At 33.0% G+C, this 144,179-nt stretch overlaps 6 protein-coding genes and 2 long non-coding RNA genes across 9 annotated transcripts; 4 read left to right on the top strand and 4 right to left on the bottom strand.

The window, feature by feature from the left end:
• Positions 1-48,541: 48,541 nt before the first annotated feature.
• Positions 48,542-59,730, top strand: LOC133184937 (urocanate hydratase-like). Its single transcript, XM_061320003.1, has 21 exons — positions 48,542-48,701; positions 49,039-49,169; positions 49,477-49,630; positions 50,583-50,711; positions 51,535-51,596; positions 51,706-51,772; positions 51,880-51,936; positions 52,235-52,321; positions 52,689-52,840; positions 53,182-53,290; positions 54,548-54,618; positions 55,533-55,630; positions 55,984-56,092; positions 56,254-56,342; positions 56,767-56,837; positions 57,281-57,379; positions 57,709-57,808; positions 57,915-57,996; positions 58,952-59,000; positions 59,135-59,185; positions 59,409-59,730. The coding sequence occupies exons 1-21, from the start codon at positions 48,576-48,578 to the stop codon at positions 59,547-59,549; spliced, it is 2,034 nt and encodes a 677-aa protein (XP_061175987.1). The 5' UTR covers positions 48,542-48,575; the 3' UTR covers positions 59,550-59,730.
• Positions 59,731-59,865: 135 nt separating this feature from the next.
• On the bottom strand, positions 59,866-63,127 carry LOC133184936 (mediator of RNA polymerase II transcription subunit 20-like). The gene is made up of 4 exons (XM_061320002.1): positions 63,075-63,127; positions 62,560-62,714; positions 61,849-62,120; positions 59,866-61,210 (listed from the first exon to the last, which is right to left on the bottom strand). The coding sequence occupies exons 1-4, from the start codon at positions 63,086-63,088 to the stop codon at positions 60,998-61,000; spliced, it is 654 nt and encodes a 217-aa protein (XP_061175986.1). The 5' UTR covers positions 63,089-63,127; the 3' UTR covers positions 59,866-60,997.
• Positions 63,128-63,330: 203 nt separating this feature from the next.
• Positions 63,331-70,274, top strand: LOC133184935 (small nuclear ribonucleoprotein F). Its single transcript, XM_061320000.1, has 3 exons — positions 63,331-63,428; positions 69,442-69,567; positions 69,980-70,274. Exons 1-3 carry the CDS (start codon positions 63,423-63,425, stop codon positions 70,109-70,111), a joined length of 264 nt encoding a protein of 87 aa, XP_061175984.1. The 5' UTR covers positions 63,331-63,422; the 3' UTR covers positions 70,112-70,274.
• Positions 70,275-72,096: 1,822 nt separating this feature from the next.
• Positions 72,097-74,597, bottom strand: LOC133184934 (uncharacterized). The gene is made up of 3 exons (XR_009720873.1): positions 74,491-74,597; positions 72,942-73,068; positions 72,097-72,288 (listed from the first exon to the last, which is right to left on the bottom strand). It is a non-coding gene; the product is annotated as an uncharacterized LOC133184934 (long non-coding RNA).
• A 1,710-nt stretch (positions 74,598-76,307) lies between these two features.
• LOC133184933 (BUD13 homolog) lies at positions 76,308-77,850 on the top strand. The gene has a single exon (XM_061319999.1). The coding sequence runs from the start codon at positions 76,327-76,329 to the stop codon at positions 77,758-77,760; it is 1,434 nt and encodes a 477-aa protein (XP_061175983.1). The 5' UTR covers positions 76,308-76,326; the 3' UTR covers positions 77,761-77,850.
• Positions 77,851-87,126: 9,276 nt separating this feature from the next.
• Positions 87,127-90,202, bottom strand: LOC133184932 (uncharacterized). The gene is made up of 2 exons (XR_009720872.1): positions 90,089-90,202; positions 87,127-87,392 (listed from the first exon to the last, which is right to left on the bottom strand). It is a non-coding gene; the product is annotated as an uncharacterized LOC133184932 (long non-coding RNA).
• A 2,418-nt stretch (positions 90,203-92,620) lies between these two features.
• LOC133184930 (3-hydroxyacyl-CoA dehydrogenase type-2-like) lies at positions 92,621-97,735 on the bottom strand. Its single transcript, XM_061319998.1, has 5 exons — positions 97,709-97,735; positions 97,339-97,506; positions 94,746-94,955; positions 94,153-94,384; positions 92,621-93,173 (listed from the first exon to the last, which is right to left on the bottom strand). Exons 1-5 carry the CDS (start codon positions 97,733-97,735, stop codon positions 92,980-92,982), a joined length of 831 nt encoding a protein of 276 aa, XP_061175982.1. The 3' UTR covers positions 92,621-92,979.
• Positions 97,736-98,027: 292 nt separating this feature from the next.
• LOC133184929 (ataxin-10-like) lies at positions 98,028-116,421 on the top strand. Of its 2 annotated transcripts, none has more exons than XM_061319997.1 (10): positions 98,028-98,094; positions 107,047-107,226; positions 107,964-108,314; positions 109,460-109,627; positions 109,916-109,993; positions 110,326-110,494; positions 111,066-111,174; positions 112,093-112,268; positions 114,750-114,813; positions 115,849-116,421. In XM_061319997.1, exons 2-10 carry the CDS (start codon positions 107,087-107,089, stop codon positions 116,034-116,036), a joined length of 1,443 nt encoding a protein of 480 aa, XP_061175981.1. In that variant the 5' UTR covers positions 98,028-98,094; positions 107,047-107,086; the 3' UTR covers positions 116,037-116,421. The 2 variants fall into 2 exon arrangements, with proteins under 2 accessions (XP_061175981.1, XP_061175980.1); XM_061319996.1 differs by having other exon boundaries at positions 98,048-98,126.
• Positions 116,422-144,179: the final 27,758 nt, after the last annotated feature.

Raw genomic sequence — 144,179 nt, 5'->3', positions numbered from 1 at the left:
AAAACATGGACCCTGGAAATCTAATTAAATGAAAATCCCTTTATCCGTTCCAGTATAAGTTACAAAATGAGTCTAACGGGACTATATACGTACGTAAGATCCAATGATCTTTCAGAGCATGCACCATTCGGCGCTTTGTCTAAGAAATTTTGTATTCAAATTCCTGTTATCGGAACAAACGTACTATTATAAAATGTCTGTTCTTAATGAAACGAAATGGCCCCGATCATACCAAAATCAACGAGAACACCAAAAAGGATATAAAGGCATAAAAATGTTCGTTGTCTTTGTGAGCTTTTGATTGTAGTTAAATTGAAAATAAGTGTAATGTACAAATAAAGACATTTATTGAGGTTATGTTAGATAAAGTAAAGAAAGGCAGACATCCAGATCACCAGGTGTGACACAGACAAATTCCCCTAATCATCACGGTAGCACAGAGCGCTCTCTCTGTACTCAGGAGGTCGTGGGTTGAGCCTCGGCCGCCAACAATCTAAGTCTGTCGATAAAATACATATATTTAGGTAGCATTGTCAAACGAAAATAAAAGTTGCAAGCCTTTCGGAAGAGACATCAAAACACCAAGGACCGGTGTCAAGAGAGCAGCTGGCGGGCTAAAGAACCCTCCCTGCATGATGGCTCTGATTGCGAAGTAATGGTCAAAATGTGAAGCCCTTCGACTGCATCCGGTAACGTCTGCTGATATCAGTGTGATAATCTTGCAAGTGACTTAAAATACAACAATAATACCGCTTAACACAGAAGATGTATGTATAAAATGCTTTGCGAAGGTGAAAAATGGTTTAAAATACAAAGACGAAATTAAAGACATCATTAAAAGTATAAAATAGAACATGAATGAAAGCCAGACCCTCATGATAACCATAAGAAACTATAATAAAACGAGGTCAAGCTTCGGGTAAGCCAATCAGAATTGTTGGTCTAGTTACTTTTTATGATCGTCAGTTACAATGATAATTGATAATTCTATCCTTTTATCAATGGAATAAGGTTTCGCAAATAATCTAGTTGTAATTTAATGTAATGATCAACTGAAGCAATGCATGAGGTCTAATTCTAATTTGATTAAATTATTTTTGTTTTAAAACTGTATTAATTTTTAGATTCTAAAACTTTATACATTTCGATAGTGAATGTTATTAATGTATAACTTAAAGGATCATGTGAGGAATATGGATATACCTCATTACAATCCACGAGCAAGTGTTTGAAGCTTTATTATACATCGATGTCGTGGATGACAGCCAACAGCACGTGTGCCTCTGCAGGTAGAAAGCTTTTCGGAATCACTACATCGGAAATGTTTCACGATGTTCTTAATGCAACATCTCGAAAAGGTACAAATATAAGAGTATATTGATTTTAAGAGAAATGCTTCATACAGGATTTAGCATGTGCTAAATAAATATAGCAAATAACAAAAATACTGTGTTTAATTGTTGATAATTTCTTCCAACAGATCCAACGTACCAAAGCTTTTTCATTGATGGAAATGATATTGATTCGGAAGGAAACTGGGTATTATCTGACAAACACCCCCTTGTCTTCCTTCCATGGAGTATAGGCGAGCCTGCGTCAGGAAGAGTTAAAAACTGTTTACTTGTTATTGGCGAATATTATCACGACGCACCATGTAATACAATGGAATTTAAATTCATCTGTGAGAAGCAGTTTACAATATCGGTGTAAAACTTTCCTATTCGTTACAGGAATTAATTCGACATTAAACGGTTATACTCGTATGTGTAATACAAAAATGTTCAACACTTTCAAACTATTGTAGAACGAAGTCCTACAGCTTTACAGCACTTTATGCAGACTATTTACTAACTACATAATGGAAAAAGTACAATAAAATAGACATCACAAGATTCGGCCAGGTCCTTGAAACACCCATTTTTCCTTTGTATATAAAAATTTATTTAAGATATAGATTTTTATATATAGATTTGTGCCTAAAATCTCAACATACGTCACCATGGTAACTATTTTTTATTGGCTGGCTATCGACAATATTTGGATAAGCATTTTGTTTGAATATAATATTCATTTACGCAATTTCTTGTTCATTTGAGGGTCATATTTGTAAACCGTTTCAGAGATCATGGTTTCCTTTGCATGTAAGTTTTAATTTAACTTGATAACTTTGATAAAAAGACAGTAAACAGCTTAAAGATTCCGCGCCTATAAGATAGCCCGGCTCTAAAAAAGTTTTTTTTTTTTATAATAAAATAAAAATAATGTTCTTTTTTAAGTTTTTTAAGTCAGAAGCCAGGAAAAAAAAATTTCACCTTCATTCCTGAAATTATCATTGTTTCATTGTCATGTTTATACATTGATTGTAAGTTATATTAAGTTTGCATACAAATTAAATTAATTAAAAGATTATATTCCCTTTAGAAAATATTTACAAAACGCAAGTACTTTATGGTTTATGCAAAGCAATTAATGACTATTTAAGTGATAAATTGACATTTTAGCTCTTGATTTTTTATCTATCTCACTCCCACTTTTTGAAAAAAAAAACGTAAAATTAGGAAAAACTGTGAAATGTGAATATGCCTCATTTAAATCATAAAAGGTGGTGGAATTATAAATGCTGATTATTTATTTTAAAGATACACGACACAAACAAAAATTTGATGTATGGATTGATATATATTTTTGACTGATTCTGAATAGAAATGACATAAATAATAAATCCTTAAAATATAAAGAAATCCTAAGTTTTCTTTGGTGGTTAGATATGTGACTTTGTGTCGCTTTCTAATTCTATACAAATATTTTCATAAATTTTTAACATTATGACAAAATCTTACAAAATATTCCCACTTTGCCTGGCAAACATTATTCAGGTTACCAATGTAAATATTAATCTATGAGAAATATTGTTGATTTCTGAAAAAAAAAAAAGTTTGTCTGTGTTATTTATCCTTAAGTGGTCAAAACGGTCAAAATATTCCTTAGTGTCCAGAAGGATAATTTAGTGGTTAAATGTCTTAGGTTTATGTCAGCTTTCAGTAGATACTATCGCTTTAGTTGAATCTCCGGAAATATGTCCATTAGTGTGTCACTATGAGGCACCGTATAAACACACGAAAATGTCCCCTTTCATGTAGTCCTGAATCGTCGATTTTAAATTATTTATTTAATTGATGTTTATATAATTGTGACATAATAGCAAACTTATATAATTATGAAAATTTTCGTGCTTTAAACGCTTTACTTTGATTTCTGAAATGTTGAGAACGGTGTTTTCAGTGTACCTCTATTTTGTAATGGGTAAGTATAAGGTAGCTTTTTAAAATATACAGACACACCTTCATTTTCAGAAGGAGTTCTTTAACAAGATATACAATATTACTTTATTCTTTCTTCTGTATTTTCTTTAATGTAGAAATCATTTCGAAGAGTATGTTCCAAAGCGATGTATTTTTTTTTAATTCTAATTGAAATACATGAATATAAATTTGAAATTGATAAATTCCCATTTAAAAAGTTTAATACAAAATTCTAAGTGATAAGGGTAAACATCAATTATTGTCAATTTTCAGTTCTTATATATAAATTAAGAGTCAGTGTATTACCCTGTATAACAATATAGTCTTCTTTTTTTAAAAAAAAAAAAGAGTCAGTGAAGAAACTTGGTTGCATGTCTTTATTTACCTTTTGTACAGATGTGTTTGCACTCATCCATCATGCCTTGATTTTTTTATTGTTTAGTAAAGAGAGCTAAAAACAAGAAGGAATTAAATCAAGCGAAGCATCGATTTCTACTGTTAAAACATTTGCAAGGTAGTTAAAAGTGAATTAACAGTATAGAGTTTCATGTTTTAAGGTTGTTTATTCCGAATTAGCGTTGGCATGTTGCCTTAATATCAGAAAACTTTTGTTCATGTCTAATGGGTATAGATTTGAACATTACTTCTATTATTTTATTCCATTTAATGGCATTAGTCTAGTATTCAAAATATTTAAGTATATCATAAAAAGCTTGGTGGTTTTATGATAAGATTATACACCAGGTAAGTAAGTTTTGATAAACTACGAGGGTCGTTTTCAAGTATTACACGGACTCTGCTATGATTTACTCTTACAGAAGTCAAATTGTATTGAAATTTCTTAAAGAATCCAGTGAATTCTTTTCTTTTTTTTAATGTTAATTAATTTCTCATAAAATTGTTGCTACTTTGATATTGTATATGGTGATGTACGAAGCACGGCAATTTTTCTTAAAAAACAAACGCTCATAATCGAAAATTTTACTCATTTATTTTCTATAAACCGCGATATTATTCATCACTTTTCTATAAAGTTTCTTTTTTATTGTTCTCCTATTATGTATTTAGATTTCTAAGTAATATTTGAAGTACTAACAGACAAATTTGTAATTTTTCTCCTATGTGATCCGTATGAAAATAACTGCAAAAATGACATGTGATTTGAGGGAGCATCGCAATTATATACATTAATTTTAATTACGTGTTAAGCTAAAAAAAGAAAACGCCAAGATAGACCCAATTACAAAGTGTATGCTTGACGGAACATGCGGTATTCCCCGACATTTGTAAAAAAAAAAAAAAAAAAAAAAGTAAAAGAGCATTTAAGATTTTTAGACCTCAGTAAAAGGCAATCGGGAGGTTGGGGGGGGGGGGGGAGTTGGAGAAGATCATCGACGAAAACTTTATCTGGACTGTTAAGAACGTGATTGAGGTCAACTTACGTCAAAAAATATTTCAGAAATATCTGCAGTTTTGAGGTTGTAAACAAACTAGAACATACTATACTAGTTTTATAGTTTTTAAGCTGTTCCAGAATTGGTACATGTATATGGACGTTTATGTTGAGTGCATAAATAAACCCAAACTGTACAGTATCAAAAAATAAAGGAAATAATGAGAAAATGAAATCTCACACTTTTTAAATGACCATGACGTCGAAGATTAACCTTCACCGTGATTTCATGATATGTACTGTTAAATCACTCAGAATTGATATAAATTCATAAAATGTCAATATGAAATTTTGAGGACAATATGATTAAGATTCCTTGATATTATATGTGACTTTTTGCTTGATTATATCGTCAAATATTTTTTTTCTGTGCAACAAGTCCGCGTAATTTTTGTACTGCCCTCATACAACGAAATCTTTTCTAAAATTATTTTATGTCGAATTGGAGCAAAACTTCAAATACATGTACTGTCACGGTAGCTCAGTCGGTAGAGCGCTCGCTCCTTGTTCGGTAGGTCGTGAGTTCGAATCTCGGCCGCAACTGACCTAAGTCGATAAAGAAATAGGTAGCAACTGTTCCTTCGCCATACGCTCGGCACTTTGAAGTGAAAGTTGCTGGTCCTTCGGATGAGACCTTAAAAACTGAGGCCCCTTGTTACAGCAGGCGTTGAAACGATACAGATCCCTCACTGCTCAATGGCTCTGAGTGCCGAGTAAAGGTCAAAATTTGAAACCCTTCACCGGTATATGGTGACGTCTCTATATGAGTGAAATATTCTCGAATGGGACGTTAAACAACATACAATCAATCAGTCAAATACATGTAATGTCAAGCCCTAGTCTCCTTTCAGTATGACAACAGAATTAAATTATCAAATCATCCCATACTCGTTGAGGCCCACCATACCATCGTCACCGTCGGTGCTGTTCTATAAATGAAAAAGCCATTATAGGCAATGTATAACGTTGGAATAGAAATTTCTAAAAATATTTTGTCCTTATTTACGTAGTTGTGTCAAATAACGTAATGTTTAATCGATTTGACATGCGCAAGGGCACATTTAAAATAATTCATTATCCAGTTTTGATGAAAAAGAAGAATCTGTTCGGATTTTCTGACCAGAAAGGTAGGAATCTTAGTTTTTGATTTATGGGCTCACAGGGTATCCAGTTCTAATTTCTTTTAATTCGACACACAGTGATCTTTGTTTGAACTGCTACATGTTATAAGTCATACAAAATGCAAAAAAATAAAATATTCAGTGTCGACGAACCCTTTATTGAAGCTGAACATTTTGGGTGACAATTAGGACAATGCAAATTATACCTAAGCCAAAAACTAAATGAGCATATAGCGTTTGAAATAACATTTGAACCTCTTGGTTATATCTTTTAGTTTTTCCGAATCTATTAATATTTTTCACTATTCCTTAAAAGTGGTCACACAAGTACAATAATCTGCGCACAGTTAATATACACCAATCAAATCACAAAAGAAATCGGAATATCCAATCTGGATGCTAATACAGGGTATGTTTATAAACTATTCAAGCGTTTAAATGTTCCCAATGTGTCCAGATTGTTATTCTAATGTTAACATTTAGTATGTTTATAGCAGCTTTTAGTAGATATTCCAAATTTAATCGAATCATCGGTAACATTTCCATTAGTGAGCGACCGTGAGAAAGCATATAAAAAACAAAGCCACTCCTTAATGTGTTACTGAGGTTTCGATTTTTAAAAAGGTTAATTTCATTGATGTTTATAAAAATATTTCATTATAGAAAACGTGATAAGGTGAAAATAGTCATGTTTTGAACCTTGATTTCTGGAATGTCGAGACCGAAGTTATCAGTGTGCTTCATTCTTGTACTGGGTGAGTATAAGATATTGCTTTATCGATTTATCAAAAGAACTTTTAAGGTAGGATTTTTGTAATAAGATGTATTGTGTACTTAGTGTATGGTTAACAAGTAAGAAATAATTCTAATTAGTCCAGAGACAATGTATAAATATTTAAATATGCACAATTTTTTTTACAAATCTTTCTGATCTAAATGCATGAATATCGAGAATATGACATACTCCCTCCACAAAGAAATAAAACAATGTATTTTCTTTGATTTGTAGGGAGTAGAAATTCAATCAACTCAGGTTTTTAAATGTTTAACAGTTGTTGGCTACCTTTAAGATTTTAAAGATTTTAAACCAAACTATATGCGCGTTATCGAATTTCCGATGCTGAGCTGCTTCTCTTCAGAAGCTGAGATAAACTCAACATACCAATGAAACCTGAAACCAGAAAGAATCCTTGTCAAACTAAGCAAAGATTTTATAGTAAAGTGTCAAAATGAAAGCACTTAGTCTCCTTTCAAAGAAATCAAAGCAGCCTACTAGGATTCACAAATCGGAATCATCATAAACAGAGTCGTTTCCCCTTCCCATACCCAAACAAAGCAAATTTGAATGAATCAGAAATGCCGGTGAAAGATGTTAAGATGAAGGTACTGACTTGGGGTGGGGAAATATCCATACCTTCATCTTTCCGTCAAGGTAAATATTGAATGAAGTGAAAAAGGAAGAGGCATTCTAAAACTTTCTTTGGAGGATTTCCTGGAGAAAAATTACTCCATGGCGCACAAAATATGACATTACACACAAGATGAGTAGCCATCGAACTACTCCTTCAAAACATTAGATATATACTAAATTTGACTGCGGTATATTCCGTCTACGTAATCAATACTTTGATTTCACAGCAGATGTGACCGTCGACAGGGAATGTTTACTCCTCCAAGGCACCTAATCCCACCTTTGGAATTTCCGGGGGTCGGTGTTTTTTTATCGATCACTGTTCGTTATCTTCACCTCTTTCAATCTGTGAATCCCTACCTATATCTACCTATTACATGTATTTCCATTTTAAGCGCCTGCAGCTATAACTATGCATGTAGCAAGTGCAAGCGCAGAATGGTCTTTCAGTGTTCTGAGGCAATTGAAAACCTATGTACGTTCTACCATGAAAAATGACAGAAAAAGAAGACAGCTAGCACTTTTTCATATGTACATGTATTCATAGGGACTTTTGAAATTAATTTGGATAAAGCAATGGAGGAATCTGTAGCTGCAAAATCACAAAGGATGGATTTTGTAGAACTTTCGGAAATTATAAGACAAATCATCATTTATCAGAAATAAGGGAGCCGACTGGGATTTTTTTGTGTGAAAAATACAATATTTACATTGGAATTCGAAACTTCATAAAAATTCTTACAAGCAATGACACATAGCGGGTTCCAGTAAATGTTCTATCAAGCCTCTTTCTTTACTCCTCAATAAAATATTAACAGCGCAGTACAGTTAAGTGCCAAATAGAAATATCGGCGAATTTTTGAGATAAAAAATACATTCTTTACAGGGATATGCGATTCTTTGTTAGGACTTAACTGATATCAGACAAATGTAATGTGGTTCAAACTATATGTTGAGGACGATTAAATTTTTTCATTTAGACTTGTACACACAAGTACTCTGAAGTTGATATTAAAAGATGCTTAAGTTTCTGATTGACAATATCTATGTAGTTTTTGGAGATCAGGTCTTCCAACAATTTATTGGAATTCCCATGGGCCCCGTGTACCAACTGTGTCCCGTTATAAGCATACCTATTTTCGTATTCATATGAAGCAGAATTTATTCAAAAGCTTCTACATGAGCACTTGCTGTGGCCTTCAACTCGACTTTTCGATATATCGACGACGTAATATCAATTAACAATAGTTACTTCCATTTATATGTCGACTCAATATATCCCAGTGAGCTTGAAATAAAAGATACCACAGAGTCACACGCATCTGTTTTCAGGTTCGGATATTTTACTAGCTAGAAAAACACGTTAATGGTAAATTAAGAATTATGATAAACGTGATGACTTCAACTTTTCAATCGTCAATCGTCAACTTCCCTTACTTATGTAGCAATATACCCTTATCACCTGCATATGGGGTTCATGTCTCTCAGTTGATTCGATACGCAAGAGCAATCTCTACGAATGAACAATTTCTAAAACGAGGCAAGCTATTGAAAAACAAGTTGATGAAAGAAGAATATCAGCCATCTTGTTTAAAGTCATTATTTCCTAAGTTCTTTGGTCGATACAATGACCTTGACAGCAAATACAATCTATCATTAAGTCATATGCTGACTGAAGTTTTTCATACTAATTGTTAGGCCATTATTTACACACTGAATTGTCGACAGATTTTTTTCTGTTATTAACTGATCATGACAAGGAGCACACGGCGGGTGTGACTGGTCGGCAGGGGATGCTCACTCCTCCATGGCACCTGATACCACCTCTGTTTTTTGGATGACCGTCTTTGCCCTACTCCCGATTTGAATTGTTCAAATGGACTTGAATATTGTTCGTTATCTCCGTATTTAAATAGAAAACCTCTTTAATTTTATATGTAATATTCATGCCAATTTTAGAGAAAATCTATCGTCTGGGTATTTTAGGGACCGTCTCGAAATACAGGTGCGTTTTCTATAGGATTATATAGGAAAGTGCTACTTTTCTGCACTTCAAAGCAAATTTTAAAAATACGGCAATATACTTTTTGCTCCAATTGTAATATATGATGATTAATATTAAACTGTAGATTGTAAGAAACACAAATTTCTGTCGTTTTGTTTCCAGAGGGGGCATCCCAAAATGTAAAAAAAAACAAAAACAAAAAAAAAAAAACACGAAATATTCTTGTTTATATGGGTACTATACAATTATGGACTCCTTCGGTGCTGAATTTGGTTTAATCATCAGAAAAAAATATTGACCAGAGCGAAGCCTCTGAACCACCGAGACGAACAGATCCATAATTGTTTTATGATATAGTCTGGGTTTGAAAAGATAAGACATTGAAGGCTGCATGACGACACCATTTTCATTAACGAACTTCTGTCTTTGAAAAATAAAACAAATGTCCAGATAACAAGTTATAACCTCTGTATTTTTCTTTCTGTGTGTGTAACACTTCGAAATGTTTAGAAAATAATCCTGGGATAGGCTTGCCAAACATTTTTTCTGCTCAGATACGCAGCTGGCTCCGACCGTTGCAATGAAATATGGTGATACGAACAGTATTCAAGTTCATAGTCCATTTAATCAATACAAATCAGGAGCAGAGCAAACACGGACCTCTAAAAGCATAAGAGGCGGGATCAGGTGCCATGAAGGCATCTCCTGTTGACCAGACACATCCGAAGTGTGCTCCTTGTCATGATTGGCTAAACAGAAAAATCCGTAGAAATTTCTGTACGTAAATAATGACCTAACAATTTGTATGAAAAACGTCTGTCAGCATTCGACTTAATTATAAATTGTATTTGGTGACAAGGTCATTTATCGACCATAGAACTTACGAAATGATGATTTCAAACGAGACTGTTGATCATAAAATTGTTGGTTAAAAGCTTTCCTCGTTTTAAAAAAAAAATCGTAGGTAGAGCATGTTCTTGCGTATCAAATAAACTGGGAGGCATAAACCCCATATGCAGATGATAAGGATATATTGTTACATAAGTAAGGGAAGTTGACAATAGAAAAGTTGAAGTCATCACGTTTATCATGAAGTTTTGTTGTTAAGTTACCATTAATGTCTTTTTCTAGTCAAATATCCAAATATGAAACAGGTGTGTCAGACTCTGTTGTGTCTTTTGTTTCAGGTTCACTGGGATATTTCGAATCTACATATAAATGGAAGTAACTTTTGTTAATTCATAATACGTCGTTGATTACCTAAATGTTGAGTTGCGACCATCGTTTACTTCCATCTACCTATTAGTTGCAAAATCGTTGAAAAATGTTTGTTTTTTTTAAATTATTAGATTTATCAAACCTGTAATCTCTTGAGTTTGCTTAATTTAATAAATTATGTGAAAATATGTCCTTTAAAAGTGTAAATAAGCTTGATTTACTCTGCCTAGTGAAGAAATGGGTATTAATTAAATTGACACCACCCAAAAAATAACATTTTAAAGCTAATGTTTAGGGATGTATAATATATTCTTGCAAGAAAATTCCAAATTAAGTTGATTTCAGCCTGTAACGATAGTTGGGAACGTCCTTTTGTATATTTAATATAATATAACCTTAATCGTTGTTCACCTAATCTAAATTTAATCTGGATTTTGTCCACAGAAAACACCAAGACTCCAGTGTATCATAACTTCCCAGTACTTCTTTCTAGCTACCACCCTTGGTTGTATAAAACAGTTATATTTCAAAAAGAGAGCATGAAAAAAATTATATATTACATACAAAAGTAAGAAAGAACGATGCAAAATTAAAAAAAACAAATAATAGAATAGAAAAAAGTGCTCGTAAAGAGTTTCGTTAGAAGCGGTTTTTTGTCTTTAATCCTTATATACCTACTTTAAATGTATAACATAATTCTTCCAGGTGATGTCTCCGGGTTATATAGGTCATCTTTCTTTAACAAAGTGACAATACAGCAAACAGATATTTCTCTCTTACAACCGTTTCTGCTATGGAAGACGAATGTTACATCAAAGAAATTGTGTGCAGTAACTTGTCTGGGGACATCGTGTCTTACCTTTCTTTTCAATAAACAGTATGGTATATGTCAAATGTTTTCCATAAATATTGACAAACAATCTGGAACACAAGCGAACAGCTTGGAGCTTTATCAAAGACGAGGTAAGAAAGAGTGGAGATTTATACAGTTATAGGAAAATATTTGTTTCCATTCAATCTAATTGAAATAAGATCCTTTGATCCGCTCCAGTAGATCGCTACACAAAGGAACAAATGTTGGTTGTGTTTGCGGGTTTTCAGAGGTTGTAAAAGAAATTGATAGGACGGCTATCGTACAAAATAAGTTATTAATGAAGTAAGAATTCAAGTGAATATAATTAAGTATAAATTGACAGGACAGTCTTTCTTGAAACGACGCTTGACTATACAGAGATATTCCCAACAATAACCCCACCCTTCTCCTCCCAAATAAAAGTGCGAGTTAAATACATTGAAAAAGTGAGAAAGTTTTAGAATAAGGAAAGGAAATGAAGGACATCGTGACAAATACTAAACAGAACATGTAAGAGGCCGCGTATTCCGAAAGCAAAGCGAAAATTTTGTGCTTATTATTTTCTTTGAACACCTTGTAATTGTGTAAATGATTCCATTAACAAATGTAGTAAGACACCGCGAATATTTTAGGTATCATTTATGTCGTGAACTACTGGAGCGAATTTAGGGATCAAATTTTAATTATACCGGAATACATTCGTTTTAAAGCAGCATAAAATACCTTCTAACATATGCAGTTGAATGCTATCAATTTAAAGGATCATGTGAGGAATATGGATATACCTCTTTACAATCCACGAGCAAGTGTTTGAAGCTTTATTATACACCGATGTCGTGGATGACAGCCAACAGCACGTGTGCCTCAGCTGGTGGAAAGCTTTTCAGCATTACTACATCTGAAATGTTTGACGATGTTCTTAATGCAACATCTCGAAAAGGTACATAAAACATAATTATAAAGATTGTTAGAAAAATGTTTTACAGAGAATTTTGCGTGTACGTCTATAGCAGAAAAACATCTATAAAATTATTTTGAATAGTTATACAGATCTAGTTTTTGTATCATTATGAATGTAAGATTGAAGAAGGTGAAAATAATGAACAGCTAAGTAGAAAAAAATGATTGAAAATAAGAATTTACGCAATACTTACGTTTTATTTGAAAATCCACTTTATCATTTTAATAAAGTTAGTGATGAAAATGACAACTGCAGTTCCATAATTTGTCTTTTTTAAAAGGAATGTTCAATGCCCGTCTTTTAAATTGCAACTATATGTGTATCATTTTCAAGTTATCAAACCATGAGAACTTTATTCTAATGTTTCTTGCTTTGCTTTTCCATTAGTTTTAAATTTTCAAAACTTTTGAAAACTTGATTTTTATCATAACTTCTAATATATATAGAATCGCATTGCACTTCAATAATATGCTTATTGGAGGTTACTCATGCAGCATCCAATTATGGTTCTTTCAACATAAAATCACTATATGTCGTAATCAGTAAGAAATCGTTATACATGCTCGAAGTCACAATTGTTCTTTTCATGTCATCAAATTTTAGATTCTTGCCTCTACACATAAAGAGGAATTTTAAATTAAAAAAAGCAAATTCAGTTTTTTTTATAAGCATACTTATTCATATATCTATTTCATTAAATTCTGATGAATGTGTTATTACTCAAAAGGTTAACTATTTTCTTAACTTGCAATTTGTCTCCAGACACCGGTGGATCAAACATAGAAATTCAAAATTACTAAGTATCTATTCCATCGCGCTCCTCATTATTAGAAGATACAATTAATAACCCTATAATATACATGGTATGATCTCCTTCTGTGTATTGGAGTATACCATATGTCTAAATCTGGTAATCCTTGAACAAATGTATATGCTGAGGTCAAGATCTAGTGAATGAAAGACACAAACAAATTTTTTTTCCAATTTGAGAAGAGAGTTCTTTTAATAATCCTTTACAAATGTAGCTTGATAAGATAAGGTGTATCGGGACATACATTTTAGGTAAATTCAACAAAAAACATGTTTTAAACTGTCATTTTCAAGGAAAAATGAAGAAAGTAAGGTATAAATATCGGAGTTTTTTATCCATCTCAGAAAAAGGAAATGCATCAATACTGACCACAGTGTCTCAGAAAACGGTTTTTCGTATCTTCTCAACCTCTACTTTATAATGATATTAAATTGAGTATATGTATCGGGGTAACTTTTGAAATGATTTTAAATTGAATTCCATAAAAATGCTTCATTAAGTAAAAAACAGTAATAAACTGATCAATCTCATAAAATCAGCTCTTTTCTAACAAAATAATTAAATAGTTCTTAGTATCATGAGCAGATAGATGTATTAAAGGAACCTTACAAACATTTACATCAAATTTAAGAGTTTAAGATTAAAAACACCATCAGAGTGTTAAGAAATAGACTGATGACAAACTAGCCCTGCATTTTTCATGTAATTGCATCTGTAATTGCATGTAATTGATCTTAGACAGGATTTCCAAGATAAGTAGAAATTTTCCTTTATCATGGCATACAATTGTTTATGATATTTCTTTTATTACTTTAATTTTCTCTCTGCAGATCCCACCTTTCAAACTTTTTACATTGACGGAAATGATATTGATTCGGAAGGAAACTGGGTATTTTCGGATGAATCCCCCATTCTTTTTCTTCCATGGAGTGTGGGAGAACCAGGGTTAGGAAGAGCTGAAAACTGTTTGCTTGTTGTTGGCAAATATTATCACGACGCACCATGTCATACAATGGAGTTCAAATTTATCTGTGAAAAAAATTTAATGATATCGCTGTAAAACATTCCAACTTTATATGTAATGAGTAAGCGAAGATTTTATACACTTATTATGGAAAAAATACATGAGATTTTCAATGTGTAGATAGATACAGTATTTGATATTTTCAGCAAATATTCAATTGACATGTAAATCAAATTGAATTTTAGAATGATTTAAAAGCTGATAGAGCAAACAACATGAACGAAAAATTATTTTAAGTAATATTCGGTGTTTATTAAAAGAAATTTATCCCCTTGAAAAAATCTCATGAAAAAGGAAGGTACGGTTCCCATACAAATTTTTCTACATCTGAAATAGTCGTGAGAAATTTATACCTATGCTGTTAATTTATTTAACTTCCATGCAGTACGATCATACAAATCGTTTTTCTCATATGACTTTCTAAATGCTAACTTGTGACGTTATGAACTGTGCCTTTTCTCGTACTTTCTTGAAAAGGTTGCAAAAGTCGTCAATTTTTGGTTGGCTATCCCAAAATATAAACAATATGGATTGTCTACAAAAAAATTAAGAAATTTGATTGTATCATACTTTTACACAACATATCAAAACATTGACGGCTGTGGACACAATATTCTAAATGAAAATACCCCTGACATGAGTCATTTTGAGGGTTTTTTCTGTTTAAAACTTAAAAATTTTAAAAGAAAAAATAAAGACGTCATATTTCCATAACTTTCCTCTTTTATGTCATATTCGTTTATGATTTATCGTAGTCATATATTCAACTCTTACATAAGCAAATTTCAAAATTATTTGATAAAATCATATCTATATGGTAAAATAAAGGCAAAACCGGTCTTACTTTTACAATACAACCTATGGAAACTCTGTCCAAATGTATTTTCCAAACATGGATTCCCTTTTTCAATTCATAAAAACGTTATATTGATCTTTGGAATATTTAATATACATTTTAATTGATTCTTTATTAAGGTACAATTGCTCTATATACACCGGATACCTTGACATTATTTTTCACCTTGAGGTCATGCTTAAAAAATGATTCATTTGACATAATATAATTATGAATATTAAAGTGAAGATATCATTGAATCATAGCGTCAAAATATCTGTGCCAGTTTAAAACTTCGATTTTTTAGAAATACATGTTTATATACGTCATAATAAGTACAAGTGTAAATGCACTGAACCTTTTGCACGAGGGTTGTCCGGTAAAATCGTGGACATCGTGTTTTTATCGAATAATAATGTGTGCACTGAGCTGAAATTCTCATCAAATATTTATCTATCATATTTTAGTACATGTACATCTTAATAGTTTTGATAAATTATAGGCAAAAATAAGAATTTTGTTATGCTTCAATGTGCAAAGGGTATGTCCTACGGCACAATCATTCGGGATTTTATCAGGGAGCAAGCGAGTATTATTTCGAAATAAAAGTATTACATCTTTTAGATAAGGTTTAGGTAAAAATTATCAAATTTAGAAAATTTCAATGCATTTGCTTAATTTTTGGCAGTTTCCCGAGTAGTCTAAATATGGCAGTGGTATACACAAGACACGAAAAATGGTGACGTTTGATGACGTTACGGCGTACAAGGGAACAGTTTAATTATATGTAGATTAAGTAAAAACGCCTTAAGAGGCTTTACATTATACCATTAAATAACAAAATATTTTTTAAAATATCACCAATACTTTAGTATACAAGTGGAATGGGAATTTTATAAGAGGAAGTTTGAGTTCCCATGTAGAATAAAACATACAGACAATCAGCTAATGACAATAACGAAAGACGCTATCACTGCAGACAGATCGTCGAAGAAAGACTGGCTATTAAATTCAATGATAGGGAAAGAACCTTCCAAAACTTAATAATACAAGTTGGACGGTACATATTGTCGTCGGCGACAATATGTACCTACCCTCACGGCACATATTGTCGTCCATCGGCACATGTTGTCGCCGGAGACAATATGTACCGAGACGAGCCTTATTTTCCTCCTGCATAATGGACGATAAAATATACAGTCAAGCACCAGCACATATTGTCGTCGGCGACAATATGTACTGTCAAGGTCGGCATATATTGTCGTCGATATATTGTTTTGACGAACATTTTCTTGAGAAAGGAAAGAGATATTGTAGGGAGAAAACCTTTTGGTCAAAAAATTGTGTCCGGGATTGATCTACTTTACCATGATATGTCTAAGATTCTTGTACAATATACTTGGAGATTGAATAAAATTGCATTTTTTTTTTTATTCAGTAGAAATGATTATTTGGAAATCATTTTTTGCGTTATTCTTATATACAATCATGTGCCGATATAATTGGTGTTGGGGTTGATACTTTTAGATCACCTGAACTGGAAATTCAAGTGAGCTTTTCTGATCACATTTCGTCTGACTGTCCCTCTGTATGTAAACTTTTCACAATTTCAACTTCTTCTCAAGAACTACGGGTGCAATTTCAACCAATCTTGCCACAAAGCATCCGTGGATAAGGGGGATTCAAGTTTGATTAAATGAAGGGCCAAGCCCTCTTTCAAGATAAGTAGATATTTAAGAATTATTGATAATTTAATGACATCTTTTAAAAATCTTCTCAAGAACCACTGTCAGAAAAGTTGAAACTTATGTGAAAGCTTCATTATGAAGTGTAGATTCAGTTTTATTCAGATCATGTCCATCGGGGGAAGGATGTAGCTACAAAAGGTGATCGAAGTTTTTCATACAATATTTAGAAAAAAAAATCTTTCAAAATCTTTTTTTCAAGAACTACTGTGTCAGAAGAGATGATACTTATGTGAAAGCCATTCAATTTTGTTGTTCTAGGTGGCACGAAAAAAATCCCTCCTGCTCCATGATCTTCAGTTCCAAGTATAGGCACCATTTTGTAATTTCTGGATCCACCACTGAGAAACAGCAGTAGGCCCCTGATAAGTGACGTTTATACGTAAGCATCCTCAGGTAGCGCAGACTCACGTATCTTTAAATCAAACCACAATGGGCGATCAAAGTTTTACATAGGAATATATGGGAAAATTCTTTAAAAATTATCTTCTTAAAAACAGTAAATCAATTATTAGTCATATTTATATGGAGTATTGCCGTGCATTGTCTTGCGACAGGTTCTGTTGGACGACAATTGAATATGCGCAGTGAGGGTAGGTACACATTGTCGCCGGCGACAATATGAACAGGACGACAAAATGTACCGTCACAATCACGCTGCATGAAATAGCATATGAGACACTTCAGTGTGATTCACACACCAAATGCATTCACAAAACTACCAAAAAAAACAACAACAGAAATGTTTAAGCAACAATATCTGTGGGGCGACAATATGTACAGTGAGGGTGAGGCACATACTGTCGCCAGCGACAATATGTATATGTGTAACTTTTCAGCCTTCGACAATATGTATCAATGGACAACAATATGTGCAGTGAGGGTAGGTACATATTGTCGCCGACGACAATATGTACAAAACGACAATATGTATCGTTACACAAGTTTTCAGAAGGTTCCGATAGTGTCCGAGCTTAGTCCCTCGCGTCTATTTAATTCATGGAGGGGTAACGGGGAACCCGAGTGTGTGCATCAGTGAAATTCCCGGAATTCAAGTGGGGCTTTTCCAGCTTAATTAAGCAAAGATGAAAAGTGACGTTCCTTAAGACACTTTGACTTTATCATCCCTGCGCCGTAAGGCGATACCACAGATAACATGAAATCATATTTTATTTGAGCATATATTTATTTGAGATTTGCTATGTGTATTGATGAACAATGTACTAAAGAGAAAGGGAAATTTTAGAAGGTATAATTGTTGTCTCCAATGATTACTTTTCCCTCTTAATAACTTGTCCACGATTTTACCGGACGGCCCTCGTATAAGTCGATTATTGCTATTACAAATGAATTGTATTTTGTCTGCAAAGAAAAAGAATGTTTTAATGAAAGGTAACAAAAGGATTTCAGAGGTATAATACTGGATTTTTCGAAGTGTTTATACATATAATGTAAATACATAGAAAGCTACCCTTTGTGCCATAACGTAATATTTTTTAAGGGTAATCTAAACTGATATGTAAATATTTATATTTGATGATTACGTCAATGATGATAAATCAATAGAGACATCAAATTTTAAGTCCACTTTGAACAAATCATAGTAAAAATTCCCAATAGCAAAAGTAAACAAAAGTGTGAATAGGCGCAGGAAAAAACACATTAAGGCCCCTCTCAGGAAGGTACAGAAACATTAATTTTACCTGTCATGCAATTATAACATTTTTATGAGTTAATTTCATGCATTTTGAGACATACATTTCATAATGTTTTGAATTTCACAACTTGTGTTTTCAATAAAGAAGGGAACTTCAATTATGTAAGTTTTCTTTTTCTTGAAAGTCCATGGTATGACTTAATCATACAAAGTAAATCAAACTTTCAAGGAACAAGAAATATCTGCATGCATTTTTATAATTTTATGTACATTTAAAGGCAGAAAAGGCATCAATAAATGCTATGGATTTGTATGGAAAGCAATTACCTATTAAAGAAAATGTCTTGTATGTTTAACAGCCTTAATAGTTTTAAAAAAATCAATCACGGCAACAATTTTTATTATTATTTTTCTTAAATATCTTTGTTATATCTAATCACTACTATCACATTTTGTTTCATATTGTTGACTGTTATATGTTAATTTTTATCGCTATGTATCAGAAAAAATTAAAACAAAAGTTAAAGTTGATTTGTAAGGATATTTACTGAATGGTTATAGGTTAAAGTGTAGCTAAATAAGTATATTAACATATAAAAATTAATTTTGCAGGTAATACCTCTATATACATCTATATACATCGCATATTAATTTTTTTACAATGTTTTTCAAAAGGCTTCAATTCATGCTCTCTTGTATCAGTTTCTGCTTATTGAAAATGAATCCAGTTTACAAATTGGCACATTGGAACTTTGAACTTCACCAAAGACAGGATAAAGACAATCATACAAGGATTAGGAAAAGTTATACAATATCTGTCATGGAAGTGATCAATATCATGTCATTCCAATAACCCTGATACTGTTTATGCTTTTCCCTTGAAGAATATGACAAAGCCTTTATGTTATTTCTTATTTGATTATTAGTCCAATCAAATTAGCGAAATAGACTCATCTGGAAAAAAAGATAAAAGATTTCTTTATAGCTATTGATAAAAGTACAACCTGTCATTTTCTTTACAACGATTACTTCGATATTAAAAAGTTAAATTCGGGATGTATGGGAGTATTTTCGTATTATAAGAAACATAAAACTGTTCAATTAATCATGATTAATCGCAAATATTGTATATTATGATTGTTTCGATTGAAATGTTTTCTTTCATCGTAATTGTGTCAAAGTATGTGTTTGACAGATCTTATTTTCGAATTTATGTACACACAAAGCACTTTTATTTTAATTCTTCGCTAAATGATTATTGTTTTTATTGTAATTTTGATCAATTGCATGTACAAAATATCCATACAAATTGAGTATATGTACATCTCTAGTGAATTATGGATTATTTTAAGATTATTTTTAGTTTTTGATTTTTTTTTCTCTACTTTCTCCTCATTTTTTTATTTCTAGATGGGGAATTGTGATGTGTAGTGTGACTATCTCTTGAAATGGTCTAAGTGCAAACTAAAGAGAGAGAAAGAGAGGGGGAATCTAGAGTCATCAGGAAATATTTTATTGGTTAAATTTATGGAGGTTAATATCAGCTTTCAATAGCCATTTCCACTTTGATCGAATCTGTAAAAACATTTCCATTTAGATCCTGTGAGAGACCATATAGAAATAACAAGAGGCCCAAGGGCCTTAACGGTCACCTGAGTACAACACAACAATTTAGAGAATCCATAGAGTATAAAATGAACTGAAAGGTGAAGCTTTGTTGCCAAAAGCAAGAAAAACAGAGTGATCAGGATCAAAAATGTAATTAGTCTACCATTCATTTACAGTTCATAAATTAGGTTCTAATATGTTCCCCATTTAACACTATCACCATACAGTAAATTAACAAACTATCAGTGCTTCTGTACCATCTTAATTCCTTGTTGAAATCTTTTACATTGGCCTCTCTTGGTCTTTGATGAACATTTAATAAGACAAGTTATTTTTGTCTCATTTTTATTTATCTATTATTTACAAGTCTACTTGATCATTAAAACTAGGAAAGTACTTTTTGTATTATACAATAAAAATTCTTGCATAATTCTCTTATTCTATTAACCTTTCAAGTACATTATTTACAGGGATTAATTATCAAAAGTAAATGCCAAAGGGGAATAACTCCTCTCAGTAGATTACAAATTAACAGAGCCCTAGCCGGGACCAGAACACTTGACCAAATGGTCCAGATGTTCAAAAATCTGGTAAAAATACCCTTCCTTATTAAAACTTTTACTCTTTTTGCCTCTGATATGCCCAGGTGCAAAGAAGATTTTTAAAGAAATAATGCATTTTTACTACAGATTCATTATATTATCAATAGAGCCCCCCCTCCCCATCAAGAAACACCAGAGCCTCTCACCCTGGGACCAGAAGTTTGCTCATCTTAAGTAATCACTTTGTTTATCTGCTTAACACTAAGGAGCAGACAAGATTATTTAATAGAATTAATGCATTTTAACTATATTCTCAAGAGCCCCACCCTCACACCAGCATATCTGACCCAGGGGTCATGCAATTCACTACCCTGGAAGAAGCACTCTTGCTCATCATAACTATACACTTAGCTTCATTGCTTTTTAACCAGAAGCAGAAAAGAATATTTTCAGAGAAATTTTGCTTTTTCACTATATAATCAATAGAGCCCCCCCCCCTTTTCACCAGAACCCTTGACCCTGGGGCCATGAAAATCACAATTTTGGAAGAGGCATCCTTGCGTATCATAACAATGTACTAATAGTTTGTTTAAATAATACCCAGGGGCAGAGAAGAAGATTTTTAAAGAAATAATTCACCTTCACTATAGGATACATATGGCCCTACCCTAGCACCAGAACCCCTGACCCTGGGGCCATGAATTTCATAATTTTGGAAGAGGCATCCTTGCTTATCATAACTATGTATTTAATTTGTTTAAATAATACCCAGGAGTAGAGAAGAAGATTTTCAAAGAAATAATGCACTTTCACTACATGATTTATGTAGCCCCGCCCTAGCACCAGAACTCCTGACCCTGGGGCCATGAATTTCAAAATTTTGGTAGAGTCACTCTTGCTTATCATAACTATGTATTCAATTTGTTTCAATAATACCCAGGAGTAGAGAAGAAGATTTTCAAAGAAATAATGCACTTTCACTATATGATCTATATAGCCCCGCCCTAGCATCAGAACCCCTGACCCTGGGGCTATGAATTTCACAATTTTTGTAGAGTCACTCTTGCTTATCATAACTATATATTCAATTTGTTTCAATAATACCCAGGAGTAGAGAAGAAGATTTTCAAAGAAATAATGCACTTTCACTATATGATCTATATAGCCCCGCCCTAGCACCAGAACTCCTGACCCTGGGGCTATGAATTTCACAATTTTGGTAGAGTCACTCTTGCTTATCATAACTATGTATTTAATTTGTTTTGATAATACCCAGGAGTAGAGAAGAAGATTTTCAAAGAAATAATGCACTTTCACTATATGATCTATATAGCCCCACCCTAGCACCAGAACCCCTGACCCTGGGGCCATGAATTTCACAATTTTGGTAGAGGGCTCAATGCTTATTACAATCATGTCAACAGTTTGACTGCTTGATGTCCAGGAGTAAAGAAGAAGATTTTTAAAGATTGCATTAATTTTGGTGGTTTTAGCCCCACCCCTCAGGCCCCAGGGGGGCAGGGACCATGAAATTCACAATTTTTGTCCCCCTTCATCCATAGATGCTATATGCCAAAATTGGTTAAAATTGGTTGAGCGGTTTCAGAGAAGAAGCTGAAAATGTTTAAATGTTAACGCACGACGCACGACGGACGACGCACGACGACAGACAAAAACGGATAGCAATAGGTCACCTGAGTGACTCAGGTGACCTAAAAACACGATGGTCCCCCTTTCATGTATAAACCGAATCTTCGATTTTTAAATGATTAATTTAATTGATGTTTATATAATTGTGTCATTATAGCAAACTTGCGTAATAATGAAAATTTCCGTGCTTTAATCGCTTTACCTTGATTTCTGAAATGTCGAGAGCAGCTTTATCAGTGTGCCTCTTTATTTTATTCGGTGAGTATAAAGTACTTATGAAATAATAACCAAATACACCTCCTTATTAGAAAAAAAGACTGAACTATATTTAGTATTTTGCAATTGCTTTCATGCAGAAATCATCAGTAAATAAAATATATTTATATATTTCATGCATTATTTTCCCTTCAATATATTCATGCACGTATATTCAAAATTGCTCGACTCCTACTAAAATGTTTAATATAAACTTATTCCTGTTGATCAAAGGAGAAAAAATCAACAAATGTTAAATTTTTATTAATTTATCAAGTTATCTGCGGAATATCAATGGGATCAATGGAATATTGATACTTCATGTTTCGTTGTTTAAAATGTTTTAAATTATCAACAAATATAGGTATTATTTCTTCTGATGTTTTAAATAAGTTGATTGATTAAGAAATTATATGCTGATATTTCTATTGTGTACCATACACTTATTATAATTTATAATTAATTTTTGATTACTAAGAAAAGGAACACCGAGATAAAAAAAAAAATGACCCCCCAAAAAAATCTGGAACAGTTTGTGATACACATAAGATACACATAAGAGAGAATAGTTAATAGATATCCTTTGATTTTAATCCTTAATATTGTACATACGTTAGTGTTATGAAAGGAGAATAGTTAAAGGCTATCCTTTGATTTTAATCCTTAAGATTGTATGTAACTTACTTTAAATATTCATGAAAAATTTGTTTTCAGGTGATGTGTGTGGTTTATACAGGTCACATTTCTTTAACAAAGTAAAAATACAACACTCACATATTTATGTCTTGCATCCGTTTCTGCTATGGGAGACAAAAACAGCATCAAATCAATTATGTGCAGTAACATGCCTGGAATTATCATGCCTTTCCTACTTTTTGGATAAACAATCTGGTTTTTGTCAGATGTTTTCTGTTAATATTGAAAACCAATCTGGGAACAAACCAAGCAATCTGGAACTATATCAAAGACAAGGTAAAAAATCATTTGAGAAAAAAAGAAAGATTATTTAATTGTATCAATGTAATTATGAAATGTTTAAGAATATGTTTATAAACACTTTTCTTTTAAAACGGCGTAAATACATCCTTACATCAATATATCCTTACATTACTACAACACGTAGTTGAATATATTGAAGGAACTTGTGAAGAATTCGGATATACCACCTTACAATCAACGAGGAAGTGTTTGAAACTTTATTATACCCAGATGACGTGGTTGACAGCCAACAGCATATGTGCCTCGGCTGGTGGAAAACTATTCGGCATCAAGTCAGCTGAAACATTTGAAGAAGTTCTCAATACAACATCTCGAAAGGGTACTTATCGTTATAAAATTAAGAATTTTGAAATTTTATTTTTGAATGATTAACAAATAGGTATTACTATTTAGCAAAAGGCATTTATGTTAATAAAAAATACGTTCCAATGAATAATAATGAAACACAGTAATGAATTAGATAATGTGATGTTTCATTATTTATGTGGCAATATTCTATTATCACCTGCATATGGGGTATGTGTCTCTCAACTTATACTCAAAAGTATACTCTGAGTACGATTAATTTATAAACCAAAGCAGGATACAAATAGGTAAGTTGATATTACAGGGATTTCAACAATCTCGTTAAAAGTCAAAATTTCGAAAATTCTATGGTCCTTATAATGATATTTTTAGCAAATACAACTTAGCATTGGGTGGTATTTTGACTTACATACTTCGTACCATTTGTTAGGCCTTTGTTTTTATGCTAAATTTGCATGCAGATATCATAAAAAGTCTCAGAAAAAAATCATTCATGAGGTGTTCGAAATTATTGTATATTTTTGTGATACATAAAAGGTTGACAATTTCCGATCACTTCATGATAATATGAAATTATATTAAAAAATTACGAAACACGGCAAAGGGAAAAGGGTAAGCCCTCGCCTCATCTGTTCTTAACAGATGATATTCGATAGAAACCTCGATTGACATCAGTGTGGATCGACTGCTTTGATCACATTGTTATCCTCAATACTAAGCTAATTATTTAGACGGAATCTGGGTGTTTTCTAGATTTACAGAATAATGTGTGTTCTATAATACACTACCGTAAATTTATGGAATATATCTGCAGTTAATGCTTTGATTTAGATTAACATTTTGGTTTACTATGATACAATATTCTACTGTAAACTATTTTTCACGTTTTCCATATTATCTCCAAAATTCCAAACTAATACTCATAAATTAGAAAATAATATATGAATGATTTTTTTTTTATGAGGCCATCTTTAAAAAACTGTTTGTTTGCCCTCTTTCGATAGACTGTCTAAAATGTCCCGACTAAAAACTTTTTTAACCTCCAGGAAACGATATTTTTATTTTTATTCTTGATTTTTTACATTCATTTTTGAAATTTTCTGAGAAAAAGGAAATTCATCACCTACCGACCCAATATCTATACCCTAAGTCGGGAGAGGGCAAGCCAACATTATTTTGAAGATGGCCTAATACAGTTTACGGCAAAAAAGGCGTGCAAGACTTGAGATAAAGTTAAAATTGGCTCATTTTTTAATTGAATTTAGTTTCAAATGAATTTAGTTAAAAGATATTCACTATTTTTGTGAGCTGTCAATCGATGACGTCTCTAAATGTGATAAAATATGATTTGCTCATTAAGTTTTAATCTTCAAATCTGAAACTCTTGTTATATAAGTGTAAAATTTCTATCTTCGAACAGTTGTTGTTATACCCTTATACTACATGTAGTAAATATCTTTCTATATATTAATTACAAATAAAAGTCCAACAAAGTAAATGGTTTTTTTTCCATCGGTGTAACAATTTCATTGTTGACCGGTCTGTCAATCCAACATAGGAATTGTTAAACCACAACATTACTGCTACAGAGGCTGCAACGTTATTGTTGACAACTTACACGAACGATTCCGCACCATTAACGCACGATTAAACGAACGATTCTTTACGCACACGATTCTACACGTTACATGACCTTTCACGATTGATAACACAAATGCACGATTCTTCACGCAAAATAGTTAAAAAAATATTTAGGAGTGGATATTTTCAAAACGAAATAAGGCTTAATAGTTACTTTAGATTCAAAAAAATTATTGATACTATTCATCGACTTTGGAAAACTGAGAAAATATTTTGAAATGGATATTTTTGAAACTAAATAAGACTTATTAGTTATAATAAATCTTAGATTACGAATACATATTTACGTAATTTCCCGACTTCGGAAAATTGATTTTATTATTTTCGATCGATACGTAAAGATGTAATTTATGACCGATTGCTGCATGTTCTATCAGATGATATAGGTGGGTCGTGAGTTTTGATTCTATTGGATTTTATTTTATGCAGTAAGGGGGGATGGGTAAAATAAAAATGGCATAAAAATGAATTAAAACTATACCCATCTTTCCATTTGTGAATTTCTAAAATTAACAATCATTTTACAAATCATTCATATGCAGAAATTATAAAAATAAAGTAAGTTTCAGAGATAAACACTGATAAAAGTAACCCCAACAATCATGTCGTGTACATTCGCCGACTAAATATTTATATAACTAAAGCATTGGGAATTTTTTTTTTTTTTTTTTTTTTTTTTTTTTTTTTTTTTTTTTTTTTTTTGCAAAAACATTTTTGATATAAAAAAATATTTTGACCATAATAAGCAGTAAAAATAATTAACATCAGAGAAAAAATCGTTAAGCATCTTAAAGGTGCTTGGACACAGATTTGAAGTTAATATTTTCTTAAATTTTCTGTATAACTTCATGAATTTTATGTTGCTATAGCATTTCATACTTAAATATAATAAAAATCTTATTTCATCTCGATGTTATTAAAACTTCGAATTTCTGGACGCGTTGGATTGACACATCCTTGCACTTTCACATATTTTAATTTTATTCTTAATACTTAAGAAAAGTGGCAATTTTGTTGTGTATTAATGAAAAATATATAAACAATAACCCAGAAATTTCTGAGTAGAATGTTCGAAAGCAAAACCCACTCACAGTATTGTAAGTCCGTGCTCAGTGGTGTGTGCAGCTAGAGTTTAACAATTGAACACACCCGCTGAATCGTAAACAGTAACAATAACAGAACTCGTGCCCTGTTTACAAAAACAGTTTACCTTTCACGGATGTGTTCAATTTGTTAAACTCTGTACACATCACAGAGCACAGACTGACAATACTGATTAGTTGGTTTTGCTTTCGAGCATTTCTACTCTGAATTTTCTGAATTTTAGAAGTAATATTTTTCATAAATACATAACAAAATCGCTTCATTTCTTAAATATTAAGGATAAAGTTAAAATTTGTGTAAGTGCAAAGATGTGTTAATCAAACGCGTCCCGGAATTCGTAGTTCCAATAATTTCCAGAAAAAATAATGTTTTTATTATATTTTCGTGTGAAATGCTATTGCAATATATAAATCGTGATATTATACAGAAAATTTAAGAAAATATTAAGTTCAAATCTGTGTCTAAGCACCTTTAGATACGGTGTACATGTACCCTTAAACAGTTAAAGGTCACGCTATTTAATTGAAGAGAATACAATACTGTACGACTTACTATATTCCTTATTTACTAGCGATATTAGTTTCTTTCATTTATGGAAATCGCGGTTAATTTATTTTATTAGATTTAAAAAAAAACAGATCGACGAAATGCTTGTTTAACAAATAACATTCCGTTAAAAACTTACAAAACGAAATTTGCACCTTTCTTAACGCACGATCACGCACGATTAAAACCGCAAACGATTGAGCCTGATACACCCACGATCCTTCACGTTACGCGAACGATCACACACGTTACACGAACGATTTTACACGATTTGTTTGTCAAAAATAACGTTGCAGCCACTGTACGTCACAAGTAATTAGTCGTCCTTTAATATCGGTGACACGGAAATAAGCCGAAGTTTCAAGAGGTACTGTGTATGCTATTTGAAAGCTGGCGTCACGGGAAAAATGATTTTTTGTGATAAATAGTTTCTGTGTCATAATAATTTAATGATTACTTTTTTCATTCTTTTTCATTCTTTATTGTTGTCATTTTAATTCAAAAAGCCAAAATATTACTTATAAAGAAATTGTTTTATTATATGAGTAAATCTGTTTAAAGGTTTTAATTTTAGTGTTCTATTTAAGTGAAAGGGGAAAAAATTTATAGACTGGGATTCGGGAAACGTATGATTTGTTGGACCCGAAGATGAAAATGTAGCCTTTGGCCTTCGGGTCCAACAAATCATATGTTGTCCTCATACTCAGTCAATAACTGTATATTATGGCATCCATATTAAAACTGCATGGATATCTCCAAAATTATACAATTGGATGATGTCAATTATTAACGATTTAATATTTGTTTATAAAAGTATGCAATCAAATATGCTAATATCAGAACTTTCATTTTTTAAGACAAATTTACATGGTATATTAAATCGTATAAAAAATTCGCTGGAAGACAGGCTAAATAAAAGAAATTCTGTTAATTTTTTTTTCGTATAATTGAAATGAAATTTAAACAGTGTCTCTTAATTTTAAATATTTTTCTACAGATCGCTCGTTTCATAATTTTATGATCGACGGAAATGACATTGAATCAGAAGGAAATTGGGTAATGTCTGATGGATCCCCTGTTCTCTTTCTTCCATGGAAAGTCGGAGAGCCGGGGAAGGGAGCTGCTGAGAATTGCTTACTTGTTGTCGGGGAATTTTATCACGACGCACCCTGCCATACCTATTTGTTCAAGTTTATCTGTGAGAAACATTTTATCTTATTGCTATAAAAGCATTCGCGTTTGGAAAGGTAGACAGGAATAAGACGACATGGAGAAATAAATCTTCATACATCGATGATGAACATTGAAAGTATGGCTTCATTTTTAGATGTACTTTCTAAAATATCGATTTAAAAAAAAATTCCTACCACCTCCTAATAAATTCAAGGGATATTTTTTCTGTTATGTTCTGCGGGAATTACCCCTTCGGTGACACGTTGAAGAATTCAAACATTGAATTGCCCAATCTTTGACACGTTGAAGAAATTAATATTATGAAGTTTTGTACAATATTATTTCAAATTATTTTTTTATTATTATTGTACCATTTTTTACGTACATGTGTATTTGATTGTTAAGTCATTGAACACAACTCTTTCCATATAACAGTTTTTGAATGATTTGAGTAATATTGTTCTCTCTGTCATTTATTTCTTCAAAAATGACCATTCTAATTCCGATTGAATGTGTTGTGTTAATGCTTGGGCTGTGTTATTGTAATGAGAAGTTGTATAACGTGCCAAACAGAGCATCACCCTATCGGTTATCCATAAATATTTTCCTATTATTAAAGTAACTCAACACTTTGATAGAAAAATATATTGACCCACAGATAACTCTGCCAATTATAAAATGAAAAAATGTATCTGACTATACATAGCTTTTTTATTGTAGATAGTATTTTTATTGGTATAAAATTACATTCAATATATATTCAGACTTTGAGGGACTTCATTGTTCTGCTAATAACAGCTAATAATTTTAACCAGTACTCCCAACAACACGCATATATGTTAGCCCCTATCCGTACTCCTCACTAAAATGTCAGCAGCATAGTAAAGAAGAAACTTGAGAAGTCCTGTGCTACAGTATATTCAAGTGTGTAAATCATATGCGGATTCTCAAAAATTCCACGAAACTCTTGGAAAAATAAAAAATAATACTTTTCAAAAGTCCGTTACAACAAAACGTATGACTTTTATACAACCATTCCTCACGATATAATTTGAAACAAGGTTTTATAATTAAGATATCTGCTTTTTCTCTTTTCAATAAAGGAAAAACTAAGAAATTTTCATATCTTGGTTTTCTACGAAATTTCTTTGTAAAATTCACTGTAATTCTATACATTAGTACTCTGAGGCTGACCTTAAAAGGATGCTGGAGTTCCTCTTTGACAACATATATGTAGTATTTGGAGACCAGGGCTTCCACCAATCTGTTTGAATACCAATGTGCATTAATTGTACTCCTTTATTATCCGATCTTTTTTATATTCCTATGAAGCAATTTATTCAAAAACTTTTTTATATATACATGAAGAACCCAACAAACAACTAAACTGTATGAGAAAGGAGATGACTGCAGCTTTTCCATTGTATGCAACTTTCCCAATTTATGTACTGATTCTACCATCAACTGTAAATGGTGTTTACGTTTCCCAACTTAATATGATGCTCAAGAGCATGCTCTGGGTACGATCAATTTTTAATCCGGGGTAGGCTACTGACAAATTAGTTGATGTCGCAGGGATTTCAACAACCTTGTTTAAATTCAGCATTTCTTAAAGTATATGGCCGTTAAATAACCTATTTAGCAAATATAACATTGGATGGTAACCTGTTATTGGACCGGTCGACAGGATATGTTTAGTCATCCTAGGAAGTTTGTAGTATTTTTGTGTATTTCTTTCTAGTATATATCATAAGAAGATTTGTAAAAACAGTGCTTCTGTTTTGAAGTTTGATAAATGTGTTTTTATTCATTTTGTTTAGCAATAACATTTTAAATGATAAACATTCAGGTTTTGCAAGATTTGTAAATGTTCCTGTCAAAGGCGACTTCAAAAATAAATCTTCTATTCTAGTAAAAATTTTAACGCATGTGAAGCAGAAATAATGCCGCTTTAAAATAATTTATAGACGTACTTTATGTCTATTTATAATATGGCACTCAACTTTTCTTAAGTTCTGAAATTGCAATGTTTGTTTTAAAGCGCAAAGGACGTGGTTATAATTATAAGATTTGTTAATGACGATACATAACCAATCCGCTTCACACTTGAAATCAATCCCATATGACTCCAATATCAGCCTTACTATAATTGGAGGGGCTTGAGTGCGTTGATTACAGAAAGATTTTCTATTTTAGATTAAATGATATAATGATCCCGAGGAAGTTTTAATTCAGGTAATTTCATTAAAGCTTGCTCAGATAACGGGGGAAAATCAGGAGCTCTTAATATTCATTTCATTCTGTCAATTTTACTTTTTTTATTATTTAAAATCAAGAAAATCAATATGGTGTAAGGCTTTTAGTTTTGATAAATGGTCCAATATATTGATTGTGAACCGAGTTTCAACGCAACATGACATCAATTTGATTTGTAAAAACAAAGAAACTAAGGAGAAATTGAAACAGATTTATACCTGTTATATGATTTTTAAAAACTTATTTATACTTTTACAAATTTGTACTGTTTGTAGAATCTTCGAGTGTTCTTCACTATTCGTTATCTTCACCTTTTTCATTTATTAAGCTAGCTTATGTACACTCCCAGCACACCCAATCTTGTTTATTATACATTCAGAGTATATTTATAAAAGAACAAGTCCAAAATATATTTGGGGGGAGGGGGTTAAATTTGTAGCATGTTTAACATTATATGTAATAAATTAGTTTTATTTTATTTCTGTTTTTATAACAGTACACTAAAAATTATAACAAAATTAAAATGTCATGCAGTTTATGTTGAAAGCATCGTCCGGATGCAGTACTTGTGGACTTTATATTCACTAAATCTTATGTTTGTATCTTTCTGATATTTAAAACCGGACCCATTTTGGTATATATTTGTTCAATAACGAAAAACGATTGATTGATTAGTGAGATTAATTTAATCTAATATAATCTTTTTAGGTGATTTAAAATTCTGTACTTTCTTCCACGTTTCACGTTTCCGCTTTTATCGCTTACATGTTTCTATAAAATTATGACATATTGCTGACGATTTTGCATGATGTGAACAAGAAAAAGAAATATGATTACCATCTGAATTATCTGAATTTGTAATGAGTATTTGATTTCACAAGTTTTCAAAATGATAGCAATGGGTAATTTGCATCAACTTAATATCAGATTCACGATAAAGTACTAAATATCCATTATAAATGTAGAATGAAATGAAATTAAATCAGATTAATTTCCTATACGGTAAATATAGAATCTTCTTCATTTTTCTATAAAAAGATATCTAAAAAGTAAGATAATTCAATATGTAGAACATAAATGATATTTCACTACTTCACCCTCCATACACGTATATAACCCAGAATACAAATTTAGCAGAACCTAATCAAACTGCATACTTCTACATGGAACATATTTTATTGAAAAGCACTCCACAATCTTGTTTTATTATGCAAATATAAAGTAAGCCAATCCTTTAATCTCTTATTGAACAGAACTTGGTAGAAACTGTATAGTTACTATTCTTCATTACCTTAACTCCTAACATCCCAATTTAATTCATCGCTTTTTCGAAAAAGTAAGACAGAAGACAAATTAAATCACCGGAAATTTTAAGAAGTTCTTTATATTTGACCAAGGGAGAACTAAAAAGAGATCTAATTACAGGACCATAGAAAATGTCAAATTCTCCTTTTAGTGAACAGAATGCATTTTCATAGAACCCTTCAATTGATTCTCAAGTCATTTTTTCTATCATCTATTTGTTTGCATTCTTTAGTCCTACGATATTTCATTGATTTCAAATTAATTCTTTTTAATCTGAATAACTATCAGGAGTACTGTTTACACAGTGTAACATGATAACCAGAGTTCAAATATATTTCAATAGTTCTAGATTAATATTAAAATGCTTTGAAAACTTTGAACACAACCACATTCTTTTGAGTTTCAAGGCTAACACTTTACAGCATGCATTCAAGTACCGGAGGTAATAGTATTGAAGCCATGCAATGGCAAAGGTGACATTTAGATATATATTATATATTTATAATTTTTATACTTTGCAAGATCTTATATCTTATAGATAGTTGTGAAAAGTTATCTTTTAGATCTATTTTTTTCAATAAATCAATATAATAACTCATCATTCAAATGATACATCATTGATTGAAAGTACATATAGTATTTTTCGTCTACAGGCTTTATCTTACGTACCCGTAAGCATCACAAGATCTGTTCAATTATTACTGTAAAATATTGATTTTTGCTACATAGACTATGAGATTTTTTTTACCTGTTATCTAGTGTTCTTTTTATCTATGCTTAAAAACATATACATGAGAGATAGATAAAATCTTACTTGCTTAGAAGAGGTATTTTTAACTAAACTTCAATTGATTGCCAAGGCTAGTAAACATTGATTATATTACAGATATTATACTTTATTACATAGGCCCTAAGCTTGTTTCGAGAAATTCAATGATCATTGGAAACAGCAAATCATTTATCTTTTTTATGAAGCCCCGCTACATTGTGAAATAGGATTTATTAAATCTATACACATCTCTTTCATGTAGTAATGAAACTGTAAAAGAATTAGCCCATCTGTATTACAAATTAAAAACACAGGAATTCAAAGAATATATCATATAGGCAAAGTCACACACTAAACAAATATTCTAATGTTGTGCATTCCACGATGCAGTATTTGTGCAAGTCTGGTAGAGTGCAAGCCTAAATGCATCATACCTATGCAATTGTTTCGAGATAGAGCTAATAGAAACTTGGTAATGAACCTTTTTGAAAAACCTGATATAGTCATTCATACGCAATAGTTGCTCTACTTACAAACAATGTCCAAAACGATGAAAGCCATTGAAAAATATGTTGATGAATTAAGTGTCTCGTTTAAAGTCATCATTTCGTAAATTCTATGGTTAATACAATAACCTTGTCTGCAAATACAATCTATCATTAAGTTGAATGTTGACGGACATTTCTTGTGCAAATTGTTAGGCCATTATTTTCACACTGAATTGTCAACGGATTTTTCGTGCTCATGACTTGGAGCACACGGCGGGTTAGACCGGTTATCAGAGGATGCTTACTCCTTCATGGCACCTAATTCCTTTTCTGGTGTTGTTAGAGGTTCGTGTTTGGTCTGCTCCAAATTTGTATTGTTTCAAGGTACTTTCAAGCTTGGTTACTGTTCGTTATCTTCATATTTCATACAGAAAATGTAGGTCATTTCCTAAATAGGAAGCAAACCTGTTAACTTTTATCCCTAGTTGAATCATCACTGAAAGTTAAGTCCAGGTAGTAATTTTATTTAGACTACAAATGAGCCTGGTCCAAAAATTGAAACCTAGTCACTCATCCAGAATATATAGGTCAGATACAGCATTCGAAGCAGGTCTGGTAGTGTTTAGACTTCACCCAGCATCCAAAACAGGTCTGAAGGTGTGCTTCCATAGATGAATTACCCATGCAAGATAAGGCTTATAATTTACTAGGAATGGATCTGCTCCAAAAACTTATTATTATTTGGTAATATATTAAGTAAGACTATTTCACTGTTAACATTATTGAAAAGGATTACAGGAAAGTAGGCCAGATTCAATGTTTATTACACTTAGTGCTTATCGAAAGATCAGTTATTTCCTGTCATAATAATTTAAGAATTATGTCTCACAAGACATTTTGGAGAAAGAAAGTACAAGAGCAGAATCAAAAAAGAGAACTTTACAAATACTTCAATGCTCTATTGCAGAAAAATGTGGCAGAAAGGGTAAATTCCTAGTATTTGTCAGGAAACTGATGATCTTTTTATTTTCTTGTGTTACAAAAATTTTGTTTATATGAGGTGAGAATAATGACGTACATGACTCCGACCTCAAGACTTGTCATTCGAATACATAATCTCTTGTTTTCCTAATTCAATGGAACCATATATGATTTTTTTAATTATTTTTATTTAGAAAGCTTTTTCTTTGAAAACTACTAGATCATGTGTTTCACTCTTTCTTGTCTTTGTGGTAAGCTTAATAAACCTACGAAACTTTATTAATCTTGATATTCAGAGGAAAACACGCAAAATTGTTAGGGATTAAAGGTAAAAAAGAAATCAAAACGTATTCAATGATCAAAGTACAAAGGTTTACATTTTTAGAAATGTTTTTATATAACATGGTAATAAAGAAAATACAATTAAATTTATTTCTGTATTTAATTAAAAAATATTGTATTTCATCTATGAGTTGAGGCATCGGAGATTTTCAGAAGATTCAGATAAGTCTTAGATGATTCTGTCTTAAATCTTTGTAAATTGTTTGTAGATTTCACATGAATTAGGAAAAAAGGGATTCCAAGCAAGTTATTCAGTAGTTTTTCTATTAAAATAAAGATATGATAAAATATTGTTCTATTTATTCACAGTAATCATGTCTAAGTGATTTCATAAAATAAAAGTCGAGGATCAATTAACATATATTTGTATTGATAATAAATAGGAGGCAATTAGCACCTTCAGACTTCCATAAGGAAAATAAACTCCACAACTCCATACTGGAGGCTATTATTTTATAGCATATGTTTAAGTTTATTATCAAAATTTAAAAAAAAAAAAAGTATACATGTACCCCCTCAGTTAGTTTTTTGATGAATTTTGACATAAAACACATGACATTCTCGCTTTATGATGAAAAACAATATGCTTTACATCAGATGAAAAACAAGATTTAAGTTGTAAATCTCTGTCTCTGTGAATTTTAAAATTACTGATCCCATGATATCAATTTCTGCAAAACAATAACACATTCTACAGATTTCTCTGAAAAAACTTTATTATGTTAAACAATTTAGAAGAATCATTATGCAGAAGGGGAAACCAGAATAAGCTGATAAAATACAGATAGTTTTTTAGGGGGCCGACTGGGGTTTTCATTGCACAGTACTTTCCGCTGAATAAAGCTTATCTGCACTTTTAAAACAATTATTTCAACAAAATTTATTAAATTTAAAAAAAATAAGAAATTACAGGTAAAAAATGTAATCACACCTTTTAAGAATTTTTAAACTTTTTTTCAAATAATAGGTAGATGAACGTCGTTGTAGTGTGTTTACGACTTTATGATCAACTTAAAGTTCTTTAAGAAGGGGTTTTAAACAGTTTTATAAAAAGTACAAAATATACGCTCTTGAAATTTTAATCACACGAATTTAAAAGCCTCCCAATCATTTATTTTTTCCTTATAATTTCTGTGTTAATTCTTGGTGTCTGTTGAGTTTTGTGGTACTCAATAAAAACATGAAAATTTCGTAAATTTTTGACATTTTGAGGCGTTCCCTCTGAAAACCAGAATTTAGAATTCTGTGTTTCTTAGATATGTTGTACAATTTTTCTCAACAAATATTATAATTTGAGAAATGAGTCTATTGTAGTATTATTTTTCAATATGCCTTGAAATTCGAAAATAGCATCCCCGTACAATACTATAGCACATCTAAATATAAATGTGTTTTGAGGTAGTCCTTAAAATACCTAGACGATAAATTTCTTTAGAATTTTACATGTACACTGAGGTCAGTGTAGGCTACACGTGTTATAAAAATAAAAAGTGTTTCTATTGTTGTTTTACACACACAAAAAAAAACGTTAACCCCAGTTGGCTCCCTTAAAATGATCGATGGTCTTATCTTTCACAAACGAAAACTCTTCTTTTTATTTACTAAGATACGATTGTGTAATATAAAAATGATTTCAACAATGTGTTTGCCAAAGAGTTACATATTTTCAAGGTTTCCTTTCTGAAACCTCTCAGATTTATGGCATACAATTCAATCAATACGGTCTTGGAAAGGTTTCTATAACTATACTAATTAAATCATTTTTTCAATTGGGAAGTGAACGAACCCTATAAGCAGTTCGGTATCACGAGAATTGTTATGCAGGTCTCACGTTTATTCGTTTCTGTGCAATGAAGAGGGCTGTGTTTTTGACATTTTGCGTTCTACCAGTTGGTGAGTCATATTTATATCATGGCTAAATCCCTTTAACTTAATTAAAAAACATTAAATGATATTAAAGACATATCTATATATAAAATATTAAGAGAAAGTTAAACAATTTGTAAATTGTGCACGTACATGTCATATCTGATATAATTATTATCAAAAGGAAAAGAGATCTGTAACTAGTGTTGATAAAGGAAATTGTTTTAGAGATAAGTAGATATCAGGAGAAAGACCGTAACAATACATTCATTTTTCAATATTTCTTATTCATTGGTTTGACAATTCTTAAATATTGTCTTTCACTTATTAATTTTTATAGGTATTGTTACATGTTTAGATGGATCATCCCATTTCAGAGGTGAACATGTTAACAGTACAACATTTTCCTTATTGCAACCATTTTTTCTGCAGAATGGAACCAAACTTTCAAAAATAGCCTGTGCAATTCAATGTTTGGAAATTATGTTCTGTCTTTCTTTCGTTAGTGATGAACAGATTGGATGTAAATTATATTCTGTGAATACTGAAAATGTATCTGGATTTAAATCCGGCACAGTGAGGATTTACCAAAGGCAAGGTAAGACCATTTTAAGAAACTTGTGGAAACTTAGCATATTTACAGAATACATCAGAATTGTAAATTCCGAATGAATATCATTTTTTTTCATTATATTTTACATGTTATTTAAAGCATCTTGCGAAGATTTGGGATACACCAGTTTACAGACCACAAGGAAATGTATGAAGCTTTACCAGAAAGAGCTGTCATGGATCGAGGCAAACGGAACCTGCGTTTCTGCTGGTGGAAAACTTTTCGGCATCACAACAGCTGCAATACTGGAAGAAGTTTTGAGTTTAACATCACCAACAGGTATCTACATGTATTTCAAAGATTAAAACCGCCGTTGGTAACTAGCTTTTATACACATACGTCTGGAAAATTCTTTCAGAAATATTTAGAATCCAATGGTATTATTCATTTATTGAGAGCTTTATTACAGCTTATTGAACCCCCTCCCCCTAATTAAATAAATAATTTTAAAAATGATTTTTTTTTCTAATTAACACACAAAACAAAACGCAAATATATCCATTTATATGTTTTTGTCAATAATTTGTTTATTAAAGTAAAGAAAAACAAATTTATATTTTTACCACATGTAATTCATAACTCATTAAAATGCAAAAAGAATCATTTAAATAATATGCAATAGAGTATCCAGTATTAAATGAGTTTTCGACCTTTCACTATTACATTAATGTTCTCCTATGGTCATGTATCTTAATAAATAATGAACAAAGAACAATTGAATTCAGAATCATCAGAAAGACCTCCATAATAATATTGATTTACTTTCAACTCGTGTTTACCGGGTAATTGCTTTATTTACATCTTTATTAGTTAATCAGAGAGATAGAGAAAATAGATTAAAAAATCCATTTTACTCTCTCTCTCTCTCTCTCTCTCTCTCTCTCTCTCTCTCTCTCTCTCTCTCTCTCTCTCACATAAAAAATGGAATAATTCTTAATTAAAGTTTCTTTATTAGATGAAAATTAAAAATAAATCGAATACCGGTATATATAAGATGATAAAAGATAACAATACTGTTGTTATATGAAGAAGCACAGATATATTTATATATCGTATAATGATTCGATTGCTATATAAATATTTATTGACAGATTTACAGTGTTGATATATAGGTACAAAAACAAACTTAAGCACTTCGTATATTGTGAAATTAAAAAAAAATGTATGATCATTTATGTTTGGAATTTGTGGCTCCATTCATTTATCATTTATGAGGTAATGAAATACCAGATATGTCCTACTGTGTGTTTGGTGCTTAAAAATATAATCAATAAACAATGCTTATTAGCGACTTTTCCAATAGTATTATCCGAGATTTTTTTCCCATTCCAAAATCTGTAACATTAAAGCTACAATAGAAAATGTCACTAAAGCTTACCATTTACAGAGATTTTCATCGACGGCAATGACAAAGATCAAGAAAGTAGCTGGATGTATTTGGATGGATCTCCGATTTCTTTTTTGCCTTGGGAGAGCAAGCAGCCTCAGGGAGGAACGGCTCAAAATTGCTTGCTTGTTGTAGATGGAAAATATCATGATGCCCCATGCGAGAACTATTTTAGTGGATTTATATGTGAAAGAAATTTTGTGATTTTGCAAGTATTCTAACCAAATAAATGCATTTTATATCTTTTTTTTTAATGCGCGTTTTCTTAACCCGAGAATTAAAAGTTCGTCAGTAATGATATTTAATTCTTGATCTTTCTTTAAATCTTTACTTCTATCCGCCAAGTTTAAGGCCATTTTTCAAGTTCGTTTGTAGACAGAAAACACTGATTTTTTTTTTTTTTTATAGTGGCTTCTTTTAAAATTATCTTCGGGTTTTTCTTTTTTTTTTTCAAAGGTCAAAAATATCACACCTACTGTTAATAAAACATTTTTTCGTTGAATTTTATGTCCATTTTTATTCATAAGGATCCACCATTCAATTTTGTAATGTTGAATAATTTCATTTGAATTTTTTATTACATGTATTTTGTTTTTATTTTATTTTTATTTATTCATTTTATAGTTTGTTTTTGTTTAAATCTTTGTAAAATTTGTCTATAAAATATTTGGAGACAACTCTTTAATGCAAAAGTGAAAACTATGGACGAGACTTAACAACCGAAAGAGCCAATTTGCAAAATTATATATTTATTATTATTATCAATATTTCTTTTTTGATTCTTGTAATATTCTGAGTGTAAAGATTTTAGTCATTTGTCAATATAACAATGAAGCTAGTTTAGCTTTGCTGAAAAGTTTGTGACGCTGCATGAAAGTTAAGTTCTGTTTTGAGTATACATCTTACATTTGATTAATGTATTTACTTGTATAACATGTATAACATTGTATAGATGAAAAAAAAATAAATAAATAAATGACTTCAGAATATTAAATACACTAGTTTTACAATATACAGGAACATCTTCACAGCTTCATTATATTAAGACTTATGAAGAATTTGATGGTTTTGTTTTAATCTTTTATGGAACTTCCTTTGACAAGTAAATCAATACATCAACAAATCAAAATATCAAAGTGGACATCCAAAAGAAAGAGTTTTGGAATATCAGAAATATCGGATTCTTTTTTCTTTATTACTTAAGTTTCTCCCAAATTAATTCTCAGTTAAAAGAAAATTTTCCAGAAAATGTATAATGTATAAAAATGAACTAATATGTATAAGTAATTGAATTTATTAGATTTAGTAAATCAACTATTTCTTAGTAAATTGCTCTAGAGTTTTATATTGATGTCGAGTTTTCAAAACTTGGAATGAAAATCTAGTCGCTAAACTAACCTGGAATTTGGAAAACAGGGCATTTCAAATATTCATAAATACTGCAAATTAATATAAAAATTCATATCATTTTCATGAAGGAGTCAAATTTATCGACTTTAATATGTGTGATACCACACTGCAGATGCAACAGTTCCAAGTGGCCAGCAAATAATTTAAAATAACGAAAATACAAAATTAAATTTGTAGACTTTGAGTTTCATACGACAAAATGTGACATTGAACGTTCATCCAGACCAGCGTACAGACAACAGATTTTGAGAGGCATGCATCTTCGAAAAAAGCAACCGGAGACCAAAACAGTTCGATGTCAATAAATTGTACGTCAACAATCATATATTTTAATATAAAGAGGATACTAGCAATACACGGGTAGTGGGACATATAAAAAGAATTAGACCTTGAAAAAAAATTTAAAAATCTTTAATATGCAATAAAGCTTCATATTATAGTACCATTATGCTTCAAGACAACACCTTAGCTAAAGAAGAGTTGCATCAGCGTGAGCAGTTTGGGAAGTGCCTATCTAATAGCATAGAAACTTGCTAAAAGGTACTGTGTGCAGGTTAAGCCAAGAGATGAATAACAATAACGTAGAACTTCTACATATGTCACATTATCGTTACAGAGATTGGTATGTGAAATGTGCATATACCCACTACCACAAAGAAAAAACATAAATAACCTATTAAATGTTCAAATCTGTAGACATCATTTTATGTTATTTTATGTTTGCATAAAATTATGTGAAATGATTAGTGGAGGTGTTGCCTTTGCTTGAGAGAAGTCACATTTTAAGTGAAGTAAAAATAACAAATCAATATTTTCCTGTATTACAATTGTTTCCGCTGTAGATTTGAGATCTGTATCAGAACAAACCTTTGTAATCAGATTTTAGAATCAATATTTTGTCTTTCATCATTGAAATGTAGACAATCTGGTGTGTGTAAATGATGTTGATAAGTGTAAACAATGGATCTTAAATACAATCGAACACTAATTAAAGCTTCATCAAAGGCAAGGGATTCTTTCCATGAAGCTAGACTGTTGCTTATCAATGATAAATTAAAACTCGACCCTTGTCGAATAAAAGCACTGAATATGTTGAACCTTCAATTTTTGAGCAATTTCCAATAATCGTGTTAAATTTTTGTATTTGTTTACAGTATTTTCAAAATATGTTCCTACCCTGTATAGTCATCTTTAAATACTTTGTGGATAAAAGAAGGAGGAAGTTATATACGTATACTGTGAAGTCTTCCTAAAAGCCGTTTTATCTTACATTTTCACATTCAGCAAGTTGTCTTTTTGAAGGAAAGGGGGTAGCTACATGTATATCTCATTTGATTTGTCTCTTTTCCGTCAATTAATGACTTTTAATATTTTCATCATTATTTCAGCTAAATAGAAAACACAGCAAGCATATAACTAGGGGAAAATCAATGAATGAATCTCATGAAGAACGTTTCGCTGAACTTGTATAAGTATTGTGGCATGAGTTTGCCTCAATACGATATTTCAATGATCTAGGTCATTTCATTGTAATTGTTGAATGAAATGTTCTCTTTTTTCCGGTATTTTTTACTTACTTCGTGGATTTTGACCCCCCCCCCCCCCCGAATCACCTTACCTTGTCAGGACAGGTGATCTACAACTGAGCCATCTGGCCATCGGCGATTTTACCTTCCTGATCGTCACACAGCTCCTTTCTTTATAAAGGTCTTTGTCCCCGAAGACACCAATCCAAGCTCTTCCTTGGCACGTTTTTCACCTATTACTTCCATGGCAAGACACGGCACCAAATATAACTGATAAAAAAACCCGCCGGACCAGACCATGATTCAAACCCGGACCTCTGGAATCAATACTCAGGTGTTCTACCAACTGGGCTGCCTGGTCACCAGCAATCAAACCTACCTGACCACCAGAGTTGCAACGTCCATGTATTTTAAGTTATATGTAAAAAGTAGAGGATGTTGTGCAAAGTATCATTTGAGATGATATTTTTAGAGCGGTTTTTAGTCAAAACAAGGTGGGTTTACACTTATACAAATATTTCCTTGTATGCATGTTTGTTGTAAGAATATTCTTTAAAAATATTGATATCAAACAATAGTTAAAGTAATATGTTCCGTCGGTATAAATTCCTTAATTTAGACTCTCTTATTAAAAACGACATATTCTGTCACTTTCTGTATAATCAATTTGGATATGGACAAAATATGTATTAAGTTAATATAAAAGACCATATATATATATTTCCATATATATATATTTCAGATCGGTATGCTGCAATATTATATGTTTATTCAAATATTTCTAGTATGTTAAATATATCATTATAAGTTTTTATATATTCTGCCTTGTGTTCAAATTGACCAGAACTAATTGTTTCTTGATACCAATCGTTAAAAATAACGTGTCAGGCTGCGTGGAGTTGAAACATATCTCTTCAGATGTGTTAAATATAAAATTTGTCTTTACAATAAAACATTTTAATATTCAAATGTTTGATTAAAGTAACAGTGTATCAAATGATGTTATTTTAACTTTGTTATTTTGAATAAAAATTAAATTAATATCTTTTCTTCCCCATAGCTGTACAAGTACTTTTCACAAACTTCTACTGGAAAGAAAAATCTTACATGTATATATATTTTATTTTGCAATAGGTTTGTATAGAGTAGCCCTATCAACAAGTTGAATTCTTCATTTGCCAAGCTCAGTACCAAAAGTTAAACAGAGACCATTTTGTATGAATAAATTACACTCAATTACGAGATGTTGTATTCAGTACGATAATATATGTGGTATTCATCCTCTTTTATTTGTTTTAGTAGGGCACATATGAAAATAAATCACAATAAAATGTTAACGTGGACGTTAAAAGAAAAGAGTTTCGGAAAATCAGATATATGTATATTAGATTCTTTTTTCTTTATTGCTTAAGTTTCTCCAACAAAATTTTCAATAAAAGGAATATTTTCCAGAAAATGTATATTGTATAAATGAAGGAAGTTATATGTGTAAGTAATTGAATTGTATAGATTTAATACACCAAACATATGCTGAAATTCTCTAGAGTGTGATTTGCTGCCAAACTTTCAAAAATTGGTAGGAAAATCTATAGATCTGTGGTCGCTAAATGAGTCTGAAGTTGGAGTAAAGGGCACATCAAACATTATAAAATCTGTGAATCAATCTAAAAATTCGTATCATTTTAATAAAACCGTCAAATTTATCGCTTCTGTGTGATACTAGACTACATATGTAACTGCAATAAGTACAGAATAAAACTTGTAGACCCTGTTTCATACAAGAAAACGTGACGTCGAACGTTCGTGCAAACTAGCGTACAGACATTAGATTCGGAGAGACATAGATCTTCGCAAAAAGCAATCAGTGGAAACCATATACAAAAAGTGCGATGTCAATAAATTGTACGTAAACAACCATATCTTTTGGTATAAAAAGGATATTTGGAATATCCGGATAGTGGGACAAATAAAGAGATCTCGACGCTGAAAAAAATGAAAACTCCCCAATTTGTAATAATGCTTCATATCATATATAGTACCATTGTGCTTCAAGACAACATCTAAGCAAAAGAAGAGTTGCATCAACGTGAACAGTTTGGGAAGCGCCTATTTAATAACACAGGAACTTGCTAAAGGTACTGTGTGCAGGTTTAGCCCCACTACTATTAAAAGATGAAAACCAAGAGATGCATACCAAATATCGTTACAGAGACTGGTATGTGAAACGTTAATATAAATATTCAATACTGTAATCATATTATTTGATTTTATGTATACATCACAAGTTGACCTTCGTTAAAAAGGTACGCAAATTATTCCATTGATTTTTTTTTTTCAATTTATGACAGAAATTGGTAAATTTCCATGGAATTCTTTGGATAACCACGATATGAATGATGTTTAAAATTATCAATTTACAAAGAAAATTCACTGAATCCCACATTTTATTGAATAAATTAATGATACATATATTATGTTTCATTTTCATTATTTGTGGACAAAATTTGGTATAACTAGTGAATGCATTCTACAAAAAATATACAGTCATGTAACTGTTTCATTAATTGGAAGTTGCATCATTAATTATAGAGAGAAAATGTGCATTCGAGATTTAGTGTGATTTATAAGCACAATGTAAATTTACAGATTTTTAATTCTGTAAAAGAATTTTATTCTTCTTTCAGAACTTGTGCTAGTAATCCAATAAAATAAAATGAAAATTGAATGACCGTACTTGTCCAAAACACATTTTATTGTGAAAGATAAGTTTTAAACTTCCTTTACAGCATTAATTTATTTCAGTTTAACCTAACACAATATTATAATGGATAGTTCCATAGTTTTCATCCTTTTTACAAGCTTAAGTTTTCTTTAATACAACGGAAACACAAATGAGAGAAAGCACATAAACTATTTGAAATACATTGTATATATTTCTTAGAATTGAATTGTTGTGTTTATGGAGATACCCCGTTGTCTTTGTTGACGACAGCTTGGAATGATGCGTAACATTATTGACATGATATGTAGACAGTGACTATTTATTTAGTATGTATAATTCTTCCTAATGGAAGGTTATCTTTAATACTAGTCTTATTTTGAATGCTTTATCATAGGATTAGGATTAAGGGGGTGTTAAGGAAGAAAAAAATTATCTATATGAGAGTTTCATGGTTTAAATGAGGTGCAGATGTACAGTTTCTCTGTAGATAACTACTTATTACCCATGATTTTATGTTTTAAGAATTCAGTATTTTGATCTCATTATTAGCAAAGGTTTAAGGACACTTTCAAACTATTGATGTTGACCATAAGCAGTAGTACTAGTAATTACTAGGAAAATAAAAATGGTTTACAGTGCAAAATAGACATCAGATGATAAAATGTTCCGAACATGTTTCTGACACAGGTTAAATGTTCATTACACTAGTACTTTCAATGAAAAGGGTGTATTTTTAAATCCATGAACATGATGAAATTAATATCTTACTTGTGAAATATTTTAGCAAAGACTTTCCAACTCGTTGAATTCAATATCTGCAATCACTTACGCAACACATAACAACTACAGATCATTTTGTATTCAGATGCCCGATCCGATTTTTTTTTATATCATCAATTTTCAAGAATTATTCTAACTTTAAATAAAGCTGTTCAAGAAAAATTAAATTGTGAAATTGAAGGAATTTATATGATTAGTATTCGTATTTGGTACCAAAATATTTATTGTTGAAATATACATCGTATTGCTTAAGGTTAAATTTTCAACAATTAAAATGATTTTCTATTCATGAATGAGACAAGAACTAGGAGATCGGTGTACGTCAAATTTTCATATAATTTGGTGGAATAATTATAATGTAAAGGAATGTGTATCCTCTAAATGAACACATCATAATCGGAATCGTGTGTGACAAGATTGCATGTGTCATGTAACGCTATGTGGATGACAATTATTTCATCACTACAATGAGCAAAACTTGATTTTTTTGGATACATGTCATTGCAAACGACAAAAATGAACGTCAAACGTTCGTTCAAACGTGCGTGAAAATTGCATCAGTGCGTGGGATAAGGAAATTGCCTGTTTTTACTATTGTTTGCCAGGAACTTGCATAACTGAGTTTCTGTAAATTTGAACCCATTGCAATTATGACATGAAAATTCATTCATTTTATACATTCTTACATGTAAAAAATTGCTCGAGTAATCAAGTATAAGGATTTGAACAATGAAATGAGAATTGAACGATGTACTGTATTCCTGCACAAACGCATTTTATGTTGAAATCAAATTCGACAAATTCCATTTACTGCATTTATTTATGTCAATATTACAGCACCAATAATTATCACGAATAGTGTATGCACATAAATTCCTTTCTTCAAGTTTTTTTGGGCACAATAAATACCCAAATGGAAAAAACCACTTCAAAATGTTTGAAACACATTAAATAGTTTTATTTTATATCTGGAAATGGAATTGTTGTGTTTATATAGATCCCCTATTGGTTTTAAGGACTGTTGGAAAATGGCTCGGAATTGGCCGGATGCATCGATAGAAAAATGATCACGACCATGACAAGAGTTGTAGCAGTCTGTTCAGTATATACTAGTAGTATTCTTACTTATGGTAAGCTTGCTTGATGTTTAAGATAATTAGTTAAGAAATGGTTTAAATAAGATTAGCACTGTAATAAAAACAATGGAAAATATTAATCTTCATAAAAGTGTTAGTAAATAATGTACTTAATGTTTGGGGGAAAGGAAAATGGCTTCACAGTAAACGAAATATATTTTACAGAAGATAAAAAAACCTGTGGAAGTTAACCTAGCATACCACTCACATTTCTTACACGAGTGAAGTGTAACATATATTTACTCTTAACAATGATAACTATAAAGTTATAATCCTTGAATGTCTTACAGGTGGTGCTTATGGGCGACATCGGTCATTCAACTTTAGTGAAGTAAAAATAAATGCATCAGAATTATATTTATTACAACCGTTTTTGCTATGGAAGGCAGCAACTCTTACAAATCAGGTTTGCGCAGTTAGATGCCTGCAATTTACATCATGTTTTTCCTTTATGAGAAATACACTTTATGGTATTTGTCAGCTTTATTCCCTGAATATAGACAATGGATATGAAATGAAATCTGGGGCGTTGGAGCTTTATCAAAGACAAGGTAAACCAGTAAATCACTAGTAAAAAATGAATTTTCAACTATTTATAATGTTTATGCTTAGTGAAATCAATACGAAGTATTTAATTTTTTTTTTTTTTTGGAATAGCAAAATTTTACATATATACTGTATTTCTAAGAGAATAAAGCTTTGAAACAATAAAACAATGCCTATATATATTAATCATACCATCTGATTAAAAGCATCCTGTGAAGATTTTGGATTCCTCCGTTTAACATCCATGAGGAAGTGTGTGGCTTTATCACATAGATATGTCATGGATGGAAGCGAACAACACATGTTTTTCTGATGGTGGGAAGCTTTTTGGCATAACAGCATCTGATGTTCTGGATGAAATCCAAAATTTAGCATTGAGATCAGGTACATGTAATCATACAATACCATAAAGCTCTCATTGTGTTTAATTTGTACTACATGTATGTGAATTTTCGACAATTATATCCAAAATAAAGTCAATGAGAGTTTCATCTGACTTTGCTTACTATATTAGATTGAAAGACTCTATGCTCAGAGTACATGACACCAAAAATGAATCATGTTTGATTTATTGCTTTTTAAGTGGTTTTTAATTTAGAAACAGATTTAACATCAAAATCTATTGCAAAAGTGTCATGTATTTCCATTAATGGCAATCAAGAAACAAAATGGAATTTATATTGTGGGCAAAAACACACATACACCTATATCATATGTTTCTTTTTATTTCATTTCTAATTCAAACTCCTTCATAAACCTTTTTTACAGAAACTCAGACACATAATGAATATTCATAAATTTAGAGAGAAGAGGGCTGTTGTGATATAGCTCTTTCAATATATCGTTTACCTGTGTACTTCATATTTGTGTGGAAATTTTACGTATCTATAAAGTGAAAAGTTTTGAATAGAAAAGAAAACACGTAATTTGTGTGGAAATTTTACGTACCTATAAAGTGTAAAGTTTTGAATAGAAAAGAAAACACGTAATTTTAAAAAATATGAGAAATATTCAATACAGGAGACAAAAACAGCAGTTTGAGATCATTAATTTTCTTTTAAATATAGAATATTGACTTGATGTAAGGGAGTATATTTATCATGTTAAACCACCCCGTGATTAAGTGGCGTTATTAAAGTGTAGAGTCAAAACCCTTACCAGGTGTTTGAAGTCTCGAAGTTACAGAATTCTATACATAAAAATCGCATTCAACAAATGTTTACTAGTTAAAATGCCAATGTGATACAGAAAAACTTTGAAGAAAAATTAACCCTTGAAATTCTTTGATGTTAAATGTAGTTATATGCAGGCTTCCTTGATAATTATGTATGTTACGTAGCGTTTTGGTATTAAACAATATCGATAGTACACGTACATATATATGATAAAAAATTAGAAATAAATAAAATATATAAATATTTTGTGATTTTGCATACAAAATTTCTTCTACAGATCCCACACTGACATGGTTCTTCATCGATGGAAATGACATTTACAGAAAAGGAGACTGGGTATTTTCTGAAGGATCCCCAATATCTTTTCTTCCCTGGGATGAATTCCAACCACAACGACGAAGGGATGAAAATTGTTTGCGTGTTTATAAAGGGAAGTATCACGATGCACCCTATGATACTTTTGTGGCCAGATTTATTTGCGAGAGAAAGATTGCTATATAGCTCTGATGTTTTTGACAAATATATTCGTCGTTTTTGTCAATATGCATAAAGAAAATTTCAGAGAGTTTTTCTAGCATAACAATTTCAATTCACTATTATCACTTTCTTTGTCATCAGATTGGATCATTAATAATTGTGTTTTCTCTGGATATGAACAATAGTTTGTCATATTACTTGTTTATTCCTTTCTTGATTATCAAGAATCAGTCTATTTATACTCTCACAGACTGTTGTAAATACACGCATATAAGTTTTTATATTGCATGTTGTTCCTATTTGCTTATGAACACACTGTTTAATGATTATTAAATGCATTGTTATATAGTTTTCAACGTAATAATTCTCAAAGCTATACCAAAAACTGGTACTTAAAAGGTTTTTATGTACGTGTTTATTTCAAGAATAAGTTAAATGATGAAATAAAATTACGAGATTTCTTGAGATACAATCAAACTACTGACAAGAGTCTCTCAGATAACAGTGAACGCGACCCCTTTATCAGTGTGAGGGTTTATAATCGGCAAGACAATTACCTCACAAGGCCAAACAAACATGACGTCTTTAAAGGACATATTTGAGGGATTGCCTTTAGACCCTCTCCCACCCAAGAGGCAACGGGATGAGACTGTTGCCCATGCACCTGTTAGGACCCCCAATTTAAGTCCTGAGGAGCAGGCGGTAAATGTTTTTATTATTACTCTTCATTAATAATATGAACATGCTGGTAAATATACGCTGTAAACAAGCGCTGTTATGGATTAAGTGTCATCACCTAAATAACCGAAATATGACAGAGTTTGGGTATATGAACAACAAAGATTTTGATAAGTGTTACAAAAGTTACATGTATGTATCTTGCATTATACATCATAGGTATAGCAGTGCCCAATGGTGAAAAAACATTTACTTGCGTTCACAGTATTGTTTTTCTTTTAATTTGAAGATAGGCAAACTAGTTTAGACTATCAATGCAAAGCTGTTTCAATACAGTAAAGTGTCTTAATTCAATTTACAGTTAGCCCTGGAAAATGCCTTGAGATATTTTCCTGTAGAAGTTCATGAAACATTGGCAGAGGAGTTTGCAGACGAACTTAGGAACTATGGACATATCTATATGTACAGGTTTATGCCCGAAACACAAATGAGGTACTGAGCTTTTATCACTATTACAGGAAATATAATTATTAATTTGTATTGTGACTTAATTTACATTTCATTTTACACTTATTTTGCTCTTACTAAATCATTTTATATGCACTGGGCTAAAAAGTGGCATAAAAAAAACTTTTGAGGTAGTACATGTAGTTTTAAATTTAAAGTAAAGTCATTAATTCTGCGAAAAATATTATAATAGTGGGATATGGCGTTTTAGATTGGAAATAATTTTGACATTAATATGTGTAAATTTTTACATCATATATCAGAAGTGTTTACATTTTTCCTTTCCACGAAGAGCATACCCAATAGATGAGATTCCAGCACGCACCCGGCATGCTGCTGCAATAATTCATATGATTCTTAATAACCTTGACCCCTGTGTTGCTCAGTTCCCACAGGAGCTTGTAACATATGGAGGAAATGGACAGGTGTTCTCAAACTGGGCACAGGTAATTGTTGTTCGCTTCAGTTCTTTGATACCTAACTTCTCTAAAGAACGTAGGGGTATATTGTTATTTTTTCCGTACTTCAAACTTTCTTGTCATTGGAACTCCTCATTGAATTTAAGGTACCCAAAAGATTTCTTAATTTGATTCAGTTAGATTAGGTCAATTGCCAAGTGGCTAGATTACCTTAGTAGAATCTTGCACGCATGATTTCACTTAAGATGGCGTCTTCGCTAGCCAAGTGTCCGATTCGTTTACCCTCATCACCCAAGGGGGAGATGAGGGTAAACGAATCGGACACTTGGCTAGCGAAGATTTAAAGATGGATATTTTGCTTTGGATCCTGCACTTCATTGTATCTTCGTATTGCTAAGTTAAATTATAAACTGTACACTGACATAATTTTATACATGTTGAAGATATACTAGTACTTCAAATGCTGCTTGAGATGTACCGTTTTCTGCATTACATATCAAATTAATTTTTCTGAATCAACTCCATGTCCTTCTGACTATATTTGCAACATTGATCAAATAATATTTGGATAGATTTTTAATATGACCATTATTGTACATATTAAGGTCATGTTTAAAGTGTTTTGAACTGTTCTCAATATCTTGCTTGTCAAGCATTAAGAATACTTTTAATTTATGATTCAGATTATAAAGTCACATAAATATGAAATCTTTCATTGCCTACATTAATTTGGTCTACGGAAAAGATATACTGTTAAAGGCCCCATATTAGAAGCAAACTGAAGGGTGCAACATATATTATTCCTTATGGTTACATCCTATTTTGATTGAATGTTTATATTTCAGTATAATTTTTTTAGTAAATTTGCATATCCAAAAGGTTTGGGAAAATTTATGTACCAAAGTTTCTCTTCAGTGTAATTCTTTTTTCATGTTGTTTTATTTCGATAAAGTTACTAGTTGTTTTTTCCTTGTGATAGTTTCTTCTTACGATGAAATATCTATCAGAGATGACGGATGAGCAAACTCTTGTAATGTATTCCGGTCACCCTGCAGGACTCTTTCCGAGCTCGACCTCCGCACCACGAGTGGTTGTTACCAACGGTATGGTTAGTAAAAGAATTCTTATTTGCTTTAAATTTTATCAAACTTTGAAATGCAAAATGTTTGCTTTTTTGTTTGTTGTTTAACGTCCCTCTCGAGAATTTTTCACTCATATGGAGACGCCACCACTTGCCGGTAGAGGGCTACAAATTTTGACCCATACTCGGCACTCAGGGCCATTGAGCAGTGATGGGTCTTTTTCGTGCCAGCACCTACTGCGACATGGGACCTCGGTTTATACGGTCTCATCTGAAGGACCGGTCTCGGGATTCGAACCCGCGACGTAAGGATCAATTCCTTGCTCCGCGACTCTAGAGCAGACGCTCTAACCACTGCGCTACGCGGGCGACGAAATTGCAAAATATACAATAGATTGGTACCCATGGAATCTTGTGCTATAAATTAAATAATTTATTCTTAGCGTGATTTTAATATCAAAAGACTTGGGATTACGATTGTTTACGAAAAATACACATGTACACCTCTACAATTTTTGTGAATCATTTGCATGATAAGAAATATGAATTACTTCTTATTAAAAATCAAAAGTAATCTTTTTACCGTTTTAGATTATTTATCAAAATTACGCAAAAGTTTTCTCTATTAAAAATGTGTGATTAACAATAGAGAAACTAATTTAGGCGGGTTGTTGCATCGAGACAGAATTCTATTTCACATTTTACTGTAAGTCTCTTTTGATTTGCGAGAGCTATACTTTGGCTTTATTATGGCAATGTTTATTACATTGGTATACTCATATTAATGTTCATGTTCAAGTGACAGAAAAAGTTGAGCTTCATATATTCAATTGATTTGAATCCATTTCAGGTCATTCCTAATTACTCCTCCAGGGAAATGTATGAAAAGATGTTCGCTCTTGGTGTCTCAATGTGAGTCTGTCGTTTTCTTTCTTTATTTGTACAACATTTTAAGTATTTCTTAATTTTTTTATCATTAGTTAAGAATTGAAAAAAATCAAACAAAGCATTTTTGTGGCAGGTATGGACAGATGACAGCTGGTAGCTTTTGTTACATAGGACCACAGGGAATCGTGCATGGAACTACGGTAAGAACAATTTACAACCGCCTACTAATTAAGTTTACATTTGTTAGAATATTTCATTAACGTTTGCTTAGCAAACTTTCGTTTTATTTTATTTTATTTCTGTATAGTTGACTGTTTTGAATGCTGCTCGCAAACACCTGGGATGTACAGATATGACAGGAAAGGTACAGAATAATAGTGGATAAAAGGCAACAGAGACCAAATTGAATGTGAAATTGTCAGTGCTGGTCTACTAGTATTGGCTAGAACTTAATTTACAAAAATATATATATGTGATGCTGTCTATTTAAAGGCTTTAGTTTTCATTTTGTGCTATATCATACCAACAATCTTCAAGGTCATTTAGATCTTTCTTAAATAAGTTTATTTATTTACTACCTTCTGTAATGAAAAATAGAAAAGAACTTATAATGATGCCAGATTTGGTTATCCACAATTCGTTCTCTGAATATACTGTTTAAGGTGTTTGTGTCATCTGGTCTGGGTGGTATGAGTGGTGCTCAACCGAAGGCTGGAACCATCTGTGGCTGCATTAGTGTTGTTGCCGAGGTACTTATATATTTCGTTCCAGACACCCACAGTGTGGAATATATCTCTTGGCCAGGGGTATTAGTACAAAAAATATTAATATTTTTTATGCAGCATGTTGAAAAGCCTGATTCACTTTCGGAAATATTCGTTTGAATTGTCACTTTCATCCTCTATATGGATTACAAAGTGTTAAAATTAAATTAAAATTTCTGTCATCGAGACAAACGCTCTCAAACCAATTTTCCCTCTGTTTTGAGTGCCCTTTAGTGGCAGTGGTAAAACACACAAGCATTTTTTTTTTTGGTGTTCAACCCGTTGATGAACTTAATTATTTGACTGTAATAATTTTATTTTTAAAAATCAATCACTGTAAATCTTAATAAAGGTCAGCAAAGAAGCTTTGGAAAAGAGGTACAACCAAGGATGGGTGATGAAGATAACAGGGGATTTGACAGAATGTGTCAGTCTCATACGCCAGGCCAAGAAAATGAAGAGGAAATGCAGCATTGGATACCATGGAAATGTGGTGGATTTGTGGTACATTAAGTTTGGCAAATAATATTCTAGTACGGAAAGTTCTAGCAAAGAAAGGGGGGAAAAATAAAAGCCACCTTCCTGAAATCATTCATGATTAATTTGAAAACGTAACATAAATATATAATAATTTCAAGTGATATATTTATATACTTCCTCAGGGTATTCCAAGGGTATTTATTTGTAGTCTAATAGAAAGCAGGTGGAGTCAAAAATCCAACTATACAAATTAGTGATTGATGAATGACTTGTTTTTATAAGAGATCTTGTTACATGTACAATAAATGAGTCCCATCTAACTATGAGATGCTTATAAGAACGACTTATACCTTCTGTAATCTTAGGGAGCGTTTGGTTTCCGAGTACGAGAGTACAGGTGATCTATTGGCGGATCTTGGGTCGGACCAGACAAGCTGTCACAATCCCTTCCTGGGAGGATATTACCCAGTGCAGGTAAATACATTATATACAATTCTGATTTCATAGAAAGGTAAATTTGCCAAGTGCTACGAAACTGTATACGATGGTTGGGAAATCTAAGCTCTAATACGGTAAATAGATATATCAAAGTGCTTCAATTCAATGGAGACTACATTTAAAACTGTCTGTATAATATGCAGTACAGTGTATCACAAAAGTCCAAAGACCACTTCTTTTATTAAACGTCACTCTTGATGAACTGATCAGCTCAAAAACCTAGCATGCAATTTTGTGAAATAGTTAAACACACATTTTGGAATTAAATATATTGCTATATTTACTTAACAAAGACGCAAACAAAAAGATATGATGAGGTTTTGCCATTTAATTACTGTTTTTAATTAAGGATTAATAATTTACTTTGTAGAATTTAGTTGCTCCCATTTCACACAAATAACAGCCTCAAGGTCACTAGGTTTCCTATGATTTTCATGTTTTGATAGAGCACGTTTTGAACTGAGTATCATTCTTAATAAAATGACAACCAATCTTTATGATAAACGTGATGTAGCGATATAGCCTTTTCACCTGCATATGGGATTTATGTCTCCAGTTGATTCGATGCGCAAGAGCATGCTCTACATACGAACGATTCCTAAAAAAAAAAGCAAGCTATTGACAAACAAGTTGATGAAACAAGAATATCAACAGTCTCGTTTAAAGTCACATTTCGTAAGTTCTATGGTCAATGCAATGACCTTCTCAGCAAATACAATCTATCATTAAGTCAAATACTGACTGACGTTTTTCATACTAATTGTTAGGCCATTATTTACACACTGAATTGTCGACGGATTTTTTCGTTATTTCTCGATCATGACAAGAAGTACACGGCGGGTGTGACCGGTCGGCATGGGTTGCTCACTCCTCCACAGCATCTGATCCGACCTCTGATGTTTTAGAGGTCCGTGTTTGCTCAACTCCTGATTTTTATTGTTTAAATGGTTTTTGAGCTTGAATACTGTTCGTTATCTCCATATGTTTAATTGAAAGTTTTTTGAGCTTTATACGAACATGATATAATGAAATCTTCACCATAAATATTTATCAAATAGTAATCAAATTAAGATACTTTAGAAATTGAACAAGAATTGTACCTAAAGCACATTTTTATATGACAGTCATTTTTCAAGAACAAGCAATCTGTTTTCAAAATGAAAATTTCAAAAATCAAAGTTGAATAAAATTGGTCTTTTTTAGACAACTTTGTTTTGTTTTATATGACTGTAGTTGTCCTATGAGGAAGCAAGAGTTGAAATGCATGAAAATGCTGTAAGGTTCAAGAATTTGGTTCAGGAAAGGTAACATATTTTAATTATTATCAGTATACAGCAATAATTTACTCTCAATGCATGTAATTAAAAATGCTCAGTGTAAGACGTTTAATATATCATTCACAGTAAATTATATAATACAATGCAGTTTAATCTCGTGCTTCATGCAATATTCATGTAATATTGCTGCAGTATGGCCTGACATAGAAGTGCTTCTCTTCGAATTTTTTATGCACGTTTGTTTCATTTGAACTGTAACATGTGTAAGGATACTGAATTCAAAGCGCAGCAGAAAAGCTTCATTTTGCTTCATTAGTTCTTATCGCGCTAATCTTAATTCATTCCCTCATTTCGTGTTAGAAAGTTCATAGGCAATATACGAACCACCTAAACTTCTGTTTTCATTAAATCAGAGGTGATAAAAATATTGGAAAGACTACATGAACAATATTTTATGGTTCCAGTAGACAAGGCTTGTATTGTCTTGGATTGTAGGGCTCATTATTATAACTGTATTTTAGAAGAACGTGGTCTTAATTTCATATCTGCAAATCCAACTTATACTGACAGGTCACTTTTGAAGGATGAAATTCTTCATAATCACATTTCAGTCTTTAATACTTTTAACATTCCAGTCAATGAAGGGAGTTCGTACCACCCTTTCTATACTGGATCCCTAAAATTCTTAAAATCCTTACAAACAAATATGCATTGCAGGGTCTGAACAGCAAATGTTCTACTCACTAGTATCAAATTGCAATCCCATGGTCTTTAATATTACGATTCTTCTGTTTATTAGATAATACATAACACTGATTAAACAGTTAAATAAAGCTTGTCTTTTTTAATATTATATTAATGGAAGCATTTCTAAATTCATTTTAGCATCCAATACTATAGTTTCATACTCGCTGAATATAGCAATGTCTCGATTGTTGCAGTTTAAGACGCCAGGTAGATGCCATCAATAAATTGTCGGCGAGAGGAATGTATTTCTTTGATTATGGAAACGCGTTCCTTCTGGAGGCTGGGCGAGCAGGTATTGTACATGCCTTGTCCCCCACTTAAAATGTAAATTTCCACAATCAAAAATGAATACAGCAATGTTAGTTTTGAACTCTAATGGGAATTTTTGAAATCTGTTTGCGTCCACATTGTTTCTGGTGGTCTTATTTTTTCATGAATGTATTTGACAACCATAAAATAAAAGAAATGCAGGATTATTTTGGATTTGAAAAAAAATCTTCACATAAAAAATTCAACCTCATACACATTACTTAACGGAACAATACTATATTCGTATTAAATTATGAATTTTGAGGATAGTAATATTGATGTACATTTACATTACATACATATATATGATCAAATAGCATTTGATATTCTTGTCAGGGGCGGATGTGGGAAAAAAGTCAGGGGTGACTGGAACAACTTTTCGGTACCCTTCATACGTCCAAGACATCATGGGGGACATATTCTCACTGGGATTCGGTCCGTTCAGGTAGAGACGTCAGGTTGATAATCCTAGGTTTTTAAGAGGAATTCAATATGATCATGAAGTTAAAAAAGAATATCACTTAATATATGAGGAACTAAATTTATGAAAATAACGATATTTATGAAATCAAATGATTTCGATCATTAAAGCCCATTCTTTTGAAGGTGGGTATGCACGTCAGGCAATCCAGGTGATTTAGATACGACAGATGAAATCGCCACTTCTGTTCTAGAGGACATCATAAACAAAGGAGGTAAATCAGCTCTACCGACTCTGTATCATTTAACATTCATTGTCATGTCAGTATACATTCGGGCGAGGTGAATATTGTATTTCGAAGGTGGCTAAATCATCGTTTCGACCTCAAAAACAGCAATAATTGTATATTATTCTGGTTATTAGATATTGGTTTTATGTTGTGGATACATGTACATGAACGTCCTTTGCTTTTAATCATATGTCATGAATAAAAATACTTCCAGAGCAATTCGAGACCTCCATGTTTGTTATCGTCACTGGAAGTTTCTCTCAATTTTCATCTTTAATGGATAATCTCTTTTTGCAGATAAATTTTACAGTTTTGTCTCAGATACATGTAAATAATCACGTACGTTATGCTTCAAACTTTTCTGACATGGTGTTTTCGCTGTGATATGGTTTTATTTGTGTTAATCTAGTCCCGTTAAGCACCAAACAGCAATATGAAGACAACATCAGATGGATAAGGGAAGCTAATCAAAATAAACTGGTTTGTACTAAAACTTCAAGAGCAATAAATTTTTCCTGATCCCTTCACTTTTTGTATTACATAAATGAAGGCTGCTTCGAATTTTCACCCCAAGTTTAAATTCTTATAAGAAGTAAATGGTTAATGCTAGACGTAATATCTTAGAAATACCGTGAAATCACTAATTTTCGTAGGGGGTTAATTTTCGTTGTTTTCAAGGTATGAAGAGACTAACGAATTCATGTCCACCACAAAATCAAAATTTTAAATACATAACTACTTCACAATTCTTTATCCACGAAACAAAATCCCCGCGAGCCCAGTTTTTCCTCAATCCATGAAAATCTGACCCCACGAAGATATGTGATTTTACAATAAATGGTAAACGTGTCTGTATAATTTCGAAAGTCTTCTTATTGACATCATAAGTACGTGTATACATTGAAGCACGAATTCCCCGGCAGGTTGTGGGATCACAAGCCAGAATACTTTATTCAGACCAGAAGGGCAGAACAGAAATAGCTACAGCGTTTAACGAGGCCGTAGGCAGCAAGAAACTTAGGGTAAGCGAACAGTCACATGACTCCTACAGAAGCTTACAGAGTAAACAGCCGTGGGTCTTATATCCGACAAATACGATATTGTACGTTATTTACTTCTACATACATATGTAGTTCCTTATTTAAAGTAGATGGATTTGGAAATTGTCAATGCATGCTCACTAACATTCGTGACAATGCATTTAATTATACATATAACATTAGACATTTAAAAAGATGTTTAAAATCCCGATTTCTGACTTTCTCTTCATTAATACTCGCCAAAATAATTTCTTGCATGAAAGTCCAATATTTCAAAAACTGATGACTTATTTTGCACTGTTTGTTGGCAGGGTCCAGTGGTGATCAGTCGTGACCATCATGACGTCAGCGGTACAGACAGTCCATACAGAGAAACTTCCAACATTCATGATGGATCAGCGTTCTGTGCAGGTTGGCCACTTCTTTCATCTCGTATATATAAATGACAAGAATTGATAATAATAAATTGCTTATAAATGTGTTCACTCTAACAGATGTATGTGTGCTTCTCAATCAGATATGGCTGTGCAGAACTGTATTGGGGATGCTTTCAGAGGAGCCACCTGGGTGGCGCTCCACAATGGCGGGGGAGTAGGATGGTATAAAATATAATTTATTGTTTTACTTGTATACAAAAAAAAACATCAAAATTACTATAGCCATGTGTAATTATAGTAGTTCTTTTCTAACCACCACTTGTATCTGATTATCAAATAGAGTTCTTGTCGCTGCATAGTTGAACAGGGTTTATCAAACAACGATCTTGCTGAAGTGGCAGTTGAAACTTTAAAGGACTGTAAAATTTGACCAATAAGTGCTCCCCAATTTTTTTTTAAAGAAACACGACGACATGAACAAAAATGTTCAATTATGACTATAGAATTTACAGAGCGCAAATCAACTGCATGCTGTAATTATCTCTCAAAATCAGAGAATTTTTGAATTTATTAATGCTTTTAAGTCTGCAGATATTCCCCTGGTATAGAGCATAATTACAGATTTCTTTAAAAAAAAATAATGAAAAAAAATAAAATGCGAACAGTTTGTGACATCACAGAAATAATTTTGTTTGTTTGCTTGTTGTTTAACGTCTCTCTCGAAAATTTTTCTCTTATATGGAGACGCCACCACTTGCCAGTGGAGAGGTGCAAATTTTTTGACTCGGCACTGAGGGCCAATGAGCAGAGAGGGATCTTTTTCGTCCCGGCATCTACTGCAACACGGGACCTCGGTTTATACAGTCTCATCTTAAGGAGCGGTCTCCACGTCCCGCAGTGGATTCGAACCCGTGGCGTAAGGATCTACTCCTTACACCGCGACTCTAAGGCAAACGCTCTAACCCCTGCGCCAAGCGGGCGACTCACAGAAATAAGAAGTGAAAATAATCAATTTCTAAACAATATTTTTTTTGTTAAGATTTTTTTACAACACATACAATTATGTATATTTCAGAGATTTTCAAAATTTAGATTTTATTGGGGAAATATGGTTTTACGGTACACAGATTTTTGTTTTTGTTTTTGCATTTGAGCATATACGTCAACTGTACTTTAGGGGTGAAGTAATCAACGGTGGGTTTGGATTGGTGTTAGATGGATCTAAGGTAAAGCTGACATGTTCTGAACTATGTTTCATCTTTCTGTAAAAATTTATCACTGCAATCTCATCTGAAGTATTGACTGTTGATAAAATATGTATAAACGAAGTTTCCTTAAGTAGAATCCTCGCTATTTACAGGAAGCTGGAGAGAAAGCCAGGAGAATGCTAGCCTGGGATGTGTCAAATGGGGTAAACCTTACTGAATTTTTTTATTCACATTGTTCCGACACCATTGAATGAATCAAACAAAAAAATTCCTACTGCCATTAAAAATGGGCCAGATATTAATCAAAACAGACTTAAAAACTACCCTAGCTCAGTATCAAATCATGGTTTCATTGCTGGTCTTAATTTATAAAGTTTTTCAAAACATAAATGTTTAAAAATGTTGATCAGTAATGTTGTTTTCCAGGTAAATCGTAGATGTTGGGCTGGAAACGCAAAGGCTGAGGAGACAATATGTAGAACCATGGAGGAAAACCCAGGACTTAAAGTGACGGTGCCACATCATGTCCAAGACAGGGACCTCCTAAAAAGGGCTCTTAAAGACTAGATCTATTCACTTTCTGAAAAGGGCTCTTAAAGACTAGATCTATTCACAGTTACTTTCTGAAAAAAAGGCTCTAAAAGACTAGATCTATTCATACTTGTCATTTTTTGTTCTCAGCAAAAGTCTTGCCTGCTCACAAATGATATAATTATATGTGCATGTAATTTTAAACAGTTTTCATTTCTTGTCCAGTTTTTCAGGATTTTGCATTTAATTCTAAATTCAAGCAAAATCAAAAGCTACTAAATAATATGAGTGCATACAATTTTTTTTTTTTTTTTGTCATTCAGAGGATCATGTAAAACATACAATACATAACCATTATTACTAGATTTATTAGATCAATTTAAGTACACATATAACATATGCTCATTAGGAAAACAATGAGTTCAACCATATACATGTAACTTAATTGTATAGGGGTGTAACAATATATACAAGTATACCACAATACATAAAAAAAAAACGTACCATATAGTGATATAAAAAAAACATATATCTGTGTATCATGATATATAGCATTTTAAGCAATTAATGTTATTTCTTTTTAGTTTTACCTAATAAAAGTGATTTTGTTAATTTACTTAATGCTATTTTTTATTGTATTCAGAGCTTATTAAATGTTTTCTTAAGTCATTTTGAATCCGATGAAATAATCTACAATTTTCATCATTTCCCATTGTAATAGAAATTTACATAGACATACAAATTATATTAAAAATATGAAAGGTGAAATATCATGATGCATATCATGATACAGCCCCTGTGCATCATGATATATCACACTACACTTTAGCCATATGATTACACCCCTGATAACTTGTATCCTTCATCTGTATTCACTGTTTTTTGTCAAATTTCTTGGAGACTTCATCATATAAAATTGTGAAGTATTACATTCGTAGCAAAAGCATGCATCTATTACAGTATAAAGTTCCTGAAAAACCTGCCCATAAACTACTTAACAAAAAAATATTACCTTTGATATAGTTGACCTATAGGCGAGTACTGTATACAGGGTTATTTTCACCCTGTGTTATTTTCACCCTTTCACTCTTGCAAATAACTTTGCCTGTTTCAAATTCCCCCAATCACAGTTCTGTTTAAGAAATTCTACTGTGTTTTTTTTAATTCCCTCCGTTTTAAATTCCCCCACCTGTGAGTAGGGCCAAATGGGCGAAAATAAAATGGGGGTGAAAATTTCCCTGTATACAGTATCAAAAAGATGTCATTGTAAAACTCATCAATTTTTCATTAGGTGATCACAAATCTGATTCAATTGTAGTTTAGCTTGATCTATACAAAAATCATACAATGTCATTACATGCCATTCCTTATCAAGCTTCAGTTTAGGAATAGTTTCTGACTTTCCCCACAATGCACTCTTTCTGGTCTTTGACCAGTGAGAACAGCATTCTTGTTTGAATCCACCCCCTGTACCAACCTTTTGATCACCTGCTAGGTTGGAGTGCTGGCACAGTTTTCCTGAAGTTATTGAAATGTTCCTGATACTGCAGTATTGTATCTGAGGGTGTGTAGACTGTGTCCGGTTTGTGTTTGAGAATAGCTGGAGGGGCATCCGCTGCACTCCCGACCAGACTCTGCAGGAGTTCTTTCATCATGTTCCAACAGTCGTTCATGATGACACAAGGGCAATATTCCACCTGAAATTAAAATCAATTCAGTTTATAGCATGAAGATTCAAACTGATCATATATGTGCATATTTTGAATCAGCAACACAAATAATTTGATTATAAAATAAATAATTATTATCTCAGTGAACTATTTATTGATAGGTTAATTGTTACTAAGATATCAATTATACAAATAATCCTTTAGTTTAATATTATTAATTTAATTACATTTTGTTAACTTTTAAAATATGTTTCTAGATGCTACAGAAACAATGTAAGCGATACTGAATATGCATGCATAATCATACAGGCCTCTATGTGACCTCCAAAATTTAGGAGCCAACTGGCTCCTAATCAGAAAAGTTTAGTAGCCAATGCAAATTTTTAGTCACCAGGTTTTTTTTAGACACCAATTTAAAAATTGATATAAGTCAATATATAGAGACATGTCCATTGCTAACTTTTAAACTTCTTTTCTACTCTATAAAAAAATTTGAAAAATGTTTATAGTTCAGTAATTTGATGATATCCAAGTCAATTTGGCCACTTATAGAAATATTTTTGGTGCTAATCATAATTTTTAGGTGCCGTGGCAACTAAATTAGTCACCTATTAGAGCACTGTCACATAAACCTTCCAGGCAAGTTCACCACAATAGCAACTAACCTCTACCAGAATTCCTTTAAAATTGGATCCAAGAGAAACAGAGCCAATTTTGATGATGAAGTCCCCTATTTCATATCTTTGACCCCTTGATTCAATTTTAAAGCCCTTTCTCTGAGAGTAAAAGCTCTCCCTCCCTGCTTTTGCCATGGTTAATTTTGTCATCAAATCCTCAAAGAGAAGGTCTGACACCAAAATCTGTCCTGATTCTGTCACGGCAAAACATGAGGCTGGGTGTTCACTGTTATGGAGAATGTGAACCACACACTGTTGAGCTATAAAGCAGAAATTTGAAATGTAATTGACTGGACACAAAATGATTTAGTACAATAATATGTCTCATTTATGCTCACTAAAATCCATTTATTTAGTACATAGATTTTCCATACGAGAACATTTATAATTGTATATAAATAGATGACACTCTCCTCAGATGCTATCTGTTGATTTCCATACATGTATCTGACATATTTTAAACTACATTTACATACAGTCAAACCTCGTTATGTTAAACTCAATGGGACTGAGAAAAAACTTCAAAATATCCGAGGGTTCGAGATATTGAGGGTAAAATACTTGAGAAATACATGGTTAGGACTTCACAATCATTTCGACATATTCATGGTATTCAAGATATCCATCACCAACATCACCAAATCTACATGTAGGATGTTCCATATGATCAGCAATGTAGCATGCTTGATTAACACTCACATGACTGCATGACATTTTGTGGATTGGACTGATATGTCTCACAATCTACCAGGAAATTGCCTGTCTTACTGGCTCCCATCATCTCCACCTGTTTCTGGAGTCCATCCACCACCTGCTGTCCACTCTTGCCCTCAGGCACTGGACAGGCAAACACACTGAAATATACAGATTTAACCTGTTTAATGTACATTATTTTCTTGTTCTTGTTTGCTGCATTACAAGATTTGGGAGGTTTCCAGTTTAATTGTTATTAATGTTTCTGAATGGACATAATATACACATAAGAATTCTGCTATAATTAGCATAAAACGTACCACCACCACCCTTCCGCCTTGGACTCCTGACATACCAATATATTAACATGAAAACAATGTAAACACAGTAAGATCCCGAATTTCCTCCACCAGAAACACATGATTTTATGTATTTTGTGAAATGACAAAATACACCAATGACAAAAATATATTGGCGTTTTAGTTTAGACACAATACATTTAGTATGATCATTTTACTTACCATACTACTCCCATCTACACTATTTATTCATTTTCCCTCCTTGTGACAGTCGAAATTGTCGGCTTTGTTAAAGGTCTGAAAAGTGAGAAAACGAATGTTTCATTTTATCAAACTATATATCTTTCTTGTTTTCTTAAGATTGCATTTATTACATAATTCTTTTTTAATTTAACAACATTCTGTTTTTGAAAATCTGAGTTTTACTTTATTACAATATCTCACACAATGTTTTAAACTTGTTTCGTTTTCTAAAATTAAGAATCTCAGATTGCGCATGTCAAACGTTTGGAAGCACGCCGGGTTGAGCATCAAATATAGTTTATTGTAGTAAATTTGACAACAAATACAATGGCGGTAAGTAAAATCACTCTTTCTAGACGTAAATGGATATATAGTATTGAGTTACTGAACAAGGATGTTTTGAAATACATGTGAATACAGTGATTCTGATGAAAAGATAGCACTTGCTATTTAACAAGTTGGGATCAACTACCCCAATTTGTCAGAAGACAGAAAAACTTCTTGGGGATCAGTCTCACAGACTAGAGTTATGAAAAAAAAATCGCTTGCCAAAAGTTCTTGCAGTATATATTTATGCAGGTTAAAAAAAACAAAGAAACAAACAAAAGAAAAGTTTTGGCCGTGTAAATTATTTATATATCACATGGATGTGCCCCAAATGGGCTATAATGATTATATCGTTTGGTCCCAATTTATTTATTGCACACATTTAAACAAGGCTACTGCCCCTTACCAGGTTGGAACCACTTGCCCAAATCAGAAATGGCATATAATAACCTATTTGGAATATATAGTTAACAAAGAAACTGGGGGGATAAGCCGAGCCATATGCCTACATACATGTAACGATCGATAAAAAATCAATAAATTCATTTTACAAAAATTTCACTTTTTGTTGAATTAATGTAATGCTTATTACCATTTGCATATAAATTTGACAAAACCTGAATACTGTAACAGCGAAAATGATTCTGATTAACACAACAAAATGGTATCACGCTCAATTTTCACAGAAACTGACATAAATTGGATGATATAACTAAATTTTTTAAATAGAGTGGGTCTTCGTTCCATTTTTTTGAGAACGATTAATGAAAGGCAATGGAAGGATGTTGCTTTTTACACTTGCAAAAATTTGGTATGAAGACCTACTCTACATAAAATATTAAGTTAACTTACTTAAATTTTCACCGTGGTCTTAAAAAATTCTAAGTCCGAAAACGCTTGCTAAATATAAGAGAACTGTATGCTATTTAAAGAAACATGTAAGTGCGACTCCGTGGTCTAGTGGTTAGCGAGGAGCTCTTCAAAGTAACGTTTATTGAGGAAAGTGTTCGAGTCATGCTCTGATTTTTTGATTTTTTTTTTTTTTTTTTGGTTTTAATTTTGTTTTACTTTATAAAAAAATATCTATAGGAATAACATATTTTTCACTGGAAATAAAATATATACATGTAGTTATGAACTTATTTACAGTAAATTATTTAAAATGCCGGATAAAAGTTATAATTATAGATATTTGAATACTTTTATTCCCGTTTTTATTTATTTTAAATAAAAGCGCTTCTAGATCACCATTATCATTATATATGATGTTAACATTTTTATATTATCTCCACAATAAGTGTAAACACTCAATATGCAGATTAATTAATAGAAGTTCTTACCCATGTTAGACATTTGTGACAGTAAATGGAAGTCAACTGTTTAGCTTGTTTAGAATATAAATATCATTTTGAAAACTACGGTAAACATTAAAATGCTTAAGTAAATTCGAACAATTGAGAGATTTTTTCCAATAAATGTTCTTGCATAGCCAAAAAATGGGCATGGGCACATGGCTCGTCTTATCCCCCCAGATTCTTTGCTGCAGATCTGTAGGAATGTGACTAAAATGGGTAGTAAAACCCGGGCCGGGCCGGGAATTTTGAAACTGAAAACCGGGTTTTCGCTAATTACTGAAAAAATACTGAATCTTCATCACGAAACTTACAGATGTAATTTAATACAACAAAATGTATCTTCGCCGAGAGTTTTAACACCAAATATTATGTTTTTCAATTATAATTAACGATTGTCATTTGCCCGGTGACTAAAATGGGTATAGTAAGCCCAATTTATTCATTTTGGTGATTTAAAGCTAATTACACTCAAAAAATGGGATTTCTTTGTGTTTTATCGTTGTTTGTTAACTTTAAGAACTTAAATATTATGACAATTGCAAAAATTAATGTCGATAATTAAAATAGTCGCCAATTTTTGATACCCGGGACAGTCCAAAACCAGACGTGTTTGCCCGAGACAAACTGGAATATTCCAAAAAATTGCCATCAGATAACTGGGTGCAGAGAATAATGTAGAATTTATTGAAAATGTAACCTAAACCCCCCTCCCCCCCCCCCCCCTCCAAATAAAATAAATCAACAATTCGAGAAAATAAATGAAATACACACAAAAATCCTGACAATTCTTTTTTTATAAATACTAATGGAGTTATGTATTTTAATGATTTGACAAAAGAAAGACTGTAGGCTACAGCTAGATTTGTAATCAGGTAATCATTTCCCCGAAATTACATGTATATGTCTGCAGAGCTAGCTTGGAACATGGTAAATTAAGATCATGAAGATATTACCAGTAAATTTAATAAAATCTACGCAGTTGGCTTGGTTCAGGAATATTTACTACTCTCATCATTATCTCGGAAATTTAAGGTTCGTCCCGGGTAAATGTGTCCAGTTTTGGTCGGTCCTGGGTATTCAAAAAATGCATTTATTTTCTACAATCGGTAAATATTTATAAAATGGTTATAATTTTTTGGCAGTTTAAGTTCATTTCGATCTATCCAATGCAAAAAACTGCAATTATTTCAATAATATTAAGTACAAAACACCAAAATATGTAAACCGGGTTTACTACCCATTTTAGTCACCGGGAAAATGACAATCATCGATAATAATTGAAAAAGTAATACTTGGAGTTGAAACTCTCAGCGAAGGCATATTGTGTTTTTAGCTCACCTGAGCTGAAAGCTCAAGTGAGCTTTTCTGATCACCCGTTGTCCGTCGTCCGTCCGTCTGTAAACTTTTCACATTTTCAACTTCTTCTCAAGAACCACTGGGCCAATTTTAACCAAACTTGGTGCAAAGCATTCTTGGGTGAAGGGGAGTTTAAATTGTTAAAATGAAGGGCCATGTCCCCTTCAAAAGGGAGATAATCAAGAAAATACAAAAATTGGGTGGGGTCATTAAAAAATCTTCTTCTCAAGAACCATTGGGCCAGAAAAGCTGAAATTTATGTGGAAGCATCCTGGGATAGTGTAGATTCTAAATTGGTCAAATCATGGCCCCCGGGGATAGGGCGGGGCCACAATGTAGTAAAAATCTTTAAAAATCTTCTTCTCAAGAACTACTGGGCCAGAAAAGCTGAAACTTATGTGGAAGCATCCTGGGGTAATGTAGATTCTATATTGTTCAAATCATGACCCCCAGGGGTAGGGCGGGGCCACAATAGGGAATCCAAGTTTTACATTGAAATATGTAGTAAAAGTCTTTAAAAATCTTCTTCTCAAGAACCACTGTGCCAGAAAAGGTGAAACTTATGTGGAAGCATCCTTGGGTAGTGTAGATTCTAAATTGTTCAAATCATGACCCCTGGGGGTAGGGCGGGGCCACAATAAGGAATCCAAGTTTTACATTGAAATATGTAATAAAGATCTTTAAAAATCTTCTTCTCAAGAACCACTTAGCCAGAAAAGCTGAAACTTATGTTGAAGCATCCTTAGGTAGTGTAGATTCTAAATTGTTCAAATCATGACCCCCAGGGGTAGGGCGGGGCCACAATAGGGAATCCAAGTTTTACATTGAAATATGTAATGAAGATCTTTAAAAATCTTCTTCTCAAGAACTACTGGGCCAGAAAAGCTGAAACTTATGTTGAAGCATCCTTGGGTAGTGTAGATTCTAAATTGTTCAAATCATGACCCCCGGGGGTAGGGCGGGGCCACAATAGGGAATCCAAGTTTTACATTGAAATATGTAATAAAGATCTTTAAAAATCTTCTTCTCAAGAACCACTGGGCCAGAAAGACTGAAACTTATGTTGAAGCATCCTTGGGTAGTGTAGATTCTAAATTGTTCAAATCATGACCCATGGGGGTATTGCGGGGCCACAATAAGTACTACAAGGGGATGAAATCAGGTGAAAAACAGCAAGGCCAAAGTTTCTCAGGTGAGCGTTGTGGCCCATGGGCCTCTTGTATTTAACTATATCTGTAAGTTTCATGACAAATAATTAAGTATTTTTTCAGTAATTAGCAAAAACCCGGTTTTCAGTTTCAAAATTCCCGGCCCAGCCCGGGTTTTACTACCCATTTTAGTCACACTCGATCTGTAGCTCTCTGGTCTGAAAAAAATGGGATTGATGACCAGAGCTACAGTGTCATTCACTGTATATTTATTGCAGACAAAAAGTGCACTGTTTATCAATTTATTTTTTTGTATACTTCAGCAGGTTGGGACCATTCGCCCAAATGGGATATAATATCCCAAATGGGATATAAATTTACAATGCAAAAAACGAAAATTTTTATCTTGGCTATAAATATCATAAATCCGCATCAAGATACTTATAAAGGAATAACTTTTGGTTAACAAGTTTTTCTGTATGACCACTGTTTAAGAGATTGATCCATCGGAAGTTCGTAAACTTCTTGGGGATCAATCTAACAAACCGTAGGGTTGCAGAAAAACTTGCTTGCCAAAAGTTATTCCTTTTAAAGTATTTTGATGCGGATTTATGATATTTATAGCCAAAATAAAAATTTTCATTTTTTTTTTTGCACTGTATATTTATATCCCATTTGGGATATTATATCCCTGGCCAGACAGGTTATTATATCCCATTTGTTCCAAACCTGTTCAAAATATTGCTAACCATGTGTTCCTAATATATTATTTAATACTACTTCCTCATCAAAATGCATGTACAAGTCATGCACAAAGTGCATTGGACTGAATTGTCTTGCCACCCAAAATGGCAGTATGAATAGCAGAAATTTTTTGATAAGGCCCAGGAGGGCTATTAACAAAGATATTGGGGAATATTTTGTTGTGGAAGTAGTAAAGGAATATGTAAGGAACACAGGGTTAGTAATATTTTGAGATGACATCTTAAATATACGGAGGAATAAACCCAGAAAACAGCACACTTTTCTGTGTGCAATAAATATACACTTTTTTCAGTGGGTGGCACTGTAGCTCTCTGGTAGTCCATACCAATTTTTTCAGACTAGCGAGCTACAGATCTGCAGCTAATGCCAAACAGACTCAAGCATTTGTTAAAAAATTTTGTTTCATACAGTTAGCTAAGTTTTCTAATATTCTGAATAGTAGAAAACTAGCATACTGTATGAAATAAATGCCTGTACTTGTAAATGAATTTAACTTTACAGAGCAAAAAATGGAAATTTTTCTATGAACTATAAATGTTGTAAATCTGCATCAAAATGCTTTCAAGTAAACAACTTTTGGTAAATAATTATTCTTGGATTCCATGTTTAGGAAGTTGATCCCTTGAAAGATCTTTAACTTTGTAGGGATCAATCTATAAACTGTAGGGATATAGAAAAACTTGCTTGCCACAAGTCATTGCATTTAAAATAATAAGTATATTTTTGCAGATTTACAATAGTTCAAGCCAAAATAAAAATTTTCATTCATTGCAAGCTTTAAATTTTTGTCCCATTTCGGATATCCTAAACAGGTTATTATACATCCCATTTGTGCTATTGGTTGCAAGCTGCTTAAGCCATGCCGTTAAACTTACTTTTCATAATGATCAGACCCGATTCAATATGGATTATTGCTGAAAGAATGCTTGTATAAAGACCGTAAATATTAAATAATAGTAAATTATTTGCAGTTTTGTTAACATTGCGCATTCACCATTGCATCTTGGTCAATGCTGAACGTTACAATAGCCAAAATAATCTCGTGTCATGCCCTTACCTGAACCATTATGACCATAGGACAATTAATTTAATGATGGAACATTTATCTATGGTTAGTACTGCATGAATTTACCCACTTTCCAGGCCAGTGCTGTGGTATACTATAACTTGACACACTCCTGCTTGCCCCTTCTTGTTTAGGGCACAGGAAATTTGCTCCCAGCACTGACAACCACAAATTCATTGTTTTCAGGCTAACTCGGAAAAGTTAAGAGCTACTTAACAAAATAAATGTACTACAAAAAAATACTCTCATATTCTAAACAGCGATTGAGTATAAAGTATTTATAATGTGTAAATCAAAATCATTAACCTGTGTTACTTTATATATTTCAGTCTCTTCCTATGAACCCTAAGCCATTTCTTAATGGATTGACAGGCAAACCAGTAATGGTAAAACTAAAGTGGGGTATGGAATACAAGGGATACTTAGTGTCGGTAGATGGATACATGAACTTACAGGTAAAACATTCATTATGGCGAAAGAGTAATTTTTCACCAATCTTAAGTGATATACATGTATATCAGTTTTTCTTGTATTTCTTTACATTCATATATTATTACATAGTGGTAATTCTGACACTGTTGGATTTGTATTAAAAGTCTAATTAATTTATAGACATTAACTTTACAGTACAAAATTTTAAGTTTTATTATTCATCAATGAGCATAAGATCATTTCTAATGAGAAAATAAATGTACATATTACTGAATAAATCCATATGAAGTAATGGACCAGAAACATCAAAATATGGAATACTTAATTGAAATGCAGTACTATTCAAATGTATAGTATACCATCTGTATATTTATTGTATTTCTTGAGACATGATAAAGTTATATTTAAGTAATTTTTGAAATTTTTCATTCTCAGCTTGCCAACACAGAGGAATATATTGACGGGGCCCAGACAGGGAATCTAGGAGAAGTTCTCATTCGCTGCAATAATGTACTGTATATACGAGGAGTAGAGGAGGAGGACGAGGAGGGGGAGATGAAGGACTGATCACTTCTCCACAGTGTGGAAGAGGCAGCAATCCTCGTTCATCATGTTCATCTCATCATGCTCTCATCTGTCATTTCACAGACTCGTACATTTTATGTTGTTTTTGTAGACCTCTACAATTATGTTTTTATGGAATCGAAATATAATGATGTAAATATAACGGTCATATGCAAAAAAAAAAGTTTTCATGTTTTTGTTATTTTTTTCGAGGGCAGAAGAATGGTATTTTTGGAATTGCAAATAAAATATGAAGTATAGGGCAAAGAAAATCATTTAAGAAATACATGTACAATGGAAAGTAAGGTCAGATGAAAAAAAATCATACCCAGTTAATGGACCTGATACGATATTTGAAATATAATTTAATTTTCTCTCATCAGGATATTTTTTTCATAGGACAGCTTGTAAATATGACATCTAAAAACTTCAAACAAGACCAAAATTTTTACCAACAGATTTGAGTAGATGAGAAAGAATTAGATGACCTCTATTGATTTCGGGGTCATCTCTTAAGTAGTCAGTATCGTCCATTTCTACCCTTCATCTTTGACATTATGACTGCAAAATCAATTGGTCACTTACTCCCTAGGGGGAACCAGTGTACCAAGGTTGATGTCTGTGAAGCAAAAGGCTCTTAAGATATTGAGCAGTTATTGTCTTCCTATGTCCAGTTTGACCCCTGACCTTTGATCTTGTGACCTCAAAATCAGTAAGGGTCATTTACTCCAACGTATGCAAAGTTTGACATCTGACAAGCAAAGTGTTCTCAAGATACCGAGTAGACAATATCTTCCTACAGTGGTCAAAATGCACACACAATCTTTTTTCTTCCAAAATTCAAATATCTTTGCTTAAATAGGTGCTTTTCTTACTGAAGAAGTGATATCTAGTTAAACAACTTTGTCCATTAAGCCACAGTTGTGTGAAAAATGGGGAAAATGTAGGTATACAGTTCAATATAGATGTTGAAAAGTTTTGGAATATTATTAAGTTTCATTACTGAAAAAGTTTCTTGGAACATTTTCAAGAGTCTATTTTTACATTTTTCCTCAATTAAAATTTTCAAATTAGATTTCCATTGAAAAAAAATATCATATGAGCATGAAGTTTTAAGTGTGCAAATGACATATGTTCGAAAGGAATATCTATCATAGTAACATATACTTAAAAACATTTTGTTAATCGGATATTCATATTCTTTTACACAATTTGTGATGCTGTAATTTACTTGATACGAAGACTCCAAAACCCAACATAAAAGACTCTTTAGCTGATATATGGTACACAAGTTCATACAAAGTTTTCTTTCTGTTAGAAGAATTTTTTTTTACATAATTATAATGTGTAGCTAGCCCTCTACCAAAATTGAGAAAAATATTTTATATGAGTCCAAGGATAAGCCCCATGAAGTTAATTGATCAATGATCATATATTGGAAATTTATTACACATTGTGCCTTTGAAACTTTTATCCCTGAATATTAAGACAATTTGTATGCATGAGGCTGGTAAGTATACATGTACATGTAGGTGGTGCTAAATTGATTATTTGACATGACATGTATAATTCTAAATATAATTCATCTTATGGAAGTGTTAAAATATGATTTTTCTACACATGTATATTTTAATGGTCCTAACTTTGAAAACAAGTTAAAAGCCCTCAAATAGCAATCATGCAGGATTGTTTAGGATCAGGTATGTAAGTTGGAAGAAAACATTTTCATGTAAAATAATACATTAATTTAATTTTATATCAAGCTTTGTCAATATTTCATTAAAATCTTCTCTTTTATGAAATACAGTTGAACATGGTTATCTTGAACACTGACGTCTTGAATACCAGGGATATGTCAAAATGTGTTGGCAGTCCCAAATACATTTTCTTTATGTTTTTTATCCTCAGATATCTCAAAGTATAATCTTGGTCCTATCAAGTTCAAGATAATGAGATTTGACTGTATACTAAAAATAAGCATAAAATGATTATCTTAAATGAGGTATATTTTATTTTGTACAAAACATAAATGGAGACACACTCCTTTTTAAAAAAAATTACCAAAATGCTTTATATATATATTAAAAAAGGTGTCATATTCTACGTATAATGTCACACTTTTTAAACTCCATCTGTTTAAAGCATTGGCATTCTCTCTCTCACTCTAGGGACATTTTCATCTGCAAAGAAAATAAAGAAACATCTAATATAGCAAAATAATTATTACAATTTCTTACAGAGAAGTTGGCCCATGGCCTATATCACCTTACACTAAGTGTCGAATCTATGGTGATAGACTGCTATTCCATATTGAAGCCCTAATATAGCAAAATGGAAGAGAGTATATTTTGAAAGAAAAAAAAACAGAATTAACACTGCATGAGGATTTAACACTACATACTTCTTTGACATTCTGCACAGACATGCTGTTAACACACAAGGCAATCATCCCTGCATGAGTGTGTGCTCCCAGAAGAAAACTTTACACCAATATTGATGCCCCATCAGGCTAAAGCACAGATTGCCATTATTGCAGAGACATATTTCTAATATATGTTTACTTAAATTTTTAGTCCCTAGCGTGGCACAGTGTTTAGAGTGTTTGCTCTAGAGTCGCTGTGTAAGGAGTTGATCCCTACAACGCAGGTTCAAATCCACTGCAGGATGTGGAGAACAATCCTTTGGATGAGACCGTATAAAATCTCTTCTATTTCAGTGTTCATTTATTGTTTACTTTTAAATCTCTCCCTATATATATCTCAGTCAATGAAACCTTTGGTGTTTTAAATTTGAGCTTAAAACAACCTTATAACAATTCATAAAATAGCATTACCATTTCTGATCAGCTGGTTTTAGCAATATTTCCTGTTATTTCTGCAACATTAGCAGCATCAGCAGCGGACATCTCCCTGGCAACCAGGACTACAACAATAAATACACCCCAGCTCTTTGCTGCCTTCCTGTTAAATGTCATAAAATGGCATATATTATAAGCTTCATAAATTAGATTTAACATCAAGATCATATTTACAGAAGTTTACATTCTAAAGTAACATAAAGGATAGTGTTTCAAAACCTGTCAATCCTGGGAGAGAGAACTGATCAAAGGCTGATATGTACAAATCATACTCAAAATTTTCCAAAACTATAAATATTTATATCAGTATTGTAGCAGAACTCTTAAATTTGTTTGTTTCTTTTTCTAGATATTGAGTTTTAATTCCCAGTTGCCAGAACTATTATCATCTGAGGAGACATGGTTATTTTAACTAAAACATTCTCCAGTAAGTAAAACTCTAGAATATTATGATGTCCCAGTCTATTCAATCATCGGTAAAAAAAAAAAATGCTTCCAATAGGGATGTGCGATTTTATCTGTAAACCAGTATATCATGATTTTTTTATTGCGCGATATATATTGTGATACAGAGACTAAAATACCGGTATTTAGTATGTAATTAAAAATTCCAGAAATATTATTAATTCCATTTAAGGTGTGCCGTTTCGCATTACGTCACGATCTTTTTCGACAGATGCAACCTAGCATAAACAATTCAAGCCCCCGCTGTGTGATTGGTCAACTCATTTTATCAACATTGATACAGAAATAGTCTGTTGCACAAGCAACCAGTCAGGGATAAGAAGAAACTTCCAGTCATATAACTTGCGGTTAGGAGGCGTGTACTATTTACCTTGAGCGCAGCTGTCATCATAGGTTGTGACGTAATGCAAAACAGCACACTAAACTGGAATTAATAATAATTTATATTTTTTTCACACTCTTGAATTACAATTACAGGAATTGTAAAAAATGTTGTAAAACAATGGCATTCTAGCACACAACCATGCTTTATTAACATATAAATAAAAATTTGAAAAATGAATTTATGTTTCCATACTATATTTGTAAGAAAAACCATGGAAATTCATTTAAAATCATAGTGAACAGGTGAACATGGTGAAAATTATGTGTAAAAATATCATGTTATTTTCGTGATATTTTTGGCAAAAATCGCGATAAATCACGATACAATTTTTTTGGCGATACCCATCTCTAGCTTCCAAATAAGTTTTCATTCTGCTACAGTGAAAAAGCCAGTTATTAATCAAGTCATACCTCGGAACTGATCTCAGACTCAATCAGTCAATACCTTTCTTTATCATGTTTATCTAGAGTTTTTAAAACTGCATCTTAGACATAAATATCATTTATGTCTTTGCATAGGTGAAAATTCTTGTTTAATTTAAAAAGATGATCAAAATATGTTCTCTAATCAGCTGCTAAAGTAAAATTAAAAGACTGAAATAATTCGGGCTAAACGATGGTCGAAAGAACAGATCAGCTCATTCACTTTGTGTGATTACTGAATAAACAATTGTACCATACAAATGGGTTTGACCATACTGCCTTTACAATGTCCTTTGCCCCCATGTTAATTATATTATAGGCCTTTGTTGCTTCACGTGTACGCGTGTTTACAAACTGAAAGAAAAAATGCAAACGGTAAAACTAGAATAGTGAATGCCGACTCACGACTCTCTCGGTTTTCTATTGTACAGTATTCAAGTGAAAACGACACTTCAAAATGCAGAACAGCACTAGAATTTGAAAATGTCACTTAGGAATTTGCAAAAATATATACTTATAATGATCTTTGAGGATTTTTTAAAATTATATTTTAAAAAATTATAAGAAATAAACTATATTAGTTAGCTTAAATATAATGAGCTTTCTTTATGTATATTACACGTAAGTATACATTTTGTCAGACGCATGCACGGATCTGGGGGGGGGGGGGGGTTCCGGACCCCCCCCCCTAGAATTTGCAGAGTTATCAAACAGTTAAATGTATATATACTGAACCAACTAGAACTGATCTTGGAGCCCCCCCCCCCCCCCCCAGAAAACGCGGATCCGTGTTAAGTTGGTATAAAAGTCATAGATATGAAGCTTTAGAAGTCAGCGACTACACCCTTCCCCCACCCCCCACGAAATAGTTGTTTTCAGGTTTGGGAAAGGAGTTATTTAAAAAAAAAATTTCAAGAAATTTCTGGGTTGGATTTTTTTTGACTGGGATGGACCCCCCCCCACCCACCCCCCCCCCACCCCCCGAAAAAAATTCTTGATCCATGTCTGCAATCTTTCGAGTCTTTTGAAGAAAAGGATAATTCTATCATATAAAACTATATTTTATATGACTATCAACTTTTTAACGAGAAATATTGGATGTTTTACCACATAAGTTGTTTAAGTTTATAGTATGAATCCTGAAAATAGAGTTCAAGTCATAGAGTTTCAACTTTAAAAAGTTTTATGACGAATATCACACCAATATATTTTATTTATTGGATCTTAAAACATCTCTTAATATATGATTTCAACAAAAAGATAAGCTCTTAATTATTTCATAAGATTTTTTATTAAAATTATTTTTCCAGAGAATGTAAAAGATGTTTGTTGGCAAAGGAGACACTTAATCAATTCATATCTATATCAAGTTATATGTTCAGGAGAGTTATATGAAGTCATAAAAAAATAATAATGATGCAAATAAAAACACAACTTGTTAATACTCTCATGCAGTGGAATATATGAATAAATTCTTTAAGAAATATATCACTTGTATACAAGAAATATTAAGACACTCATTCATGTATTTGAAAAAATAAATAAATAAATAAATATAATTTCCAGATTTAAGAGAAAATGCTAATTTTAAAATTTAAACCAATCCTGACTGAGATTAATTATGTGAATTTAGTTCAACAATGTGAATGTGCCTAAAAAGTTTGAGCCAAATCTGTTATTAAGCGTTGTGGAGAATATCAACGAAAAAATACTAATCCGAGACAGTCGGGAGTCGGTAGTGACAGTACTAGTTTTACCTCCTGTCTACCTAAAACCCAAAATAGAGTTGGTAGTCCGTCCAGAATGACAGAAGTTTCTTCTATGAAAATATATTTACTTCTTCTTACATATGAAGAACTAAGAATGCAGAATTATTCTTTATTTAAAATTTATAAATAATGCGAATGTTTCTTTAGAGAAGTGGCAGATCATGGAATTTTTTTTTGGGGGGGGGGGGGGGGTGTCAGATATGTCGAGTAATCTTTTGTATGAATTGTTTAAGCGCGGTTCAACCGGAAATCACTTCTATCCACAATATACTTCAGTTCTGAGAACATTTCTCACAAGTGAAACCTTTTTAAAAAGCAAGATGTCCATAGGAATGAGCAAAGAAGAATACCTGAAACGTTACACTTCTGATTACACAGCATTAGATAAACGAAAGAAACGAAGAAAAAAGCCAGAAAATGTCAGAGTTCCAAAGTCAAGAATTGTAGATGATGATATTGATTTAAAGACACTTCTTCCAAGTAATCTTGAGGATACCTCAGCATATGACAATATAGAAGAAAATGTACCAACTGTTGCAGCGTTTATGGATGAGCGTCCAAAACATATTCAAGAACTTGAGGCGTACACAACGGACAAATGGAAGGGAGTCGCAGCAAAAGATGAAAACTTGAAAAACTCTCAAATTAGAAAGAGACACGACTCAGACTCTAGTACTTCACCAATAGGTAGAGAAAGACATGATTCAAATTCTGACCAATCACCTCCAAGAAAAGGACGTCATGATTCAAATTCTGACCAGTCACCTCCAAGAAAAGGACGACATGATTCTGATTCTGACCAATCACCTCAAAGGAATCAAAGACATGAATCAGATTCTGACCAATCACCACAAAGGAATCAAAGACATGAATCAGATTCTGATCAATCACCACAAAGGAATCGAAGACATGAATCAGATTCTGACCAATCACCACAAAGGAATCGAAGACATGATTCAGATTCTGACCAATCTCCACCAAGGAAATTACCTAAAAGTTATTCTAAAAAAGGAAAACAAATAGAAGATGCAAAATATGACCATAGTGTTTTCAGAAAATCTAACAGTGCTAATGAATCAGGAAAAAGTAAAAATCTCAAGGACCATTCCTTTCAGAAAGAACAAGATGAAAAGAATAGTAGTAAAATGAATAAAACATTGTCTGGAAAGAAAGCTGGTCTCTCTTCAGCAAAAGATATGAAGACAGAAGCAGATGTGTTGAGAAGGAAAGAAGATGAAACATTTAAACAGATATCATCAGATCTCTTGGGAAAAGATGCTAAGACTCAATACAGAAAAAGTGGAAGACAGCAAAAGAAAAAAGATGCAGAGCCAACAATAGAGGAAATAAAGAGAAAAGAAGAAATAGAAGCCAAGCACCATGAATGGGGGAAAGGTATAAAGCAAACAGAGAACAGGGCAGCTAAATTAGAAGATCATCTGTATGAAATGTCTAAACCTTTGGCACGAGCACGAGATGACAAAGATTTAGATGCTATGTTAAAGGATATGGAAAGAGCTGATGACCCAATGTTAGCCTTCATTAAGAAGAAAAAAAGCAACAACAAAACGAAAAAAGAACTTCCAAAATATAAAGGTCCCCCTCCACCTCCAAACAGATTTGGGATTATGCCAGGCTACAGATGGGATGGTGTAGACAGATCAAATGGTTTTGAACGATCAATATATGCAAAACTCTCGGACAAAAAAGCTGTTGAAGATATGGCTTACAAATGGAGTGTGGAAGATATGTAGTCTGTAAATTCAGGGGTAAATCTTTATGATCTCCAGGGACATAATTATGATGTACCAAATTCTTAAGTATTCACAAATAAAATTAAAGTCTATGCAAAGGTTACTTGACTTATGTGACACCAGTCACCTGTGGCAGGAATATTTTTTACAGTCGAATCTCAGTACCTTGAATTTGGTCAGAGCGCTTCAAGATATCTGAAATTTTGAGATATGGAGATTAAAAAGGATAAAGAAAAAGAAATTGGGATTTCCAACTCATTTTGACCTATCAGTTGTATTCAAGATATCAAATTTCTAGATACTGAAATTAAAAATTCTGTATTTTATATTTTGAAATTGTATTTATAGAATCACAGAATTATTCCTATCAATTTTATTGAAATTCTCAGGGGTAAAAACATAAATATTAATGTTATAAAACATACTTTTAGGTATTACCTACATGTACAGTGTCATGGGAGGTTTTATTTCTAAAAAATAAACTTTAAGTTCTCTTGGTTTTAAAACAAACCATGCATGGATCTAGAGGGCATTTTTAGAAATATTAAGTTTCCATGTAAAAGAAACCAAAAATGACCTTAGAACCTCCCCCCCCCCCCACACGAAAGCCTCATAAAATCGTAAAGAGAATCGTGTATCTGAACACAATGAATATTACGAATAACCATAAAAATTCCTAGAAGTAAATCTGTGACCTACTTTTGGATCAATACATCATGAGGCCCAAAAGTGCATGTAATAACTGACAAAGTTTGATGATTCTTGGCCTTTTCGGGGGTCCACATCAATGTCATACTCAGAAATTATTTTGACAAACTAAAGAACATAAACAACTCGCCCAGTTGCCCCAGTGCTGGTATTCCTATTTCGGAAGGGGGAACATTCACCTAAGTCGATTTTTTTTCAGATGGATGTCTCGCCTTACCATTTTTAAAGGGGTCTGCATCTCCTCTGTGTGTGTGTGTGGGGGGGGGGGGGGGGTTCCATTTTTTTGTTTTGTTTTTTTTTTACATAGAATTACTGAAAATTCCAGGAGAGGGAGTCTGACCCCCTCCCCTTTTCACATCCGCCCATGATGCTGTTAAAATAAAAGAAGCAAATTCAAAGAATTGTGGCCCCTCCTCCGCTTTCATGTCTTTGTTGTTAGGATGCAATTATTCATTGGCGGATCCAGGGGGGGGGGGGTTCCCGGGGTTGGAAACCCCCCCTTTTATTTTTTGCCGAGTGGAGAAAGCGAGAGAGAAAGAGGATAAAATGTTTTCTGGAATTGATATTTGTACTTAGAACTAACTTATAAGCGTAGTTCAAAACAGCTCGATCGGTTGCTCATATTTCACTTGCAATATCGATAGAGTCCCAGATATTTACCTTCACTATTCCTCCCTTTCAGCGTTTTTATTTATGAGAGAATGGTAGAAAATATTCTACTTATTTTAATATATAAGTAACATGCGGGGTTTAATTTGATATCAAATTCCGGCGATCTTTGGCTATATGTGTACCGTTTTCGGATCATCTTTTGAAGGAACAAACTTAAATAAGTCATAAAAGGGAATATGCAAAAGGCCACTGTGACAGTAAATTACATGTAATTCTTTGTTTTACATAGATTTTCAAAAACCTACCCAAAAAGTTTTTCAAATTCTAAAAAAAAATCTTTGTTTTCTTCAGAAACCCTGCAAATCCATTCAATTTTAAGGCTACAGTAGTTTAAAGAATGTCTTTGTTTTTTATTCGGACTAGGAGGGGGGTTACCTTTTCAAAGAAACAAACCACGACCTAAGATCTCTCTGTGTGAATCTATGTTTGAGTGACTGTGTGTGTGTGTGGGGGGGGGGGGGGGGGCACCACCCTGGAACCCCCCTTTCAAAAATTGCTGGATCCGCCTCTGTTATTTATGGCATATTGTATCCGTCCTGTCTCTGTTTTCTGTCTTGTCTGTGCATCATACAGCAAAGACATAAATTATTGATTTAAAAATAGTTATGGCAAATATGAAAGCTTCTCAAAACAGTATTTTCAAGATGATGGTCATGAGGTCAAATAGCATACTAGTAATGCAATCCAAAAGATATTCTCACAGGTAATGCACATGTGAAAAAAGTATGAAAGCCTAATTTCTTCTGGAGCAATACTTATGGCCAAAGTTAAAATTCTTGATAAGTAGGCCAGCATTCTAGGTCAAAGTCATGAAGTCAAAAATGATATAATTCTTTCTGAAAGGTGTTGTCATAGGTAATGTAAATCTTGATGCCCTATCTTTTCTCATTCAAAAGTTATTACCAATGTAAAATTATGAGAGACTGTAGGTTAAACTTCAAGATCAAGGTCACGAGGTCAAAAACCAAAGTACATTCGGAAAGGTCTTGAAACAGGTAATAATACACATGTCAAATGTAAATGTCCTATCTTCTCTCAATCAAAAGTTATCGGCAATGTTATAAGTCAAACTTCAAGGTCTTGGGGTTAAAAATCATAATGCATTTGGAAATGCTTGTCACAGGTAATGCACGTGTCAAATATGATTGCCCTTCTTCGCTCTTCGCTCCTTCAAAAGTTAGCAGCAATGATAAAATGTTCGAAAATTTGGTCGAATTTGAGTCAAGGTCACAGGGTCGAATATATTCCACACTTGGATTTTTTTTGGTACAGTAATGCACTTGTGAGATATGAAAACTCTATCATCTCTCATTCAAAAGTTACCACCAGTGTTAATTATTTTTTTTTAAATTAAGTCAAACTTCAAGGTCATGGAGTCAATTATCATATCATATTCAGAAACTTTTTGACACAGGTAATGTACTTGTCAAATATGAACACACTATCCTCTCTCATTTAGACGTTATCAATAATGTTTTTTTTTTTTAAATTAGGTCAGACTTGAAAGTCAAAGTCACAGGGTCAAAAATCATAGCATGCTAAACGTCTTGTCACAGGTAATGGACAAGTCAAATATGAAAGCTCTATCTCTACTCATTCAAAAGTTATAACAAATGTTAAAATTTATTAAAAGTAGGCCAGGCAACAAGGTCATGAGGTCAAAAATCGTAGTATATTTGGAAAGGGTTTGTCACAGGTAATGTGAATAATGTGAAATATGAAAACCCTATCTTTTCTCATTCAAACGTATGAGGCGCCGTTTTGGTATTAACTCAGTGCTAAAAAGTGATATCACCTATTCGAATAGGTGATATCACCTATCCAATTGGTGATATCACCTATTCGAATAAGTGATATCACCTATTTGAATAGGTGATATTACCTATTTGATTTGAATTGGTGATATCACCTATTTGAAAAGGTGATATCACTTATTCGAATAGGTGATATCACCTATTCAAATTAAATATGTGATATCACCAATTCAAATAGGTGATATCACCTATTCGAATAGGTGGTATCACTTAATCATTTTGAATAGGTGATATCACTTATTCGAATAGGTGATATCACCTATTCAAATTATTTATGAAATAACAACTGCTCCCAAGACTATAGCATTTAATTCTCATTTACTTTCACTTTCGTTTTATAACTTACCGTTCTTGGAGACGATGGATTTCAGCTTCGCATTTAGTTTTAAGCACCCCAGTAGATCTTGTAGTTTTTTTTGCTCACAAATTATATTTATTACACTTATCTATCATGTATACTATAGGAAAAATCGTGAAAATCGCATAATAAGTATTAACTGTTCCATACGGAAAATGCCCCACCTTACATAATAAAGAGAGAAAGGTATGCCACTCTGTTAAATTGTATCCCATCTTGGTATAATTTATAAAATTTATATAACTTTACAGGGGTTGATAACATAAGGTATCTAAAATGTCTCAATTACAGAGGAAAACGGGGAAGCCCGAATTTGCTTGGTTCCAATGGAAATCTAGATAGTCTTGAGGAAGGGAGCATTCATTATTTATTATTGTAAGCATATCACCTATTCAAATTGGTGATATTACCTATTCAAATTGAATAGGTGATATCAAATATTGGAATAGGTGATATCATTTATTAGAATAGGTGATATCACCTATTCAGCACGAATAGGTGATATCACCTAGTCGAATAGGTGATATCACCTATTCATTTCCAATAGGTGATATCACTATTCGAATAAGTGATATCACCTATTCGAATAAGTGATATCACGTAATCTAATAGGTGATATCACCTATTCAATTTGAATGAGTGGTATCACTTATTCGAATAGGTGATATCACCTATTCGTATAGGTGATATCACCTATTCGAATAGGTAATATCACTAAATGGCAATAAATACCAAAACGGCGCCTTATACAAACGTTATGTTTGACCTACTTTTTGAAAAGTAGGTCAAACTTCAAGGTCAAGGAGTAAAAAATCATAGTATGTTTGGAAAGGTATTGTCACAGGTAATGTACGTAAGAAATGTAAATGCCCTGTCTTTTCTCATTCAAAAGTTATGACCAATGTTAAAATTTTTGTGGCAGACTGTCAATTAAAAATGAATGAGATTTAATGCATGGCCGTAGGAACCGGGGGGCACGGGGGGCCGTGCCCCCCAATAATTTTGCCGATATATAGATTACTATAGTAAACCTTAGATACTATATGCTTATATGCTTGCGCCCCCTCAATAAAAACGTCTGATGACCTTTTTTTTTCTTTTGGTAGTTGATGACCTTTTTTTCTGCTTGTCGGGAAATTGTTGGTAGTGCCCCCTCAACTGAAAATGTATGGCTGTGCCCCCCCCCCCCCAAAACTAAAATTGCTTCCTACGGGTTTGTAATGTCCCCTCACGGAGGACAAAAATGTCAAATGACTTTTTTTTTGACTCGCGCAAGGCTCTACCTTGATAATATACATCAAAGGAAAATTTCACAGAACAACACAGGCCCTTGAAATGTTGAACCCCCCCCCCCCTCCAAAAAAAAACAAACAAAAAACAAAAAAACACGTGCACATTTTGATTTAAAAAAAATAGTAAGAGCTTATGGACCCCAGAAGGGAAAAAGAGGTAAGGCCGACCAAAAACAACATGGAGGCGAAATGTTGAAAAAGAACTGAAGGAAATGAATCTTACCTGGTGAGAGGTGGAGAGGACAGCTACGAACAGAGAAGAATGGAAATCCCTATAGTCCTTGCCCCATGTGCCTCCGGATGCAACAAGGACTATAGGAACATGTAGGTAGGTAGGTATAGTAAGAGCTCATAATTTCTCAAAAATATGGGATTTCTCCGTCAACCATAGTTATCCATATTTTTTTCTATGCAAGCAGATTCAGGTGCGAATCCAGGAATTTTTTCCAGGGGGGGGGGGGGTCCACCCAAGTCAAAAAAAATTCCAATCCAGAAAAAAAATTCTTGACAAGCAAAAAAAAAAAAAGAAAAAGAAAAGAAAAAAAAAGGAAAAAACGTAAAAATTTCTTTTCCGAACGTGAAAAACTTTTGTGGTGGTGGTGGTGGTGGGGTCTACGTGTTCGGGGGTGGGGTGGGGGGTCCAAAGTCATTTTTTAATCAGTTTCAGTATACATGTATACTTTTAATAGCTCTGCAAATTCAAGGAGGTGGGCGGGGTCCGGACCCCCCACCCACGACCCCCTCTAGTTCCGCGCATGTGATTGTACTTTTTCTCAAGTTTAGAGATTGGCCATGTACGATATAAAATTACCGTACATGGCCAATCTCTAAAACTTAAGGAAAAGTACAACCTACATGTACTTGCATACAACGACATATGGATGTGATTACATGACTTAACCACTACATGTAGCAAAGGCCATGTGTTGAACGGCGAGAAATATTTTGTACCACCTTTTATAGGAAACTGAATTCATAATTGTTCAAATCAAATTCACATTGAAAATTTTCAAGAAGTTTTTTCATTTAAAAAAATTATTTAGGGTAATTTATTTATAAATACTGTTGAAGAAAGAAATTAAAAAGAAGTTGAAAGATAATTAAGATTCTGATTTCAGGAATTAAAAAAAAATCACCTGCCAGTGACCATTATTAATTTGTGTCAGATTCATTAAAAAGCTTACCTTTTCAGATTATTTCATACAGAGGGTAAGAAAAATGTGATGAAATTTTACTAGAAAATTAAGTTTAAAATCTAATATTTTCAATGCATTACACATTACCATTTAATACCCAAGGTCTGAACCGTGTTCGAAATCCTCTTTCACTACAATCCTTGATCAACTCAACATCTATACACTAATGAAAAAAAATGGACTTAAAGAAAATTATATCATATAAAAATGAAATTATTAAGTTGATTCATTTACGGTACATGCCATTCTTCCCCAAGAAAATGTTCTCGGGCAACAAAGTATTGTTGACCAGAAATCACCGTTTTTTACTTGGGCCTACATAAGGAAAACACATGCCAATAAAGCATTCAGTAACTTCGTTTTGCCCTAATATAATGCTTAAGGATGTCCAATACTCAGCCAGGAAGGATAACTCTTAATTTTTTTATTTTATTTAAAAAGTTTCAAAATGAAGCTTGAAATTAAGATCTTTTCGTGCAACAATTTTCATTTTATGCATCTCAATATGATTCAAAGTTCTTTGAAGTCTTAAACTTAGAAACGGTCATGTAAAAGTTGACATTTGTACCCCATAAAAGAAAATAATAAATTCATTTTTTAGAGAAATCGAATTTCCTTTAATCTAGCATTAGATACCAATGCTTATTACACGGCCACCAATCGCTCTAACTCATATCCGAATGATATGAAAAGGTTTTCGTTAGCGGGACTTCCGGATATGCGTTGGAGAGACTTTTTATCTTCGCCTCGGCGGTAAGTTGAGCTCTTTTTCTTGTATTTTAACCCTTTTTTACAAAACAAAGAATGTGATTCGACCCATTTTATTGAGTTGTTGCTTCACTATGAATTGTTTGGGCTGAATTCTGTGTTGTAATGACGCCAGAAAGTTTATTCTGCAAGTTTCGTCAAACAAATCTATCCCGGGGGGTACCCGTCGTGTCTGCGATCAACTAAAACAAAGCTAATAAGCGATTGTGATACATTTTATTTATGTCAATTTGTCCCCCAAGGATCCTAAAACACATTGACATAACATAGGCTGTCCTTTATTAATTTTAGGGGTGGCTATGAATGAAAAAAAAACATGATATGAGTTAGCAGGACCAGATATGAGTTAGTGGTACATGATATGAGTTAGAAAAAAATCATAACGGGTATAATCTTCAAACGTGTTTAGCAAGAGGCACTGATTATCGTTTTTGAAATTGGATGGGGGCTGGCCATGGAAAAAAAATTGAAAACTTATATGAAAAAAAAGTTCAAGCAACATTAAAAAAAAATGGATATTATCCAAACTCGAAGGTGGGCAGGTTCCAACTTCTTTCACAACCAAATTTTATTGATACTTTATCCTGACTTAACTTTACTGCAACAAAAAGTATTTGGGGCAACACCACTTCAGTGAGCATTTGAAACTGTTGAAGGTAAATTTGGGGAAAGGGGGGGGGGGCTTAATTGATACTAGAAACCAGAGCAATAATTTTTATCACGCTGACCATTCATGCCAGGAATAATAAATGAGTGCTTGTTAAGTCTTAATACTAGAAGTATTGACAACAAAATCGCAAAAGAATTATTTAAATTCCAATCTCATTGAACTTGATGCTACTGTTCGAATTGGATCTTAACCAATTACTCCTATTTAGTAAGGCCTATAAAATAAAAATAATTTGTTTGCAAGTTGCCTACCGACCCAAACTATCTTTCCAGTCATTTTTTAAAATGAATTTTTTTTACTGGTTAGTTACAAGTTTTTATGAAATTGAGACTAATTCACTTTCTATTTTTGATTTTTGTATTAGTCAATGAAAGACTTAAAATAAGTGAAGCATTTAGAAACCCCAAGAAAATTCCTTTGATTTGTTTCAACCAAAAAACTGGAAACGTAATTAAATTTTTCAAAATAAAATTAAAAAAAAAACATTCCTTCCTATCTATCAGCTCAAAGTTAAGGTCGACAACTCCAAACTAAGAATTGTTTAGACTTAGCCTAAAATGTGTTCCCTTTACTCGGGTTTCTCAGGTCGGGTTGAATTATTTTAGGTTTAGTTAGGTTGAATTATTAAAAAGAAATAGTTGAATTGGTTTAGCACTGTTGTCATTGTTTTTATAAGATTAAACAATTTTGCGACTTATTTATTGAATTTGTTTTACTTCACTCAACTATCAGGGCTGGTGATCACTCGTAGAATGTGCAGTTGATATTTAATATGATAGTTTGTCAACTATTAGCAAGTTTTGGTCTCTCCAGGCAGTCCACTGTCAGGGGAGTTCGTTGATAATGTAATTTCCACCCCCACCCCCCCAAAATCAAATTTTACATTTTTTAATATTGAGACAAATAGCTTGTGTTTTCACTCTCCATTTTCAAAGTGAATCATTTATAAATATTATATATATATATATATATATATATATATATATATATATATATATATATATATATATATATATATATATATATATATATATATGATAATTTTATTTCTTTCAGAATTGATGAAAGATGGCGAGAAAATATTATCATTGTAAACAGTGTACCGCTAAATATACTCAAGCAGGGAAACTTGCCTATCATAGAAAGACATTACATTTGGGTCAGAAAGCAGTTCTAATACAAATGTCTGTACTGTGAGAAAACGTTCACGCTGAAAAACAGCAAACATCGACACTAATTGAGTACTCATTTGGGAGAAAAGAAGTTTAAATGTAACAAATGCGACTTCGCTTGTACAACGGCATATCAACTAAAAGGCCACAGAAGATCAAAACATAACATTTTCAATTTGCATTGTAATAAATGCAACAAAAAATACTCGTTTGAACATAGCTTAAATGAACACAAACGAAGGTGCAGTAACAGTGCAGATGGAGAATCCTTTAACCTGTCCAAGTGCGATACTTGTGATGCAACATTTTCAACAAAAAGAGCAATGAAATTACATATAAAAAGTGCTCGCCAAGGCCGCATGTACGTGTGCGAGATGTGTGGAAAATGTTAACAAATATCCAGCTGCACTCAGTCGTCACTCAAAGGCTCATCACGTGTAAAATGATTACCTCTGATATTGTTTTTTTTTATTATTATTATTTTAGTTTTGTTATTGATTTTTATGTACATGCATGTTGAAAAGACTTTCATTTATGTTTGATTTATCTTTCATTTACATGTATCGATCAATCGATCGACCGACAGAGAGTTTGTAAGTGATTGTTTCTAAAAAATTCTGTTTTAACTTTCCATATTTTATTTTCAAGTTTATTTTTTGTACATCAAATATCTCAGGGAGAGAAAATATTTGAAAATATTTGAATAAATACATAAACAATGTGTTTTACTTTATTTTAGTTTTTGCAATACAACACAAAACGTGTATATTACTCAAATTATTGAATCATAGTGTACTGGTAACAATAGCAATCAAAATGTGTCCAATTTAATGCCAAGTCTTTTGGAAGGGTGTATCTTTGCTTCATTTACTTTATATCCATGTCAGCTTCGTATCGGTAAGTCTCCTCTTGTAGGTTCATTCATGGTTTTTCTAGGCGCCGCATTTTTCTATCTTTTTCTCTGCTGTCAAAGAAGTGGTCTCTGGAAAAAAAAAATAATGCCTTCGAAACACCAATCTTCACTTTGAATATTAATCAAACAGGTTTAGGAAAAATGTCTTAATGATAATGATGTTGACTTGTAGAATATTATATCGACTTTTCAGAAAATTATTTCGACTTGTCAGATAATATATCGACATATCAGATCTTATGTTGACTTGTCAGATACTATGTCCACTTACCAGAAAAATATTTTGTCACCTGACGGCCTGAATTAAGCATGGACACATTTTCATATTGATTTTAAACTCGTGAATAAGTGACAAGCTAACGAAAAGATCTGACAAATTGATGTAGCTATCTGACAAGTTGAGGGGGGGGGGCAGAAATATTCACCATAGCTTAATCCCTATCACAAAATAAATTTTATTACATTTCTCAGCAGTTTACCAATTTTGATGCTCTATATAGGTATGCATATTTCGAATGTTAATTTTTTTCAGCAGTGCTTGATTACCAAAATATTGCCAGTATAAAGCATAAGACCTGAAGAAAAGCATAAATATACATTTAGTGAACATGTGGGCATGTCTAAAACAGTCGAGTACAGATTTCTGTATGAGGTACTCCATGCAACAGGGAACCATACATATTTAAAAGCTTCATATTCTCATTTTTCTATTTTTTTTTTTAATTATGATGTTATCTTTATGTTTCAAATGCTGTATGAATGATCATATAGCAAGAAAAAATGGGGGGGGGGGGGATGGGCAAGTAGCACCTTAATTAAAATTTACGTGCTAAAATTACAGTAGAAGACTATTTTCAGAAAAAGCCCCCCCCCCCCCCCCCGCGTACTTTAGAGACAGTTTACTCCTCGGACTTTTAAAGAGGGTTGATGATTTAGGAGAAAGCATGCACTTCTTTGCAGCCGGTGATTTCAATGGTGATCGGTCAATTAATGACCGTTTTCTGTTATAATACGAGGAAACTTTTACTCGATCGTGATATGGCTATCCCTTTTCTGCGTTTGCCTTTGAAAAGGCCCATATTGAAACCTGAAATTAGATGAATTCTAATGTTCAGCAGAATAAGAAATCGCTGTATTTTAACTGATTCAGTCCAAACATGGCAATAGCCAAATGACAATGAAAAAATAGCCTCGATGACCGACAATTAATAACCTGAAACAAGAAATATTTTAGATACATTTACACCCCCCCCCCCCTTTTCCATGGTGACAACCAATGTATCCAATTTAAATTTAGAATGATAGTGAAATCATAATACCTGAAATATGGCTTTATTCAAATTCGTGTGTGGTATAGTTGAACATAATAGTAAATTATCTAGCATTCTATTTTGCTTCTCTAACTCATATCATGTACCGCTAACTCATATCTGGTTCCGCTAACTCATATCATGTTTTTTTTTTCATTCATAGCTATCGCTTAAATCAAAAAAAGGACAGCCTATGTTATGTCAAAGTGTTTAACGATCCTTTAGGGACAAATTGACATAAATAAAATGTATCACAATCGCTTATTAGTCCCCTACCGGTGAAACCGGAGGGGACTATAGGTTTCCTCTGAGTCTGTCCGTCCGTCTGTCTGTCTGTCCCTCTGTCTGTCTGTCAGTCTGTCCCACTTGGTTTTCCGCACTTTTTTCCTAAACGCTTGCAGATATTGAGCTGATTTTTGGTATGCGAGTGTATCTTGATGAGTTACAGATCAAGTTTGCATTTCGTTCCGCTTCATTGATTTTTGACGGAATTACGGTCTTTTCAATTTTTACGGGTTTTCCGCAATTTTCTTCTAAACGCTTGTAGATATTGAGCTGATTTTTGGTATGTGGCTTTACCTTGATTAGTTACAGATCAAGTTTGCATTTCGTCCCGCTTCATTAATTCTTGTCGGAATTATGGCATTTTCAATTCTTAACGGGAACAGAACCAGATTACACTTGCCGGTAGGGGACTAGTATTGCTAATGCAATACTCTCAGAATGCTTGTTAGCTTTGTTTTAGTTGATCGCAGACACGACGGGTACCGCCGGGTTAGATTTGTTTGACGAAACTTGCAGAATAAACTTTCTAGCGTCATTACAACACAGAATTCAGCCCAAACAGTTCATAACGAAGCAACAACTCAATAAAACGGGTCGAATCACATTCTTTGTTTTGTAAACAAGCATTCTGAGAGTATTGCATTAGCAATACTAGTCCCCTACCAGCAAGTGTAATCTGGTTCCGTTCCCGTTAAGAAATGAAAATGCCATAATTCCGTCAAAAATTAATGAAGCGGGACGAAATGCAAACTTGATCTGTAACTAATCAAGGTAAAGCCACATACCAAAAATCAGCTCAATATCTACAAGCGTTTAGAAGAAAATTGTGGAAAACCCGAAAAAATTGAAAAGGCCGTAATTCCGTCAAGAATCAATGAAGCGGAACGAAATGCAAACTTGATCTGTAACTCATCAAGATACACTCACATACCAAAAATCAGCTCAATATCTGCAAGCGTTTAGGAAAAAAGTGCGGAAAACCAAGTGGGACAGACTGACAGACAGACAGAGGGACAGACAGACAGACAGACAGACGGACAGACAGACAGACAGACAGACAGACGGACGGACAGACGGACGGACAGACTCAGAGGAAACCTATAGTCCCCTCCGGTTTCACCGGTAGGGGACTAAAAAGGGTTAAAATACAAGAAAAAGAGCTCAACTTACCGCCGAGGCGAAGATAAAAAGTCCCTCCAACGCATATCCGGAAGTCCCGCTAACGAAAACCTTTTCATATCATTCGGATATGAGTTAGAGCGATTGGTGGCCTGTATTAGCAAGATATGGAATTAGACGTAATATGTGATGTCATGCAATGATAACACAAGCTTTTTACACTATGTATTATATAACAAAGAGAAGATCTTAAATGCATGTACTGTATATAAGCGAGAAAAAAAAGCAAAACAAAACGATGCAATTTCCTCCAAATGCCTGGATACCTATATTCTTTTTTATCCTGAATTATATTTGTTGATCAATTTTCAACTAGAAAATGCTTAGCTGGTGTTTTTATTCGCATTTCCTGAAAATATATTTGAGATTTGATAATTTCCCTATATAATATGATTATATAACTATAATGATGAACTTTGAAGAAATACCATGGGTAAATTCACGTTACTATGTGAAATCATATCAGAGACATTTTTGTGAGCATTTTCAATTACTGAAAGGCTGATTTTCAGAACCTGAGGATCGGACTACCTTGAATTACTCGAATGGATCACAACTGTGTACTACACTAGATTTTTAAATCAAAGGGCAGATCACTTTAGCTACTTACAAGTACCATGAAATTAGAATTATGTGCAGTGTATAGAGATTTCTTAAGTACACATTAAGTAGAAGTGATCAGCCTTGGTCAATTAATTAATTTTGTTTTGTTCATTAACATACTTAAAGAGGTTCGATCCTGATCTTTTGAGCAGATTTTTGTCTGGACCTTTATTCCTAAAAATCTGCATCATATTTTAGTTCTTGCATTAATTTTGGATTCTAAAATGCAAATTAAACTATAGTCAATTAAAAACCCACGAATAAATTCCATATAAAAATCATTAATTGAGGAACTATATTTGATGGAAGGTATTTTAGAAGAAAATGATCAATTTTTCTCCTTCAAAGTATTTACAGCACTGTTAAGTTTGGATTCCTATTTTCCCATGCACGTTGCACACAGAGTTATTTTGTGCAGTGAAATGTTTTATGCTGGTCCTTCAATATTTATTCAATTAACTTTTATGAATTCTATCATCATAGTGTGACAAATATAGTAAGTATATTATGAAAATCCACGAAATATTAGGGCCAGTTTTAACTTAAAATTAACACTTTTTCAGTAATATCTAAAAATGTATGTCATAGACCCCCACTTTTGATTTTCTTTTCTGAATATATGAGATAACTTTGATCATTCTGCGAAGTAATTTGAAACCTTTTCTTTCTTACAATTTTTAATGTGTCCTTTCAAGATAGAATAAGAGTATATTTGGTCCCATTTTATTTGGATAAATTTATATTACAGGAAAAACTACGAAGTGATTTATGTCTAAGACACAATTTCAGTGCAAAAAGGTCATATTAAATATTCTGTAGTGTCAAAAGAATTGTATTGGCCCCCATTTTTTGTTTTAAGACTTTTGAAAGCAGGATCCTCCCTCCTTGAATGAGCTGATGTGTGGATAGTGTAACCCCCCTTCCCCCAAATCTGGGATATTTTTAAGACATAATTAATAATGTATCAAAAATATATGAACTCCTAGAATATCATGCCTAAATTATTAGTCCCCTACCGGTGAAACCGGAGGGGACTATAGGTTTCCTCTGAGTCTGTCCGTCCGTCTGTCTGTCCGTCTGTCTGTCTGTCCCTCTGTCTGTCCCACTTGGTTTTCCGCACTTTTTTCCTAAACGCTTGCAGATATTGAGCTGATTTTTGGTGTGTGAGTGTATCTTGATGAGTTACAGATCAAGTTTGCATTTCGTTCCGCTTCATTGATTTTTGACGGAATGACGGCCTTTTCAATTTTTACGGGTTTTCCGCAATTTTCTTCTAAACGCTTGTAGATATTGAGCTGATTTTTGGTATGTGGCTTTACCTTGATTAGTTATAGATCAAGTTTGCATTTCGTCCCGCTTCATTAATTTTTGACGGAATTATGGCATTTTCAATTCTTAACGGGAACAGAACCAGATTACACTTGCCGGTAGGGGACTAGTATTGCTCATGCAATACTCTCAGAATGCTTGTTTTATATCTGATACTAGTTCTCATTTTATTAAGTTTCAGAGATTGTCCCTCTGCATGTATATCCATAAAGGAACAAAAATGAAAATATCACACTGTTGATATTATATGCTATATAGGATAAAAATGAATTTTTTTTATAAATTACTGGGAGGGAGGGGTTACACAATCCATATGTTAGATGCCTGTGCAAAAATAACTGGGTATATAGAATGAACTCCCTAAAAAAATTATACTCTAGTCTACCTTTGAACTACTACACTGTACCAATAAGGAAGAATACACAATAGACACGTCTGTGTGATAATGTTTTTTCCATACTTATTCACAACTTAATGTTTTTAAATGAATTGCAAAATATAATGACTGCTTAAAATTCTGATTAAGTAAGCTAACATTATAACTGCATGTATTAATAAACAATTCATTTATTATTCTTTTCTTAAAATATGATTACATTCTTAAAACAGATCTTTCTTTTTTTTTTTATTAAAACTCTATGCATTTCATGTACCATTTATCATTCAGAATTCATAATATAGAGTGTAGTGCTCTCATCTTTCAAATTACAAGTAAATGTATATCTGGGATGGACCATATCTGCTTTCTTTTTCCTACACTATAACTTCTTTTGTGTTAGCAATGATGTAGAGTTCATAGCATGACGGCAAATCATATAATGCAAACCTGCATGGCTTCCTGAAAACTCCTCAAAACTTTGATATCCAGAGCAAACGTTTAGTCTAACCATACAGGTATTTCAGCTATATATCTGAATATTAAGAAATGTGTATTGACTGAATATTTTTTATCACAGTATCACTGCTTGCACCCCTGCATCTAGTTTGATAACTTCTCCATTCACATATGGATTGTCAATTATTTTCTCACAAAGATGGTAGAATGTTTGTGATGAACCAAGTTTATGAGGAAATGCCATTAAACTACAAAACTTTCGCTCTCTTTTCTTAGGCCATCCCTCTGGTATTTGGTAGTCTAAAAACCCTGTAAACAAAAACGAAAGAAATTCTATTCATTTTTATCCAATATTAAATCATTTTGAAAAGGTATATCTTATGCTTAATCCTAGGCCTATATGACAGAAATATGGAAGTATTACTTGACATTTTTAACATTTTCTTTATGATTGAAAAATTAATGTAACAGCATGCAGGCTTTCAAGGGGTTTCAATAATATCGAAATGAAAAGGTGAATTTATTCCTTTTAAGAGGCTTTTTTAGAACTATTTCCAATAATTTTGCCAATTATGAAATTTGAAGCAGAGAATTCTGATCATTGAAACGATGAAAAATCACCTCTTGCCTCTCCTCATTGAAAGCCTTGGCATGTTTGTACTTGAAAAACAAATGTCATTTCAAGACAAAAGGAGCAAAACTCCTTCTAAAGATGACATTAAATGATCTTACAATGATTGATTTACCCACGGATGAAAGGTGATAATAGGAATGAACTAGTCAAGGTTGGTGAAATTTTGTTACTCTACAATCCAGATAGCTGTCTGGCCAAAATACTAAAATAAATAGGGATGAAACGATACGCCTCCTTCACGATATGATACATATTGTATAATTTTGTGTTGGTACGGTTATTTTCGATATGATATATTTTGATAGAAAAAATTTCAACATTGTTTTATGTTTTGTTTCAATAAATCCTGTCACTAAATCTAAGTGCAAACTGACTGGAAGAAATTGATTAGAATGATCTGACTGTTAAAGATTATTTTACAAACTACCAGTCCTAAAAAATTTACATTTTAAAAATTAAATTATGCCGAGTAGCATGGGTTTACTTATACCAAACCCGACTGCATAATGATCCTGACCAAAATATGAACCAAACCGAAAATGGAGAATTTTTACCATGTATCAAACCCAGAAAAAAAAATAATGTGGTGAATGGATACCACAGTGAACCGTTTCACCCCTAAAAATAAAATTCAACTACTTAAACTGAAGTCACCTGTTGCAATACTGTTGACTCTTATACCCAGATCGTTAAAATCCCTGGCCATTGGAAGTGTCATTCCAATTATCGCAGCCTGGGACATGGTGTAAGGAACTAGGGAACTTCCAAATCCTAAAGTGTGAGACTTGTTGATGATTACCCCTCTTTGTCCATTTGAGTCAGGTTCATTTTTAGACATCAGTCCAGCACTTAGCCTACATACATTAAATGTGCTGGTCAAATTTTCCTGCAAAAAATGTAATCAACTTCATGGAAAACATGAAAAAATTTTAATGGGGGATGAATATCATAGTACTTGCAGTAAATTACGAGTAACCATGTACTGAATTAAATGAGTAAATTATCTCAGAAATTACTATGCAGCTAATTAGTAATTTGCATGAACAATGAAGCCATTTATGCATTTACTGTGTGCTCCAATAAAACCTAGATAGTTACATCTTACAAATACATTTTAATCTACATGATATTAGAAAATATTCTCTTGCATTTACTTAGACGGCATGCACTAATATATATATTTTAATCATAAAATACATGTGATTGGGCTGTAATGATTCATATTGATAAATTGTTTTGATACAAACCCTTAAAAGTTTCTCCATAAACTCCTCTGTTAACTTTTCTCCCCTGGTTTCAGTTTGCGTGTTTTCATGTGAATTTTCTCTCTCTATCTGAGATTTGATATGAATTTTGCTAGTCCTTGCATAACTCGGGCAATTGATCGTAACATCAAGTTTTCCAAACTTCTCTTCCGTCAAATTTATTGCCTTCTCAACATCTTCTTCTTTTGTTAGCTAAAAGAAGTGCATAATAAATCACAATTATATCGAAAGTACATGTATGCCATAACATAAAAATTCTCTCTTTATAAACCAAGCATTTTCTAGCTTAAAGACGTACAACACACTGGGGGAGATAACTCTTGGGATTTCAATAAAACGTTTAACATAACGTTAATTTGACGTTAATTATGAAGCATCAAAATGACGAGCGATACGATCCCGATGTAATTAATGTAAAAAAAAAAGAATAGAGGTTTTTATTGTGGTTTCTTTAGGAATACCAAATCCTATCCTTGATCATTTGCGCAATTGCAATAAATCCCCTCCTCCATAAAAAAGAAAAAAAGACAGTACATTCCTTCTTTAATTTAAATTTAGTTAATTAATTCTTTAATATTGTATTTATGATATACACAAAGGTAATGTTTTAATCAAAAATGTTAATGCTACTCTACATTGCTTTGTCCCCTTACAATCAGCCGCATAACACTGAGAAAAAAATATTACCGGTATGTCTAAATATTATCATATTACGAAAATAAACATTTTCTTGCTTTTCTTTTCTTTGAAAAAAAAAAATGAAAAAGAGTAACCGTTTTCAGAAGGTCACTGATCAAAGAAAAACAACTCTAAAAATGTAGCGGTGTATGTCTTTCCTCCCCTTAGCTGAGTTATTCCTCCTGTTTTCTGAAGAATTATGGTTTTTTCCCCTCACAAATACACAAATACATTTACAGTGTGTTGCAAGGAACACAAGAACTGAAAGCCAAAGTTTATACAAATTAAAGTAAGTATCAACAGTGAAAAATTATTTATTGAAATTAAAACAACGGTTGCACCCCACTGAGAAAATCTTTTTCTGAAAATAGTTTTAGATCGCATTTCCTTGAATAAAAAAAAAAAAACGATTGATACCAATGTAGATGATACCATTGTAGATGATTCAGGCACACGAATAATTTTAATATTGATAAATAATTTACAATTTGGTAAAATTGAAGTTAATATGGACGAAAACATCATTTCCATTTATTGAAACAATAGAAGGATACAATAGGGGGGGGGGGGGGGGGGGGGGTATCACCCTCTCGTTTGAAAACAGAAATAATTAAAAACCTACACGTACATATATTCCATTTTCATCACAAGAGAGTTGTACCTACATACACCACTGTTGGTTCACTTAAAAAATAATATTCAATGCAAGTAGAAGTCATATAAAGGTTTGAAACTGCACCTGTGTGCATGAACGCCAAACCGGACACGTGGTCATAAAATCCTTAGATTTTTACTAAATATAAATATAAAAAAAATAATATTTAGAATAACAAAAAATACTAGTAGTCAATATTTAATCTGTATACACGAATGAAGGACATTACTTTGGGAGTTCAATATGCAATTATATATATTATGCAGACGTAACCGATGTTTGTTTTTTTTCAAGCTCGAATGTCCTGCATTGCAGAGAATAATGGAGGGGGGGGGGGGGGGTCTTAAAATTTCAGAAATTGCTTACTCATCTTCATTTAAATGCAGATGTAAAGTTATATATTTGTGATAAATATAATGTACATTACATTTATTAAGTAAAAGATATTTTCCAGCTAGGAATTTTTATCTGTATTTGTAGATTCATAGCATTGCTTTCGTTCCAAGTCTCAGACGCTGTGAGAAACGTAACTTACGGAGAGAGGGGGAGGAGAGCTTTTCCGCTATAAATTCAAAACACGTTGCTTAAAAAAATTTCAAAAAATTATCAAGAACATTTTGATCATCAGTTACAAGAAGTAATTATTTTTTTCAAAATTAAACGACAGATTTTTTCATTAAAAAATATTTCATTTGAAAATCATGCATTTTTCAATGCAAAAATGAACCATAGTTTTTAGGTTTAGATTCTTCAAAATCGTTTTTCTGGAAATGTACCTCTACAAATTCACTTTGTTTGTGTGTTTAATAGTTAAACGAACGATTCGGCAAATTTTGACAGCTAGGCTAACCTTAAATATTTTGAAATAAGGGATTTTATAGTTAGTTGGTTGAAATTTTTTTGTACTCGTGATCAGCCAAAGGGGGGTAACTTTAGGAACTTCCTGTCCAATTTCTGCTTGAACGATTTTGACCAAAATGTACATACACATAGTAGATATAGTCATGTATAAGATATACAAAAATAGCGAAAATTAAACGACAGGAAATTTTTGGGGTAGGTGTGTTGTACATCCTTAAAGGGGGAGTAATTTTACCTCATACTGATTTTCTTTACAATATACAAGTACGCATATCACAAATTCCTATCAATTAAAACAGCATTTATGTATGCAACTGATCTTTATCCCAATATAAATGGGAGGCTTCCACTAAATCATAACCTGTCCACATCTCAACTTACATCTGCAGTAAAAAACAAGCAGTTATTTCTTCCCAAACTCTCTTGTATTTCTTCTCCTGCTTCTGTGTCTGTGTCACATAAAACAACTCTCCCTCCTCTCTGAACAAAGTTTTCTGCACATATTCTTCCTAGATTTCTAGAACCATTCGCAATTAGGAAAACAGTACCCTGTAAACGAATTGACATAAATGTACAATGTAAACAACACTTTACGTTCGAATTGTCTCCAATTTGAAACAAAATTGTACCTTTCTATACCTAAAATTGGACTTGCAAAAAAAAAAAGGAATCGATCGACCACTAAAAATGTGTAATGGTTAAATTATAAAATTGATATCTTGTTATATTACAAGGGATTTCATGTTCTAACCTTAAATTTTGACACAACCGAGGCCATGGACACGATTCACATGTGGGCAACAAATTTAGTAACTTGTACTTATAATATTCGTGTAAATAAAAAACAAATTTCTTCATGAACAATTTTTAATAAAAATTTCAGTTTCTGGATGATCTATTATTTACATATCCGAATTTATCCATAAAGACTTCATATACTATGCCAATTAAAGATATCGCGAGGCCAAAACCAACACAAGTAGCGTAGGAGTTATTTAAAATAAAAGATGGCTGCGCCCATATATGGTGAAAGCAAAATTCTCATTGAAGTGTATCTGTTACAAAAAAGACTACATATCTCTCCTTTTCTTCCTGTACAGTAAAGGATTGTAATTGGATTATTTTCTCATTCGAAAGGTTAATCTACATTTAGTTCCCTAGGCACTTGGGTAAAGGATAATGTATATTTTCTATGTAATGTATTTTTGAGGAAATTCGAACTGAACTTGTAACTTTTTTTTTCGTGCACAGTATAAATTTTTAGTTTTTTTTTTGTAAATCTTTCTGCTTGATATACACTAGACTGCCACAGAAATTTGATATTATGCACGTTTTAAAAATGAAATATCCCATACAGCAGAGAAAAGATATGATACAATCAGAAAATGCTATATCATGAAAATGACATACATATCTAACTTTGGAGCGAGCATAGATAAGCTAAGTTTATTGAATTTCATTTTCGGGCAAAGAGGGCATAAAAATAAAGACAGTTCACAGGGGCTTGCTCCCGGCATGTAAAAATTATTTATTTTAAAAAAATCATATACGTTAATACTAAAACTACAGTTTTAGTATTAACGTATATGATTTTGTAACGTGTTTTGGGTCCGATGATTTGGACCAGTCTGGGAGGATGTATAAAAATGATCAAAATTACAAGAATTATGTACAAAAGCTAATATAAGAACGAGTCAATATATACATATACATATATCTAGGGTTATCTATCCCTTTAATATAAAAACTAATAACAGGTAATTTCTTAAGGACAGGGCTCTGTCCTGTGTATCTGTCCGTGGGACGTGTCTCTGGGATGTGTTCTGTAGGCTTTGTCCCAAGACGGCTGTGTCCTTTTGATCTTATACAGGCTGCAGCCAGGTACTAGATATATATCCACCGCTCGTATATACAGTTAAATGCCACTGTATTTTCCGTAACAAGCTAGAAAACACAATACAACACTGGGCAGTTGTATTTAACACTATAATTCTTTTTATTAACTCTAACCACCGTACCTGCTAGCAACCTTCTCCTTCGACAGCCAAACACAGAATGACAATTTTACCTCGGATGCGCTCTTATATATACACCAGCGACACCCGGATTAACCTCGGCTTCCATCATACCCCTAATGATAAAGCCCGTCTATAATTGAATCCCGAGCCCGATCGTCACATTACCCACGCCTCAATGTATCATGTGTCCCCACATGACAAAATAATAACATAAACATTTTTTTTTTCTTTTTTTTTTTTTTTTTATATAACAGATGAATGATCAAACATGAGATATATGATGAGTGATGAGTATTTATCACCTTCCTGGTGATTATGTATCATTATCTAGCAAACATGAAATTATACAGAATGTCTACAAATGTTCTCTGATGACTATTCACCATTTACATATCAAAAAGTTCTTCACTTTCTCTAATACGCTTGATTCTCTGTCCGTTCTCATTGTACTTAGTTACAGTCACCTCTTTCACCCGTCGATGATATCCCTCTGTCTGAGTACTCTGCTCTACAAGTTTGGTCTGCCTTATTACTGGGTCAGGCATGGTAGAAAGTGTCTGGACGCCTACTTCTACACACTTCCTCTGTACCAATTCCTTCTCTTGATGGGTAACTTTTCTGGAAGTTTGGACTGGACTTGGAGCTGTTCTCTTGCGGACAATGCGACCTGTGATTAACTCCTCACTATGAACAGAAGATGGTCCAGCCCCCGTTTCCTTCTCTACGGTTTCGATCCTATCCTCCCCAATCTGTACTTCGGGATCCACATCCCAGTCACTATCCTCGCTTTCTGCTACTTCTTTTGATGATTGGGAGGGAGCATCGGGATGTTTTGTCCGCATATGCTTCTGCAAGTACTCCTTTTTCTTAAAGGATACCTGGCATGCTTTACATACTAACATGCTGCTTGCACAACTAACCACGTGCTCTGTCCAAGCTTCTTTACTGTCCAATTCTAAAAAACATACTGGGCATATCTCCTTTGCCTTTCTAGGTGTTAGCTTGGTGTTAACCATCTTTCTTCTGTAAAATTAAATATTCTATTTTAGAACAAGGTATATACATGTATAACTTTTCCAACAAATATATAAGACTCTGACATTAAACTACTACTATATAGAAACAACTACTATATAAAGCATTGGGTTTGGTGCCTATCAGTAAATCAAACAGTTATATACATATGATTTATTTTCACTGCTTTATTTAGCAAATTATTCTGGGACATAGTCCTTCATCCATGCTGGAGCACGTCTATCTCGTTTTGGCTTAATATTTTCAGCCAACTCATCCGTGATCTCTATTTTTGACTGACTGTCATCGATAATCTCGGTCTCAAACTGACCATCTGGTGGCAGTTCTGTACTGACTTCTGTATCAGGCTCAGGACGAATCCGTTCGTCGTCCTCACCTCTCAAGACCTGCGTTTTGCACGCTTTGAGGCGATCACAATGTACAATTTGCTCTTTTCCGTTGCGACCACAGTCAGCTTTATACAGAACTTCTGATATTTTAGCCAATATCTTGAACGGTCCTCGCCAGTAAGATGTGAATTTTGGCGAGCATCCAGCTTTTCGTTGAGGGAAGTATACATAAACTAAATCCCCTTCTTTGAACTTTTCATATGACATTTTCATGTCATAGTAATGTTTCTGTCTAAACATTGCACCTTCTGCATAACGTCTGACCAAAGAATGTGCTCTCTCCATCCGGTCTTTCATGATCCATACCCATTCATTTCTAGGAACCTCTTTCCAAGATGCAGGCATCTCATACATAATATCTAGAGGTGTCGTCACCTCTCTACCTAGCATGAGCATGTTAGGGCTGTAGCCCGTGGATTCATGCTGAGATGATCTATATGCCATCATCACATAGGGAATGCTTTCATCCCAGTCCCGGTGGTTTTCATCCACATAGGCACTTAGCATTATGGCTAGCGTTTTGTTGAAACGTTCCACCATACCATCAGATTGCGGATGGTATGGTGTAGTTCTTGTCTTCCGGATCTGGAGAAGGCCACATACCTCGGTAAAAAGGAGACTCTCATACTGTCTTCCCTGATCGGAATGTATGATATTTGGGCATCCAAATCTACAGATTACTTCGTTGGTGATAATCTTAGCAACTGTTTTTGCTTCCATATTCTGCATAGGAAAGGCCTCGGTCCATTTGGTGAAGTAATCCGAGATGACTAAGATGTATCTGTTTCCGTTTTCTGTCTCGGGAAACTCACCTAGGATATCTGTAGCTATCCTTTCAAATGGAAATCCAACCTGTAAGTGTTGCATAGGGGCTCTTTTCGTTTTCTGAGGAGCTTTTCTTCTGGAACATATGTCGCAACCTGACACGTAGCTTCTCACATCACTCTGTAGACCTGGCCAATAATAATTTTGCCTTATTCTATTGAGTGTCTTCGTGACCCCTAAGTGAGCTGAAGTCTTTGCATCATGCATCTGCTCTAAAATAAGTCTTCTGTGGGATAGGGGAACCACTATCTGATATGTGGTCATATTACTGTCTTCAATCTCCCACATCCGACAAAGCAGATTATCTTTTACTGTGAGTCTACTCCACTGAGCCCAAAGTGACTTCACAAAATAGCTTTCCGAGGATATATCACTAAACTCTGGACGCTTCTCGTTTTGTAACCAAGACTTTACAAGTCTTATATCCTTGCAAACATCTTGCAAAGTAATCCAGTCAGATGATTCATTATTTGCTTGAGCTTCGTCCTCTACCACTCTTGCATGATCTGCAGACATATCCGTCTTGTCCCAGTCATCAAAGTATCCACACTGGCTACAAAGTGCTCTACTGAGTCCATCTGCATTTCCATGCAGTTTACCAGCCCGATGCTCTATCTCCATGTCATAAGTTGATATGACCTCGAGCCAACGAGCCAACTGACCCTCTGGATCTTTAAATCTAAGCAACCACTTGAGCGAGCTGTGATCAGTCCTTACTAAGAACTTATGTCCATACAAGAATGGTCGAAAATGCTTAATGAAGGTAACAACAGCCAGAAGCTCTTTCCGAGTAACGCAATATTTCCTTTCTGACTTACTGAGTACTTTACTTGCGTATGCCACAACCCTCTCTTGACCATTTTGAATCTGTGACAGAGCAGCGCCCATGGCATACTGACTTGCGTCCGTGTCTAGTATAAAAGGCTTAGTAAAGTCTGGGTGCGTAAGAATGGGGGCAGAAGTCAACCGACTTTTAAGGAGATCAAACGCAGTTTGGCACTCATCAGTCCATTTAAATGGAACACATGCCTCTGTGAGTTTATGTAACGGTTGGGCAATTTGAGCATAATTGGCTATAAACTTTCTATAGTAGCTAGAAAGACCAATAAAAGATCGGACTTGGGTCTTGTTCACTGGTACAGGCCACTGCTTTACAATCTCAATCTTTTCCGGATCTGTCTGGATCCCCTGTTCAGAGATTATATGTCCCAAGTACTTAACCTTTTGGGCAAACAAAGTACACTTCCTAGCCTTCAGCTTCAGTCCAGCTGCTAGAAGCTTTTCAAAGACCAATTCTAGATTCTTTAGCATTTCGTCAAATGTCTTTCCGTAAACGATGACATCATCTAAGTATATAAGACAGATCTGCCATTGCAAGCCAGCTAGTACCGACTCCATCAAGCGTTCAAACGTAGCTGGGGCATTACAAAGCCCGAATGGCATGACATTAAACTCGTACAGACCTTGGCGAGTAACAAATGCTGTCTTAGCCTTATCCTGTGGCTCTAGCTCAACTTGCCAGTAACCAGCATTTAAGTCCAAAGTACTAAACCACTTGGCACCACGCAGCTGGTTTAGAGACTCGTCAATACGAGGTAGTGGGTAAGCGTCCTTTGTTGTAACACTATTTAAGCGCCTGTAGTCTACACAGAATCTTGTAGATCCGTCTTTCTTCTTTACTAGTACAATTGCAGAAGACCAAGGGCTTTGTGATGGTTCAATAATACCTCTACGTAGCATGTCAGAAACATGTTCTTGAACCTCTTCTTGCATGTGGAATGGGAGACGCTTTGGTGCCTGTTTAATAGGTGCATTGTTACCTGTTTCTATCTTGTGTCTGACTTTGGCAGTTCGTCCTACGTCCTCATCAGTCTTGGAAAACAGTGATGCATACTTCAGTAAAAGATGTTTGGCTTTTTGTCTATCTTCCTTATCTAAATGACCAGTATTGCTTCTATAAAGCTCTCGCAAATGTAATGGAATATTACTGTTCTCATCAAGATGACAGTTTCTCCCCGGTATCAATGACACAACCTCATCAACTGAGGTTAATTTTCCTACAACAGTTCCAGGGTACATGGTTCTACTATCATCTGAAATATTCATGATACGGATGGGGACCATTTCCTGTCTCCGGACAAGTGCTTTAGCCAGCAAGCAAAAGTCTGACTTAAGAAGTTTCTCAGCTGGCTCTATCAAACCAACTTTAGTCGGAAGTGTTCCATCCGAACTTGCACATATTTGTCCCTCTACCATGACTTCTGATCTAGCTGGTACAGTGATCCTATGTACAATGGCTACCTTATATGAACTCGCCGACCCTTCCAGCTGAATAGGGTGCTCTATGCCTAAGATTGATATCTGATGCCTACGCATGTTAATTATTGCCTCATGCTTTACCAAGAAATCTAGACCTAGTATTCCGTCTACAGTTATGTCAGCTATAATCATCTCATGTTGCAGCTCAACGTCATCCAGCTTAAAATCTACTGGAACTTTCCCCAACACCTTTAGTGTAGTTCCGCTAGCTGATAATACGTCTCTCGTTACCTCAGTCAATGCATAACTTCCTGTCCTTGCAATATTCTCATAACATATTGTAGAAAGCAAAGATACTGTAGCACCTGTATCAATCAACAAGTATGCATCCATTCCATGGATACGGGCAGTAACATAAACCCCTTTCCCGTTAATAGAATTTACAGCCCTAGAGTACTCATCATTTACAGTATGATCTTTCTTTAAACCTGCTTCAGGTTTATTTTGCTCCTCCCTCTTAGTATCAGTGTTATCCCTAAACTTGTGTTCATGCTCTTTCTTAAGCTGTGGGCAATCTCTTCTCAGATGTTTATCAGATCCACACTTGTAGCATTTCCTAGCTCGAATTTTATCATCTGTGTGTGTCGCTGGACGAGGCATACGTCTCTGACTTTGTGACTGAAACTTCCACTGTTTCAATTCTCTCATATCACGCTGTAAGGAACGCATGTTCTTTTCAACTGTTTCTATGAAATGATCGAGTTTCGAGGCCTTAGACGAGTCCTCTGTATTCTCACTCATCACCCTGACTGCATCTATGCGACGGCTCTCTGCTCTGTTGTATGCTTCTAGTTCAACAGCTCTCTGTATTGCATCATTTAAGTTCATAGGTCTCGCCTGCTTAATCTTGAGACGCATTTCTGAGTTGTGCAACCCATCTAAGAATTGTTCTGTCGCGAGTATTTCCCGGACGTCATCAGGAGCAGTTGGGTAGGCTAAATTTATGAGTCTTCTTATGTCTTGACCCATCTCCGGCAAACTTTCAGATGCCTTTTGTCTTCTGTCTCTGAGCTGTGCTCTGTATAGCTTTGTCTGGTTTAAAGGCGCAAACCTATCCTGTAGGGCTTTGACTAGTTTACCGTAGTTCTGTCGTCCCTCTCTAGGCTGATTTCCTAATACTCCTTGTGCTTGGCCTCTAAGGGATGCAGCCAAGTACAATCCCTTCTCAGTCTCTGTCCACTCATTTAAAAGACAGACTGATTCGAAATGCGACAGATAATCGTTCCACAAACCTGACCCATCATATGTAGCTGGCTTTATAAAATTTCTGGATCGGGCTTGTCCTGGGTTTGTATCCTTCCTTGGCTTGGGAGCACGCATGGGAGCTCGAACATTAGGTACAGAACTTTCATCATCATCAGTACATGCACAAATATCATCACTGACATATCCACTAACACTATCTCTCCGTCTCTCATGCGGAGTACTGGTACTCATGCCTGGTCTGTGTCTCAGGACGCCTGGAGTCCGTGTACCAGGGGAATTCCTACCCATGACAGAGTCATGTATCTCTCTATTTAAACGAATTATTTCCCTTTCCAAAAAATCAACATCAGCTTGTAAATCTGTCATTCTTATGAATGTAATAAAATGCTATCAATGAAATTAACTTAAAACAACGACCGATCCAAATCCCACCGCTGCCACCAATTTTTGTAACGTGTTTTGGGTCCGATGATTTGGACCAGTCTGGGAGGATGTATAAAAATGATCAAAATTACAAGAATTATGTACAAAAGCTAATATAAGAACGAGTCAATATATACATATACATATATCTAGGGTTATCTATCCCTTTAATATAAAAACTAATAACAGGTAATTTCTTAAGGACAGGGCTCTGTCCTGTGTATCTGTCCGTGGGACGTGTCTCTGGGATGTGTTCTGTAGGCTGTGTCCCAAGACGGCTGTGTCCTTTTGATCTTATACAGGCTGCAGCCAGGTACTAGATATATATCCACCGCTCGTATATACAGTTAAATGCCACTGTATTTTCCGTAACAAGCTAGAAAACACAATACAACACTGGGCAGTTGTATTTAACACTATAATTCTTTTTATTAACTCTAACCACCGTACCTGCTAGCAACCTTCTCCTTCGACAGCCAAACACAGAATGACAATTTTACCTCGGATGCGCTCTTATATATACACCAGCGACACCCGGATTAACCTCGGCTTCCATCATACCCCTAATGATAAAGCCCGTCTATAATTGAATCCCGAGCCCGATCGTCACAATTTTTTTTTTAAATAAATAATTATCACATGCCGGGAGCAAGCCCCTGTGGACAGTTTATAGAGAATGAATGTTTATAGAAGATATTCAATGTTTTTATTGTGGATATGGAATTTAATTTATAACACGAGTGGGACAGGAATTTTTTTATATTTACACAAGTGCGAAGCACAAGTAAATATATATATATATATATATATATATATATATATATATATATATATATATATATATAAGAAATAAGGTATCATTTTTAAACATCTATCGGGATATAAATACGGGTTGGTCACGAGATCAAATTCCATAAAGCCCGAAGGGCTTTATGGTAAATTTGATCTCGTACCAACCCGTTTTTATATCCCGATAGATGTTTTAAAATGATACCTTATTACTTATATTTACATTTGTCACTTATTTATATTTTATATTTGCCTAATTATAATTTTAAACGTGTGAAGTGTTTTATTTTTCAAACTCAACGGCACGTGTCTAATCCATTGATTGCACGTCGACCCTTTATGACATCACTGAGAAATTACGTCGAACGTTTATGACGCGAGGAACCCGTGTTTATTCGGATATAGATACGCATTGCTTTCAATAGTGTTATATAAGGGAAAGCATTTACAAATGTATATATATATATATATATATATATATATATATATATATATAAAATCCTGTCTCATGAGTGAAATAAATTCCATATCCAACTACAAAACAGTGAATTTTCTGTTTATAATTACATTATCTTTGATTTCTCTTTGCCTCAGTCTTTTCTTAACATAGTGTTATAGGTTGTGACTTCATAGTTGGATGGTTGCGATGTCATAGCTTAGCAATTGTGAGATTGAAAACATTGTAACATGGATTTAAGCAAATATATTTGGGAGGAAATTTACAGTTTTAGTCTCTATCAATATGGTTTAGTTACTATATCTTATGACAGGCCAGAAATCATTTTTACTTACTTTGATACCCTTTCACACTGTGACAGAATATCATTTTGGTATCCTTTCACACTGTGAAGGAATATAACATTTATTCATTAAATAAATCACAGTATTTCACTATTGAAAATGTATTTAAAAAAGATTATACAACATTAATTGCATAGTACATGTAGATGCTTATAACTTTTGACAATAAGTACATGTATTCAGTGTAATCTGTTCATAGTTGTCTTGTAAATTGAAAAAAAAGTATAAAATGAAAGATGATTCAGATGTTTATATTGAATATGCATTTTTAACAATATTTATAGATTGCCTTTTGGGAATACAGTAGAAATAAGATCTTGGAGGATGGGGGATTATCAAGTGGAATCAAAGAGCCCCTCCTTTCGCAGATTACTGAAGCTTCTTTCAGATTCCCAAGTCTCAAGCTCTGAATTACAAAAAGAAGTTCAGGCTTTAATGGAAATGGTCAGAGAGCAACATGAAAGGTATTGATCTGCATTGAAAAGAAGTCAGGTTATTTGTATTTTTTTATTTTTTTTTTTTTTAACAATTTGGTGAAGTGGATTGTTATGTATAGTATTCCCATACTGGGAAGAAGATACATGCATAAAGTTATCAAAAGAAGAAATACAGTACTGTGATACACATATACACATACAGATGGATATACAGTGCTGTGCCAAAACTGTTGTTGCAGATTTTAAGCACAATGCCAAAAGGTAAAATAGAGTTCACTTACAAAGATACTAGTGAAAGTATTTTGTAGCATGATCCTTTTATATAACACATTGATGATATCCATTTATTCTGGCAATTTCAAACTTTTTTCTTACCCTCATAATAATTATGTTATTTAAGTCCATGTGTCATTTCTTGTGGATTTGAAGCCATGGTGCAAATAAGCTTATTATTAATAAATATAATGCTCTCTATGTTAAGTTGTGTTTGACTTCATATTTACAGATATATTTGCAGTTATTCAATTATTGCCTTTTTTTAGAAAGTGGGAATAAAAACATGAAACAATTTTGACATGATAATGTATATACCTGTACAATGCCTAATTTGCATACCTTATCAATATCAACAAATAAGTGAAGTTTTATCATTACTAAATTTTTTCTTGTGACTAATGTGACTTGAATATGAAATTATCACTAAACCATGGTATCTTAACATTTCATGCTTATATGCATTATAATATCAAGTGAACTTTTTTCAGAGAGAAGATAACAGACAGTGATGTCACAGCAGTTGATAAGACACTGACCTATTTTCAAGAACTCTTAAATACAGAGCCAGCATTTGCACACTGTGGTCTTGCAGATTGCTGTCGATTGTTGCGCAATATTTGTGTACAGTGTCCTTTGGCACAAGACAAAGTTTTGCCATGTCTCAAGAAGATCAGATCTGTGATACACAGTTGTGCTGGTCTTAAGAGAGGGATACACAAAACTGAAAGTGAAAGTGGCATCATTTTGTTCCGATGTATTGTACAGTTCATTGGAAACTGTATTGTCAACCATCCAAATAACCAAGAATTTGTGTGGAATAATTTCCAAGATGAGCTCAGGTAACCATGTATGGGTAAAGCGTATATGTACATTTTTTTTTTTTTTTTTTGAAATTTACATGTATCTCTGGCCAGTTAGTTGTCTCCTCTCTAAATTTCAAATTTCACTAGAAACATCTGTTGCAAATGTTTAACTTCATGTTTGAATATTATCTGATTTATGTCACATTACTTCTACTGTACTACATGTACCATGATTAACCCCTTTAAAGAATAGAGGATATAGAAAGAATGTGATCTGTAAAAAAAAAAAAAAGATGAGAGTAACTTACAAGACTTACCATATATACTCGCCTATAAGTCGGTTTTTTGGGAGTTAAATTTTGGTCCAAAACTCTATGTCCGACTTGTAGGCGAGTCATTAAAAATTGGCATTATTTTGAACGGCAACATGTAGTATTTTATAAACGTGTCTGACGATTATCATTGAATAAAATCTGGATATATTATATCATTTTTGTATTCTAAGATTATGCATGAAGTACAAGTATTTACATATTTCAATAATTTTATTTTATCGTAAGTGTGCATTAGTTATTTCTTTAATGATTTAAAATTAAATATTGGCGTCATTTCTAAAACAAAAAATTACTTAAACCAGGTTAAAACATCATTAAAACATTGATTTGAAATTGTCAACCTGTTCTTGCAAAAAGTTGTACCGACTTATACGCGAGTCAATGGCAAATCCCTCAGAAATAACCTCAAAAATTACAACCGACTTATAGGTGGACCGACTTATAGGCGAGTATACATGGTATATACGGTAGTATAAAAAAGGATGTAGTCTCTGAATTAACATTTGGTTAAAGTGCATCATAGATGTTTGTCTGTTATTTTTTTTTACTAAAAGAAATGTATTTCAATGTATTTTAGAAAGCTGAATTTTAGACTGTTTGATTTTGATTATTTGAAAACCATTGTTTTCATTTTATACTTTGACATATGATCCACTAATCTGTAGTGATAAGTTATAATTTATAGTCTTAAATTATAATTTAAGTAATAATTTAGTATAAGTTTTAAAAAGGGTCTAGGTTGTAGTGAAATGGTGTCATGGGATATGAACAAGTTTATCTTGCATGCACTGCTGAAGGAAAATATATCAAACATAAAAATCATGTTTTTGTCATCTTTACACACAGTGATCTGTTGAATTTTGGAGATGAGAAGTTATGTACATACACATGTATGGTTTATCACAATTGCCTCAGAGGAAAGCTGGACAGGAAGTCAGAGATGGATACTGAGCATTGTGGGCAAATTCTTTGTGATGTTGTCAAGGCAACAATTGACAAAGAATCTGAATATGGGTAAGGACTAATAAGGGAAAAAGTCCACATAAGAATAAAATAAAGAATGTGGTATATTGTTCATGGCAATTCTTTAATGTCTATTAGGACATGTATATTACTATATAGAAAGCTAAGCAGAGTTTCATAATAAATTAGTTTAAAATTTCATTTAAGAGTTAAGCTTTTCATATGAAATGTTCTTTTTTATCACATTAATTCAGATGTTGATGAACATTTCTGAGACCATTGAAAAGTGTCAAACATCAGTTTTAGACCCCAATGTTTTTGTTTTGTAATTGCTTCTAGATTATTTGTGGTAGGGGATTGTCTGGAAGTTAATGGCACCCTGGCTGTTGCTGATGAAGATCTATCAGATCATGAAATGTAAGGAATATGTAATTTTATGATAGTTACACTGATATAGTGAATTAACTTATGTGAACTCTAAAATGGATAAAAAATTATGAAGACTGTTGTTGTGTGAGTATGATTTCTGTAATTAATATTTTCATGTTTAACAAGTTTTTTTCTTGTGTTAAAACATTTATACACTACAGAAATAATTCATACACAGTAGATATAAAATAAGATTTAATACAGATGTATAGCAGTGTGTGTACCTGTTGATATGGTAGTAATCAGTATTAACAGTGATGCTTAAAAATTGAATTCAGAGGTGAGGAAATTTCTTCTATATTGACAATGTTCATTTACAGATTGTATGTACTAGAAATATTAATAGATCAGCTGAAGAGATTGCCAAAGGACTCTGATTTAACAGAGCCCTGTCCACATCCTTCACTAGGCAATTTACAGTACACAGTGACTCAAGTAGCTACACATGCTACAGCCATACTTAATGTCATGGAGGAAAAAATGGAAATTGTGAGTATATTTATCATGTTGTACACTAATTTTTTTTTTTAATATTTGAAGGAATATCAGTTTGTTTTATCTTTAGAAATAGTTTCCTATAAAAACCTGTGCTTACAAAAATCTTACATTTCCAATGTTTTACTGAACATTTCCCTAAAAATATGTTGTTTGACTGTTTGTTGAGATGTTGAACCAATCATTGAGATGTCTGACCACTATGACAATATGTGTAACATGTAATTTGTATTCATTTATCCTTATGAGTATGCAAGATCTGACATGTGTCAACAAGCTATATTTGTTTTGTTGAACCCAACAACTAAACTGTTGCCTTTGGCCCAATGGTCTTGGATCTGATAAAAGGCATATATATAACAATAATGTTCTGAAATTTTACATGACTCTATACAATAAATTTTTTTTTCAAAGACAAATAGAATTACACAATATTAGTATGACTTTTTTGCTGAATGAAATAGTCACTTTATACCCTATAGTATCCTTTCACTTTCTCTCTCTATGATAGACATGTATATATGTACAGTGTATATGATGCTCTTCAAGAATTATTGTTTTTCAGAATCCAAATATAATTGTGAAACAGATAGAGATCCTAGGGCTGGCTTCTTCACATACACAGCTGTACGGAGAACTACAAAATGAATCAGACTTATTGACAACTTGTCTCTGTAAGTTTTCGTTTCTGTGCATCATAAATTCAATATTTTCAATCATCACTTCATAGCCTGAATCCTTATTATACACAAAAAATCAATACATCTGAAAAACGATATTTTTTTTTACACAACACTGAAATGGGTGTATGCAATATTCTCATAACCAGTAATTTGGAATTATATTTTTACCTGATTTTCAGGTATGGATTTATTTAATAATAACAGTTAATGATGCATTAACATGCACAATTCATGATTACAAAGAACAAAGACACTTTAATTTTCATAAACAAAAAGGACACTGAAAGAATATTGAATAAAGTTAATCAAATAGCAAAAAGATTTGAGTTCAGTGTCAAACAATAGATCAAACAATATTCAAAAGCTGACGAAACTGAAAAAGAAAAGATTTGATCAGAGAGTGAACTTATAGCAAACATTGAATTCATAAGCATATAACAAATGTTATTCAAATTAAGTAGCATTAATGTTCAAGTTTCTGCACAAAAAGATGAAGAAAATGAAATGTCTATAGAATAAGAAAAGTTTTATACATTATTACATACAGTGTATTAATTGATTCTGGCCAAACCTGTAGTTTTACCATGACTTTAGTCTTTTTACCTTTGCTGTACGTAGAGTTTTATACAAGTAGATTAATACTGTAAAATCACTTATTTTTGTTGGGTCAAATTTTCATGGTTTTAGAAAAAAATTATTGGTTCATGGGGATTTGATTTTATAGTTGGTAGACAATAATGATATTGTAATGTTCTGTTTTACCATTTTGTGGAGGACATAAATATGTGGGGCCCTTTATATCATTAAAAAATTAAGAAAATTAACCTCCATGAAAGTTAGTGATTTCGCAGTACATACATGTATGTTGATGAATAAGTAAAAAAAAAAAAAAACCCAAATATTTTGCAGATTTGCTCCACAGTATCCACCGACTGGGACAATGTGGAGACAATGTGTTCAGTAGTGTGGAGAAGGTGACCCAGGTCAGGGAGGTGGATGTCCATCATCCAGCCTTCGGTCTCAAGAAAGACATCATCCGCCTGCTGGCTAATCTTGTACACAGGCATAGAGAAAATCAAGATAAGGTACATTTATTTTAGTTGTCTAATTACATGAAGTGTAATTATAGTTTGCTAGAAGTACAGTTTTCAATGCAATTACAAGGTTTTTTTAAAAAAAAACTCCTATTAAAATCGTGTATTACGTTGTACAATATACATGTAGTGTATTTGATTCTAAAAAAAAGTAAGTTTGCAACTATTGTAAATTTTATTGGAGCAGTTTCAGGCAATTTTAGGAGATTTAAATTTATTATCAATAATAATGGGAGGATTTACAATATTAGCGAGCGCAGCGAGCAGCGCGAAGCGCTGCTCGCGAAGCGAGCTCAATAGACTAACGTGTAAGAACAGAGGAAATTCGGAATGAAATCTGTACATACGTCAGGCAAATTTTCTGGTGCAACATTCCCAGAATTCCTTCGCTACCAGGGTTCCATGCGAAATTCTTACAAAACATACAAAATACCAAGGATAAATATTCATTACCGAGAGATACGTTTACTTTTCTTTCTTTGCAGAGAGCTTAAAAGAAACAAAAAATAGTTACATCTACTCTACAACGTATTTCATTTATTATTGCACAAGATCTTTAGTCTCGTTCAACCAGACGCTCGGCTGTCTCCGTAAATTCCGACGTCATGTGACGTCACAGTCTAGACTGTGTCTCGTGCGGTTTGACGTTTGAAGAGGCGGATCAATGTTACAAGTGTAAGCTGCTAGCCTATAGCTTTTTGATGGTATAACTGCGCTCGCCCCAACGGTCACACCGTAAAACATATTAAAAGGAGAGGAAGGACCTTTAGCTGAAAAATATCTTGTCATTCAATTTTGTTTCATATTTTGTGTAGTATTATCAATTTTAGTATACTATAATATTATCTTATATATTTAGAGCAGTACTATCATCAGATTTCTTACATTATTATACCCCCTGCTTTTAGCTAATGGAAACCTAAAATGCCTCTCTGATCAAAACTTAAAATATGAGGTGCACAATAGCACTATGTAATAAAGATTCTGGGAAAGTCTTGTGAAATTTTATTCAGTGGCATAGGAGGAGTTGCAGATAGGAGATGGGTACCCCCAAGGACGGACAGACGGACACCCCCATCACTATATTCCCCCCCGCTTTTCAAGCAGAATGTATGATTTTTCTTTATAAGTTTATTAAGTGTTTCATTAATTCAGTACTTGCATAGAACCAGGTGAATAGGGATATTGCCTATAAGCAATAACTTATTACATTTACCTTTGCAAGTCCCTGCTTTGCATGCATTTTTACATTACAATAGAAATAATAAACATGTTAATTGTCAGAAAATTTATAATAAAGAAGTTGGTTTGAAATGAAGAAAAAAATACCCTTAGTCTCATAAATTATCGCTGGACTCATTATTATTTACTCCAGTCTTGAAATTCAAGTTGACTTACGTATCTGTTGTGTTTTCAAACCAAGCTATAAAAATGATTTTTAAAATTTGTTTTATAGGATGGGATAGTTTTAATTACGTATAATTAATTTAACTGGACATTGTGCTGCTCGAAATAAACCTTTGAAAAGTTACAAAAAGTAGCATTTAGAAAAATATAGATTGAATCATTTTTATGCAAATGTAAAAAATTCAAACGAAAACATCATAACTGTTATTCTTATATCATAATTATTCATCTTATGTACGAATCAGCTTGGCGCGAAAAAGGATACTGGCGCAAACTATGAAGGGGCGCAAAACATCTCGATATGCAAATTTCAGATCACTGCTCAGGGCAGGGCGATCATTTCTTTAAAATTATTTTATGCACAAACGATAGTCACATTTATGCGCATCTATTAATGAAAATGTAATACATCCAAATAGAGATCACTTTTTTAAATGTATAAATGAGTTGTCTCGCTTTCTGCCCAATCAAAAAATCAAGATGGTTTGAAACGATATAAGAAAACTTGGTAACTTCGTTATCAAATGCTAAGTATCTGAAATAAAAGTGATAAAGTTCTTTAATTAAAAGTGCATGTATATGTAACATAAAGTCAAATGCGTGGATGTCTTGTGCATTTAGGTTCATAGTCTAGGTTTCCATCTCTTTATCTCAATTAACCGCCAATGCCCTCCCTGAATTTTGTGTGAAATTCTGCCAGTATCATCTTAATTTTTAATATTATTGTGATAAATGTTACCTGCAACATTTAGCATTGCAATACTTGCTAAATACACCGGTAGGATTTAAATAAGAAATCCCAAAGTATGAATTTACACTTGTTTAAAACATTTTGTTTCAAGTTTAGGCCGGGTTTTCATGCGTTCATTCTAACTCAATTGAATTTCATTATTTTCTGATGCATCTCTTTTTTCAGATCAAAAGTTCATAATCACCTGTTGCTTTGCAAGGGGTTAGTTCTGTTTTTGATCTGGGTCATTTTAATTCTTTTATTTAGGCTAGCAATATGTTTGATCTCTGAACATTCTTATTTTTAACAAAGCATTTAATTTTCTTCTGACGTAGGTGAGAGAAATGGATGGATTGCCACTTATTTTGGATCAAACGAACATTGATGCCCGAAATCCCTGTATCCTTTTTATTTATGTATTACCGACGCCTTTAAAAACCGTTTTAGTATAAAAATGCAAAATGACTCTATTTTGATATAGATTTTAAAATTTATTTCGAAGCTTTTTACTAGGCAAGTACACTCCGTCAACATAAAAGTCATGTTTGTCGTAAAATGTATTTTATACTGGACACGCATGTAGTTACCAACACAAAATTACGATATGCCGACGCTCGCTTTTGTATGTATAATACCTACGCGTTTATAATGCATGTATGTCATGTATATGCAGCGTATGAACTAACTACTCAAGGCAAATACGCGCCTGAGATTTCTATTTTTTATTGTACGTGTACTGCAAATTGAAAATAAACTACTAGGGTAATATATAATTCTTGTTGCCAAACATTTAAAGTGGACTTTGGTGAAAATTTGAAGAATCTAGTGAACTTATTATAAGAGAAAGTGTTTACAGTTTATGAAGGATAGGTGGTATCATAAATTCAAAGAAAATTTCACCAGGGCAATTTTTTTGTGAAGTTTTTCTGATCGCAAAATTCGAAAAAAAAAGTACTCACACGAGAACATTTTCTTATAGACAGATTGTGAAATTCGTATTTTGATCAATAGCCTGATGAGTCATATGCCTTAAGCACTGTCAAGCAACGTCTCTATTTCTTATAGTACTAGTAAATTATGAAATTAAAGCTCCGGCGCATTGCGTAAGACACTGTTACATACCCATTGTGTTTTACCTGCGCTGTCAGTGTTGCATAAGGTCAAATTAAGTCAACAATACCTACTTTCTATTCTAACCTGTAGTGTTTCGTTGTCTGTGCATACACCTGGTTAACCAAATCAAGCTTTCACTTCCATCTACTCAGTGAAAATTGACTCCTAATCATAGATTCACTCATTTATAAATAATCGTCCGACAAGATCATGCATTACCTAACTGAGATACATGTACGATACACGATTTATTGACTTTTTGAGAGCAGAATCATTACATGATATTGATGAACAATAATGTTCACTTAACTAGTTCTTTAGATATTTCTCAGTGGGCGATACTGGCCATCCACAATCTGTGTGAAAATAACCCAGACAATCAGAAAGTGTTGTCAGACCTTAAAATACAGGGTGTCTGTGACAAATCAGCCATAGTAGAGGAATTAGGGATCGAGGTGGAACTTAAAGATGGCAAAGTGTCTGTGAAACCCAAAACACAGGATAGGTGACCGACATCTCAACCCGGTGTTCTGTGATAAAGTACGAAGCAAAACTTACTGTTTTATGAAAGAATGTTTTAAATTGCAGAGACTCACGGTTTCATCAAGCCCATGCAGTCATCTATCTTTCCTTCATTCTTTCATTAAAACATTTATTGCTAAAGAAGTAAAAGATACATATATTTAATTTCATTTTAGGAATTATTACATGAAAATGCAATGAGTCTAATTCAATGTATCTAATTTTCTATGCTTTAGCTTGAAATCATTCAATACAAAAGTCAGTCAGGCTATGTTAAAGAATGTAGGTCAGCAACTAGGAAGCTGTTGTATACGTTGTTCAATGTATATGGGTTTGGTACCACTGATAACAGAAAATAAAACAAAAATCGTTTGTTAATGGTATGCATATACAAGGAATCTTAATCTATTTCTAACATTTACAGCATCAAAACACCAAGCCCTATTGTAGTGGGTTTGTTGTAATTTAGAGCAATTGCTCTGTTTCATAACCTTGTTCACTTAATCCTGTTAATACCATATACAACGTTTACCGCGTGCGTTTGAAAGATGACCTTGTGTTTTTTTCCACCGATAACCATATTGCTTAATGATTTGGATCAGACATGAATCATTACCTGTACTGCGTTTTGCAAGTGTCTACTATTCTAAAACTAAACTCTAAGCAGTCCAAAATTGTTAGTTTACATGTAAGTCATACGCACCATACTTACCGATTGATAATTCAATTTTGCAGAGAATATCTTGAAAACTTATCAATTTGTAAGGTTTGTTGTAAGTTATGGTGCGTAGGAAATTAACAAAACAATCTACAATTTTGGACTGTTTAGAGTCAAACATGTTAAATGTTAGTTTTAGAATGCAGATGGTCATCCTACACATTACATGCTCTTAGAACCCCCCACCCCCACCCCCCAAATCAACACGCATTACCAGGGGTTTTGATTGGATATTAAATGGTGAAAAAATATACAGTTATCAGATATACTATAATTTCCAATATTTGTATTAGAAGCATCATTAGGTATAAAAGCTGCACTCACATCCTTCAATTATTGGAACTCTGCAATTATACATGAATTTAGAAAACAAAGCACAAAACTACGCTGCGTATATGTCTTTAATTTACATCTGAATCTTTGTTCTTGTCAATTACTATAGCTAAGTCAGAAATTGTAAATCTGCAATTTCATTCATTCAGTTAAGCGGAACTTATTTTTTTTTTTCTTTGTTTGGATATGAAATCTGTACAGAAATTTAAAGACGTTTGAAATGCAATTTTATGATTTTTGTAGGGACGATTCTGTCCCTAGTAGAAAATGTATTTAAAAAATCTATGTAGCTAATATTATTTTTTAATAATAATAGTGTAATTTAATACTAGTAAAGGACAATTACTTCCATTAAGATAATCCGAACCCCATGTTCTGAAAATCAAGAGTTGGGTTGAGTTGAGAGATTGAAAATGTTCACAAAAATGTCAAAGTAATAATGTATTTACCCATGGTATTTCTTCAAGGTTTATCATTATAGTTAATCATATTATAAAGGAAAAATTACCAGATCTCAAATATATTTTCAGGAAACGCGAATAAAAGCACTTGCTATGCATTTTTTGATTGCTATTGACCAACAAATATATTCTAGGATAAAAAACTAAAGGTATTCAGACATTTGGAGAAAATTGCATGTTTTTGTACTCATAGAGTACTTTTAGTTCTTTTATTCACTTCTGTTATTATATTTTACATTGTGTAAAAAGCTTGAGTTATCATTGCAAGACATCACCGATCCCTTCTTATATATCATGCTGATAAACATTGGTATCTAAGACTTAGATTAAAGGAAATTTGATTTCTCTAAAAATGTATTCATTTTTGTACTTTGGGTTACAAAAATCAGCATTTTACAAAACCTTCAAAGAACTTATCATATTGAGATGCATGAAATGAAAATTGCTCGAAAAGATGTCAATTTTAAGCTATACAAAGGGTATTTTTTAGACTTTTTAATGTTAAATAATAACTTTGAGTTATCGTACCTGACTGAGGAGTGGCTATCCTTAAGGACGTATGGTAGTGACGATTTTGAATCCACCGCGCAACTCCGAATGACGTAAATGAATCTTATGTCGTTCATCTCTTTAGTAGAGTTGGAAACAAAATTTACAATGCAACTTATTTTAAAGATATACTTGATATAAAATCATATAAAATGTGACTAAAATTTCATTGGATTCAAACTAACAACAAGTCGAGGTAATTTTACGACTTATTTTACTTTTCGGTAATGTAAATAAAGCGGATGTTTCGAAAAGAATGAAATGCGGAGAAAACGAGGATTTTCGTCAACCAAATCTATTCAGTGGTACAGCAAGGCTTCTTTGACTCAAAAAAAGGCGATGGTGAGCTGCGTCTGACTGAAAATTACTGTGCAAAGATTAAACCCATCATTCGAATCACAAACGCACGACAACTCTAGCCTAGCAAAAACGATCTGCCCAGGTTTGTCTCTAGTATTTGACATCATTTAACTAACATTACCTCAGAAATTCAGTAAAAGTGATTGTGGCTCAGCAAAATACCGGTATTAGATAAGATAGAGATAGGCCTATATATATGAGTGAACTGGGTACTTTTTTCTGAATTGGGGGCATGAGTGAACACACAACATTATAAATTAGTGACGATTCATGTTAAAGTTTTTTTTTTCCAAAAAAAAGCAGAGATTTTGAGATTAAAATTTGTTATATTCTTCCTTAGTTGTTGTTTGCAATATAGATTCGAAAAAGGGATAAAGAGCACTACACTATATAATAATAAAAACAATACCACTGGTTACCAGTGCACACATGAGGGGGTAATTTACATGATTTATATACAATTCTGTTTTGTAATTTATTTTTATATTGTGTGACATGATTGCATTCCGGAATGTTGGTGAATCAATAAAAATTCAAAAATTTATTGATGTTATTCAGGTGTGCTTGATTTTGGAAAAACGTTTTGAGTTTCATGTACTCTATCATGTTTACATGTATGTATTGATGCTTTTAAACTTAGCAAACATAGAAAATATATTAAAAGAAACAATAATTTATTATAAATGTCAAGTCATATGAGACACAGTTATAACTCATTGAGTTGAAATGAAATTTGAAGGTAACCAGATGCAAGGTGTTGGATACTGTCTAGACAATATTTTCTTCCAAAACATACTAGATAAAAAATTCACTACACTACAACACAAAATAATACTTACCACTAAATTCTTTGGCCTAAAACAGGACTTTTCTTTTATTAAGATTATTTCTTTCCTTATTGTTGATGGTGGAGTGTCTGACATGCAATTTTGACTATAATCATTTTTTTTTAATTGAATTTTCTTCTGAGTTCATGAAAGCTAAAAGCATCAATACATATTATAGAGTATGTGAAACTGAATCATGATCAAGTAGACCACACAATATGAAAATAAAATAAAACACTTGTTTTGTATATACTGCATCTACATTTACATATATGCAGTGATAGGGAAGAAATCTCAGCTATATAGATTTAGTAGTACATGTATATTATTTGAATAGGTATCCCTAATATTGTGGACATTGAACATGAAGTTGAGATGGAACAGGATATGGAACCCTTAATATCTGCTAACTTGAAACTTGGAAGGAGGGTTATGGAACTGGGGGTGATATGACAGATGCTCTAAAATGTCCACGCCATTTCAGCAGCTCTTTCATGCTGTGGATATCCTAACTTATGGATCATCAGCTATCATTAAGGTACATTTACATTTGTCAAAATGTTAGGCTGTGGTATTGTTAGGCAAAATTGTTTCCACTTTCACAACCCAGTGAACCCACCCTATTTTGTAGCTGACCCTAATTTTTTAAAATGCTTTTTCAAGAAAAATATAAATATTCATTTTAAATTACCCAATAATAGCATGTATAAAAAATTTCCACCATAAATAAAACACTATTTCTTTGACATCCAGTCTATGCAAAAGACATCGGACCGTCAGACCTGACCAATGTGCAGTGCCTCTGGTGCAATGCGTCATTTTTTACACCGGACCAGAATGTCCGATGTGTCTCTGTCCAGTTTTGAGCATTATTATTTTGATGGGGAGTCATGTAAATGTTTGTTATAAGTAAAAAATTTCGCACAAATCCAAATACGTAAATGAAGGTGATTAAAACTGTATGGACCATCTACAGTACTATGCGGGAGCAATCCCTTGTAAAAGAAAAGCTGTTAGGCTTACTACTCTGTATTTTCACGTGTTCCACTTTTTTACATTAGGTTTTTTGGTCCGACAAAATTTGATTCAGTCCTGTGTGTTCATTGATTACACAGGACCAAATGTCCTGTGTGGTCCAAAAAACTTTCGCATGGACTGGACATCAGTGTTACTTGGTTGTTTTATTTAAAAAAGTCCACGCAAAAAAAAAAAAATTAAAAATATGCCTACCAGTACCTACCGGTACTCTAAATTTTTCCAGCATGAACGTGATGAAAGTGGAAACAAATCAGGTTTAACCAATCATTTTTCTTGGCTTTACTTAGATTATTTTCTTTGATAATTGGCTAGATTTCACAATTAGTAAGCAAGTAAATTGTATTTTATACATGTAGTGATATATTACAGTATGAAGAAAAACATAAAAATACATGTAATCAGTCAATTAAACCTATGTGTCACTTCAAGACAAAACCATGTATATCATAGTTGATACCCATGACAAGTTTTAGATAAAGTTTAAAGTACAATGTACCATATGTAGTGATGTAACAATTAATTGATTAAATCAATTATCTAATCGAAATGATAATCGATTACTCAAAATATTAGTTAAAAGCAAATTATTCCTTTGATTTTTGATTCATTCTTCTTTGAATTTAACTAAATCCTAAATAATAATCTAATAAATGAACCCAATGATACAAACTATTTCAAAAATGTATTTTGGAAATCACTCCAGAATTTCTAAACAATTTATTGTACATTTGAAATTGAAGAAATATAATATTTGAAATTAATCAATTTTTTTCCGATTATAGTGCATCCCATTATTCCAATAATCAATTATGAAAAAAATCCCAATTTCCCATCACTAACCATATGCAAGAATTGTAACTGTTTGATGAATACTAACTGGTATATTAGGTTTGACATTAAATATTATGAATTATACGTAAATACAAACATACAAAATTATTGTTTATTTATAGTATCATAGGGACATACAACTTGTATGTTTCATAGTTATTTACTTATTAAACATTTCATGTTTGAAATAAAGCAAACAGGTTTAGGTATGTGAAATCACTAACTGCCCATATACATGTAACAAGTTTATTGATGCAGACCTCTAGTAAAAAAAAGGGGGGGTGCAACCGACATCTTAATGAAAATTTACTCTATAGCCAAATAACTATTCTCAGAAAAAAGGAGGACAGAACACCCCCCCCCAACACACACAACCATTCTGTAGGCCTGTATTGACTAGATCATTTGATTGTTATTAAAATGAAAATTAGTTTATCACCTGAACTAATAACTAAAACAAGATTATTGTTTCTTACAGAGAGCGGGAACATCATTATCATATCAGCAATGAGACGAGAAAAGTTTTCAACTTTTTCCACAAAGAACAATCAGTAAACAGGCAGACAAAATTACAGGTCTAAAAATAAATGGAATGAAGGTGTACAATAACAAGTGAACATAGAAGTTTCTCCTGTAACAATCAGAATTAGACTAAAGTTTTGAGTAACGACAAGAAAAGTGTAGTCACTGGATACACTATCATTTCCTATGATGTCCCAGTATTACCGAATGCAGTTTAAAACTGGCATTGTCAACAAATTCAATATGGAGTTATTAATGGAAGATGTGAATTGAAAACTGTGTGTGACTCGTTATAAAAAGTAAAGTGGATTCTATCTCAGAATGCAGACTTTTTCAGTTGAAAGACCCCAGAGTTTTATATGAAAAGAGTCATATATCTTCAGTCTGTTTGAAATGTCCATGACATCAGTTGTGGATACATTATTGGTGTTATCAGAATTTGCCATGTCTGTAGCATCATTTTTAGATACAGTGTCAGTGTTTGGTACTAAATGTAATAAGTTTTCATTAATTTAAATTTGGTCAAATTACAAATTATTTTTCTTTTTAGGTCACCTGAGTCACTCAGGTGACCTATTGCTATCCGTTCTCGTCCGTCGGCGTGCGTCGTGCGTTAACATTTGAACATTTTTAGCTTCTTCTCTGAAACCGCTTAACCAATTTCAACCAAATTTGGCATAAAGCATCTATGGGTGAAGGGGAACATAAATTGTGAATTTCATGGTCCCTGTACCCCTGGGGCCTGAGGGGTGGGGCTAAAACCACCAAAAATAATGCAATCTTTAAAAATCTTCTTCTTTACTCCTGGACATCAAGCAGTCAAACTGTTGGCATCATTGTAATAAGCATTGAGCCCTCTACCAAAATTGTGAAATTCATGGCCCCAGGGTCAGGGGTTCTGGCCCCAGGGTGGGGCTATATAGATCATATAGTGAAAGTGCATTATTTCTTTGAAAATCTTCTTCTCTGCTCCTGGGTATTAAATAAGGTAACTAAGTACATAGTTATGATGAGCAAGAGTGCCTCTTCCAAAATTGTGAAATTCATGGCCCCGGGGTTAGGGGTTCTGGTGTAAGGGCGGGGCTCTATCGACTATATAGTGAAAATGCATTAATTCTTTGAAAATCTTCTCCTCTGCTCCTGGGCATTAAGGTGATAAACTAAGTACATAGTTATGATGAGGAGGTGGGCCCCTTCCAGAATTGTGAAAGCCATGGCCCCTGGGTCAGGGGTTCTGGTGTTAGGGCAGGGCTCTGTTGATTATATAGTGAAAATGCATTAATTCTTTGAAAATCCTCTTCTCTGCTCCTGGGTATTATTTAAACAAACTAAGTGCATGGTTATGATGCATAAGGATGCCTTTTCAAAAATTGTGAATTTCATGGCCCCAGGGTCAGGGGTTCTGGTGTTAGGGTGGGGCTCTATTGATTATATAGTGAAAATGCATTGATTCTTTGAAAATCTTCTTCTTTGCTACTGGAGATTATTTAAACAAACTAAGTGCATGATTATGATAGGCAAGGATGCCTCTTCCAAAATTTTTAAATACATGGCCTCAGTTTTTGGGGTTCTTGAGGAGGGGGGGGGGGACTCTATTGATTATATAGTGAAAATGCATTAATTCTATTAATTAATCATTAACTAATCCTGTCTGCTCCTTAGTGTTGAGCTGATAAATAAATTGCTTAGCTATGATGAAGATGGGAGCTTCGAACAGAATTTTTAAATCTTGTGGTCCTAAGGTCAGGGGTTCTGGCATAACGAGGAAGGGGGGGGGGGGCTTTTGATAATATAGTGGAAAAGTGTTAATTCTTTGAAGTCCATAGTTATGATGATGAGGGTAACTCTTCCAAATTTGTAAATTTCTTGACCTTTGGTCTTGGGTTCTGGTGTTAGGGTAAGGCTTTGTTGAATCTGTAGTGAAAATGATTGTACCTGTGAAATTCTTCTCTGCTTCTGGGCATATCGAAAGCAAACTGAGTAAAAGTTTAAATGATATAAGTAAGCATATTTCTACCAGATTTTTGAACATCAGGACAATTTGTCTAAGCATTCTGGTCCTGAACAGGGCTCTATTAATTTGTATTCTACTGAGAGAAGTTATTCCCCTTTTCCATTCACCTTTGATAATTAATCACTGTAAATAATGTATTTGAAAGATTAATAGAATAAGATAATTATGCAAGAATGTTTATCGTATAATTCAAAAAGTACTTTCTTAGTTTTTAATTAATAATCAGGCAGACCTGTAAGTAATAGATAAATAAAAATGAGACAAAAATAACTTATCTTATTAAAAGTTCTTCAAAGACCATAAGAGAGGTCAATGCTAGAGGTCTTAATATGGGATTAAAAATAGTACAGAAGCACTAATAGTTTGTTAATAGTCTGCATGGTGATAATACTAAGTGGGGGACAGATTAGAACTTAAGTTATGAGTTGATACTGAATACTAGACTAATTATTTTGTTGATCCTGATCTTCCTACTTCTCTTGCTTTAGGGCAACAAAGCTTCATCTGTCAGTGTATTTAACTTCTAAATTGTTGTATTATACTCAGGTGACCGTTAAGGACCTTGGGCCTCTTATTTTTTTAATTGTAGATAGAGCAAATAAGTTTTCAATATGTTAATGTATTTTGATTCTCATGAATTTTGCAATATTAAATATATTTCATTATAAAAATTATTTCATTACCTTATCATTGTATGAACAGATGCTAAATACACTGCATGTTAAAAAAAAGAGTAGAACCTGTGAAATTCATCTTCCTTATTTTTAACAAGGTTTTCCATTGGAAAAATGATGAAAATGGCACACAAGGACTGCTAATGACCCAAATGCATGCCATGACCTTGACTCAAGATCCTTTGATCAAGTTAAATGTCATTTTAAGAATAACATTGAATTCCTGTATTTTGTATGGAGAACATGATGCTCATACTGATCATAAATATTGAATACAACTTAAAGTTACATGTATGTATTGAGTAACTGACCTTGACTCAAGGTTATTCCAGCAAGTTCAAGGCTTCTGGCAGAAAAAGTGTATTATTTGTACCTGGTCTACTACTCTCAAATGGAGGCTAATTGGTAGTTGATACTTGACACAAAAATTAATTACGACTCAAATCTGTGTCATAATCTGACCCAATGTCATGAATGTATAATCTCCTACAACTTTCTTGTATTAATAATCTCCCGTCCCTCATGTGTATGGTTATATTGAGGAGGTAATAAGCTGCCTCACGTCATGTACTGTAAGTTTTTATCTTCATTTATAAGCTCCTGTCAGTGTGTGAGAGTTATGTCAGGTGCAGTATTACATAGCTGCTCAAGCCCGTAGAATGCTGGGGGACCTACTTTTTCCGAATATAGTAGTTTGCTATAGTGATTGCCCCCCCCCCCCCCCATTGCTACACTGTCAATTTCCACGAAATGGACATTTAATTAGTTTGGTTTCTTTTTTTTTTTTGCCTATCAGATTATTTTGGGAAGTTGAAGTTGCCCCTCCCCCTATTTTTGGTGAGTTTTTTTCTTTTTTTCTTTTGCTTGACAGATTTTTTGGGGGGAAGGTGCCTCCCCCCCCCAACTTTTGAAACCGTTGCTACATGTACAAGCCTGCTGCTTGACTTGTAAACTGATGATACTTATTATTAGAGAAACAAAGGTTATTTTAACCATAAAAAGAAAACTAGAAAAAGATATTTAAGATAAATAGTTTAAAACCCTTCAAATTATAAAACATAAGTTCATCTATTTTAGTGAAGGACTATTTTTGTACTTTGTGGTTTTAGCTCTTAAAATTTTATCTGATTTTGTTAAATATTGTTGTTACTCTACACCATATTGTACACATGCATAGAAAAGTATAGTGTAGTATATTGTGGTGGTGTCACTATTTTCCCTAGCTTCAACAGCATGTATGATGGTTTAGTCAGACTTGTAGCAACAATTTCAAAAGGGGGGGGGGGCTTCCCAAAAAAATCTGATAAAGGAAAAAAAGACCAAAAAAAAGGGGGGCAATATTTCTCAAAAATCTGACAAGCAAATATAAAAAAAACACCTAATTTCACTATCCAAATCCTGGAATTTGCTAGTGCTCAACATTGAAGGAACTAGCATCTAAGGGAAAATTTACTACAACAATGGGCGCACTTGTTTCATAAGCCGGGTCAAGCCGGTTGATACTTCCGGAAGCGGGCAAGTAACTTGTTTCAAATATTTTTAAGCCGCCGGGCAGTCAGAAAGTAGCCCGGATCGCCCGAAAAATTTCGAGCGGGCAGATGAAAAGCAATATGGCGGAAAACGGAGGTAGAAATTTTCTTGATACTGAAATATTCGTTTTTTATCATTTGCAGTAGTTTCAGTTTCAATAAATATACAGTACTGAGATAATAAGTAACTTTTACAACATGTTTGTTTATATTTGCACAACCAACACTTCTTTTTTTTAAATTTTAAAGTTACTTTTCAGTTTTGTTTGTAACGAGACCCTGTGCTCCAAATTCACAGATTGTGTATTGAATGGAAAATCGTTATCCTCGTGTGTTCAGAGAAAATTATTTATTACACTAACAGCACCGATAACAGTATCAACCATTTTCCGGCTGAATTTTCACTCATTTCAGCGACACTAACCGGGTCAATATGTCATGTGATAAAAGTGAACCGGTTCATCGCCCGGCTGTCTGAAACAAGTGCGCCCAATATACTTTACTCAGAAACAACCCCCCCCCCCCTCCGCATTCTACGGACCTGGGTTTAATAGCTGGTTAGTTAATCGTTACTGCATCATATCTAATCTTTCAATATTGCTGAAGATGGAAAATATTCATTCAAGAGAAAGATTTATTATTAATTAAAATTAAACATGGAGACATATCAGATGACATACTAGAACGAATGTGCAATAAGCCTCGAGCATTCTGTCTTCGGCAGTTCACTTTATTTCATCCGTTCCACTAAAACGTTAGAAATTATAAGCCGGAGTTTCAAATTCTATTTTTTTTTTTTGTTCAAAACAATTCATAGATAATTGTAAACACATCCCCCAAGTCTACTTTCAACTTTGATTCCGAATCGGCATTTTGTGTACGAGTTGCAAACTGGAAGTGATGTGTACACGATAATGTACAAAACCAAACCGGGAAATCGGAAGATTTTCGGATTGTTCGGCAAAAATCTGGTGAAAAGCATTGCCCGCCGTGTCACAAGAAAAAAATAATAACTATAATAAAAATTTGAGTTTAAAACGACAAAATCAGGAGAGTTAGAAACTATAAGCAAGTAAATAAATTGCAATCTCATTATTTTAACATTTTATAACAGCTTTTTGAGCAGAGGAAATTCGGGTCAGAAAATTCGGGAGCACATTACTCCAAAACTACACACTAACATTATAATTTTTTATTAGCAATTTGTAAAGCAAGCAAATCACTATAAATATAGCATAAGATATCAAATTTTTAATTATTCTTTCATTATTAAAAAATACGTTGTACATATACATGAACCCATTTTCCCAATAAATTGTCATGATATAAATGAATCAAAATTAATTTGTCTTTTTGGCTTTTTTCTTGCACTATTTTGTTTTGAAATTAAAATTTCAATATTGTGGATGACATCTTTTTCAAAAAAAATATTTTTATGTTGTTTTTATTGTTGTTCTCAATTTTTTAAAAATTGGTTATAAAAATATCACTTTATCATACAGAGTTTCCCCCCTTATTTAAGTGCGTCATAATTTTAGATTTACTCACTAGAACCTTTTCTTATAATATTTTATGAAATATATAAAGGTACTTCTTTCATTTTATGTGGATGTTTTAGAGTTTTAATTACTCTGAAATTAGGACTTGTCAGTACCATACTCCCTTAAATCCAAAGAGGACTTCTAAATTTGGTACTTGATATATATTTTTTTGTAAGAAAATGTTTCAATGGCATGAATAACCAGATTTTGTACTAACGAAGTAATATCATAAGCTAAGTCTTCTAAATCTTCCAAACGGTTTACAAAGAAGTGCATTGTCTTATTTAGCTGACTGAATTGTAAAACTCTTTCATGAAATTTTATATTATTCATTTAGAAATGTTTGGATACTGTTCGTACAATGGTCGACTTATTACATGTACTCTTTAAGGCCTTAAATTACATGTATTTCTAGACCATTCCAACGTTTAAAATGTTGTTAAAGGTTTAGTATGTTTTAATATCAACAATGTTAAGATTTTTTGCAAGTCATTTGAATTTTACGATCTAGACTGCTTTGTCACTCGAGGATGGATTTGAAATGAATGCATTAATTTGGTATTTCACGATATAAATGTGTATGAGGAATTGTTGTGTTTATGTAAATGCTATAAATTTATGTTACGGTTTATTTTATACTTAACGGTTGTAGACTGTTTGTCATATCACGACATATTTTTATTTTAAGTGAAAGTGTTAAAAGAAATGTAAAAAAAAAAAAAAAAAAAAAAAAAAAAACCAAACAAACAAACGAGACACAAATTTGTTTAAAAAATATACAATCATTTCACATGATTATATAATTTAAGAGTTTCATGAAGTGGTTTTTGGAAACAACATGGCTGAAGAGAATATAATTTATGTCTGTCTAAAGACCAACCTATTTTAACTTCATTTACTTTTTAGTGGTCGACATTTCAAAAATATGATATACTGATTTCCTCAAGCATTTTGATTGCTTCATCAGTACGTGTATGTATTTTTCATGTATTTTTTGCCATGTAAAGAGGACTGCATATAGTGCAACAAAAGGGATACTGTAAATTCCTAAATATGCGCAATGAATCTGTTCTCGAATAATTTTAATTAAGCGAGAAGCACAATGCTGCACTCTAGAATTAAAATTACTCGTTTATATTTTTATAAGACTGGAATGTATGTAAAATCTCACACCGCGAAATTAAGTCCTTGCGTAAATTAAGGAATGTATACAGTATTCATATTCTGATGCTTGATGTGATATATATATATATATATATATATATATATATATATATATATATATATATATATATATATATATATATATATATATATATATATATATATATATATATAACTGTTACAAATTAAAGAAAACATTTCTAACTTTATCTTAGATATGCTCATGATTATCCAGACTTTGACTTTTATCTAAATTATGAAAACGTTTAATCCACTTAAAGTTAAATAATTTTATTCATGAATATAGTATTTGCTTGAAATATGAGTAAATGTAGTTGCTATTTCAGATATTTAAGAAATTATTTCATAAAAGAAATGATAAATATTAAATTATGCTTTTTCCCCGTCTGTATTCCAGAATTAGACCAGAATGTATTTACATCACATATAAAGTATATCAGATGAGCTAGAGAAATTACAGGTGATCGTAGAGAGCTCTTTTAGCGATGTATTTAAGTAATGGCCCGTCTTTCATATATACGTAAAGAATTTACAGCAATTGAATTGATTTGATTAATACATTTTAATCAACATTAATATTTGTTAATTGTTCTCCATTTGTTATATAAAACCACTATACTGAATAAAACGTTTCAAAGAAAATAAATTGAAATGCAACACAATTGCAATATCTGTATTTAAACGCACACTCAATGTATTATTTTCAGACTGAGCAATTACAGTTTCTGAACTGTACCGAAGAACCCTCTAAGTACATGTATCATAAATGAGAATGCTGTGCATGGTTATTTAAACCATTTGAAGTGTCTCACCCACTGGGTTATTGTGTTGCATTTAGATTTTGTTCCTTTCTTGTCTGTAATAGATTCCACGAACTAAAGTATTCAAATACTACATATTTACTACGTCATTTCTACCTATAATCATCGATACAGAATCAATGTCACCAATGACGTATTCTAGAGGGTTTTTGTGTATTTGTGTTCTTGGTCGTTTATTTTATTCGAAGGTTTAAGTAATTTTTGTACATTGCTAACTTCTTTTAAAATTCGAAACTATAAGGACTATGGTACGCTATACAGTATGCTCATCTGAAACAATAGATTTAGCCCAAGTTTTTTTGTTTTTTTTTTTTGTTTTGTTTTGTTTTTTTTTTAATTTTTTTTTTATTTTTGCAATTGAAAATATTTGGAATTTTAACACATGTACATGCTAGTATACTGTAGCTAGTGCGACCATGTTACCTTTTTATACCTGTCTGAATTGCGAGATGAAATACGATTCACAAAACCCTGTATGTACAGAGAATCGTTAGCTGGTATGAAACAAAATTTACACCTTGGACAATGAAAGTTAAATCAAATGCAGTTGTCGAGTGTAATGTTTCTAGATGAATGCTGGGTTTAACTGCGGTAGTTCTTTACAGTGTTTTTCAAGTTGAAATTGGATTATATTTCATTTTTGACGTTTTTAAAAAAATCTTTTTTTTATATAAATTGTATGTTATAATTTATCAAATCTATTATTTAATATAATATGTTAAAATTCTGGTATGATTTATATCCTAGACGTTTTACAATCAACTTCACATTAGAAATTTGTGCTGATTGAAAAATAAATATGCATCTTTTTTTCAAATATAAGTGTAATTGAGTCCTTGAGTTTTAAAGTATAATTTGTCGCCAGTGTCGACAACAGATTGAAATGTATAAAATTCATAAATGAAAACGAATGCATTTTATTTTTCAGTGGCAGAATTGAGCATAAATCATTTTAATGGTATTCAGCCTCGCTTTGATCTGCATGTAAATACAATTATAGAAACAAATTGTACCCTAATGATCCCATTAAAGTTTTGACACTTGTTCAGATATAATTACATATAGAAGAAAAGCTATAAATTGTAAGATGTTATTCGAACCAGATATCATCTTTAATAACTTGATCAAAAATTCAACAATATTTCTATAGTGATGGAAATCTTATGGCGTCATTAACATAAAAAGTAGACTTAAATTTTGACAGTTCTTTTGCTTTAAAATCTTTATCATTTTAAGAAGATATTATTATACAGGTAGCTTAACTTTTTTTCAACTCTGTTGTTCAATTTCTTTTCATTCTTCCTCTTTACACCAATCAAAAAAAAAAAAAACAAAACAAAACAAACAAACCAAAAAAAAAAAGGAACATGTATATATATATATATATATATATATATATATATATATATATATATATATATATATATATATATATATATATATATATATATATATACAAACTATCTGAAGAAAGATTATCTAATTTTTTGATAAAATTTGCACCTTGTGCACTTGGATACTTACGAGATATATATAGTGAAAATTTATGTCACACAGTCTAAATTGTAAAAAAGAAAATATGCACTCCTAAATTTCATTGAAGTAGCCTTTCTGGATTTACGAGGGTTGATACAAAAATAATGTCACATTTGCTATGAAACTTTTATAATTGAGTGTTATCAACAAAATTCTGCATCCTAATTTCCCTATTTATTTGCCTTAAATTTTCTTTCAGTTTTATAAAACACTTTTTTATAATATTAAGATACACGCAACGTAAGGTTTTGTCTATCGCCGCACGGCAATAATGTTACCGACGTTTTTATGACGTTACTTTTCGTCACTTATTTTCAATTCATCCGCATATTTTATTTAACCTCTCAGTGCTTCTTTTTAGTAATCTTTACTGCCATTTTGATATAAAGCATGTTGTATTGAATTGTATTAAAATTTATATCTAAATTCATTCAAATGTGCGTAAATCTTAGTAGTGGGGAAACTGAAAATGAGTGTGGAAGAGAAAACTCATTACGACGTGAGTACATCTTTGCCTAACGGCGATAAACGAGACCCAACGTCGTGTTTATTCAAATATTCAAAAAGTACTGTGTATATCTGAAGGAAATTTAAGGCAAAAGTCAAAATATAAAGAGGTATTAGTATGTTAAATTATATTGATAACATTCGATTATCAAAGATTTAATAGAAGTTGTGCCATTGCGTTTAATCAACCCTCGTATATACATCCATTAACAGGTTTATTTAATTTAACAATAGAAATCTAATACGCAGTAGTTCAATGAAATTTGAAAACTGCATTTTCCTTTCTCTTTTTAGCTCACCTGAGCTGAAAGCTCAAGTGAGCTTTTCTGATCACCCGTTGTCCGTCGTCCGTCCGTCTGTCCGTCCGTCTGTAAACTTTTCACATTTTCAACTTCTTCTCAAGAACCACTGGGCCAATTTTAACCAAACTTGGTACAAAGCATCCTTGGGTAAAGGGGAGTTTAAATTGTAAAAATGAAGGGCCAAGTCCTGTTCAAAGGGGAGATAATCAAGAAAATACAAAAATTGGGTGGGGTCATTAAAAAATCTTCTTCTCAAGAACCACTGGGCCAGAAAAGCTGAAACTTATGTGGAAGCATCCTGGGGTAGTGTAGATTCTAAATTGTTCAAATCATGACCCCCGGGTTTAGGGCAGGGCCACAATAGGGAATCCAAGTTTTACATAGAAATATGTAGTAAAAATCTTTAAAAATCTTCTTCTCAAGAACCACTGGGCCAGAGAAGCTGAAACTTATGTGGAAGCATCCTGGGGTAGTGTAGATTCTAAATTGTTCAAATCATGACCCCCGGGGTTAGGGCGGGGCCACAATAAGGAATCCAAGTTTTACATAGAAATATGTAGTAAAAATCTTAAAAAATCTTCTTCTCAAGAACCACTGGGCCAGAGAAGCTGAAACTTATGTTGTAGCATCCTGGGGTAGTGTAGATTCTAAATTGTTCAAATCATGACCCCCGGGGTTAGGGCGGGGCCACAATAAGGAATCCAAGTTTTACATAGAAATATGTAGTAAAAATCTTAAAAAATCTTCTTCTCAAGAACCACTAGGCCAGAAAGGCTGAAACTTATGTGGAAGCATCATTGGGTAGTGTATATTCTAAATTGTTCAACTCATGACCCCCGGGGTTAGGGCGGGGCCACAATAGGGAATCCAAGTTTTACATAGAAATATGTAGTAAAAATCTTTAAAAATCTTCTTCTCAAGAACCACTGGGCCAGAGAAGCTGAAACTAATGTGGAAGCATCCTTGGGTAGTTTAGATTCTAAATTGTTCAAATCATGACCCCCAGGGGTAGGGTGGGGCCACAATAGGGAATCCAAGTTTTACATCGAAATATATAGTAAAAATATTTTAAAATCTTCTTCTCAAGAACCACTGGGCCAGAGAAGCTGAAACTTATGTGGAAGCATCCTTGGGTAGTGTAGATTCTAAATTGTTCAAATCATGACCCTCGGGGGTAGGGTGGGGCCACAATAAGGAATCCAAGTTTTACATTGAAATATATAGTAAAAATATTTTAAAATCTTCTTCTCAAGAACCACTGGGCCAGAGAAGCTGAAACTTATGTGGAAGCATCCTTGGGTAGTGTAGATTCTAATTTGTTCAAATCATGACCCCCGGGGGGTAGGGTGGGGCCACAATAGGGAATCCAAGTTTTACATTGAAATATGTAGTAAAAATCTTTTTCTCAAGAACCACTGGGCCAGAAAAGCTGAAACTAATGTGGAAACATTCTTGGGTAGTGTAGATTCTAATTTGTTCAAATCATGACCCTCGGGGGTAGGGTGGGGCCACAATAAGGAATCCAAGTTTTACATTGAAATATATAGTAAAAATATTTTAAAATCTTCTTCTCAAGAACCACTGGGCCAGAGAAGCTGAAACTTATGTGGAAGCATTCTTGGGTAGTGTAGATTCTAAATTGTTCAACCCATGACCCCCGGGGTTAGGGCGGGGCCACAATAGGGAATCCAAGTTTTACATAGAAATATGTAGTAAAAATCTTTAAAAATCTTCTTCTCAAGAACCACTGGGCCAGAAAAGCTGAAACTTATGTGGAAGCATCCTGGGGTAGTGTAGATTCTAAATTGTTCAAATCATGACCCCCGGGTTTAGGGCAGGGCCACAATAGGGAATCCAAGTTTTACATAGAAATATGTAGTAAAAATCTTTAAAAATCTTCTTCTCAAGAACCACTGGGCCAGAGAAGCTGAAACTTATGTGGAAGCATCCTGGGGTAGTGTAGATTCTAAATTGTTCAAATCATGACCCCCGGGGTTAGGGCGGGGCCACAATAAGGAATCCAAGTTTTACATAGAAATATGTAGTAAAAATCTTAAAAAATCTTCTTCTCAAGAACCACTGGGCCAGAGAAGCTGAAACTTATGTTGTAGCATCCTGGGGTAGTGTAGATTCTAAATTGTTCAAATCATGACCCCCGGGGTTAGGGCGGGGCCACAATAAGGAATCCAAGTTTTACATAGAAATATGTAGTAAAAATCTTAAAAAATCTTTTTCTCAAGAACCACTAGGCCAGAAAGGCTGAAACTTATGTGGAAGCATCATTGGGTAGTGTATATTCTAAATTGTTCAACTCATGACCCCCGGGGTTAGGGCGGGGCCACAATAGGGAATCCAAGTTTTACATAGAAATATGTAGTAAAAATCTTAAAAAATCTTCTTCTCAAGAACCACTAGGCCAGAGAAGCTGAAACTAATGTGGAAGCATCCTTGGGTAGTTTAGATTCTAAATTGTTCAAATCATGACCCCCAGGGGTAGGGTGGGGCCACAATAGGGAATCCAAGTTTTACATCGAAATATATAGTAAAAATATTTTAAAATCTTCTTCTCAAGAACCACTGGGCCAGAGAAGCTGAAACTTATGTGGAAGCATCCTTGGGTAGTGTAGATTCTAAATTGTTCAAATCATGACCCTCGGGGGTAGGGTGGGGCCACAATAAGGAATCCAAGTTTTACATTGAAATATATAGTAAAAATATTTTAAAATCTTCTTCTCAAGAACCACTGGGCCAGAGAAGCTGAAACTTATGTGGAAGCATCCTTGGGTAGTGTAGATTCTAATTTGTTCAAATCATGACCCCCGGGGGGTAGGGTGGGGCCACAATAGGGAATCCAAGTTTTACATTGAAATATGTAGTAAAAATCTTTTTCTCAAGAACCACTGGGCCAGAAAAGCTGAAACTAATGTGGAAACATTCTTGGGTAGTGTAGATTCTAAATTGTTCAAATCATGACCCTCGGGGGTAGGGGGGAGGGACCACAATAAGTACTACGAGGGGGGGGGGGGAGAAATCAGGTGAAAAACAGCAAGGCCAAAGTTACTCAGGTGAGCGCTGTGGCCCATGGGCCTCTTGTTATTATAATTACATGTATTTATTTTTTGTTTGTTTGTTTACAAATGTATTTTGTACACTATCCTATAGAAATCCAAGAAATGTCGACCTTGTATAATTTATGATATAAATGCAATCATCGAAGTCTAAGGATAAGTTCCTCTTCCAGACAAATAAATCATTTCTGTAGATTTTATCTTACACAACTTGTAATATTGCGAGTCATAATTTCTTGTTGACATAATAGAATTTCATTCAAAAACATAATTACCCTGTAACCAAATAATGATTGAAATGCTTCATATGATTAACTGTGCATGTTGTAATAAGTATTGAAAGGAGGATTTTTATAAATCTGGAATTGATAATGTATATATAGTCATGCATGATACACAGCAAGAAAATGTAGAGTTAACTTTCCAAAAGCAGGAAAAACCCCTTCGTTTCGCAAAGTAAGCCCGTATCAACATATTATAAATATTAACTTCTCATGCTGTAATTTACAATTTAAAATTTTAGATTTAGATTTTTATGAATCTGACTTTGTACTGATAACGATAAGACTGAACACAGAAGCTGAATTATAGTTATCTTTTGAATCCAGTAAACTATGAAAACCTATGCGGAGTTGAACTGGAAGAGAGGTGGCAATCCTACCTCCTTCCATCCCTATTTGTCCTTCCCCTTCCCATGTTGCTTTCCTCTTCCTCTCTTCCCCCTGTTACCCTCCTCAATTACCACCCCATTTCTAACTTTTGCAAGAAAACCTTTCCTCAAACCTAGCCAGCCACAAGCACAACTACTTTACATGCAGTAATTTATAGCACTTTACTGAATGAGGTGGAATGCAGCCATGGGATATTTGTTTAAAGCATTATAATGCTAGATTGCGTTAGGGAGTATGCATTTACAGGTTACAACGCTGAATAAATTTAACTTATTATTTGAATTTTGACTTTTCAGATAGATGGTTAATTGTAAATATTGGATAATGTACTGACGTATTTTGCGTAACTGTCATAAAAAGGTACATGTATTTTGCATTAATCATATTCGGAAATCAATGTATAAATTTACAATTGTCCTACTATAGAATGTTTTTTGTTGTTTGTTTGTTGATTAATCAATTTTTTTTCCAAACAGTCATTTTTGACAATACACTTTGTCAAATGCATTATACATGTAATCGTTCATAATTTTTATGTTCTAACTCGGTTTATTATGGACAAAACAAACTTTATACAACCAACACGATGGGCCTGTGTTAGGCATATTAAAATCAAATATCTAAGTAAATCAATTACTAATAACAGAAAAGGGAAGTATATTTATCAATTAAACACAAATAATCACAAAACCTATAGAACCTAAACAGCTTAACATCAACTTTGGCGATGAGGAAAAGTAGAAGCGTCAGAGTCCTGCAAAAAAATAAGACAAATGTAGATAACAGAATAGCAGGTGACAGTTTGTATTGATGGAGTGATAATAACTTCGTCGATTTTTTTAAAGATATTTGTAAAGGTATTTAAAAAATTACAAATTTGATTTATCAGTGCATGTATTTTCGTTGTAAGAATTAAATTTTAACTTTCCTTATCTATGAAGTAATATCCCGCTATCACCTGCATGTGTTGTTTACATCTCCCAACTTATTCGATACTCAAACGCATGCTCCGCGTTCGATCAATTTTTAAATCAAGGCAGGCTACTGACAGATAAGTTGATGTCACAGGGATTTCAACAACCTCATTTAAAGTCAGCATTTCTTAAATTTTATGGTCGTTATAATGACATTGATGGCAAATATAACCTATCGTTGGGTCATAATTTGGCTGACTTGTTTTATACCAATTGTTAGGCCTTTGTTTTTATACTGAATTTGACTACGGAATGTTCCGTGTACCTGATCAATACACAGGGCTCACGGCGGGTGTGCCCGCTCGGTTTCTTTTTTAATTTTTCAAGCATTTTTGCATTAGTTAGTTATATACTCGTATTTATTTTGCATTAACTTTTTTAGTCTGAAAATGTCAAATATTATAAGTGAAAAGCGATTCTTCGGTTTCCTAAGGCAGAAATTAATTGTCACGATGACTTCAATGTGTCAAAGTTGGTTTTTTGTTAATATGCATTATCCAAGAGAGATGAACATCACTTATTGTTGATCTCGGGTATGATTTAAAATTTTCAAGACAAGTGAAAGAGATGTTCTTCTCCAACGTGTCTCTTCCGTTGTCTGTCGTTCATAGACATATTCAGCTACTTTTCTTTTAAATAACCCAGCCAACTCTAATTTTAGTATATAGCATCTATGGGTAAAGGGTCACACCAATTCTCTGTGCTCTGATTTTAAGTAATAAAACCATTAAAATTGATGCATCTAAATAAAAAATCTTATTTTTTTTCTTTTACACTCCAGTAACTATTTGAACGATGATAAGGAGAATAATGTGAAAATTATGATTCTTGAATTCATTCGCCAATGAGGGGCTGAGATAACATGTATAGAAAATGCATTTTATCTTTAAAAATCTACTACTGATGAATTCTAAAATCACATACTGATAACAAGATTATAATGAGCAGTTTGCCCTTTAATAAACTTTGAAATTTATGACACCTTGGATTCCGGGGTGATGTATTAGAAATTTACTAGAGGTGTATGTGGTTGAAAGTGTTGCATTTATCTTTCGGACAGCTGTTTGATTGATTATTCTGAGTAGTAACTTTCTTGGGTTCAGGATTTAGACCCTGAGCCCCTAGGCCAATTGGATATATATTGAGAATTTATCATACCTTATGAAAATACTATTCTCTACTTCTAGAACTCCAGCAGGCAAATTGCATGGCAATCGTGAACAGTTACAAGAAGCCTTCTGTGTAATTTTTTGAAGTCATGTCTCCTTAACCTAGGACCCAGGTCCCAGATATGGGCTTTATGTCGATATTATGCCGATATTTTTTGAAAATGCATTTTACTTTTGAATATCTTGAATCCTAAAGATCTATCAAGCAAACTGTACGCATGAATAAAAGCAGCAGTTAGCTCACTGCCAAAATGGTGAAATTCATGTCCCTTTGCTTTGGATTTTAAGAGCGAGGGGTGGTTTATCATATATTAAAAATTCAAAATGATCAGACATTCCAGTACGAAAATAGTGAAATTCATGCACCCTAGGTCCAGAGGCCAGACTCTAGGGTTTGGCTTAGTTTTTCATTAATTGGAAATACTAGTAATTGATATCTTTGCGAATATTCATCTTCACTCCTGGACGTCGAGTCAAGCAAACTGTAATCGTTAACCAACGCCCCTCCCCAACCCCCAACTCCCATGTATGGCCTAGGTGGTTGTGTATTAAAAGTGAGTTTACCTGTCAAATTTTCCCTCTTTTTTGGATATGTAGCAAGCAAAATATATGCTTGATGACAATAATCTTTGATGCTTTTTCTATTAACCCAAAATCTAGGTTCCAGAGCTTGGCAGATTTTTTTAACCACGAGAAGTACATCTGAGATATAAAGTATGTAAAAGTGATAAAGTCTTCATTTAAAAATTACCAGTTTTACATGTATAGTCCAAAAGACTTTTTACAAATTTTTCAACAATAGTCGAGAATAATCTGCATCGTTAATTTATCATAGCTTTTGAATTTTGAGATGTTGGATTTGATAACAAACAGGTTCATATGAATCTCCAAAACAGAAATTCGGTCCTGAATACAATATAATACACGTATAAATCAAATGTAACGTGTTTCACCAAAAAAAAAAAGAAAAGATTTTTGACCTTCAAAAAAATCACTGAATTCTGGAATTATAATATAAAAAAATAAATAATGGCATGATTGATAGTTTCAATTCAACAATTTGCATTCCATGTAGCTGCTGTATTGAAAGAAAATTTTGAATTCTATAGTTTTATCCGGAACCTTTAATTCTATGCATTTGTAGAAGACTGAAAACATATTTTCTTACAAATTAAAAAGGTAGAAATAACAAACAGTGATCGATCTAAAAAAAAATCTATGAACAATACAAATTTGTGAAGAGGGCATAAAACACGGACCCCTGGAAATTCCAGATATGGAATCAGGTGCCTAGGAGAAGTAAGCATCCCCTGTTGGTTGGTCACACCCTATGAATTAATTAGGTATACGGAACATTCCGTAGTCAAATTCAGTATAAAAACAAAGGCCTAACAATCGGTGTGAAACACATCTGTCAAAATACGACCGACCCAATGATAGGTTATATTTGCTAACAAGATCATTATAACGACCATAGAATTTACGAAATGCTGACTTTAAAGAGATTGTTGAAATCCCTGTAACATCAAAGTATATGTTAGTAGCCTGCCTCGGTTTACATATTGATTGTACTCGGAGTAAGCTCTTGAAAAAAATAAGTAAATGTTTTCTTCTCATGTAGAAGTTCTTTTTTAAATAAATTCTGCTTCATAGGAATATAAAAACAGGTTTGCTATTAAAGGAGCACAATAAGTGCCTATTAAGGCCAACAGTTTGTTGGAAAGAGTAATATACACATGTATTTTCAAGGAAGCATGAAAAATATCATAGGGTTTCATGGCAATATATTTTTGTAACATAATTCATTGTACTTTTTGTGACAATGAGATATTAAAGATTTTTATTTCATTAGGAATATTATGTTGTAACTATTTTTCATACTTCACCTCTATGCTATGAATTGATGAAATATATTGGCTAAGATTATAGCTGTCCAACAAAGATTCAATTTATTTATTCATACAGTCAGATTGTGACTCGAGTTTTCTGAGAGTTTCTCGATTCTGTTATTTTTCAAAATACCCTATAAATATGTATTTCATGTTGAAAGTTTTTTGCAGGTTAATATACATGGTACCTTTATTTTTATATATATATAAAATACTCCTTTTGTATATCAAGCACTTAGAAATATTACTTTTTGTTTGTGTCAAGAAAATTTAAGATCGGTTCAACTTAACTGAATTGGACGCGAAGGGCTTACTCCTGTTTCAAGATTGATACATATATATGTCTTACGACCAGTTGATGATTTCCCTGTATTTCAGGCACGTGCATGAACAACGGTGTATACTTTGTATGAGAATAAATAAAAAGTTGACCACACTTTAGTTTTATCTGCTTGTTTTTGCCGACGATACTTGTGTTCCTATGAATATATGTCATTATTAATCAATCTCTATTCAGAGTTATCATTCCTTTTCACATGGGCCTCTATTAATCATTAGAGAATAGTTCCAAACCATATTACAAATTAATGATCACCTTACCACATTTTGAATACATTATCAAATCTTGAGAGAAACACATGGGAAACAATTCTTCTTGAATGGATGCTTGACATTCTTTTGTGTTAAATGAAACACAAGGGAACAAACAATGCAAAAGAGTGTTAACCTAACTTTTCCACTCATTATAACTGCTGACATACTTATTGTTATTTTTTTTTTTTTTTTTTTTAGAATTTAATTCGAAAATTGGGGGAAATATCAAGAATTCATGTAAAGGTAGCAATGAGTTTCCTTTATGTTTTAATTAATATTTCTTACAAGATTTTTGAAAAAATATACAACCTTGACAGGGATGTATGTGAGTACAAAAGAATACTAGGGTACAACTGGTTGTTCTTATCGCATTATGCGAAATGACCAGGTATATTTTGTTGTAAATTTTGGCTATTCATTCAAATTCAAGTTAATGAAAGTTCAAGGTATGACATCCATGAAAGGAAAATCATCAAAAAATAAAGTGACTAGCAACAAGTTGCTTTTTAGGACATGTCGTGTAAACTAGACAAAACATCCAAACGCAGATCAGATGGGGGCCCTCTCAAAACCTCTTTCAGGCGTCTTTTATTTACCTAGCGACTCTGTTCGGTCGATGGGGTCTTTCACACCAGAGGTGTAGGAATCTTTCGCGAGCAATTTGTCTGCGGTCCTGCTGTTTTTTGACAATACGGACAAACAAACAAAATGATGGCGCGTCAGGTATTCGAGGTATCAATATAACGCGCTGACAGATTTGCTCGGGGCTGATTCAATATCGAATGGCATGTAGACGCGGGGAACCACGCCTACTTTGACAGGAAAATTTGCTTTAAACTTATCTTGGAAGCTCAAAACAAAATTTAAAAAGAAATCATATAATAGATGTTCATATGTTTTGTTAATATTTTGTTTGATGGCCCCATGTGAAAGTCTTTATCAACAGTATTTGATCGTTGTGCTGGTTATGTGTAAAAGAAAAAAATCTTGGCTTATAATTTTATATTCTTGCTTTTACCACATTCCTTACTACAGAATTGTGTATTGTAAATTTGTAATCCTCTCGAGACTCAACCAAACATTCTCACTAATTTTCGTGGATGTTAATTTTTTGTTGTTTCCGTGGTATGAAGAGACTGAATTCATGTCCTCCATGAAATTTTGAAATAACAAAGACATTATCATATATATCTACCAATGAAATATGGAGATAAGAAGAAGAGTATCTGTATACATGTACAAGTTCATTCAAACAATACAGATCAGGAGCAGAGCAAACACGGACCTCTAAAACATCAGAGGTGGGATCAGGTGCCATGGAGGAGTGAGAATCCCCTGCCGATCACACCTGCCGTGTGCTCCTTGTCATGATGGGGGAAAAACGGGGGGGGGGGGGTTAGTATGAAAAACACTAGTCAGCATTTAACTTGTATTGTATTGCAAATTGTGTTTGCAAACAAGGTCATTGTTTCGACGATGAAAGTTGCGAAATGAAGACTTTAAACGAGACTGTTGATATTCTTGTTTCATCAACTTCTCTGTCAGTACCTTGCCTCTTTTAGAAATTGTTCGTACATGCTTTTGCATATCGAATCAACTGAGAGACATAAATCCCATATGCAAGTGATAAGAATTTATTGCTACATAAGTAAGGGAAGTTGACGATTGGAAAGTTGAAGTCATCACGTTGATCATAAAGTTTTGTTGTTGTATTACCATTAACTTTTTTTTTTTGGTAGAATATTCAAAATGAAACACAGATGTGTCAGACACCACAAAATTAAATCCCCTCGAATAAGCATTAGAATCAGCACAAAAAAGTGATTTTATAGTAATTTTATTTGATAATGATATAGATGAAATTTGTTTTTATTTTACTTTATAAGTACATGCTTAAATGTAGATTTTTAGGTCATCCGAGTCACTCAGGTGACGTTTTACTATCTCTTTTTGTCCGTCGTCAGATGTCGTCCGTAATAAGTTGTTTGTCGATCGTTACATTTTAACATTTGAACATTAATATTTTCAGATTCTTCTCTGGAACGGCTGAACCAGTTCCATAGAAATTTGGTGTATAGCATCTATAGACAAAGGGCATCAAATATTATTGTGATTTTTGTGGTCTCTGTACTCCCTGGTGCCTGAGCGGTTTGGCCAAATTAAAACATTCAAAAGTAAATTGACATGATCTCTTTACTCCTGGATATCAAATAAATACTAAAAGTGTGAATTTCATGGTCCCTGAGGTTAGACACAAGGATGGTGCTAAGTCGGGCAAACTTTGTGCATAAATATAATGATTGCTCAAACTTATACCAAAAATATGGAATTCCTGGCCCAAAGGTCTATGGCTCAGGCCTTAAGCAAAGGCATAGTAAGTCATAAATATTTGAAAACCTTCTCTTCTCATGGCTATTTAGCAGGCAATCTGTATCCATTATTACATTAAACAGTAAGCTCTTCTCCAAAATTATGAAATTCATGCCCCCGGGATCAAGTTTCGGATTCCAGCATTGGGCTAAATTGGTAATATATTGAAAATACATTACACCGTTGAAAATTTTCTTAAGCATGCAAACTGTTTGCACGATTACAATGAGTACATAAACTTTTACCAAACTGTAAAATTTTTAAGGGGGAACCAAATTTACCATTTGGTTTTCCACAATTTTTTTCCTAAACGCAGATATTGAGCTAATTGTTGGTATGTGAGTCTGCCTTAATGAGATATAGATCAAGTTTGCATTTTGTTCCGCTTCAATGATTTTTGATTGAATTGTGGCCTTTTTAATTTTTAAGGGGAACCAGATTACACTTGCCGGTAGTTTATGCAATACTCTCAAATGCTTGTTTATTTAGCAATATATATTATCACCTTAACGATGGGGTTTGCATCGCAAAGTTGATTCGATACCTAAGAGCATTTTCTTCATAGGAACAATTTCTAAAACGAGCCAGGTTACATTTCGCAAATACTTTGGTCGATACCATGATCTTGTTTGCAAATAATATCAATCATTAGGTCAAATGTTGACTGACGTCTTTCATACATATTGTGAGGGCATTATTTTCATACTGACTTTACTACGGATTTATCCGTTTACCCGATCATGACAAAGACCTCACGGCGGGAGTGACCGGTCGACAGGGGATGCTTACTCTTCCATGGCATCTGATCCTACCTCTGTTTTGGAGGTCCGTGTTTGCTCTGCTCACAATTTATACTTTCAATGGAATTTTGAGCATGAATACTGTTTGTTCTCTTCATATATATATATATATATATATATATATATATATATATATATATATATATATATATATATATATATATATATATATATATATATATATATGTCAATCTAGACCAAAGTTTTGCAATACCTTACATATTTTTATCCAACTTTTTTGCAGGAGGGAAACGAATGTCCAATTTTATTAGAACAATGCACCGTGTTTATCTGGCCATTGCCCTTGTAAAATTATTTTTTAGGATGACCATGCACGAAAGGATAGTACATTGACCTCTTGCTCATTTTGGTTTTCCAGCCGATTCAGTATAGTAAGTGTTCATAAGTAAGAACATTTTCTCGTGATTTGAATGCATATTCCTTTAATAAATTTACTAGCATACTATAAACTGGGGGTTTTAACAGCATGTAAAACAGATTTATTTACCCATGTTTTAGATGATATATGGAATTCAATACGGTATCTGGTTGATTCCTGAAAGACATATTTCACGTTAAATCTGATTTCCTATATAACTTTTAACAATCTAAACTCCATGTTATTTGAAGCATGGGATACCATGTTCATAATTATAGTATGCAGTAAACTTTTATTCCTCCGAAACGAATTTTCAGTTGTTTCATACCAAATCATATATTGCTGTAGAACTGTCTCCAAGGAGGATATGAACATGTAACGTAAAGTCACGTTCAGTTTCAAGGATTAAGTTACTATTTTTTCGTTGTACCAGTACTACCGATACTTACCACAGCTTGATTAATTTTT

The sequence above is a fragment of the Saccostrea echinata genome, unplaced genomic scaffold, assembly GCF_033153115.1.
Source record: "Saccostrea echinata isolate AGI-Se365-2 ecotype Australia unplaced genomic scaffold, CSIRO_AGI_Sech_v1 ptg000011l, whole genome shotgun sequence".
NCBI classification, from domain to species: domain Eukaryota; kingdom Metazoa; phylum Mollusca; class Bivalvia; order Ostreida; family Ostreidae; genus Saccostrea; species Saccostrea echinata.
Note: the sequence above shows the minus strand (reverse complement) of the source record. Positions and strands in the feature narration are given on the sequence as shown.

What these genes read in the sequence shown, in the direction of transcription:
- LOC133184935 (XM_061320000.1), top strand. An exon ending in ATGGATACATGAACTTACAG is followed by an intron (nt 69,568 to 69,979) that starts GTAAAACATTCA and finishes TTTCATTCTCAG; the next exon opens with CTTGCCAACACAGAGGAATA.
- LOC133184937 (XM_061320003.1), top strand. Translation starts at nt 48,576, where the DNA reads ATGACGTCTTTAAAGGACATATTTGAGGGATTGCCTTTAGACCCTCTC. An exon ending in GGAAATGTGGTGGATTTGTG is followed by an intron (nt 52,841 to 53,181) that starts GTACATTAAGTT and finishes CTGTAATCTTAG; the next exon opens with GGAGCGTTTGGTTTCCGAGT. An exon ending in GGACATCATAAACAAAGGAG is followed by an intron (nt 56,343 to 56,766) that starts GTAAATCAGCTC and finishes GTGTTAATCTAG; the next exon opens with TCCCGTTAAGCACCAAACAG.
- LOC133184930 (XM_061319998.1), bottom strand. Translation starts at nt 97,735, where the DNA reads ATGGCCTCGGTTGTGTCAAAATTTAAG. An exon ending in CGGTTGTGTCAAAATTTAAG is followed by an intron (nt 97,507 to 97,708) that starts GTTAGAACATGA and finishes ATTCGTTTACAG; the next exon opens with GGTACTGTTTTCCTAATTGC. An exon ending in GCTTGTTTTTTACTGCAGAT is followed by an intron (nt 94,956 to 97,338) that starts GTAAGTTGAGAT and finishes CACTTCTTTTAG; the next exon opens with CTAACAAAAGAAGAAGATGT.
- LOC133184933 (XM_061319999.1), top strand. Translation starts at nt 76,327, where the DNA reads ATGTCCATAGGAATGAGCAAAGAAGAATACCTGAAACGTTACACTTCT.
- LOC133184929 (XM_061319997.1), top strand. Translation starts at nt 107,087, where the DNA reads ATGGGGGATTATCAAGTGGAATCAAAGAGCCCCTCCTTTCGCAGATTA. An exon ending in GTCAGAGAGCAACATGAAAG is followed by an intron (nt 107,227 to 107,963) that starts GTATTGATCTGC and finishes AACTTTTTTCAG; the next exon opens with AGAGAAGATAACAGACAGTG. An exon ending in ATAGAGAAAATCAAGATAAG is followed by an intron (nt 112,269 to 114,749) that starts GTACATTTATTT and finishes CTTCTGACGTAG; the next exon opens with GTGAGAGAAATGGATGGATT.
- LOC133184936 (XM_061320002.1), bottom strand. An exon ending in ACAAAATGTCATGCAGTCAT is followed by an intron (nt 62,121 to 62,559) that starts GTGAGTGTTAAT and finishes TCTGCTTTATAG; the next exon opens with CTCAACAGTGTGTGGTTCAC. An exon ending in TTAAAGGAATTCTGGTAGAG is followed by an intron (nt 61,211 to 61,848) that starts GTTAGTTGCTAT and finishes TTTTAATTTCAG; the next exon opens with GTGGAATATTGCCCTTGTGT.